The sequence below is a fragment of the Nelumbo nucifera genome, chromosome 8, assembly GCF_055504915.1.
Source record: "Nelumbo nucifera cultivar China Antique chromosome 8, China Antique-T2T, whole genome shotgun sequence".
In the NCBI taxonomy this organism is placed as follows: domain Eukaryota; kingdom Viridiplantae; phylum Streptophyta; class Magnoliopsida; order Proteales; family Nelumbonaceae; genus Nelumbo; species Nelumbo nucifera.
In genome coordinates, this window is record NC_142656.1 from 52,504,389 (window position 1) to 52,648,567 (window position 144,179).

At 40.3% G+C, this 144,179-nt stretch overlaps 2 protein-coding genes and 1 pseudogene across 7 annotated transcripts; 1 reads left to right on the forward strand and 2 right to left on the reverse strand.

The window, feature by feature from the left end:
• The first annotated feature begins 9,059 nt into the window (after positions 1-9,059).
• LOC104601580 (P-loop containing nucleoside triphosphate hydrolases superfamily protein) lies at positions 9,060-62,111 on the forward strand. 5 transcript variants are annotated; one of them, XR_016079269.1, is made up of 23 exons: positions 9,060-9,334; positions 10,056-10,440; positions 14,050-14,166; positions 15,911-15,993; positions 32,102-32,248; positions 32,373-32,521; positions 32,616-32,746; positions 32,921-33,043; positions 33,259-33,332; positions 33,738-34,322; positions 35,923-36,034; positions 36,131-36,268; positions 36,400-36,732; positions 48,387-48,660; positions 48,792-50,083; positions 50,662-51,064; positions 51,152-52,077; positions 52,177-52,242; positions 53,749-53,897; positions 54,863-54,988; positions 58,773-59,017; positions 59,106-60,289; positions 61,500-62,111. XR_016079269.1 is itself a non-coding variant. In XM_010264961.3 (22 exons), exons 1-22 carry the CDS (start codon positions 9,210-9,212, stop codon positions 61,652-61,654), a joined length of 7,173 nt encoding a protein of 2,390 aa, XP_010263263.1. In that variant the 5' UTR covers positions 9,060-9,209; the 3' UTR covers positions 61,655-62,111. The 5 variants fall into 5 exon arrangements, 2 of the variants coding, with proteins under 2 accessions (XP_010263263.1, XP_010263264.1); XR_016079268.1 differs by lacking the exon at positions 53,749-53,897 and having other exon boundaries at positions 58,778-59,017; XM_010264961.3 differs by lacking the exon at positions 53,749-53,897.
• Positions 62,112-62,678: 567 nt separating this feature from the next.
• On the reverse strand, positions 62,679-67,258 carry LOC104601681 (cation transporter HKT1;3-like; annotated as a pseudogene). Its single transcript, XR_016079730.1, has 3 exons — positions 66,030-67,258; positions 64,348-64,574; positions 62,679-62,969 (listed from the first exon to the last, which is right to left on the reverse strand). The product of XR_016079730.1 is annotated as a cation transporter HKT1;3-like (transcript).
• An 8,865-nt stretch (positions 67,259-76,123) lies between these two features.
• On the reverse strand, positions 76,124-80,713 carry LOC104601682 (putative cation transporter HKT1;4). Its single transcript, XM_010265121.2, has 3 exons — positions 79,440-80,713; positions 78,901-79,134; positions 76,124-76,541 (listed from the first exon to the last, which is right to left on the reverse strand). Exons 1-3 carry the CDS (start codon positions 80,693-80,695, stop codon positions 76,343-76,345), a joined length of 1,689 nt encoding a protein of 562 aa, XP_010263423.1. The 5' UTR covers positions 80,696-80,713; the 3' UTR covers positions 76,124-76,342.
• Between the last annotated feature and the right edge of the window lie 63,466 nt (positions 80,714-144,179).

Sequence of the window (144,179 nt, forward strand, 5' to 3'; positions counted from 1 at the left end):
TCAGGTTTAGAAACCTCCTGATGAGATTAGGAGAAAGCTAATCTAATCTGCAGATAAGATAAGGGTTTATCCCTATCACCTAAAGAGAAGTCTTATTCAAATATGATTTGGATAAGCTGCTCCTAATTGGATTAGGAGCAGATCTTTTAGGTTAACAAAAGAAGGGGGCGGCAGCCTAAATCATACACATCAGATTTCCTTTAGTGCTGAAAACAAGAAGAGAGAATTTTGCACCCTGCGAATACTCTTCTTGCCACCTCCCTGTTTGCCAGTTCGATCTCCAGTTGTGAGAGAAGTCAAGATTGGATTTTGACATCAGTTCTTGGAGAAAGGATTGAAAAAAAGTTGTGCTCACGTTCCATTCTGCTGACTCTTGCGAAGGACAGAGTTCTTGGAGAAGAACACTGCTGATTCTGCTCCATCGTACACTGCGCCATCTTCACTGGGAGCAGTCTTTGGATCCTTCCTTGGGCGTGAACACCTCCATTGGGAGATACTACTTCTCCGTATTAGGTATAATTCTCTCCTACTCCTTTTGGTTCAGATCTGATTCAGTTTAAGGTTCACGAATGATCTTTGAAAATACGATTTTCTAAATAGGGAATGTGATTCCCAGTTGAAGGGAGAGAAAAATTTTTGAAATTCGCCCCCTTGTTTCAGATCTGAACCTGCGCAAATGGGCAGAAGGTGTTCTACCCGATTTGCACAGATATGGGTTTTGGGAAATTTGTTCCCAAACTTAATGGGCGAATAATCTGAAATTAATTTTACATAAATCTGATTATTATTTAGAATTGTTCTTTATGATTTTCTTGATTTATGGGTTGTTCGTACAAGAGGAGATCGAATTCTTGGTTTGCGCAGGGAACCTGCGATTTTGCAGTTCTTGAATTATTTTTGGTCTGTAAATAATTTTTTTTTATTTTCTAGACTCAATGTATAGGTATTCGATCTGATGTAATTATTAATAGAAATAGGATTTCTATTTATATTTATTTTGGATCGAAGATGGCAGCACAGAAAAGGAGATTTTGCAGAGAAGGAGATTTCGCAGATGGGAGAATCGCTATCTGCGATTTGCAGTTTGTGAAACTGCATTCTGTGATCTAACCTCTGTTTTGCAGGATGGATTGTGCGAACAGCCCTGATTGACTAATTCTTGTTTTTCTTTTATCAGTATTTAATTTCAGACTATTTTCTTGAATTAAAGATTTGATTAAAGATCAAACCCTAGACCCATTCGAACCAAGATTGGTTCAAATAGTTTGAACCGAATCTAGGGTTTAATCAAGTCTGAAAGTCAGCCCTAATTTTCCCACTAATGGGCCTAAGGATTGGAGTTTAATTAAATGGTTAATTCGGCCCAACCTGTAAAAGCCCAGTTTTAAAAGGTTAAAACTGCTAAAAGCCCATTTAACATTTAAAGCTATATGGGCTGAACCATTCGACCCATATACCTAGATAATATTAATGGTTAATATTATGAATTTAAAATGGGCTTCAAATGGGCCTTACAGATGGTTAATTGATTGGATCAATTTATCCCTGCATTGTGATGTATGGATGTATGATGTGCTACGTATATGGGCTATAAGTACTTGGCCCATGTTCAATCGATAGTGGCGCTTGCGCACACCATGGCTGAATGCACGTCATTGCCATGGTGTCCCTTTTGGTCATTGGATGACCTCTCTCAGTGATGGGCCCCACACCTCATCAAGAGGTTACGTGTGGAACCCTAGCCGATTTAGGCCCACCGAAATCTGACTTTATGAAAGTCAGTGGGAGCCACTCTGGTTTGACCTAAAATAAGAACTAGGGCGTAATTAACTGTTCCCTCCGGCTAATATGAGTGCATGTGATAGGGAGATTCATATGATGAACTCTCTAAAAGCCTTCCATCATTAGCATGAGGATGGGTCCTTCAGTAATGAGGAAACGCACCAGAAAATGGGCTATCCATTTGCTGTTGGGCTCGTCTGAGTGTTTCATAAGATGATAGGGGCGTCATAAACCGATGTGGGAGGGGCTTCACCAGAAAATGGGAACTCTCTCACGGTACCTTGGCGTTCACGAATATGATGGGTAAGCACTCACTAGACAGAAAGGTTTACCTGAAAACGGCTTTGAACCTTGTCTGACAGAGGCCAAAGGGAAAACTCATATGATGAGTGGATATGATCCTTCACAGAAAGGTGGTGGGGTTATGCAGCTGAAACAGTTGGCTCCATGCACCCTATGTGATTTCCCACATTTCCAGAGACAACCCGTAGTCTCCGTCACTGAGAAAGGAGGGAAATCTCAGAGACGAATAAATGAAAATGGAACGTAGGTTAAAATCCATATATATGAAATGAACATGAATCAAATTAGGTTGTGGATTGATGTTTGCTCTTTTATCAGAAAATGGCAAACAGATCATTTGCAAAACTGCTTGATGACAACAAGTTGAAGGGCCCAAACTATGTTGATTGGTACAGGAACCTTATGCTGGTCCTAGCTTCTGAAAAGCTGGACAAAGTGGCAAAGAATCCTGCCCCGGAGCGTCCGGGTGATAGGGCTTCTGAGGCCCGTAGGAGAGACTATCAAGAATGGGAGGAGAAAAACTCTTTTGCCCGGTGTTACATCATTGCCTCCTTGGACAACCCGATACAGAGGCAGTTCGATCAGATCGAACTTGCCAAGGACATATTGAACAGTCTTAGGACGATGTATGAAGAGCAGAATCGTTCTACTCGACAAAAGGTCTTGAAACAGTTCATGACCGCACAATTGTCCAAGGGTCAACAAGTTCACGATCATTGTCTTCGGATGATGGGATACATCCACGAACTGGAGGCCCTTGGATCCGGGCTGGACCTTGCAACTCAGATAGATGTTATCCTTAACTCTTTGCCTCCTTCTTTTAATCCGTTCATCATGAACTATAACATGAACAAGCTAAATGTCAGCTTGCAAGAGCTCAGCAATATGTTGCAAAGAGCTGAAAACTTATTAGAAAGGATGAGCCTGTAGCCATACTTGTTGAAGATGGCAAGACAGGCAAGAGAAAGAAGAAGGCAAAGAAGCCCCAGAAGAAAGCCATTAAGAGCAAGAAGCAGAAGAAAGACAAAGCATCGGATGCCTGTCACTTCTGCAAGAAGACCGGCCACTGGAAAAGGAATTGTCCTGCCTACCTGGAATCCAAGAAAGGTAACTTCGAAACTTGTGTTATAGAAACCAATTTGTTGGTAGCTTCTGCGTCCTGGTGTATTGACTCCGGGGCTTCAACTCATGCGTGTAACTCACTGCAGGGGTTCAAAAAAGCAAAAGGCTGAGGGAAGGAGAAATCACACTCTACTTGGGGACTAATGCAACTGTTGCAGCCGCAACCATAGGAACCGTGGAGTTATTTTTTAGAGAATGAACAATTGTACTGAAAGATTGTCTTTATGTGCAAAATTTAAGGAGAAATTTGATTTCTGTCTCAAAACTGTGTGCAGATGGTTATTCTGTCTTCTTTAGTAATACGATTACTATTAAAAGAAATAACAGATTCATCGCATAAAGGGGAATTGGAGAACGGTCTCTATATTCTACATCCTTCTCTAGAAACTAACATAACCGAAACTACGTCGGCTGAAATCCCCAAGAAAAGAGCCTGTGATACAGTTAATCCCACGTGTCTGTTGCATTACCGACTTGGCCACATCGGTGTTGACCGAATCACAAGGTTGGTAAAGGATGGTTCTTTAGATTTTCTAACTGTAGAAGATCTTCCCACTTGTGAGCCTTGCCTACAAGGCAAGATGACGAAATGGCCTTTTAACGGTAAGCCTGAAATATGTACAGGCACACTTGACCTAATACATACTGATTATGTGGTCCCCTGAGTGTTAAGACACGAAATCAACACGTGTAATTCATCACCTTCACAGATGATTTTTCACGATATGGTTACGTGTACCTAATGAGACACAAGTCTGAATCCTTTGAAAAGTTCAAAGAGTTTAGACAAGAGGTCGAGAAATAGTTAGGGAGAGAAATTAAAGCCCTTCGATCAGATCGAGGTGGCGAGTATCTCTCTAACGAATTCAGGGACTACTTAAAGGACAATGGGATAGTATCACAATTAGCTCATCCTGCTACACCACAACTTAACGGTGTTTCAGAGAGGAGGAATATGACCTTATTGGATATGGTCCGGTCACTTCTCATACACTCAGAGTTACCCACATCCTTTTGGGGCTACGCATTGGAAACTGCGATCTATGTGCTGAATCGGGTTCCAACCAAATCAGTTCCGAATACTCCATATGAACTTTGGACCGGAAAGAAGCCAAGTGTCAAACACTTGAAGATTTGGGGTTGTCCAGCACACGTGAAAAGAATGAGTGCAGAAAAATTGGAATCCAAGACCAGTTGTTGCCTATTTGTAGGCTACCCAAGGCTCTATAGGATATCTATTCTATGACCCAAGTGAACAGAAAGTGTTCTGCAGTCGAAATGCACAATTCTTGGAAACCGATTACATCCTGGACACCCATCGTCAGGAAGTTGTCCTTGATGAGGAGAGCTCAGGAGTAGTGGGAGATGTACCACAAGTTCCAGGTAGTGACCAACCTAGAAGATCCACTCGGGTATCCAAACCACCAGTCCGTTATGGTTATGACCAGGATAGTTACCAGGATAGTTACGCAGAAGCTATGTTGGACATAGATTCCCAGAAGTGGGTGGAAGCCATGAGAGCAGAGATGGACTCAATGGAGACCAATGGAGTCTGGACTCTAGTAGATCCGCCCTACGGGGTAAAAGCAATCGGTTGCAAATGGATTTACAAGAGGAAGAAGGGCCCCGATGGTAAGGTTGAGACCTTCAAAGCTCGTCTGGTGGCGAAAGGGTACACTCAGAAAGAGGGCATCGATTATGAGGAAACCTTTTCGCTTGTGGCCATGCTTAAATCCATTAGGATCCAGTAGTTGTAACAGCATACCATGATTATGAGATTTGGCAAATGGATGTCAAAACTGCATTCCTGAATGGAGATCTTCCTGAAAAATATCTATATGCAGCAGCCGCAAGGCTTCATTGCTTCAAGAAGTTGGAACATCCGTTTTAATTCTGCTGTCAAATCGTTTGACTTCAAGCAGAATCCAGATGAACCCTGTGTCTACAAGAAGTACAGTGGAGATAAAGTTACCTTCTTGGTTCTGTATGTAGATGACATTCTATTCATTGGGAATGATGTAAGAATGTTAACTACGGTGAAAGTATGGCTATCACAGCAATTCTCCATGAAAGATCTTGGAGAAGCCTCCTATATACTGGGTCTTCAACTCTATAGAGATAGATCAAAGCAGATAATAGGATTATCCCAATCTGCTTACATTGAAAAAATAGTCAAGAGATACAGCATGGAAAACTCCCAAAAAGGAAATGTTCCTTTCAGGCACGGAGTCACTCTCTCCAAGAAAATGTATCCCAAGACTTCTGAGGAGATTGATGGCATGAAAGACGTTCCTTATGCCTCAGCCGTAGGGAGCATCATGTATCCCATGCTGTGCTTTCGTCCTGACATAGCTCAGGTAGTGAGTGTAGTAAGCAGATTTCAGGCCAACCCAGGGCAGGAGCATTGGACTGCTGTGAAAAATATACTTAAGTACCTTCGAATGACAAAAGAGTTTTGTCTAGTATTCGACGGTAGCTCACTACAGATCCAAGGGTGTACAGATGCCGACTTCCAGTCAGACCCAGATGATAGAAAGTCTACATCTGGATATGTTTTCACGATAGGAACGTATATTGTTTGCTGGAAAAGCAGCAAACAGGGGTCCACTGCAGACTCCACGACCGAGGCCGAGTACATTGCCGCAAGTGAGGTTGCCAAAGAAGCCGTGTGGATAAAGAAGTTCGTTCACGAGTTGGGAGTAGTTCCGTCCAGCACATCACCCATCCCATTGTTGTGTGACAACAATGGAGCCATTGCTCAGGCTAAGAAGCCACGAGCCCATTCAAAGTCGAAGCACATCGAGAGGAAGTACCACGTACTGTGGGAGATTGTTGGTAGAGGGGACGTCCTGATTTAGAAGGTAGCGTCAGCGGTAAATGTAGCAGACCCATTGACAAAGCCACTATCACAGAAAGTGTTTGAAAAACACGTGGAAAGCATGGGACTCCGGCTAGTACCTGATTGGACCTAAGTGCAAGTGGGAGCTGTTAGACAGTTTTATATGCCCTTAGCTTCAATCAGAATGATGTACTTTATGAGTTTATTGTAAATGAATAAAAGTGCATATTTGATTCATGTTCCTTTGGTATGTTTCTGTGTATTACCCATAAACTGGACACTTAATGAGACTCATGTTAGTTTAGAATGTTCATAGCCAGTGGGACCTATCCTGACAAGGCTGACACTGTGGTGCCACCAAGTCGGTTGGGGTGACCTGTCTCAGCTACCAGGGTGAGACCCTAAGCACATACAGTGTAGGATTAGTTGAATCTTTGAACTGGACCAGATTTTCAGTATTGCCCTGGACCTTGGAGATTGATGGGCAAAACTGGAAAGTTCACTAGCAACTCAGCAGGTTAGGCTACTCGCTGAGAGTCGTCTGGCTTGCACCTTCTTCCCAAGGCTGAGGCGCTCCGAGTTACCTCCGAGCTCGGGGCCCCCTGATTTTTCCTAATGCCCAAGCTCCTCCCAGTTGGCTCAATGCCATTCCCAAAGAGGAACACCTCGATCCGCCTCTAGACACCTCAGGTTAGCGCCGTTGGTGTAGCTCACCACAGGCAACTCGTCGCTTGAAGGGTAGCTCGGTAACTCACAGAAGAGCATTTCGGCCTATCGCAGGAAGATCTCCTGCCTGGCAACTGTGTCTGGCAAGCCTGGAGACTATGACCACGTCTTTTGTCAGACGGTGTCGTGCCCGCCACCTCTGGAAGATGTCCTACATCTGACAAGTATGTACCCTATAGCGACGGCCCCGCACGTGCCACCACAACCCAGGCTATAACGGCTGCGACAAGACAACAGTGGCGGTTATACCTGCTCTGATAGAGGCAGGTGAGCCTGATTTGGTAGAGTTCTGGTATAAGTAGTCTCAATCCCAAAGGGCTGGTAATCTGGGGACACCTGCGCTATCTGCACTCTTAGCCCCCTTTACTCTTCTTGCATTTTCCACAGAGTTCTAACTTAAGCGTCGGAGTGTTCCCGCCAGGCAAGTCCCCCGGGAATTCCTCATCCTCTCCATTTCAGGTGCTACATAGGAGCCGCGCAACCGCCAGCTAGGAGTGACCGGATCGCGCATCATCAGATCTGATCAAGATATTGAGGAATTAACAATCTGTAAAGCATCTCTCTCGACGATGAAATTATCCATTGATAAGGGCAAACCAAGTTCCAGAGCTTTAATCCAATTTCAATCCCCTCATGGAAAACTATATGGGCCTCATTGTAGGGCTTTTGAAGAAGAGATGTCCTATAGATTCACCGTCATCGAGGCATAGTTTGCATGTTGGCTCCACGCTTGGTAACTATTCATCCGGTTCTTCACAAATGAGAATGACACCAAAATAGCTCATCCAGAGAAAGACTTTCAAGCAAGGGAAAGAAGTTTGTTTTTCCATAGCACCCACCAAGACAACCCACTACAAATCCATGCAACATTAGAAGATTCAGACTGGAAGCACTCAAAAGTCCAAAATTCGAGTTGCAAGCATACTGTCCATGAGGGGTGAGCGGCCAAACGATTTTGGTCTCCATGATTGCCAACCATCAAGCACCAAGCCAGCTTAGCCAGCCCTAGCTACAACTACCAAGTAATCAATCAAGACGCCAGTTGCCACCTTAACTCTGCCACCCAAGCTCTGTTTGAATGTCTTTGTCTTTCTCATTTCTTATCTTTGTGGCTCCGCCACTTTTCAGGCTTTTATTTTAGGCGACAACAACCACCAACCAATCCGGCATCGGCAAATCATCGGCCACCACTTTGTTCTTATCGGCTCGCCCCTCTGCCATACTTGTTCAAGTATTTTTTTTCTTAATTTTGAGTGTAAAAAAAACTGAAAAACTGAACCACACACCTATTATCGGTTGACCAGTTACATCACTTCGATTTCGGTTTAGATTTTAAACAAACCAATCAGATTGGTTCAGTTAATCGAATCGTGAGCACCCTTGCTTCCTTGTCCAGCTCAATTTTTCCCGCCATACGCTATTAGGAATTTAGACACTACTGTCACGGGGATAATTCTACAACGGAAGAAACCCGTGCGGCGTCCATGCCAAGGTAGGCCAGGACAAGCCTTTATGCGCTTAGAGGCTAGGAGTTGCCCGATGAGATGGCTCCACCAAAGTCAGTAGCACTGGATCATGACCTCAAGACCAATGGCCGGGGCACTCTCCTGGCTCAGACTGATCCATGGGAGGCGCCGCTTATGTGCTAAAGGGGGACAACCACAATGCAAGGCGACTGTGCGCCGATGAGGTGACTTGGCACCGATGTGAGGGGTCTCCTGTATGCCGATGATGATAGGCACCTGTGTGCCATGATGATAGGCAACCGCTTGGACCGAAACACACCCGTGCGCTAGAAGCAACGGGATAGCTCAATCAGCTTGGGCAAGGGGCTGGCGAGGTAAATGGTCATTCTTGAGCCAAGCCCGCATGCCAAGCCTCCCTTGAGTATCGGTAGCGCAGTGCCGGTCCAACACTGTCCCCATGAGCAAGTGTGCGCCCATGAGGAACCCTGATAGCCATGCTAGCCATTAACCAGGGTTGCCCCGCAAGGGGATGATGGTCTAGGAGTGCCAAAGTTAGGCACTTAAAGAGGTCGACCACCCCTCCTCAAAGAGTACGTTAAGCTTTTGGTGGTCTGCCTGAAGATAACATCAATTCTCCCAAAAATCTTATAGGTGAAAATGATGGTGATGTCCCTAACGTGCCAAGCATAGGCAAGGCTAAGCCTATGTCAGACCGTCACACTACGCACGTATTCAGTTGGAGTGGCAAATTAGTAATTTCGTAAATATTTGGAAATTTATTTTGTTTTCGTCATAAAAAAAGAAAAATAGCATTGTCCTTCCTTTTCCGTTTCTTCACCATCTTTGTGCTTCGCTCGAATTTATGGTAATTGTTCTTGTAAGTTCCAAACCTCTGGCATTAATTAAACCCCAGTATTCACCACAGAAGTTCGTTCCGTTCATGGCATGAAAAAAACCCTAATTTCTTTGCAATGGCGAAGAATATAGTTACCAGAAGAGAGCTCTTGAGTAGATGGAGAGACATCGAAGAGGAAGATGATGATGCTCCATCCGATCCGTCGAAGCAGCATCAGCTTCGCCGGGCGAAAGAAGAATGGTTTGCCCAAGTTCTTCTTTTCTTTTTAGATGAAGAATACTGCTGTTCTTACTATTTTCTTGACGATTCTGCTCTTCTTTTAATTGATAGTTTATGCTTGGTTTCTAAAATCATTTAATAGTCGTTCGGTGTTCTTCATGCAATACAGTGTCAAAATTGATTTCTGTTCTTTCCTTCCAAAGCAGTAAGAGGGTAAAATTTTTGATCAATTAAGATGAAAATGCGGATATTTCATCACGTTACAAGTTCCTCGATTATTACTTTGTATCTTATGCCATGCTTTTGCAGATTATCTACTAAAACTGGCGCTTAGAGCATTCGTATTTTCCTGGGCTAGTGGGTTTTCAGCCATGGTGCTTTGTAGAAGGGTTTTTGGTCTTTTGTGGCCTTAAGTGACCTTATTTGTTTTGATGATACATTTTTCTTTGGTCAACAATTTTTTTATGAGGTATTGCTACTCTGTGATGAATTCAAATCTGAATCTGTTTGTGTTTTGGTTACTGACTTATTTAATGATTGCCTATTCCAATCTGAATCTGCATCTCTTTTGGTTGTTCTCTTATTCTAAGGTTGCTAATGTATTCGACCACGTTATATTTTGACAATAAATGTCATAATCTTCTTTTGGAAAGTGTACTTGCTTTCTTTACTTACTGGTTGGATAAAATATCAAGAAACATAACAGCTTAATGTGGTTCTGATTCAATGATATCTTCTGCAGGTTTTCAGATGCCTTCAACTTTTTGATATCTTTGCCAAAAGAAGCACATATCTGGTGTGCTTCATGGGACTTGATGGCTCCTCTTCTGGAAACATTCTACAATTACTTTAAGGATAAACGGGAAGATTCTCCTCTCAAAATTTTATGGAAGAGAATTTCTTGTGAAATGCAACAGTGCACACAGTGCATCTGTCAGCATCATCAAGCTCAGGAAATGTTCAATTCTGAGTATGAAGAAGGTTCTGTTGGACCTCTTCTTAATGTGTTGAGAAGCCTTGATGAAGAAAGGGTGACTCAACACCTTAAAGAGATAAATGCCAAGATATCCCGAGGAGAGTATGATCCTGAGTGTCACAATGCTGAAGTTGTTAGCGTGGTGTTTGAAGTATGCATTGTTTTTCTTTTCTTTTTCATTCTTTTCGTTTAATATTGTTTCTTTCTGGACCTGCACGATATATTGTTGTTTCTTTATTTATTTTTGAACTATTTGTCTCCTTGCATGTCCTTTCTGTTTCTCTCTCTCAACTGCTGTGACAGATGATGATATGTAAATCTATTCTCTCTAGAAAAGGATATAACTTGACAGTAAATGCCTGCCAATGGGGGGGGGAGGTATCAACTTAATAAACATTAGCAGGGAATGCTTCACTTTCGAAATGCCATTCCAGCTGAAATAACTATTCTTTCTTTAATTTTGAAGTTTTAAAAATCCTTTTAATTGTTCTCCTAATTGAAGGCAAGTTTAGAACAGTCAATCAGTTTACTGCTAGTTATACTGTGAACCACTTTTCATGATTTTATAGTTCTGAAAGAACTACAACCTATATTATGTATAGGAAACACAAGAAGCTTTTGCTCGATGTTTATGGGTTGTGTGATGTTGATTTTGATGTCATCATGTTGATTTGTGCATTGTAGCTTGTAGACCAGAAGGGTGGTAGGCATGCAATGTTTTGTGGTATCAATTATAGATTTTGCAAACTTGAAATGGGATTAAATTTATTTACTTCCCAAGAGATGCATTTCCCATCTAGTATATGGGGTGAACCAATCTTCTTCTTCTTCTTCTAAAAGTTCAAAGAAACCATTGATCCTTACCATGGGTTATCAGATTTCTCTCTCTCTCTCTCTCTCTCTCTCTTTTATTAGTTTAATGTTGATTCATTTCATGGATTGTTTTGGTTCAATAATAAAATGCAGTAAGGACTAAGGAAGCACTTAATATGAGCCTTTGGTTATCTTCATCAGTTCAATTTTGAAATTTTTTTTTTTTTTCTTTAACTTGGCTATTGATCTCATGCTAAGCACATTTTTGGCTTCATAGGGTTATATAACGGGGAGTAGTGCACCCCCCAACCCTTAATCTCCCTTTCAACTAGTGCTATGCATCTTTGTTCTTAATATAAACGATTTTGGGTAAACCCTCCTGGTCTTATGACCAGAAAAATAAATAGAAAACATACCTGTACTGTCCAATCAGTCTAAGATGTAAACAATCTTCTTCTAGTTGAAGGGAAGGGAGATCCATCATATGGATGGCCGAACCATGCAGGGTGGCTGGGCAAAATTTCAAAAATTTCTTTTTTCCGTCTTGGGAATCATATTCCCAGTTTTAGAAAAACTGCATTTTTCAAGGGTCTTTCTTGAAACAAACCAGACCAGATCTGAAACCAAAGATTAAGGAGAGGAATACCTGATATGGAATCCACGCAAGTAGCTCCCAACGTAGGTGTTCGCGCCCAAAGAGGTTACCAAAACCCATCTCCACTGAAGATGACACAATGTAGGATGAGGCAGGATCAACAAGGAGATTCTTCAGCAAGAACCCTAATTCTTCAGCAAGAAACAACATCAAGATCCAATCTTGATCACTTCCAAGAATTGGAGATCGAACAGGGTAGGGGTGACAAGAGTAGAGGGAGAAATCAGCAGTCAAAGAATGTAAACTAAGGAATTCACCCCCCTTATTTATAACCTTCTGGGATCAGTTTCCTAATCCAATTAGGAAGGAGTTTTCTTGATCCAAATCTGTATTTGGATCTGACTCTTAAGTGGATAAGACATATCTTATCCTCTTACTGACCCTGATCAGATTATAAACCAAATTCGCCCCTTTTAATTAAGTCAATTAAGCCCAGTTTGAAAATGGGCTTTAGGCCCATTAAGATGTCATTCTCTCTTCCCTATAAGATTACTGTTTAAATTGGCTCTCTTTGTATGGCGTGGGACCCTAACATTGATCTTCACATCAGCCACATGAGTTCATCCCAGCCTTTGTTACAAGGCCTGACCGAATTCACTACAGAATATAGTGAACCCCTGAGTCCATCAGTATGGGCTTTTAATGGGCCCAACATTTACACTGAATGGTCCTTGGGTCCAACCACGTTATGAAGGCCCAAGGACTGTGGGCAGATGCAAGATTAGCCCATTAGGTATAAAAACCCCAAATGGTCTTACACTTAAGCTCTCAACCACATAATGATCAAACATTGCCCGATAGTTTAGGTTTCCATCAGAGAGAGTGCTGTCCCCGATCATTCACTTTGTTCGACAAATGGGCTGATTTTGTCACTATGATCACCCACTCAGGTGAATTCTTAGATTGCCCCAACATACCTAGGTTTTGACCCCCTCTAAGGATCTCACTGATTGGCATATCAATGACAGTCCAATCCAACACCTAGTGTAGTACCATAATCGAATCTAGGGGTTAGGTGTAACTTTCCAGTTTTGCCCACCAGTCTCCAAGGTCCAGGGCATAACTGGAAAATGGTCCCGGTTCAGAGTTTCAAGTAAATCCACACATATGTGCTTTGGGTCTTACCCTGGTAGTTGAGACAAGCCACCCCAACCTTCTTGGCAACACATTACTGTCAGCCTTGGCAAGATAATCCTCCCTGGGTCTATCTAACGGTTGAACATTTTAAACTAACACGAGTCTCATAAGTGTCCAGTTTAAGGGTAATTATACAAAAACACACCAGATATAACATGAATCAATTATGTACTTTTATTCATTTGCAATAAATGTCAAAAGCTACATCAATCTGATTGGAGCTAAGGGCATAACTGTCTAACACTAATTGCTATCCAGGAAACTAAAATGAAGAAAAAAGGAGGAAGATTGAACAGAACTAATGTAGAACCTGCTTTGATACCATCTTGTTCGATTGAATGGTGCAGGAGGAAGAAGAGAGAAGAGCAGAGAAGAGAGATACAAAAGGTTTGAAAGTTGTAAGATGGGTTTGGTGGCACCTACTTAGTTATTTTATATTAGGGTGGCATCCTATCATGTAAAAGGACAAGAATGATCTTGGGTACACAAACAATATAAAAACAAATATTACAAAATGTACAATTTTCCTTGCTTATTGTCAATTGCAAGTTGCAGAGAGGCACATATTTTGGACTGATATGAAGCTCATAATGATCCAGTGGTGTGGAACCTGCAAGGTACCTTAATGAGTGGGATGTAGGGGAAGTAGAATTTATGCTTGAAATACTACATACAATTCAATAGATATTTGTATGTAATTATGATGAAGTAAATCAAAGAAGGCTGAATTTTGATGTAAATGTTGTACATTAACTTACAATTTCAATCAGTAAAAGCATTATTGTTATCTATCTACCTTAAGTGACATTGTACATACTAGTGTTCTTTTGCTCTCTCTATGATCCCCCCCCCCCAAAAAAAAAAAAGAAAAAAGACGTAAGGAAAAAAACAGAAAAACAAAAAGATAAAGGTGATATTTTTCACCTGGAGGTTATGTCTATATTATGATATCTCTCTACTCTGTATGTAGTTTATGTTATGTCTTTTGGTGAAATTGTCATTGAGGTGATTTTTAATATATTCCTTTACTGGTTAAGGAATAAAGAGAAGTTTTAATTTGATCAGCCATCATTTATTTGCTTGTTCTTTTCCAAATTTAGCTATACATATTTCATGCAGACATCACTTAGTATTGATTTATTTTCCAAATAACAGGTGCTGATGTTCCCTATCTTGTTGGAGGACCTGTCCTTGGTGTATGAGTTTCAAATATTTATTGAAGCAATTGATAATTCTCATGAACTAACTTTGGCTGGACATCAACAGTATCCGGTAATTGTCTCCTAAAACTGGCTACCACTGAAGAATTTTCACTTTTAATACTTAGTTGAAGATTCAGACAAAAAGCACAAGGAGAAGAGAGAAAAAAAGATGAGAGACTAGAAGAATAAGAGAGCAGGAAAGTTGCATGTATGTGAGAGAGATGGGTCAGTTAACCACTCCCGCTTGTATTATACTAATCTCAAAACAAAAGAATGACATGCGAAAACAACCAAAAGATTAATAAGAATGAAAATAGGATATACTAATCTGATCTGCTGCCCTGAGTCAAGCATCCAATGGGGATATGGGGAAATATGACAAGAAGGGATTGGCTATCTGATGTAGCCAATGGCAATGGAAATGGAGTAAGAAGTATGCTGAACTTTTTTATTTCATCCCTAGGAATTGTCACCATTTTAGGTTAAAGGTGGTAGCTGGTGGGAACACTTGTCTCATGTGTGACATGTCTTATGGCAATAGTTGCATTTGATCTCATCATCCAACTCATAAGTAGAGGCATTCTTCCTATTTACTTGCCTTGGGTTTAAAGTAGCCATACCAATGTGATTAGAACCATGGGACTGTTGCATTTCCAACCTATATTTCTCCTCTTCCAACACGAGTTAGTGGGCCTGAGGCAAATCTAGAACATCCCTACTAAGTATATTCTGCTAAGTCAAAGTTAGGATTGAGTCCTGCCAAGCACTCAAACTCTCTGTTCTTTGCCACAAGTATCTTATATTTGTATGAGTTCTCTGTGTACTGCCACTTAACCCTCTCTAAGTGACCAATTTCCTCCCTAAGAGGTTGAAGAAAGTAAGTAATATGACACTGTCTTCTCCTCCTGGCATAAGTTAGATGTTTCTCTCCTTGGTTGATAGGTCCTGGAATCAAGTCTCTGTGAGTCCAGATTTCCGTATTTGTGAAAGGAGCATATGTTTCCTAGCTATTTAGGGCTGTATTGAACAAACCAACCATCGCATTAGCATGAGGTTTTCTTGTTCCTGCAGCATAGGAGGTTTCCTCAGTTGCTGGCTGCTTTTCTTTTTCCTGTCAGATAGCCGTACGTCCTCTTTCCACCAATGGACAACTTAGCAGTCTGAGCCTACTTCATAAAATTGTTCTTGTCTAGCTTTATGGTAGCATTCTGGATATTAGTACTGTTATTCATACTTCCAAAAGCTAAAATAGACCCCATAGCTTAGTTTTAGAAGTCGATATGCTTCAAATTAGGAAAGAACTATAACAGTGGCCAGAAACAGCATTATTCTCCCTTTTTGAACTCTTACACAGACAAGATAGGGCAACTTGTCATACTTGGTTGTAGCCTGCTTTACACCTGCTGATGTCAGTTGGTCATAATGAGTCTCTATATCAGCATTGAATGATCACAGGAATAGATGAAGATTGTTCTCGTACCAACTTGTAATACTTGGTTGAAGATTAAAACAGAAGGCACAAGGAGAAGATAGAAAAGGAGAGGCAAGAATTGCATGAATGGGGGAGAGGTAGGTCATACTACCACTCTCTCTTGTATTTGTATTAGTCAAAACAAAAGACAAAGAGAAAATGTTTATGCTACATATATAAATAGGAGAGTGGTACTCCTATCAAGAAATGGGAGACTAACAAAGTTCTCATATGCAAACATATTTGTTTAGTTAAAATCTTATCTACATACTTATTGTGTTCTTCATTTATTGGTTGTTTTTTAATTTTTTTTTTCTAAATTAGTATCTCTCCTTTCTCTTAGGGTGTTTATGCGCTTCTGTTCCTTAAAAGCAGAAGATCTCGTTCCATTGGTCTCCGTCTAGCTGGGTATATGGGCAAAATAAGGTATTTCTTGCCTGAACCTGTCATGGAAGTTTCATCAGGAGGAAATTTAAAGTGCTATTGAACTTTATGAGTAGAGTGATCAATATTGTAGTTGCAATGATGGTACTGCTTATGCTGTCTTACATGAATGATACAGGTTGTAATACTTTTACTATTTAAAGTATCTGGTTTATTTTGAATATCTGACTGATTTTTCCTGTTTTTAAGCTTCTTTTTATTATATTCGGGACCTGTGCAATGTACGAGCTTTGTCAAATGAAATTTTAGTAGGGGCCCCGTGACATTTCCAATTGAGACCAATACAATTCCAAGTCAAGCATTTTTTTTTGGATTATGTTTAGTTCGTCTAATCGCAATCCAAGCTACCCCCTGCAAGAGTGGCCAATTTTGTATGCTCTATTCTTCATTAATTTCAACTTATAATAATTTTCTACTAATCATTATTTTATTAATAAAAAGGCTATTACCTAATGCTGGTCCCAACTATTAGGGTCTTTGGAGGGGTGGGCTAGATATGGTCTTAATATTTGGTATTCTTTTGCACAAAGTGGCCGCTCTTGTACTTGAAGCTACATTCTCATGCTTGACAGCCTAGAATTTTACAATTACACCAAATAAATAGAATTAATTTTTTCATTTTATTAACTTTTATTAGTACCTATTAATTTTTAATGGAATTTAAATTAATAACAATAATTTTAAAAGTGATGGGTAGTCTGTTTTTTTGTTGATCAGCAACAATGTGATGGGTAGTCTGCTGCTGCGAAGAAACTAGATGTGTTGGCATTGCAAGCAAAGTGTGGGTTTCAGTTTCAAAATGAGTTGTAGATTCTAGATGTTTGAGGTCACCATTTATTATTTCTATACGAGTACAAGCTTGCAGGATAAGAAAGAAATAAAAGATGAGTTTTATCAAGGACAGTCTCTCATATTGTTTGAAATTGAAGAGATGTTACAAAGCACGTTTATAGATGCTAATGTATGGCACTGAAGGTTTAATGACTTTGTTCATTTTAAAAAATGAAAAATTTTAAAAAGAAAACCACAAAATAGATAAGTGCCAATGTGAACTTCTTTGTCTTAACATATAGATATAGATTATTACAGTGAAAAATAGGTATTTTGGTGGGGCATGAAGCTGGTTTTTAGCATTGAGAGTAGAGTTTCCTTCCCCCTAACATTTTAAATACCGTGCTAGAACCTTGCTATCACCTTTCTTCTTTACCTTAGTTGCTGATGTTTTTAGCAGATTGATTTCTAGAGCCAATAGGAGCGAGGAAATTAGGGGCTGGATTGTGGGTAGAAATAATGTTTCAGTCACACATCTTCAGTTTGTGGATGACAGCATAATCTTTTGTGAAGGGGAAGATCATAGAAGGGTGAATAATTTGAAGATGGTTCTAGAATAATCTTTTGGTAAGTTTTAAAGTGGATGCTGGTTCTAGAATGAAGTTTTGGGAGGATGTTTGGAGTGGGGTAGGGAAGTTGTGTGAAATTTGCCCAAGATTGTATAGGCTGGCTGATCATCAGGTCTCAGTAGCGCATTTCTATGAAGTTAGAGGTGATAAGGTGGTCTGGAGCCCTAGATTCAGAAGTCCACTTATTGATCAAGACAAGAGGTGGAGGAATGCATCTTTTTGCTGTACAAGTTAGAACAATGCAATATCTCTACAACCATTGAAGATGGACTGTGGTGGAAGGAGTGCAGACATGGAAAGTTCACAGTGAAGTCCTACATGGTCTCATCGAGGATGATGTAACCACTGATCACTTAGGTGGGACTTGGGGAACAGTTTTTGTTGATGAACAAGGAAAGTTTCTCTACAAAATTTGGTGTGATTTCCAAGTTGGGTGTGTGATTGCCTAAGGTTTTCATCTTATTTCCATCTCTTCTCTTCTTTCTCTGTTGTTTTCATGTTTGGGCTGCACATCTAAACCTAAGTTGGTTGCGAGAATAGTGCTGAATCACAAAGATCCTGCACCAGTTTGGTATCAGAGCAAGGACCAACACTATGACAACTTGTAGTGGGAAGAACTTTAGAGGGAGATTGACTGATAGGCAGTGGGGCGATTTCATTTACATGATCATGGAAAGGGTTGATGCATTGGAAGCTCAAGTCAAGGTGTTACAACAAGGTTCTCAACGACCATAAGTTAATGCTGCAAGTACCACTAGAGAGGCTTCTTCTAGTGCCCCAAGGAATGGCGGGGAACTTGTGGCCCAAGTCCAAGCCCCCGAGTAATGCAGCTGTACGGAAGGCCTGAACCACAGGCTCATGATCCACAAGATTATGGGTATGGCTCACCAAAAGAAGATGATTTTGGAAACTTTGACAGTGCTGCTTTGCAAGATAATGATGTAGATGCTTTCCTTGTGAATGTGGTGAGACAAATACTATGTTCCAAAGAAAGAGGAGGATTGGAGGCAAACCACTATTTTTTAAACATTGGTTAGGTGTGGAAATCAAGCTTAAAAGCTTATTATTGATGGTGGTAGCTGCATGAATGTGGTGTTTAAATCAACTGTTGAGTGCTTGAAGTTGCCAACGGAACCACATCCTCCCTCACCCATACAAAGTTACTTGGACGACTTTGGCTACATGATCGGGATGTATACCATTGTGGAAAGCTAAACACCTATTACATCATGTTTAATAACCAACAAGTTATTTTAAGGCCAATGTCAACAAAACAAATTAGGAATTATGGTGAAAAGATATCCAAGCATGCTGCTTAGTCGAAGAAGGCCTTACACATGATCACCAAGAAGGAGTTTTAGGTAGAGAGCAAAGAGAACAGGGGTCATCCATGCTGTAGTAGCCAAAGAAGTGTAGAAAACATCACCTGTACTACTAGTGGATGCACTTACAGAAGTACACAAGTTGTCAGATTTTTCAGATGTAGCACCAGAAGAACTTCCTAATGAATTGCCACCAATGCGCAACATTCAACATGCTTTTGATTTTGTTCCAGGTTCTCAACTTCCCAACTTGCTTGCATATCGCAAGAATCCAATAGAACATGCTAAACTTAAAAGGCAAATTGAAGAGTTGCTGTCTAAAGGTTTCATCTGAGAAAGCCTTAGTCCTTGTGCAGTTCCAGCACTTTTGACACCAAAGAAATATGGCTCTTGGCATATGTGTGTTGATAGTCGAGCCATTAATAAGATCACCATCAAGTATAGGTTCCCCTTTCCTAGACTTGTTGATATGCTTGACATGATGGATGTTGCAACAATCTTTTCCAAGATAGATCTTAAGAGTGGGTACCACCAGATTAGAATTCGGCCTAGTGACGAATGGAAGATAGCATTCAAAACCAAAGATGGCTTATATGAGTGGTTGGTCATGCCCTTTGGTCTCTCTAATGCACCTATCACTTATATGCAGGTTATGAATCAGGTACTCCAGCCCTTTATTGGTCATTTCCTTGTTGTTTACTTGGATGATATACTAGTATATAGCAAGGATAGTGGTACACTTTTTGCTCACGTTCAAGTTATGAGGGTTCTCTGTGAAGAGAAGCTCTATGTTAACTTGAAGAAGTGTTGTATTTCTTGACTTTGTTGTATCAACTGATGGTGTGAAGGCTGATCCTGACAAGATTAAGGCCATAGTTGATTGGCCTATACCTACCACAGTACATGAAGTTTGAAGTTTTTCATGGATTGGCTACATTTGTGGGTGTTTTATTCAAAGTTTCAGCACACTAATGGCACCCATAACTGATTTCATGAAGAAGGGCTAGTTCTTATGGTCTAAAGCAACAACCAAGGCGTTTGAAGAGATCAAAAAGAGACTGACAACAGCACCAATCCTTTGACTCCTAGACTTTTCAAGGGCCTTTGAAGTAACTTGTGATGCCTCTCATGTTGGGATTGGAAGAACTCTTAGCCAAGAGGGTCACCCAGTGGCTTTCTTTGGCGAGAAACTTAATGAGGCTAAGCAAAAAGACAACACCTATGACAAGGATTTCTGCGTTGGCGACATTGTCTTATTGGCGACACTATCTTAGTGTGAGCCTTGCATTATTGGCGACACTATCTTATTCCCAACGAATTTGTTCTCTTTTTTGACCATGGGGCTTTGAAGCACATTAATTCTCAAAAGAGGTTAATGAACGACATGCCAAATGGGTTGCATTCCTCCAAGAATACAAATTTGCAAGGTTGGAAAGGAGAATAAAGTAGCTGATGCACTTACCAAAGTGGTCTATATTCTCTCTACCATGGCTGTATGGGTGGTAGGCTCGGTGATTTAAAAGGCGTGCTTAGGCGCACAGGCGAGGCGCATTTTGGGGTATGCGCCTCGCCCAGGTCCTAGGTGCACCCCTTTCAAAAGGTCTGATGTGCCTTGCGCCTCAGCCCAGGCGTGCACCTTTTTAAAATTTTGCGCTTTTTGTTGTTTTTTTCGTCTAACAGCTGGGTTGGGGGCTCCGCCCCCGGACCCCCAACCATGCCCCTCGAGGCAAGCCCGAACAAGTCTATGTTAGGGTTTGGAATTCTTATTTCTAACAAAAAATAATGATTTCATAACTTTCATTGCCTTTTAAGAAGATATTTTATTTGCTAATGTTGTTCATTCATTCATTGCAATAAAATATCTTCTTAAAAGGCAATGAAAGTTATAAAATCATTATTTTTTTATGTGAGAAATAAGAATTTCAGACCCTAACATAGATTTGTTCAGGTTTGCCTCGAGGGGTGTGGTACAAAGGCGACTCATAGAATCAAGAATGCAATATGTTTTACATCACATTAGCTACTTGAAGCAGTGCAATTAAGGAGAAAAAGAGATTGTGGGTTTTACACTTTTACATGCTTGAAAATGCTTTATATGTTTGCTTTTATTTTTTAAATTTTCATTTGAATACGCTTTACATGTTATGTGTGTGTATTTGAATTTTAGATAATAAGTTTTTTAAAACAGTTATTTTAAAATTTAAGTGTATGTTTTTTATTAACATTATGTTTAATATTTATTGATTTTTTTACATTTTTAAAATTTTTTTGGCATTTTTTTGAATTTTCTGACTTTTATTTTGATTTTTTAGCTTTTTTTTTAGTAATTTTGCATCTTTCTTAAAAGGGCGCATGCCTCGCCTTGTGCCTTGCACCTCAGGCGCAAATTGGCCCTTGTGCTTTTTTTGCACCCTGCGCTTTTAAAACACTCAATAGGCTTTGATTTGCTCAAAAGAGACTACCCTACATGTCGAGATTTTAGCATTATCTATGCAGATCTGCAGTCAGGACAAGAAGCAACATACCAGAATTTTCATTACATGATGATTTTCTCTTAAAAGGGACTTATCTGTGCTACCCAATACCTCACTTAGGGAAGAGACAATTTGGGAACTTCATGTAGGGGGTGTAGCAGGTCATTTTGGAAGAGACAAAACCATTGCCATGGTTGAAATCATTCATATTGGCTAGGACTCAAAAGGGATGTAGCTAAGGTTATCAAGTATGTGTTTGGAACCGTGGGCGTTTTTTCATTCAACGTTTGTACTTTATTTGCTTGCAAAACCGAGAAAGGTAATAATTGCAATCATTTATGACAACTAGGCGCCACTAGGTACCACATCAGCATAACAGTGAAAAAATGCCTAACCGTTGGGGGAAGCTTTAAAAAATAACTTCCCCAAATGGTAGGCATGCACAGAAACTGAAGTCACCTTTTGCTATTCTCGATGCATATAAATGAGCATGAGAGGGGAAATGCTGAAGTGGTGTCTATGTGGCAGTGTTTATTGAAAAAATGCCCACGCTTCCAAACACACGCCAAGTAGTGTCATGTATGTCAGCTAGCAAAGGGAAGGAAATATAATGCTGGTTTGTACACTCCACTCCCTATTCCACATTCTCCTTGACAAGACCTTAGCATGGATTTTGTTCTAGGCCTCCCTAACACTCTACGAGGGCATGATTCCATCTATGTTGTGGTTGATTGCTTCTCCAAAATGGTTCATTTCATTCCTTGTAGCAAGACATTTGATGCTGTACACATTGCACAATTATTCTTTAAGGAAGTTGTGCATTTGCATGGCCTACCCAACACTATTGTTTCAGATAGAGATGCTAAATTTATGAGTTACTTTTGGAGGACTCTTTGGCGTATGTTGAATACTAAGTTGAAGTTCTCTTTAGCATTTCATTCTCAAACTGATGGGCAAACTGAAGTTGTGAATAGAAGCTTGGGAGATTTACTGTGTTGTTTGGTGAGTGATCATGTTACACAGTGGGATTTGCTGTTGCCTACAGTTGAATTTGCCTATAATAGCTTTGTGAATAGAAGTATAGGTTGCAGCCCCTTTGAGATAGTAATGGGAATTCAGCCCAAGAAGCCTATAAACCTAGTTCCTTTGCCATTAGAGGCAAGAGCAAGTGTTGATGCAGAAAATTTTGCTAACCACATCAAGTAGATCCATGATAAAAGTTAGGAGGAATATTGCAACCAGCAATAAAGCCTATAAGTCCCATGCTGACCTATGATGTGGGTTTATTGATTTTAATGAAGGGGACACGGTAATGGTACGAATCAGGAATGAACGTTTCCCTAATGGTGTTTATAAGAAGCTCCATTCAAGAAGCTTGGGTCCTTTTAAAATCAATAAGAAAATAAGCCCTATTGCTTATGTACTTGATTTTCCGGAGGATATGGATATGAGTAATGTGTTCAATGTGGAGGATTTAACGTTGTATCATGGTGATGCAACCAATATGGACCAACCAGTAGGCTGCTTACCACCAGCCCCCATTTTCAAGGAAGAGATTAAAGATGTTATTGATGATCAAATTGTTTCAATACAACATGGGGGATATCACAAGTTTCTTGTCAAATGGAAAGGTCATCCTCGTTCTGATTGCACTTGGATCACTACCAACGAGTTTGAACGCCTGAATTGTGATATGTGTGGGAGGTACTTTTCCTTTTACTCGGCGGGGCCTAATTTTTCCAAGCCAGGGAGAGATGATTGGGATCAACTTAAGGCATATCGAAAGAGAACCAAAGCTGCTCCTATGCTCATTTTGCATCATTATGAAGACGTGGGGCCCACATGGGAGCTGGGTTAGCAGTGGATCAACTTGGGAAGACCCTAGAGTCTTCTATCCACCTTAAGATGCTTATTTGTGTGGTTAAGTTTGCTGTTGGATAGGACTTATTTGGTTTTCTTACATTTCTAGACAAGAAGGGTATTTTTGTATTTTTGCATGTTTGGGGGGGTTATATTTGGGAACAGGTCTTAGCCTAGTAATTTCCCTTTGTTTGAATTCATGTTTGTAATTGTTTGGGGCAGGTTTAATCCAATCTAGCTTATTTTTAGAAGTAGCTTGTTGGGCAAGCTTACTTGGGGGTGGCAAGTTTCTTCCTTTGGAATCTTCTTCTTATTAAGCTTGTAAGGCTCATTTGGTGAACAGTTTTTGCTGATGAATAAAGAAAGTTTCTCTACAGAATTTGGTGTGATTTCCCTCACCCTTAAGTGTGATTGCGCTCACTCTTAAGTGTGATAGCCTAGGGTTTTCATCTTTTCTCTTCTCTTCTTTCTGTGTTAGTTCTTTGTTTGTGCTACACATCTAAACCTAAGTTGATTACAAGAATAGTGCTGAATCACAAAGATCCTGCATTAATTAGCTAAGCAAAGGGTATCAAGGAAACTGTTGTTTTGGGCTCAGCTCTAATTTGCACATTCTTTCTTGGGCAGTTGAAGGTGAAATTTAGAGAGGAAAGGATAGGTGGCTTTTAAGATCCTAGAGAGATGGTATGGTGGCTTTTAAGGAGCAAATGTGTTGATGTGGACTGATATCATCAAGGATAGGTGTAAGTAACTTTTCATGTTGTGAAAATTTGTCATGGCACCAAAGTGAAGCTATGTGGCACCTAGCTCCTAGTTGCCTAAGTGATTGATTTTGAAAATTAAAAACCCCTAAATCTTAAGCTAATTTATTATTTTGCATATCAACGAACAGTTATCTACACTAACATATAGCAATAATATTCAACAAATAACTATAAATTTCATATTAAAACATGGGTTTTCATTTTCATGAGAAGGTTGGCATTTAAATATATTTATTTTGGTGTTTCAAATAGGGGCCATTACTTGGTTTAATGCTAAGTCTCAGACTGTCAAGTCTGAGGACGAGGGTTTGAGTCTGGGAGCGACCACTTTGTGCAAAAAAATGACAAAGGTTAGGACTGTATCCAGTCAAGCCCTCCCAGATAGCTGGGGTCTTGACTATCAGACCATGACCTTCTCCTTACATCTCAAAATCCCTTCAATTCCTGACCTTACTGTGTTACCAAGGCTGCAATCATCAAAGTTCATCATAATAAATGGTGGGGTTGGCAGCTTCCAAGGGATTCTTGCTGTTGGCTTAGCAGTGGGTGAACTTATTGCAGAGTTCAAATGAAAGTAAAAGAGGTGCATCAACACATCGCTGAAAATGTAGGGATGATAGAAACACAATGGTAATCTCTGACAAGACATAACAGATTGTTTATAACTATCCGTTATGTCTGCCATCTCTGAAAGAATTGAAAAACAATGGAATATTCTTCAATTTCGGAGGCTTGAGGAAAGAAAACAACGGTTGATGAATCTGATTGAGGAGTTAGATGCAAAAGAAGAACAAGGTTTGTTTGGGGAAAGGGACAAGGAGCTTAGGTGGGAGTTGTGGAAAAGCTTGGAGGATGTCCTCTTCAAAGAAGAAATTAGTTGGAGACAGAAATCCAGACACAAGTGGGTAAAGGAGGGTGATAGAAACACAAATTTTTTTCATGCTATAGCCAACGACAGGAGGAAGAAGTACTTGATCTCTAAGCTAGTGATTAATGATGAAATATTGACTCAACAGGAGGAGGAGAGTAAAGAGGCCTTTGTGGACCATTTTAAATCAATCTTTAGACGACCTATGTCTAGTAGATTACAGATTGAGGGTTTGGAGTGGCCAAGACTCCCTGAAGAATCAAGGGTGTGGTTGGAGAGAAGCTTTGAATTGGAAGAAATAAGGGTAGCCATATTTTCAATTAATAGATCTAAAGCACCTGGTCCTGATGGATTTACGATGGCTTTTTATCAAAACTGCTGGGAGGTACTGAAGGAGGATATTCAAAAAATCTTTTCTGAATTCTTTGAAAGAGGGGTGATTATTCTAGGTCTAAACTCCACCTTCTTGGCTTTGATTCCAAAAAAGGGAGATGCTTGTCATCCCAAAGAGTCTAGACCCATTAGTTTGGTACATTGCCTCTATAAAATCATTGCTAAGGTGCTATCTCGAAGGATTAGAGAAGTGCTACCCTTAATAATTTCCCCAAATAAGGGTGCCTTTGTGAAGAATAGACAAATTGTGGATCAAATACTAATTGCAAATGAGAGTGTGGAAGATTTCAAAAGAAGTGGTAAGAAAGGGTTAGTGTGCAAATTGGACCTTGAAAAGGTTTATGACTTGGTGGGTTGGTCATTTCTATTGGAAGTTTTAGTCTTTTGGATTTGGGTAGAAGTGGTGCAAGTGGGTGAAAGGATGTATTAGGACTTGCCACTATTCCATTTTAGTGAATGGTAGGGTGGTGGACCATTTCCAGGCTACCAAGGGCATCAGACAAGGAGACCCCCTTTCTCCTTTCCTTTTTACCCTAGTTGTTGAAGTCCTAGGAACATTCATTGAGAGGGCAGACTCTAGAAACTTGGTGAAAGGTTGGAGGGTAGGGAGGAATAGGGTTCCAGTAACACATCTACAGTTTGCTGATGACAATTCTTTTCTGTGGTGGGGATGAGGTAAGTTGGGTGTGTAATCTAAAGCAAGTGATCAACGTATTTGAACAGGTGACTAATCTTAAAGTGAATTTAGACAAGAGCTATGTGATTGGCATTAATTTGAGTGAAAGTGAGGTGGAGGATAGAGCCCGAATTTTGGGTTGTGAGATTGTCCAATGGCCATTGATCTATTTGGGGCTTCCACTAGGGGATAACCCAAGTAAAAAGAGTTTCTGGAACTCGGTGATTGAGAGATTCATTAAGAGGTTAGCATCTTGGAAGAAAAATTACCTTTCCATGGGAGGCATAATAACTCTGATTAAGTCCACATTGACAAATCTGCCTATGTACGTTTTGTCGGTGTTTAAAATGCCTGAAGGAATATGTGGGATTTTGGAGAAGTTAATGAGAGATTTCTTATGGGAACGAGGATAGGAGAAAAAGGATCATAGGGTCAGGTGGGATATAGTTACCAAAACCAAAAATGATGGTTGCTTTAGGCAATGCAAAAAAAGAATGAATCTCTACTGGGGAAATGGCTTTGGAGATTGACTTTGGAAAGGGATAAATTATGGTCTCAAGTTGTCTTAAGTATTCATGGGCAAGCGGTGGATGGTTGGGACTTTGGAGTTTCAGCTAGGGCTACGAGAGCCTCTCCGTGGAAATCAATTCATGCCATACTTCCTTCTTTTGCTCCTCTAATCAGGTATGAATATGCTCTGGTAACCACGTGAAATTTTGGGATCATGTTTGGGTGGGAAGCACTCTGCTAAAAGAGCTCTTCCCTTGTATTCTTTATTATGTTTTAAAAATGAGCCAGATTCCACTTTTTTGACCACCTCTAATTCAACCATTGATTGGAATTTGGGTTTTAGAAGGACCCTTAAAGACCTAGAGTTGAAATTCATTGCTGACCTGCTAAAAATCCTTGAGGGGGTAGCTATTGAACCCTTTAGGAGGGATAGTAGGATTTGGGCTCCATCTCCCTTGGGTGTCTTCTCATGCTCCTCTTTCTTCAAAGTACTAGCTCATTCCCCACCTGTCTTTGGAATCCCTTTTCCAGTTTTGGAAGTTTGGGGTAGACCAATTCTTCCTAGAATTAGTGCATTTTGTTGTGAAGTTTTCCTTGAAAGTGTAACACTTGCGACTTACTTCAAAGAAAAAGGCCTAATTGGTGTTTATCCTCAAACTGGTGCATCCTTTGTAAGAAGAATGGTGAGACTTGTTATCACTTATTGGTTTCTTGCCCATTTGTTTCAGAAATCTGGTGTTGGTTTTTCTATCTTTTTGGTTCCCCCCCGCCCCCCCCCCCCCCCCCCAAAAAAAAAAAGTACAAAGCCTATTCCATTCTACCACTGTTAGGGGGCTGAAGAAGAGAGGGAAAATACTGTGGAGGTGTGTAAGAGCAGCTATATGTTGGACAGTCTGGAAGTGGAAAGAAGTGGCTTGGTCAGCTCCAAGAAAGAATGTATCTTACTCAGTTTGGTCCCCTCCAGCTTCAGGGTTCAATAAACTAAACTTTGATGGTTGCAGCGAAGGAAATCCAGGTCTGTCGGGTATAGGGGGAGCTTTCAGAGATGATGAAGGTCGAATTTTTGCATTGTATTCTGGTTCTACTGGATGGGGGAACTCTCTTAGAGCTGAAATATTGGTTGTTTTGGAGGGGTTAAAAAGAGCTCAAGAGTTAAATATCAGAAAATTGATAGTGGAAGGTGATTCTAAGTTGGCTATAAATTGGTTAATGAAGGATACTTCTAGTCTGTGGAAGTTTCTGAATGAAAAAAAGAAAATTAGACATCTCATACAAAATATGGAAGTCAAGTTTCAATGGACTAAGAGGTGCACCAATTCCTTGGAAGATTCATTGGCCAAACAAGGGGTGGGAAGGGTTAATTTTTTCTGGGCAACATTGTAATCTGAACTGCCTTCTTGGGAGGGTTAAGAGTTTTTACCCCTCCCTTTGTATCTTTTTTATTAATATCTATTAATTGAAGTCTTTGTTATCAATAAAAAAACTAGCAGGTGTGGTACATACATGTACATAGATATAGGGCCATTACCCGATGTTTCTCTTATTTGGGGTTTGGGAGGGGGTGGACTAGATACAAATCTTCAATTTGGTATTTTGTTTTTACACAGTGGCTGCTTTCAGACTTGAACCCATGTTTTTCACATTTATAAGCCTGAGATTTCTTCATTTCAGAACCAGTTGCCCTAGATAATAATCTTGAGCTTGTGAATAAACGAACACCCTTCCTAACTTTTCTCATGCTAATCCATCTATCAATTTGTTTGCCAATCTAGGGATCTATATGAAGTAGCTTTTCAACCTGGAGGCCAATGGTCTTGCTTCTCTAACAAGGATCCAAATGATGATCACCTTGCAAAGCTTTTAGTCTTGTAATACATATGGCATATATGTTATCGGACAATTTTTTTTGATCAGTAAGAAAACTTAAGAATTATATTAATTGATGAAATTGATTAGTACAACAGTAAGGGTCCAAGCACCCAATGGAGAAGGCGAGTCCCTACCAAAGTTTCAAATTACAATTGTGCCCAAAACAACTGTTGCCTATAGACCCCTTGTTTTGCTAGAGTATTAGCCATCTCATTTGCTGTCCTTACCTAGTTGAAAGTAATGTTCAGCTCATGTGAGAGGCTCTCTATTTCCCTGAACTCATGCCTATAGATCCATGGTACAAGATGCTTACTCTTAACTCCAAGAAATAACTAGTCTTGAATCTCCCTGTACTTGTATTGGAAATTTGCATGCTTAGCAAATCTTAATCCTTGCACTAACGGCATCAGTTCAGCCTTTAGTGAGTCTCCCAATCACAATGGTCCTGAAAACAAAGCGAGACTCTATCTGCACTATCTAAAGAGTCCTCCAATGCCTGCCATTCCTGAGCTTCCCATAGAATTCCCATCAAAATTTAATTTTACTTTATTTGCTGCTAGGGTGACCATTGCATAAAGACCTTATCCTTTTCTTTAGAGGAAAGTGCCACTTCAGTCCATGCCCTTAAAATATCATTCACTGAGAAATCTCGGAAGAGATTGTGTCTTTATCCAGTGTGTAGCTCTGATTTTTGTACCCTCAAAATTCTCCTCTTTCAATCTACTTTTCTCATTGAAGGTTCTTCCATTCCTTTTCCTTCCATTATAGTCCACACTACCACTACCTTAATTGCTTTCCACATAGTTTTCCCTCTCTTTTTTAGCAGTCTTAGAAAACTTGGATGGAAGAGGCTCACTACATCCTTTAGAGGATCCCACCTGCAACCAAAAAGAGAACAACAGAGGTCCCAAACACAAAGCACAAATGGTCTGGAAAGCACTAGAGTGCTGGTAAAAACAGCATTAGGAGTACAAGATCACACTCTAGTGTGTTCAGATCTCCTACCCAAAAGAACCCTACTCAAATTACATGGAGGAAGATAAACTTTCTTATCTTCCAATTGGAGCTTGAGCTCCCAAGAATAGAAAAATGAGAAAATTACACTTGTGCCCAAAACAATGACTCCCTTGACTCCTTGCTTAGCTAACCCATCAGCAAAAGAGTTAGCTGATCTTTTCACCCTGCTGATCTTAACTTCCATCTCTTGAACCAGCCACCTGAATTTCTTCCTCTCATTATTGTACATCCATAACCTGCTATCTTCTTTATTCAGCCGCCCTACCACCACCTCCGAGTCCCCTTCAATGATGAGTTTTCTTATATTCATCTCCTTAGCTCTTTGGGCTCCTTCCAAAACTGCAAAGATATCAGCCCTGAGAGAGTCATCCACTCCAATTGGGCCTGAAAACATGGCTGAAACAAACCCATTCTCATCCCTAAACACATCTCCAATCCCTGATTGTCCAGGATTCCCCCAGCTACTCCCATCAAAGTTTAGTTTTAAAAAACCGGCCGGAGGGGGGGGGTCCAAGACACACTCAATACTATTTTGGTCTGGGTACAATTAGCAATCTCACCCCACTTCCTCAACAAGTCATCCACTGTGAAGTCTGTAAACAACTTTGACGATTTCAACCACTGTACTACCCTTATATGGAACAGTTCTCTCAGTACTTCATTGCCTCTCTCTACTTCAGAGAAGATCTTGGAATTTCTTTCTTCCCACAGAGCCCAACATATTGCAGCCCTCAAACATCTCCACATGGGCCTTCCCCTTTTCAATCGACACCTAAAGAAAGCAGGGGGAAAAAGGCTTTGCAAATTTGATGGATGATTACATCTACACCCAAAGAGGGATAATGCCCACACCCAAATGGACTTAGCGATCTGGCAAGTCATCAATAGGTGAAAATCAGTCTCCCCATCCGCTTTACAGAGAACACACCTGTGAGGGGATAAACATGTCTTGGGTCTCTTCTTTTGGAGCATATCACCAGTATTGATTCTTTCCAGAAAAGCTTCCCAACAAAAACTACCAACTCTAGGGGGAATTGGTCTGCACCAAACCTCATTAACCGGGAAGGGAGGGGCAGCAGGACTAGGGGGCTGACTTAAGACTTTGAAAAAAAGAGGCACAAGAAAATGAGCCAGCGGGGGTGGGGTCTAGATTCTAGAATCCAACTTCTTAGGGTCCAAGAAAACATTATCAAGGATACCAAGGAGGCTTGATATACTATCCAAGTCTATATCTCTCCCTACGCACATATCATTACAGCCGCACATTGAGAACTTCTCCCATATCTGCATATTACCATTCGTGGGGAGATGTTCCCAATGTACATCTGTAGTGTTCTGTGGGTAGGAGATCCGGATTGCACTATAGTATCCTCTACAGGATGTAGTGAGCCTTTAGGAGCACAAGACCACACTCTATCGGTCAAATCAATGTCCTACGGAAAAGATTGGCTAAATAGATGTTCATGCTTTAAACAATTTCATTTAGAAAGCCTAGAGTTAAAAGTTCAGCCTATTTTATATGTTAATATATGTTTAATAATATATGGATAATGAATCTACAATTGTATTTCATATTTTTCGTGTAAAAATTAAATTGCCCAAATTTGTTTTAACATTTTTAAACTCCATGTTATGCTCATATTATTCCTCAATATTTATTTACTTTTTTTGTGTTTTTAAAAAGTATGATATGTTCTCTAAGACTAACTTTAAGAGTTCTCATCATAAATTGGTCCTAAGTAAAGCAATAGAAAATTTGACAAATTCTTATACCTCTTTGTCATCATAGAAGATGATTAAATCATCCACATATTGGAGATGGAACATAGGAACACCCTCCATCTGAAATCTATAATGTCTAATAAGTCTTACACTATCATCCTGAAAAATTAGGTATCTAAATATGTCAGATACCAACATGAACAAGAAATAGGATGATGGATCCCCTTGTCATTAAACTGTATTAATTAACTCTTTAATTGAATCTAATAAATGAACATATTTCTACTGATCAAAAAAATTGTTGCCTTGTTCTAATCTAGATGACAACTTCTTATCCTTTGTTTCCTAAATTTGTCTAACCTAGTGCAGTGTGTGTATGAAATATTGTTGAAAAAAATCCAAGTTTTCTATTTGCTTATCAAAAAAAAAAAATTGTTTGTTGAAGGTTTATGTTGTATTGGTAATTTAGTCAAGAGTGTCTAGGCTCTTGTGGGGTGATTGCCGACTTAAACTTGGGATGGGTGGTGGTCTGTAACGTCTGTTGCTGGGCTTTGCATTGGGTTGGAGTTTTTGTTAGTAAGATTAAAGATTTGATCATTTTCTATTTGGGTTGAGTTGTGTAAAGTAGTGTTTTGGTATTGTATATCTGTGCAGTGGGGTTTCATTATATTTGGGCTTATCATAGTGATGCCTTATAATAAGTTTGTATCTCTCTTCTATAGTTCTATTCCTTCTATTTTCGTATAAATTTTCTATTTTAATATTAGAAAGAAATCTTGTCCATACCCAGCAGTTCCAGCTGATGCCCTGAGCCTCTGCTACACCAAGAGACCTTTGCCAAATACATTAGTTCACCACTTCACCTTTCTAAAAGCAATTCATAGATAAATAGATAATACAGATATTCTCATTATGCCTAGCATCACCAGATTTTATCATCATATAGCTTTTTGTATCCATCTTTAGCGTTTAACTGAATGATGCCCACTTGATTTTAGGTCTGGGAGACCAAAATGTGTTCTCTTGCTTATCTTCAGTATATACTAAACATTAGTCTTAATTACTTTCTTACTGTCTTATTTTGTATTTTTTTTTGCTTACTTCAATCACCATGTAGTTTGCCCTATATATCAGGGTTCTTCTTTTTATATAAGTGATAGATTTTGTCAAATGTCATGTTTGATTACATTATAATTTTGGTACATTTGTTCATAGGAGAGCAACAGACTTGGAACCATTGCAGTCTTTACTGAAGAAATGCATTGTTTTTCTGGAGGGAGAGGTGTTGCCATCAACTCTGGAGACTTCAAGGCCTCGAGTGCAGCTTGAGCGATCAGCTGTTTGGCATGGATTAAAAGCACTGTAAGATGACAATGGCCTGAAGTGAATCCTCATTTATGCTTTTTTCCCCTATTTCCTATACTTTTATATGATTATACCCTTTTTGATTTTTATGCTTATACTTCCTTGTATCTGTACCTTGAAGGCTTGGGTTCTTGGAGCCTCCTGTGTTTGAAGAAGGGGTATTGGAGCGGTATCCTATTTTTCTCAGTATAGTACTCAACCATGTCAGTGATGATTCACTTGAATTTACTTATGCAGTTAATTGCTTGAAGCTGCTCTTTGAAATGCTTGGTAGGTCATTTTTGCTTTTTTGCCTGTCCGTGATGTTGCATTTTGCTTAATGTTGCATCTATTTTATTTTCTTTTTTTTCTCGTGCACTTTTAGGGTGCAAAGTTTGGTTGAGAACAACGCTGTCACCAAGTGTGATGCGCAACACATTGCTGGGTCAGTGTTTCCATACTCGAAATGAGAAAAGTCATAAAGAAATTTTTGATCTTTTCCAGCCATTTCTTCAGGCATATCCCTGTACCACACATCTTTTTGTTTCTGAAATATGGTTTTCTATCATCATTTTGTTCTTCTTATTATGTTCATCCTCTCTATGTTACTGCATTTCTAATGCCTTTTTTCTGTCTTTACTTTTTTCTTTTCTTTTTTTTTTTTTTTTTCTGTTGGACCCATGTGCCTAGTCCCTTGAATCTCTGCAAGATGGGGAACATGAAAAGCAGCGCAGACATTTCCTCTATTTTCTCCTCCATCAAGTTACTAACAGCAGTAACTTCAGTGATTTAATGAAAAAAAAGGCTTGCCAGGTTAGCTTACTCTTGTCTCTTTTGTATTTATCAATAAAAAAAGAAGAAGATTGAAGTTTTATTTGTATAGTTTTCTTTTACTTTGTAAAGAATGAACAATGGGGTTGGACAATTGTAGTATTTGTTAGTTTGGTTATGTGTCTTTGTTTCCACATTTACATTTTTAATCTTTTTGCTCAACTTCCTTGCTATTTATTGCAAGACTGTGTCTTCAGATAGCTCTTCTCATCATACATCGAGGTTATATGATGAACCCACCATGCCCACCATATGAGTGTGCACACATGTGGTACGAAAGTTTGAATTCTCTAATTTAGTTTCAGTTTAACTTGCCTGTATACTTTATGTTTTTCCTTTTTCTAATTTTCTTTTCTAGCATATGCATCAATTCTTCAACTTATGGATTCATATGATGAGATTCTTCATACAATCAACAGCTGTTTTCCCTCCTGGGTGGTTGTCTTTTAAAAGTTACATGGATATATTTCTTTCTCTTTATGCTTTTTAAGATGATTCTGCAGAATTTACTTGTTCAATGTAATACAGTAGGAATTACAATCATTTTCCTGTATAATGTTCATTTTCTAATACATGTAAAGTAGAACATAGAAATTGTAATTATATTTATTCAAGACATGTGTACGTGTTAAAACAAATGGATTCATGAGTCGCTTGTTTGTGATTTATTGCACAGGGGTCCTTCTCTGTTGAGTTCATTAAAGGATTCACATCTTCATAGTTCTTTGCGGCAACCTGCACTTGATCTTATTCAAATTATTATAGTCTCTGATGCTGCTGCTTTGGTAACTTCAATGTTGAAGTTTGTCAGACCTGCAATCTGTAATAGTGGCATTTCTACTGATCCCAATGATGATGAAGATGAGTTTCCATTATATCATGATATTGAGGAGAAGGGTAGCAGTTGTTGGAGTGAATTTAGTATACAGAATAGACTTACGTCGCATGAATGTAGAGATTGGATGTGCATTCCCATGTTATGGTTTGATGTTTTGGTTGAGGTTCATCCTTCAATTCTCCCCATATCATTTTCCAAGGCTGTTATCTGGGCTCTATCTCAATTTTCAATGGTAGAACCTCAAAATCGTACAGAAATGGCACTTTCAGTTGGAGATTGGTTTTCATCCCTTTCTGGAACTATGTCAATTTCTTCCAAGTGGGAGCTTCCAACTGGTTCTGATGATGGTGGTGATGGGAAGGAATCAAGGAATGCGGTTAAAGCAGCAACAATGTATATTCCTTTGATAAAAGCTTTCAAGAGGTCTGTAGCATCATGAACCTTTCCAATTATATCATAGATGTGACATTGGTATTTACTATTTGAGTATATTTTGGCTCAAAAAGTCAGCTACTCCAAGTGGAGTAGTGCTGGGCTAAAGCCGTGAATCACAGTCCTCAATGTATTATGTGTAGGGCTGTCAGTCGACCAGTTTTGGATTGGATCCAATCCAATCCAAACCTTATCAAATTAGATTTGGATGGTCTGTTATAATTATTGGATTGGGCCAATCCAAGATAAATTAGTCCATATTCTTATTGGTTTGAATTGGACCTAAACCAAATTTCCAATAATCTGATCATGAGGCCAAACCCTTGTCCAATTTGAAACCGATCAAAATTGAAGCCGGCATAAAATCACTTTTAAGAAAGTACTTTTACGGAAGCACTTTTACGAATGTACTTTTACAAAAGCACTTTTATAAAAGTAATTTTATGAAAAGTACTTGTACGAAAGCACTTTTACAAAATTACTTTTACGAAAGCACTTTTACAAAATTACTTTTACGAAAGCACTTTTACAAAAGCACTTATTCAAAAGCACTTTTATAAAAGTACTTTTACATGAAAGCACTTTTATGAAAGCACTTTTACAAAAGAACCTTTATGGAAGTATTTTTATGAAAGCACTTTTACGGAAGTACTTTTATAAAAGCAATTTTATGAAAGCACTTTTATGGAAGTACTTTTATAAAAGATCTTTTATGAAAGCACTTTTATGAAAGTACTTTTATAAAAGCACTTTTATGAAAACACTTTTATGAACGTATTTTTATAAAAGCACTTTTACGAAAGTACATTTATACTTTTATGAAAGCACTTTTACAAAAGTACTTTCATAAAAGCACTTCTATGAAAATACTTTTACAAAAGCATTTTTACAAAAGCACTTCTACGAAAGTACTTTTATAAAAGTACTTTTACAAAGCCTTTTTGCAAAAGCAGTTTTATGAAAACACTTTTATAAAAGCACTTCTACGAAAGTACTTTTATAAAAGTACTATGAAAGTACTATAAAGTACTTTTACAAAAGCACGTATATGGAATTACTTTTATAAAAGCACTTATGTGAAAGTAATTTTACAAAAGCACTTATATCAAAGTACTTTTATAAAAGTACTTTTACAAAAGCACTTGTATGAAAATATTTTTATAGAAGCACTTCTACGGAAGTACTTTTACTTTTTCAATGCCAAAAGGATATATTTTTGTAATTTTTTATATGTTTTGTTTTTTTATATAATTTTTGATATTTCATTCGCTTTGGATTGGATCCGATCCAGTCCATTTACATTTTAATGGATTGGATTGGATTTGGACTGGATTAGGTCCAGTCCATTTGTAAGTGGACTCACATTGAACTGGATCGGTTTGGACCAAATCCACTCAAATTGACACCTCTAATTATGTGGTCCCACCTTGACTTGGATGAAGTGACACAAAATGGGGCAATAGCATTGCATCGAGGGTGGTGATTTCATGGTTTTAGCCCAGCACTACTCCAAGTGAAGTAGCTGATTCTCCTCTATATTTTGGGTGAGCATAGTGTGAGAACACAAAGTTGTAGTGGATTTTTTTGTCAGGTTTGCTACACATTTCGTTATTCAAATGGAGCATGGAGAACTTTGGAAGCAGTGGACTTGGGAACCCAGAATGGCTGGAAGTTTGGTCCTGTTGTTTTTTGATCCTAATGATGTAAGGGTGAACTTTCTCGTTACATATATTGGGCTGATCAATAACCATGTTTTGAGATTGAAATGACGTGATTTAATGATCCTTTGCTTGATGTAGAATGTGAGGCATGTTAGTAGGCTTATCCTGGAACATGTTTCTAAGACACGAGGCCTTGCCAGTGGGCTACAGTTCCTCTGTGACAGTGCATTATCTCTTTCCTCCATGTATTTTGGGTTAAGACATTCATTGAAACTGGTCAGCCTCTTTGAAATCTCACAAACTTGAATATCAGCTATTGCTCAGAGTTCAGATTACTGTTTTAGGCCAGATTCCTGCATGATGTATAATTTGGAATCCTGCTTTATTATGTACATATTTCTTTTCAGGTACAAGCTGCTGGTTCTGCTTTATCAGCTTTCCAAAATTCACACCATTTGTTCTTCATTCTACACAAGCTTCTTAAAGGTGCAGATGCATCTTCCAAAGCATCACCGAATAATCCAGTAGATGACTCAAAAGTCCTCAAGTTTTCATCCCAGGGGGGGTTTTTGCGGAACCCAGTGTTTGATGCTTCACCAATAAATATTCAAAATCCTTCAAATATGTTCAAGATAAAATCTTGGGAGCAGTTCAGTTGCTTGTCATCAGAAATTGTATGGCCATATATAAGGAAATGCTTGGTAGAAGGTGTGGCACTCAAAGACAATATAAACTCACAGGTATAATCTTCTAGAAAGAACTTTAATTCCCTATATTTTTTGTATCTATAAGGTCTCTCTTATGCTAAATGTCAGTTATCTTATATCTCTTAGTTTTCATTAATTTTGAGTGTGATAAGATGTACTTATGTTTTTATTCTTTAATCATTACACAGTACAAACAGATTTTTTTTTTTTTTTTCTAGTTTTGGACATTTTCCCCCAAGCTGGAGAATTGCGTATCAAAATTCTATGACCAATTTTTTCCATCATAATTTGTTTTCTGATGTAATGGTAAATTTCGGGCTGGCAAGTATGAGATTATGTGGGTTTGAGTCTAAGAGTGAGGTTAGGACCATATCCAATCTACCCCACCCAAGAACCCAGATAGCTGGGACCAACATTGGGCAATGGCTTTTTTTATTTCTTTTCTGATGTCACCATGGGTTCATGAGATCCCAAAATGGTGTTATAGTTATTAAGGTCCATGAGATCGCCTACTCACCTTGGTGGGCACCTAGGTGATTTTTTTTTGAATAATAACCATGAAACCTAGGTTCTATAGCAAGCAACAACCACCTTTCACTAGTAATTGCCTATAGTTTTCATAAAAAATAATAAACTTCATTTAAAACATAAAAAATCAACAAATTCATGAAAAAAAGGAACAAAGGGAAGCAATTTCAAAAAATGGAGGGGATGAACTCCTAATTTTGTCCTAGGATAAGAACAGGGGTTTTGGAGCAGGTGATAGGTCCAGTCATGGTGGCAGTTTTGGAGCAGTTGGTTTAGTTGTTGGTGGTGGTGCTGGTGGAGGCATTTGAGGAGGTGGAGGCTTTGGTGGTGGGAGAGTGGTAGTGCTGGTGGAGGATCAGGTTGTGAAGGTGGGGTTTGGTGCAGGTGGAGGGTAAGAGATGGAGCTGGGGGTGGTGTTGGAGGTGGAGGATTTGGTGGCAATGGTGGTGGTGGTGCTGCTGGAGTAGGATTTGGCAGTGGTGTTGGTGGAGGTGTTGGTACTAATGAGGGATTAGGTGGAGGTGTTGGTGTTGGTTGAGGATAGATGGAGGTGTTGGTGGAATTCAAGGAATTGTCAGGGGTCATGGTATAGGTGGAGGGTTTTGAATAGGAATTGGTATTGGTGTTGGAGTAGGAGTTGATCCTGGCAGGGGAGCCGGTGGTGGTGGACGTTGAAACCTATTTTGAATCCTAAGTTTAATACAAAATCAGTTCTTATGTTGTAAACAATGCAAGGCGTGTTTAATTTAGCAGCTAAGGACTGCTGATATACCTTTGTAAAAAGCATTGTTATCATCACTGAACTGGGCGTGTATTGGTCATTTTGAGTTTCCAAATAAAGAGACTAACTAATGCTATGTTTATCGAAAAAATGTTTACGTATTCCAATGAAGGAAGAAGCTACCTTCTACAGATCAGTGCCTGCAGTGTCTTCTGATGATGCAGGTCTTGCTGATCCATTGGTGACTACTTTTGTTTCTCCTATGCTTACTTCACCTACCTCTCCTTTTGACAGTATTTTCAATTATATTTCTTATGATCATTTAAGTCACCCCTTGCTTCCATCTCATTTGTTTCTATTCCAAGGAACGTGATCGAAGTAGTAGAACAGCCAGCAGAAAGATGCAGGAAGGGATGGATTCTCTATTGAATTGTCTTACATTCTATCTAATATTCTTCATAGCTTGTCAATCGTAATGAGTCCTGCCTAAGATTTTCCATATATGGGGTTTCCTTTTCAACCAAGTTTCTCTCGAGATCCACATAGTTGATAACTGAAAATCTTTATTGGTCAACATCTGAGATATAATAAGAAGAGCTAAAATCCTTCTCTTTAAAGTTTCTACGGAGGAGATTTATTTTAAAAAAATCTTTTGTTTCTCTCTTCCCAAAGATTCTGCATGGAGGCATGAACTGCTGCCTGCCTAAAAATGTCGCCTCTTTTCCCCAATTTGCTACTTTTTATTTGAAGAATAAAGTCACAAACTGAATTGGAAGGTGCCCAATGAAAGCTGCTTTCTTAAATCAAATTGATTAGGAATTGCCAAACAGTTTGAGCAACTTTGCAATTAAGTAGAAGGTGACCAATGGATTTACTGTCGTCATACCTGCTACCAACACACATTTCACTTTGAAGACATTGTGAAAAATTGACACTGAAACTTAGCCAAGATGGAAGTCAAGACTGGTTGAGAGTGGGGAAGGCAAATAGAAGAGGAAATGAAAGGTGAGTTTGTGCAGCCTTGTTCGAGAGTTTTAGGGTTAAAGGAAAACTTTCTTTAAAGTTCTGGAAGATAAAGATGCCATAGTTCTGCAAGTAGGGGAGGAAATAGTTGGCAGGTTTAAGGATTTTGTTGATGAGGCACTGAAGCTGAGTAGGGAGTTGGACTGCAAGTGATTGACAGAAACTGGGGATAGAAGGTATGTTGCAAAAAGAAAGAGGAATGATAAGGGCAGGTTCTTGACATCGATATGAGCATTTTCAATCCAATGTTCTGAAAATTGTAATTGTATTGTAAATCCTAAAGAGGTTTGAATTGAATCGTGTTGTAAATCATAAGATTTTTTTTTTTTTTTTCTGATTTTACCAAAAGTTGTAAAAAACCATAAAAAATACCCAGACCTCTCAAAAAATAGAAAAAATGGCTTTGCAGTAATTTTCAACCTATAGACATGATATAAGTAGGTAGTGATGGTGAGCCTATAGACACCGTACTAATTTTCAGCCTATAGGCAGCCTAACAGAGATGACAAAAGAGTGTGGATGGGTGGGAAGGATGAGCAGTTCTCTGTCAAATCCTTTTATAACAAGCTGACTAGGGAAGAAGATCGGGAGTTTCCTATGAGACTAATCTAGTGAAAAGAGGTGTAGGAGTTGGCTCTTCACTTTGTGTCCTATGTAAAATAGGATGGAGAAGACTGTTGATTGCCTGTTGTTACATTGTAAATTCTCATGTAGCATTTGGGTAAAAGTATACAGTTTGTTTGCTCACAAGGGTTTCTGTCTGGTGTAAGTGGAGAGCTTTTTGAGAGGGTGGCATTTACATGGTTTGAACAAAAGATGAAAGTTGTGTTACAGCCTGTGAAAACAACATGGCTTTCCCTGTTACAGCCTCTAGTTGTACAGGGTTTTTCCGGAAATGAGATAAAAAATTGGAAGTTATCAGGTGACCCTCCCTCTACTACATTGAGGAAGATGGAGATAGAGGTAGATGCAGTGTTTTAAAAGCGCAAGGCGCAAGGGCCATTTTGCGCTTGAGGCACAAGGCGAGGTGCGTGCCTTTTTGAGGCAAGGCGCACAATTTAAAAAAAATGCAAAAAAATAAAAAAAGCAAAAAATTCAAAAAATAAAAAAGTTATAAAACATAATATTAATAAAAATATTAACCTAAGTTTTAAAATAAATGTTTGAAAAAACCTATTATCTAAAATTAAATTACATAAATATATTAAAATGAGAATTTAAAAATGAAATCAAACATATAAAACCCATAATCTCTTTTTTTTTTCTCAATTCTACGAGCCACCTTTGTGCCACGCCCCTTGAGGCTAGCCCAAACAAGTCCATGTTAAGGTCTTAAATTCTTAGATTTCACACAAAAAATAATAATTTTATAGTTTAAATTGCTTTTAAGAAGATGTTTTATTAAGATGAATGAATGGGCAACATTACCAAATAGGTGGTTCATGTTTAGGCTGGCCTTGAGGGGTGTGGCACGGGGGTTCGGGGGTGGAGCCCCCGACCTAGTGGCCAGACTCAAAAAAAGGGAAAAAGCGGCAAATTTTCAAAAGGTGCACGCCTGGGCTAAGGCGCAAGGCACACGCCTAGGCGTACCAAGCGCATGCCTAGGCGTACCAGGCGCATGCCTAGGCTCACCAGGTGTGCGCCTTTTGAATAGGCTGCACCTAGGACCTGGGTGAGGTGCCTGCCCTAAAATGCGCCTCGCCTGAGCACCTAGGCGCGCCTTTTAAATCACTAGGTAGATGTGCGGAAGGTGGGAAGATGGATGAGCGAATGAAGGTGTTGGGTGCGAGTCTAATTGGGAGGCTTGTTGGGTTTGATTTGGAGACAAAGAAGGTGGAGGTTTGGGCAATGGTAGAGTGGGGAAAGGAGAAAGTTTTAAGCGTAAGAAAACTAAATGGAGGTTTGTTCCTATTTATGTTTCATAGCAAAGAGGTAGCAAAACAAGTTTTGGAGTTGGAGACACAAAGCAAAGGAACTTTGACCTTCGACTTGATTGGTGGTTCCTAACGGTAGGTTCTTTGTTTCCACGCAGAAGAGGAAGAGTAGTGTGGATTAATGTAGTTAGAATCCCTTTACATGCCTGGAGCATCTTAACTTTCGAAGCAATAGGAGGTACTAGTGGGAGATTCTTGAAGTTTGACGACAAGAATAGGTATTGGGACATATTAGATAGAGCACAATTGCTAGTGGAGGTAGACGAGATCTCGAAGGTCCCAAATGTTGTGGATCTGTGATTTGCAGGGGAGAGCTACAAGTTGCACAAAACCATAATTTTCAAGGTGCCAAGGCAAGGCTGGGCGTCAGGGGGGCGCCTTGTCGCCTAGGCGATGGATTTTTTTATATAGAGAAAACATAGATTCTAGGGTAGTTCCCTAGGTACCATAGCCATATTTCCTTAATAATTATTCGTAAGAAAAGTACAAAGTTCATGTTAAAGTATAGAAAATCAACATATTCATGAGAAGAAAAAAAGAAGGAAAAGAAAATTAAAAAAATATAGGGGCTGAACCCTTATTTTTGTTATAGGAAAAGAATAAAAGAAAAAGTAGTAGTAGTAGGGATAAAACGAAGAAAGGTTCTAAAGGAGGGAGTAGGGATAAAACGAAGAAAAAAAATGGAGGGTGGGATTGGGTTTGGGTAGTAACAAAATATCACAATGGGCGTAAGACAATGCCTGTACAAAGGGGAAGAGTAGTTGAAGAGGTCACTGGTGCCGGATATGCACGGGAAGGGACTCTGACTTCTCAGGTGGTTAGAGAGGAGACGAGATCCATTGGTTCACCCCGAAAAGAACATCTGGAGGAAGAGACCATTCTAGCAGCAAGGACCAATCGATGTAGTTAGGAAGACTCGAGCGTCAATATCCCTACTCGAGCACCACACGAATCCGACCACAACATCACTCACACAAGTTGAAGCTGGCCTCTTGGGGTAGAGCTCAACACTAGAGGAAGGAAAGGATGGTGAAGCTTTAGTCGATAAAGAACCGAAGAGCTTCACAGACATAAAGAGGTAAGTTTTTATGCCACTCCTCCTTCCCTGCTCAAGATGATAGAAGAGAGAGAAGAGGTAGTTCGAAGGGAAGATTGTGGGGAAGTTGTGGCAAAGAGTGTAGGTACATAGTGATCGCTCAGATCGTCAAAATACAGAAGACATCGAATTTATACCACTTGGATGCTTGAGATGAGTTCATAACTCATTGGTTGCCTGCGATGAGCTTATAACTCATCGAACGTTTGCGATGAACATATGACCTATCGCACGTTCGCGATAAACTTGTACCAACACAAATCAAGATAAGCTTTAGCTAATGTAAACCCATGATAAACTTTGAATGTGTGCGGTTCTGTGATGAACTTCAGATACGCACGGTTTTGCGATGAACCCGAGGCCATTACAAAACTACCGGTTACTATGAATCAGAGTTAAATATTGGTTACACATGCAACTTCAGGTTACGCGTGTGATAAGGCGTCATGTAGGTTTAGTAAATACGCTTGTTAGATGATGATGCCACCAACACCATGTCGGTTAAGTGGGTCATAAAAGGAAGTAGCACACGCAGATTATGAGAATCCTCGAACGAAAGGAAAGTCGGTCCTTGAGAGATCTCATAAGACACGTGGCAAAACCCTAGCAATGCTCCTTAATGACCGATAGTGAATCTAATATTCCCTTTCCTTATGGGAATCAAATTCTTTCAACGTCTTCCTTTTGGGACCTCAGGATCCCTCCTTATAATTGAGAGTCCATCCCATGACGAGATCATCATTTGATTCATTCGATCATTCAATCATCTAATCCTACTCCTGTGACCTCATCACTTCCGTTTACCTTAATCTCCAAACTCACACCCTGCACCCAGTCTTCCTTCGTCCTTCAAGGAGACCCCCGAACGTAGCCACACCACCTCACTTACAGAGAGAGTTGGGGGAAAGAGGAAGAGGAAGGAAAAGGATACAAGGGATTGTTCACAGAAGGTCTATAATAGGAGAAAGATATCGGTTTTGACTCAGGGATTAACGGGGGAAGAAAGGGCGGAAATTATAGAGGGGGAAGAAAAGAGGGAGGGGAAGGAGAAGAAGGGGGAGGAGAGGTACTGGAGGAGACCTCTGGCTAGCCGACGATGCATGACTTATTTAACCTGGTGGAAAGGGAGGTGGAGATTGGGAAATCACTAGGCCTTCATTTATGGGGAGAAGGATTTGCAAGAATTGCTTTTGAGCAATTTGAAAAAAATAAAAGAGAAGAAAAAATTAAAAGGAAAGTGAAAAGTTGACAAAAGAAAATTTGGGACGAGGAAGGGGGTGAGGAAATATATTTTGTAGAAGTGTAAGGGGTTAGAGGTAGGGGGCTCGGGTGGTGGGGGAATCAAAATGAAGATCTTATCTTGGAATGTTTGGGGTTTGAAGGACCAAAGAAGGAGAGAACTATTCAGAAATTTGATCAGAACCCATGAGCCGGAAGTGGTTTTAATACAAGTCTTAAATAGAAGATTTTGACTTCAAAATAAAAGATGAAATTTGAGAAAGTGGTAACGGAGAGTGGGTGGTGTTAAATGCGGCAGGGCAGGCTGAGGGTTTGTTTGTTTTATGGGATCCTGGGATCCTAGGGCTTACAGGAAGTTAGGAGAATGGGTTGGGGTTTTCTTGGTGTCTGTATGGCTGCAAGAAGCTTCTGGGGAGTGGAGTTGGGTAGTGTCCAATGTGTATGGACCCAATGAAGAAGGGAAGAGGGTGGGTTTATGGGAAGAGTTGTGAGGAATTAGACAAAGGTGGGGGGGCCCTTGGTGTTTGGGAGGAGACTTAAATGTTGTCAAGAGAAGATGTGAGATGAAAGGGGGAAGGGGAGAAAGGGTGAACTTAGGGATGATCAGTGATTTAAAAGGCATGCCTAGGCACATAAGCGAGGCACATTTTAGGGTCTGCACCTCACCTAGGTCCTAGGCGCATGCCTTGTGCCTTAGCCTAGGCATCTGCCTTTTGAAAATTTGATGCTTTTTTTTTTTTTTTTGCTTTTTTTGAACCTAGTGGCTGGGCTAGGGGATCTGCCTTCGGATCCCAATGCCACACCCCTCGAGGCAAGCCCAAACAAGTCCATGTTAGGGTCTTAAATTCTTAGTTCTCACACAAAAAAGAATGATTTTATAATTATAATTGCTTTTTGAGAAGATATTTTATTAGGATGGATGAATGAACATTTTTTTTGTGGCTTGTGCTTTTAATACACTGGGATGAGAAATTTTGAAGAGCTGCATCCCTTTTGCAGTATGTTAGACTTTATGGAAGGGAAGAAACAAACGACCGTTCGAAGACAAGTCCAAAAGCATTGAAGCTGTGGTGGCCTCAGTAGGAAAGCTTATTTCAAGCTGGGTCTCGATTCTTCTAGAATTTGAGTGATTTAATAGTGTAGACCTAGAAGAAAAATTTCTGGGGTGTTCTTGAGATTCCAGCTTGCAATGTAAACATGTTGTCATAGTTTCAGTTGTTTGGGTGTCATCTTGACACCTTCTATAGCTGTATTTTTCTTTTAAGTTAATAAAATTTTCTTCTTTACTCCTAAAAAGAGGGTTTCTTAATGAAGTTCATGCTTTACCTCTTCTCAAAAAAATCTACTATTGAATATCTAGTTATCCTGTGATCTATCTCCAAATTTTAAGGTAAAAGAATCATAATGTTATCTAATCTCTAATTAATAATTTAAGTCAAACATGCAATTCATGAAAAATTCTAAAATAAGAGAGAGATGTAATTGCATAGTTTAAGCCTAACACACATCCAATTTCAAGGACATGATAATTAAACAAAATAACACATTTATAAAGACTTATAGGAGTTAAAAAATTATGAGCCAAACCATGTCGATCAAACTAACATAAATAAAGACTTACACACAGCCACACCGTAGCTAACAAAGAAATCTTCAGAGTTTCAGAATTCAAACACAAATACCCTACGAAAGAGTAAAGTGGAGAACCTGTTTTCATGTAAAAAAGGACTTAGAAAACAATGGAGTAGAGATCCTATTTTGCATACAAAAGAGATGAAAAACAATAGGGCAGAGTCCCTGTTATGTGTTAAAAAAATGGGAGAAGATGAGGAGAGACCCTGTTCAGTATAAGATGTGGAGAGAGAGCTCCCTAGGTGAAAAAATAGGGTAGAGCCCCTTTTTTGTGTCAAATAAAAATTGGAAAAATGGGGAGTAGTCCTGTTTTGTATCAGAAAAAGAAAAAAAAAAGAGATTGGAGCCCATTTTTTGTCTTAAGAAAATGAGGAAGAAAATACTCCTGTTTTGTGTCTAAAGATGAAGGGCAAAAATATTTGTATGAGAGGATTCTACCAAAAAACAGTAACAGAAATTGAAAAAAATAACATAAAAAATACTTACAGGTACAGTGAAGCTTTGGTGGTTTTCAAATGGAGAAGGGTTTCTCTCCTGCCTAGCATGAGGAAGTTCAATGAATTTGTACTCTTGTGAGCTTAAAGAGATCCTGTTCACCAAAAATTGTTCACTTGGTCCAATTTACATGCTTTCCCAACTTGTTCGAAGTTGGATAGATTCCTGTTTAGCATTGAGTGGGAAGAGTATTGGTGGTTAGGACATCTGCTGTTGTTTGTCTAAGTTTTTTCTTTTGCATGTCATCCATTTTTTTTGAAAAGTAAAAACCTATTGGAAGGTGTTAAGGTAAGACCCCACAAACTCAACAAAGAAAAAAAACCTACCGACCACATCACCAACGACTGCATCACAAAGCTCCTACAAAACTCAATTCAATCGTCCACTTCACCAAACTCTTCCAAACCTCCTTTCTCATCCCAAATTTCTCCCCCTATTTGCTTGAGGAGCTTTCCTCATAGTTTATTCTTTCCTCTCTTCCTCTTAAATGCTTCAAATGCTTTCCTAGCAAAGCTCTCACCTCCCAAGAAAAACATGCCTGAAGACTTGCCAATTTCAACCTCATTATTGACAACTTTCTTCAAATCCAAGCTTCCCTTCTTCTCATTCCCCTCTGGTAGTGCCTTAGTAGAGACCTCTTTAATTTCACTTCCATTCCTACTAGTCTTCTCCTCTACCATGTCATTCTTTTTCGACCCTTCTTCGTGAGGATCCATTGGTAGATTCTTCTTCCCATCTCCTTGTCTTTGATTTTTCACATGAAGGTTCTTGAGACAAAGAGATCTGAGTTTAACTCCTCTTCTTTGATAAATCATTTTATACTTGATGGTTAGCCCTGTGTCCACCAGGTTATCTTTCAGCCTTGGAAAGACCTTAGTGACATGAATAACATTAAACTTGCTTGAAACTCTGAGATTTCTTTGTAGCCTCCAAAGCATTGACACTCCCAACCAAAAGATTCTCCTTCCCCCTGTGATCCAAATCAATTCCCTACCTTCCAACAACCACTTTAGAGACTAAATAGTCGAAATCTCCCCCTAACAAAACATCTTGATTCAAATTCTCGACAATACTCACCTCCTTACCCTTGCCTCCCCTTATCACTTCCCTCCTTCCTATTCTTGAGCTCACTGATCACTGACATCCCATCTCCCACCTTTATAAAGCCTTCATTTAAATCATTTAGTCATTGACTAAGTCTTATTCTCCTGGTTCAACGTGGGAGAAGAAATAGAGCATGAACCCTTCTGTACCTTTGGCTGATTCAAGAGAATGAACAATGGACCTCAAGTCAACAAGGTTACCATGAAGAAGCTCCTGTCTCAAATTAGCCACATGATTCGCAGCATAATAAACATTTGTGGAATTGCTAGAACCTGCAGCCTCCAAAAGAACCAGTAGTTGAGCTTGCCTGTCAAATAGAAGATCGCACAAGTCTGGAAATTGCCCAATGCCTACTCTTTTTATTTTCACCATTGAACTCCAATCACACTTGTAACTTTATTGAGGGCTTCTCACCTCTTTAAATGTTTCAACCTAAGCCCTTGCCTTTAAAACACCAAGGGCTTCTCACAGTTGCTTGGAAGTCTCCCAAAGGAACAACACCTCTCCTTATAAAAAAGTGGATCCCACTTATTAACCGCTCCCCTTCCATTCTTTAAAATGTTCCATTAACCTCTTCAAACATGTTCGCTTCTTAAATTCTCTCGCCATGCGTCCCTCTTTAACTAATATCCTCTCATCCCTTTCCTATGAAATTCCTTTTCTTCCCCCAACCTCTCCTGATCTTCATATCCATGGTATTTAGCCTACCACAAGCTGCCTCCCAGAGGAAGGAGACTGTAGGGGAGCTGTAGAAGACCATATCCTTCTAGCTGGGGAAGAAGAGGGAGAAGGTGCAGAAACTAAGCTGTAACAGAAGGATTTGGAGGAAAACCAGGCATTGGGGGTAATGGACCAAACTGAAGCTAATTTGAGGGAAGAAAAGGGAAAGGAATTGAATTATACCTTTCCAGGGATTGGCAGCAGAGAATCCATTGACGGAAGGAACACTAGCCCTTCCAATGTTCATCAGAGCCTAGCTGATTGATACCTTGTTGTTGTGAGTGGTCTGAGAAAAGAGAATAAACAAAGAGAAAGATGGACACTATAAGAGAAAGATTTAGGGCAACAAACCAGACCAAACCTCTCTCTCAAATGAGAGTGATGCTGCATATATACACTAGAAATATACAAATTGCAGAGCAGTTCCCAGTGGGGCAGATAGTACATATAATTTTTCTTCCCTAATTACCCCTTTCGTCATACATAATATAGTTTGAAAAACTTCAACACAACACATCCACCAACCAAGAAAACAAAAAATCCCATAATTTACTCTCCTTGTGAATTACAATGTCCTTCAGTCACCAACTTGCCTTCTAGAATATCTATTTTCTTGCCAGCAAAGTGTTGGTAACACTTGTAAATTTATTAAACTGGATGATTGCTTCTTGGTTCAATGCTAAACACTTGGCCTATAATCTTCTAGATCAGAACTTTTGGTGGTGCACTATCTCTTTCTATGTTTTCGAAATCTTAGCTTTGATCTTTGATAAAGTATGTCAATGTATTTTGATTAGGTAGAACAAAACATATACTAGTTATAGATGCTCAAACTATATCTATGGCCATTATCTTCACAGGGAACAACTGTTTTGGGCTGAATTGTAATTGGGACGGAACTATAAAACTAAGATGGGTGTCTGGGGAACTTCCCATCCCTGTTGTAGTCTCTCATGTTTTTAGTCAATGAAAATTTCTGTTGCTAATAAAAAAAGCAATTTGAATATCCTGATTGGTTAGTTATTGTGCTATTTGATTGATGAGCATTTCTGTTTGTTTATTTAGGAAGGTGGACGGTGGACCCTATCTCTGTCAATTTTTTATTTTTCTATTTTACTTTTGTTTTGCCATGTTTCAGAAAGGCATTTCTTATCTTTACTTGGTAGTTTGTTTATGGTTTGGTTTATTGTTTCAGATGACTTGTGTTCGTCTGCTTGAAATCCTCCCTGTTGTTTGTCAACGGCTTATCTCTTCTTCCCCTAAGCTATCTGGGAGTTCTGACATTGTGACAGGGCAAGTTTTTGACTTCAGTTGGCTTCATGATTTGGTAGAGTGGGGAAGGTCATCCCTTGTAGTTATCACAAGGTATTGGAAACAGACAGTGATTTTATTGCTGGACATACTCAAAGGTTTTTGCCATGATAATTCTGCATGGACTATCAGGGCAATTGAAAAGCTTATTTCATGTGGTGAGACTTCAATTGTATCTTTCTTTTTGACTATGGTTGTGATCCTATCTTGTTAATTGCATCTTTTTGTCATTGCTTTCTTTCCCTTTTTCCTATTTTTCTCTAATAATTTTGGCACTTTCTCATTTCAGATAGTGTTGCTATTGGTGAGTTGAAGGATCAAGTATCACGCCTCTCTGTCTCGTTATCACGTGAAATTGCTTGTACTGTTGGAAAGATATCCCTGAAGCAAGAGCCCTCATTTTTTGAAGATTTGCATTTTGAGAAGTATGCAACTTTAGGTACAAAGCCTTCTCACCTGGAGGATGATGATGTGCAGGTACTAGAATCTGTGGGGCATACAGAAAGTAAGGGTGAAAATAAGCTAATCATCCTTTCTGATGATGAAGGTGAGGAGAGTGCCCCTGCTTTAGTTACCTTTTCTCATGGTGGATCAAACCATTTTATGCTTAATAACAAGACTATGGATCCAAGCGGTGATAAAAGAACATTGAAAGATGGCTCTGGCATGAGGTCTGTTTCCAAAACTGACATCTTAGAGAACTTAACAAAGAATCTTCTAATCAAAGATGCAGCTGGAAGTGCTATAGCTGCTTCTCAGAAGCAGAACTGTAATGCATCTGGAGTTGGGTCCATTCTTTCTCCTATTCAATCAAAAGCAATAGATGATAAAAGAAATGAAACAAACTATACATGTGCTCCAAGTAATTCTTTATTGTCTGAAAAGGAAGTTTCTGCTCCCAGGGTTCAGTCTGTTGAAGGTTCTGATCAGGCTTGTTCTAAAGAAACTTCTGCTCCAACCATGGATTCAGAAACAAGAGATACTGCCATAAAAGAGTTAATATGTGACCTTGAAGATGACCCACTGGATGTTGCACTTGAATCAGCTAGTCGTCCAAAGTCATTGTTAACAAAGCCAATCACCTCTGTTACTAGAAGAAAAGTCATTCAGCTCCCTGAAGAAAACAGATCTACTTTTCATCATAGGCTGGATGCTAGAGTTAAGAGGTTGAAGCCTCGAAGGCTTGATGACTGGTATAGACCCATTTTAGAAATTGATTACTTTTCCACTGTTGGATTATCATCCAGAAATGAGGCTGAGAATCCACGTATGACCAAATTGAAGGAGGTGCCTGTGTGCTTCAAATCACCTGAAGAATATGTGGAAATTTTTCGCCCTTTGGTTTTGGAAGAGTTTAAAGCTCAACTGCATAGTTCCTTTGTAGAGGCTTCCTCATCAGAAGATATGTGCTGTGGCAGTCTGTCTGTGCTTTCAGTTGAAAGGATTGATGACTTTCATCTCATTCGCTGTGTTCCTGATGGTGAATTTGCATCATCAAAAGGATGTTCAGAAAATGACCTGGTTTTGCTTACTAAACAACCCCTGCAAAATTCTGCTCATGATGTTCACATGGTTGGAAAGGTACTTTACATTCATAACTTCTAAGGATGAATCATGTATATGCCACATGCACTTTGTATCTGGTTTATTCTTCTAGTTGCCATTTGATGTAGAGATGGCCAATGCCAGGACCTTTTGCTTAATACAATACTACTTGTATGTATGAACCCCAGACATCAACATATAACCTATGAAAAGACCATAACATCCTATCCATAATCTACTTTTTCCTTCCCGTTGCTTGTAATTAATTGATGGTTCATGCTCAAGTTGTTGAACTTTTAACTGTATCACCCATATGACCTTTGATTGTGGTTGTTCCAAATGGTGGACATTCAATTAGATCAATTAGATGGTACCAAATTGACATTTACAAGTTTAGTTATCTTATGAGCAAATACTTAATTACAAAATATTATGTGGTTTGACTCTCACCTGGATTAAGTGAACATTCTTTTACAATTTATTAGGGTTGGGTTATTGTTTTTCAGATCAGACTATTAGGGTTGGGTTAGTATCTTATGACTAAATATTTCATATTCCAAACCATCATTCTTTTGATATATCTTTTGTTGATTCAACTAGTTGTTCTTTCTCAGGTGGAGAGGCGTGAGAAGGACAACAAAAGGAGGTCAAATATCCTAGTAATTAGATTATATCTTCAGAAATCATCTTCCCGCTTAAATAAAGCTAATAAGCTCCTTACTGAGAGGAGCAAATGGTATATAAGTCGCGTTATGAACATTACACCTCAACTTCGAGAATTCCAGGCGCTGTCATCACTAAGTGATATTCCTGTACTTCCAATTATCTTGAAACCAACCATTAGTTCCCGTGATTGTAATGAATCTAGAAAAGCTGAATTGGCTAAGCTAGCAAAGCCCTTGCAGCTAATACTTAAGAACTCGTTCAATGACAGTCAGCTCCAAGCTATCAGTGTTGCCATTGGAACTAATGATTCAAAAATAGATTTTGAATTATCTCTTATACAAGGTCCTCCAGGTATGTGATGCATTTGCTTTCTTTAGTTTAATTAACAAGCTTTTTAGTAGCAGATTGTGATTAATTTCTTGAATTTTCTCTTTGTAGGTACTGGAAAAACCCGAACAATTCTTGCTATTGTCAGTGTATTGCTTTCTCTACCATTACAACGGAACAAAGATGTAGGGAAACTACTAAATAGCAGTATGAGACAAAGCAGTAATTCATGCACAACTCCAAGAGTATGTATCAGTCAGTCTGCGGCAATCGCAAGGGCATGGCAGGATGCAGCCTTTGCTAGACAACTGAATGAGCAAAGTGCACAGATTTCTAAATCAACTGAAAGTTCAATGAGGGCAAGGGTTCTTATCTGTGCTCAATCAAATGCTGCGGTGGACGAGCTTGTATCAAGAATATCTAATCAAGGCCTTTATGGAAGTGATGGGAAGATGTACAAGCCTTATCTTGTAAGAGTTGGAAATGCAAAAACTGTTCATCCGAGTTCCTTACCCTTCTTTATTGATACTCTGGTTGATCAACGTTTAGCCGAAGAGACAAGTGGAAATGATGCAAATAATGATTTGAGCGGGGACTCTTCAATAGCACTCCGTTCTAATTTGGAAAAGTTGGTAGAACGAATTAGATTCTATGAAGCTAAGCGTTCTAACTTAAGGGATGGAAATTTGGATCCAAAGATTTTGGAAGATGGGGCACCTACAGAGGAGGGCAAGCAGGAAATGTCTGATACAGCAATAGGGATTAAACTCAAAAATCTCTATGAACGAAAGAGAGAAATTTGTATAGAGCTAGCTGCTGCTCAGGCACGGGAAAAGAAAGTCACTGAAGAAAGCAAAGCCCTTAAACATAAACTACGAAAGTCTATCCTAAGGGAAGCTGAAATTGTTGTGACTACACTGAGTGGCTGTGGTGGAGATCTATATGCGGTTTGCTCTGAATCTGTTTCAGGTTGTAGAACTGGGAGTTCATCTGAACATACCCTATTCGATGCTGTTGTGATTGATGAAGCAGCTCAAGTATATTATTTATCCCCATTCTCATTTTTTATTCTGTAGCTGTCAAAGTACTAGCACTTAACTAGCTCTATTCCTTTTCTTTTTATCTTACCATTTTAGGCTCTGGAACCTGCTACTCTTATTCCTCTTCAGCTTCTAAAATCAAAGGGAACCAAATGTATCATGGTGAGGAAAATCTCTTCTATTTGCATGGTTTATCTATGGTCTTTGCATATGTATTGCCTTCTTTCCTATTTTTATTTTTTTTACCTCAAGTAATGATTGGATAGTTTAAATGCGTTCTTCTTTATGTCCACATAATTTTTAACTTCGATATGTAATGTGAATATATTAACAGAAGGACATATGGGTTAGGGCAATTTGTAATACTTGTGGGGAAGTCACACTTGGTATTTATAAGGGGTAAGGTGGGGACTCCCACCTTGGGGAAGTCACGCTTGGTGAAGAATGTGCTAAGAAGCTGGTGCTTGCCGGACTCTCTTAGAAAGGCAAATGCATCTGGAAGCCAATCCCTGCCATGGTGTTTGGAAATGTCTAGGCTGAAAGGAACAATATGCTGTTTAATACTCACTGTTGATAGATTAGGGTCCTGGGTTTCAGCATTTATTCCTGATTTTGAGCTCGGTGAGTTTGTGGGAAATGTGAATTGTTTTCCTGGGTAGGGGTGGCCTTTGCCCCTCGCCCCCCCTCTAGGTGTATCTCTCAAAATTACTTTACCATTTTAAAAAAAGAAAGGTTTGTATAAAACTAGCCATGTGGAAATCAAAATATCTCTCAAAAGTGGGGCAAAGTTATATTTTTAAAAAGTGTTCTCTCTTCCCTCTGAATCTACTAATTGTCCCCATTCCAAAATTTCTCCTTAGTTGTAAAGCAATCAGAGAAGAAAAGGAAGGAATTATTGTGGGCTGGTTGGAAGGAAAGATCAAAAAATTTTGTTTGGTCAATTGGAACAAAGTTTGCTTGGCAAGAAAGTTTGGAGGGCTAGGAGTTTGAAGAATATGGCAGACAAACTAAGTACTTCTTGGGAAATGGTTGTCAAGATTAAGGGGACCTATGGACAATAATAATTGTAAGCAAATATGACTTCAGTATCATGGATGGAATAGAGGTCCTTCTCTTACTCCAATGGGGTGGTAGTCTGAAATACTTCCTGAATTCTTAACAGAATTCAAATATAAAATTGGAGATGACAGAAGGGTGAAATTCTGGAATGACAGATGGTTGGAGAGTGTACTCTAAAAGAACTTCCATATTTGAAAGAGTTCAAAGCAGAAATGCTGAAGTGGAAATTGATTTGAGTATACGAATGATGTGGTGATTTGGAGCCCAGCATTTATAAGGAACTTAAATGATTGGGAAATGGATTTAATGGCCTGATTGTTAAACCTCTTGCAAAACATCAACCCAAATCTTATGGAAGCTGATGATAGGGGTATGGAAGTGGGAGAAAGAAGGTCAATTCACTGTTCAATCTTTTTTTTAATAGGCCCGGTTCGTAATTGCCAAATCATTTTCCTTGGTATAAAATATGAAATCCCTGCATCCCATCTAAGGTGGCTTTCTTCGTATGGACATCCCTGCATCCCAACTAAGGTGGCTTTGTTATGCAATGAATGCTCAGAATTGTCAGGTAACCTCTTTATACATTGTAGTTTCTCTTACCACTTACAGGGATTAAGCGGAAGAGGGAGTCTTATGGGGTGTTTTATCTGCTGCTGTTATTTGGAAAAAGGGGCGGGAAAGGAATAAGCACATTTTTGAGAACAAACGCACATATGGGTGTAATAAGAAGCAATTTTAAAGGGCTATTATGTTCGTGGGTAAGTAACCCTTTTAGGTAATCCAGCGTGGTTCTTTTTTATGTTTTTATTTTATTTTTTGATGCTGGATATCTTTTTTACTTGGTCATACATTTTTGCTTTGTTTGCCATACAGTATCTCAATGTACATGGGCTGATTGTATATTTTGACTGATTTGGTTTAATACAATATATTACCATACATTTTCAAAATAAATAATCAAATAAAAATAAAAATTAAGCTACTAAGTCATGGGAGTCTCCATTACCCTTAACCCTCTTCTCTCCATTTTGGATCTCCCAATCCTACCTCTTTTTCTCTTTGGAAACACTTATTTTCCAGCTACCCCCAGAACTTCCCTTAATTGAGACGTTACTGCCTTCCTCTTCCTTTGTAACAACATACCTCACCTTGGCTTATTTTTTTATCTTTAATGACTTTTTCCCAACATTGCCCTTTTCATTGCATCCTAGGAAGAAGAGTCCAAGCTTCTGGCTCAAATCCATCATTCCCTCCATGTTCTTCATATTCACTATATTCTGACCTGCTTCCTATCAATGATTTCTGGCTCCTCAGATCCAAGCCTGAAACCATCATATCTGATCCATTGCTCCAATTCTCCACCTACTCCTTAAGACTACCCTTCTATGTGGTTTCCCCTACCTTGCTGCCCTATCTTTCATACTGTATTAGATTTGCCAATTGACTCACCTTGGACAATAGCTGCAGGCCTAGCTTTCCTCTCCATATCTTCTACCTTCACTTTTACTGGTGGCATTATTCCAATGCTTTCTCCAATGACAAGACTCTTAGCTACTACACTACTTTCACTTGTAAGCTAGATGAGCCAGTTATTCAATCTCTCTGCAACAATATCACTATGTTGTCAAAACTAGAAAATAAAAGAAATATTGCCATGATTTACTGATTAGTTATCTGATCTGATGCTAAGCTTAAGCTCACTCTAAGATTTATCTTCTTGAAGGTTGGTGATCCAAAACAACTTCCTGCAACTGTTCTTTCAAACTTGGCTAGCAAATTTCTCTACGAGTGCAGTATGTTTGAGCGTCTGCAAAGGGCTGGCCACCCTGTAATTATGCTGACTGAACAGGTAATGATTTCAGAGAATATTATTTGAAACTCCAGGGGCTTATGTTTTGGTTTTCTTTTCTTTTCTATTCTTTTCTTTTTCTTGTTTGGAAAGTTGCTGGATTCGTGTTGGACTTAGGAGGGGAAGAGTTTGTGAGAGAAATGAAATATCCTATGAGCGAGGAAAGTTCTGATGGGGAGTCTTGGGAAATGGGAGGTGCATGTAGGGTCAAATTCTGAGCCACAGATGTAAGGGGTGAACTTTTTTAGGGTTTGGAGTTAATTTTTTTTTTGATCAATAACAGAGTTTTATTAAAGAGAGAAATATAGAATATAAAGGAAACAAAGGGGAGAGATAAAAACTCTTAACCCTCCCGAAGAAAGCTGAAAAAAAGCGTTACAGCACTGCCCAAAATAAATGTTCCCTTCCCATCCCTTGTTTATCCAGAATATCAGCAAAGGAATTTGCAGATCTCTTCACCCAATGAAACTGAATCTCTATTCCTCGAGCAACCCAGTCAAACTCTCTTTTTTCATTGGCAAATTTCCAGAGTTTACAATTCTCCTTTTGCAGTCAACCTATCACCAGTTTAGAATCTCATTCTACTATTAGCTTTTGAATATTCAATAGGACCAGAGTACATTGTGATTACTTTCCCCTCTATCTCTAAAGGTTCCTCCTACACCTGAAGGGCCCCAGATTGCCCTCACCACTACCATAAAAGTTCAGTTTTATGTACCCTTGAGCAGGAGCATACCAAATAGGACTGACACTCATCCTGACTGGTGCTGAAAGTGCAACTTCTTTCCAATTAGTGAGCATCAGATCTGTATGTATATCATCAAACACCCCCAGAGATTTTGCCTAGTGGACCACTCTAAAGTTCACTGCTTCAATGATGGCTTCTTTACTCCTTTACTTTTCAGAGAAGATACAAGTGTTCCTTTCTTCCCACACTGCCAACAAATGGCAGCCCTACCACATCTACAAAGAGCTTTGCCCCTCTTCTTTGGCTACCTGAAGAAAGAGGAAGCAAACAAGTCGTGTATGCTTGGTGGAGGAATCCATCTGCAACCAAACAAGGAGAGAAACCAAACCCAAATATCAGACACAAAAGGGCAAGAGATTAATAAGTGGTAGAAGCTTTCACCAATTTCCTTTTAGAAGACCTATACAAATTCAAAAATTATTGAAGTGTAGATCATAAGGATGCAAAGGATGAAACAAGAGAAGTGAAGGAAAACAAGCTAAAATGGCAGATACTCAACAGAAAAAGATCTCTTCCTTAATTTCTTTTTGTGCTAGAAAAGCTGTCTCATCAACTTGTCTCAAGATAATAGAGTACAAGATAGTCATATTTCAACAGAGATTTATTTGTTTAATGAGAATGAGAATGGCCTCCAATTTGTCTCCCCTTTTTAATTAGGTACCAACATGTTCATTAACTCAATTACTTTTATGTTTGAATGGCCTTCATCCACTGAAGCTATTAATTCAAGTTCAGGAATAATTTAGATCTTAGAGAGTTGCAAAGTTTCTGCCTAACTAGGCTGACTGAAGGGGTCTCAGAATCTCAGAATCTGTTTCTGTTATTCCTAAAAATGCCGCATGACGTCTGACGGGGTCAGATTTTCCTATTGAAAAATTTATGTATAAATAACTTTCTTTTGGGAGGAGCTACCTCTCTTGCACATCTTCAGATGGGGAGGACCAGAAAACCAATCTTCATTTTGTTGAAATATTATTACAAAATAATTCTCTGAAGTCTTTGGATTAAGAAAACAATTGACTAACATCTTTTAGGTATTTCCTTATCAGGTTACCTTTAATTTTATACCTGAACAGATTAATGTGACCTGCTACTGTACTGCAACATGCATGGTAATGAGTTTGTTCCTAATTGCATCACCAACTTCATGCTTTCTCAAGTAAATTATAAAAAGGTTTGAAAGATTAGAGAAAAAATATTGATGCTTCCAATTCCAAGCATGTTTGTTCCCAGACCCAGAATTTGTATATGCAATATCTAATTCTTGCGATTTAAAAAATTGGGCATATATTATTTAATGTTCAACATGGATACTGTATTGCTACCCATGTCATATTGTTTTGACTATGGCGGGGCAAGCCAAGGAATTCAGGTAGTTTGCGGGTGTGCATGATACTTCCAGCCAGATCAATAGAGAGGTGAACTCTTCTATCCCAATACATAGAAGAGGCCTTTGTAAGATGGGACAAAACATAACCTGCTCAACCGCAACTTCAAAGCTTGGGCTACTGGATTGTATCTAGAACTGAGCCTAAATAAATATGGGCAGAAGGGTTGTGAAATATCCCCATTCCACACCATTTATCCTTTCCTAGATCCATAGTTTTCAAGGCACAAAGGCAAGGCTAGGCAACAGGGGATGCCTAGTTGCCTAGGTGATGGACTTTTTAAGTATTAAACATAGATCCTAGGTACCATAACCATATTTTCTTACCAGTGTTTTAAAAGGTGTGGGGCACAACTAGGCAAGGTGCCCCCAAAATGCCCTGAGGCGTATGCCAGAGGCATTGACACCTTTGAGGCATATGCCTCATACGCTTTTTTCATGAGGCGTGCTAGAGGCATACCTCATGTGCCTGATGCACACCCCATGTAAAAAGATAGAAAAAACAAAGAAAAAAGGAAAAAAAAGGAAAGGAAAGGAAGGGAAAGAAAAGGAAAGGGAAGGAAAGAAAAGATAAGGGGCAAGAATGTGGGCTGGGAATTAAGCCCCCAGACCCCTTCGACCGAGGGGCTTGCCCCCCAGCCCTCTTTTTGACAAGACCCCCCCCTCCCCCCCCCTTTAACTACTGACATGCATCTTCATTTTTCTTAATATAAAAGATTTTTATTAAAAATAAAGAAAAATAAGATCCTCCTTCCTCCTCATCCCCCCTCCTCTTAAGTAAGCGTACACCTCTTTGTGCTCAGGACTTACGCCTCTTATGTTCCGAACTACGCCTCTAGGTAGTGGAATGCCGTGTGTCATGCCTCTGCATTTTAAAGCATTGTTTCTTACCATGAAAAGTATAAAGTTCATGCTAAAGTATAGAAAATCACTATATTCATGAGAAGAAAAAGAAGAAACAAAAGAAAATTGAAAAATATAGGGGCTGGACCCTTATTTTTTGTTATAGTAAAAGAAGAAAAGAAAAAAGTAGAAGATATGGAAGAAAAAGAAAGAAGAAAATAATACAGCATTTAGCAATGTTTGTGTTGATTAAACCATAACAAATAAGAAATTAATAAAAAGAAATTACTATATAAATACACAAAATGAATGTTTTAGTTTAATACTGTCTATTTTATAATTATAATCTCAAAAAATGAAGAATAAAAATATTCTATAATAGAAAGTACAAAACTGCTTGGCGATTAGGCGAGGTGAGCCTCCAAGGGTGCCTTGTCACCTAGCTGCCTGCCTTGACAACTATGCCAAGATACCAATCTAGACTTTGGTACAACCCCAGAAATGTTGTGAATCCATAGAAAACTTGTTAAAACCTTGTTATGCCTTTCCATACACAAAGCCTGCAAGCCTGAGAAACTTGACTTGAGTCCCACCCTAATCTATATACTCCATAGGCAGAGAGCCTTTCTCTTTATCTTAATACACCTGAACCCCATCCTACCTTTCTTCAGCTAGTTCTCTCTACACTTAATTGTCTTGGTGATAATAATACAAGCGTGTGCTGTTTTCTCCATGATGAGAAAATCATACACTATATTATACATTTAAGATGCATGTGTTTTGACAACCTTTAATTTATTTGGCAGTATAGGATGCACCCACAGATAAGCCAGTTTCCTTCCTTGCACTTTTACGACAACAAGTTGCTAAATGGTGATCAGATGGACAGTAGATCAGCACCATTTCATGAGAATGGATACTTTGGACCGTATGTATTCTATGACATTATTGATGGTCAAGAACAACATGGGAAGACTACTGGTGCATTGTCCCTTTATAATGAGTGTGAAGCTGATGCTGCTGTTGAATTGCTGAAGTTTTTCAAGAGGAGGTATATCCTTTGAATATTTTTAAATTGATAAATTAATTGACCAACACAAGTAATTTGCTTTTAGATAACATGTTGAATTTTATGAAAGGAACCCATCCGAATTTGTTGGTGGAAGGGTAGGCATCATATCTCCATATAAGCGCCAAGTTTCAGTCTTGCGTTCACGATTTTCTAGTGCATTTGGGCCTTCTATTACTTCTGATATGGAATTCAACACTGTGGATGGCTTTCAAGGCCGTGAGGTAGATATACTGTTACTTTCTACAGTCAGAGCTTCAAATGGTTGTAAAGAACCTGGTATCAATTCAAGCAGTATAGGCTTTATTGCTGATGTAAGACGGATGAATGTTGCCTTGACGAGGGCCAAATTCTCCCTGTGGATTTTCGGCAATGCACGCACTCTTCAAACAAATCGGAACTGGGCTGCTCTAGTCAAGAATGCTAAAGAAAGAAACTTACTTGTATCTATAGAAAGGCCCTATGAGTTTGTGTTTAAGAAGCCTTTTTCAGCTGCAAAGAAGAAACCTATCCCAGCCAGTTCTGATTGTCATCCAAAAGATTTGAAACAAGGGGGCAGTGATAGAAACACCTTTCAATCTTCTGAACAGGATAAGTGCAATAACAAGGAAGCCTATGAAAGGAAACCGAAAAATATAAGTAGCAAGGTTTCAAGACATGAAAGCATAGCTGGAGATGTGGGAAATCCTAATATATCTGGAAATAAGGATCTGCTATCTAATTTTGTTCCAAAGGACAAGAGAATCTTGAAGGATGTAAGATCCACCACAAAGCATGCAGAATATAGCCGGGCTAAATGCAAAGAGAGAAACCAAAAACAAATGGATTTAAATAGTGATTTGCACAGAACGGAGTCATCCACACATGGTGATTTGAGAAATGAGACTAATTCAGTACATATGCAAGAAACAGATGCTACTAATAGAACCTTAAAGGTGGCAGTGTTGAAGGGATCACAGGCATCAGGTCAACATGCTATAGGTCAAACAAAACCTGAAATTTCAGCTCCTACAGAAGGCAGCCATCATGACAGGGAGTCAAATGATGGAGGTCAAGTAGCTAGTCTAGCAGATGCACCTAAAGAAATGATTGCAAAAAGGAAGAGACAACGGGATGCTGTTGATGCTCTTCTATCTTCTGCTCTCATATCTTCCAAGAAGATTGAGACTTCAGTGAGACCTGCACCTGTTAGGAGGCCTCTTTCCCCTACAGGGGCAGTAAGAGGTTCCATTAGGCCTCCGAAGCCAAGGAAAGGTAAGCATTCTTAGTATGCAAAGCTCACATGCTTACTAAATACTTTGCAAACTGGAACTCGTTTTTTTTTTCTCAGAACATTCTTTTTATTGACAATAAAGCTAAACTACTTTTCAATATTGTCCCTTTATAAAGATTTGTGTTACTGAGTCTTGTGCTCATCAAAATAGCTCCTATTTGTCGATGAATACTAGAAGATAATGTTTTGTATTAATTCAATTGTTTTTATTGTTAATTATTAATTGCTGCATGCTCATATTGGAGGAGATTTTGATATATGTATGATGGAGTAGGCATCCTACAAATTTCAGATGTGGTGGTGGGCCTTGTCGGCTTACGGAGAGGCTTTGGCTGTCAAGAATGAAAGAATAGGGATGGAAAAGCAAGTAGACAGCTTGTTGTCTCCTAAGCAATGGGCAAGAAATCAGGCAGAGAGAGAACTTTCTGTTAGGGTAAACAGTAAAGAGATAGATCACGTAGATGAAGAAGTCATGGAAAAGGAAAAATTTTCTGGCAACAACCAGAGCTCATTCATAAGGAAACTCAAATAAATAATCCAACTTCTAAAACAACTCTAATAACTTGTTACTGATTCATAATGTAAAGACAAAAAATTACTAAAAATATTAGATAATGATGTTACTATAAACAGAAATTGTGAGTTACTGTAAATAGTAAGCCCATATTTAAAACCCTATTCCAAAGACACCTAAAAATTTCAATGAAAGTAAACTTCTGGTAGCTAGATAATATATGTTGTAGAGATTATATGCTTATTACTTGCTAGTGTGGTGACTTTATATAGAAGCTTCAGATCACATTACAACAAGAATTGGTAGGTCATGAATCCTGGTTTAACAGAAAGAGCCGATCCAGCTCAAATTTTCAGATCCTAGGTCTGTGCAGTTATCCAGGGGAGCATGTTAATCTTTTTGTGTCTTGATTCTTATAGCATACATTTAAGTTATTTGTAATCCTGGTTTATTGTAATTGATGTTCATTTCCCTTACATTTCAGCTTTGACTATTTTCATCCTTGTACATATATTCTTGTTTTCCTTCATTATCTATTAAATTTTGTACTATATCAAATTTCGACCTGATGTTAATGGAATTCCTATTTAATTGCTTCTATAATTCTAACTTATAGATTATAACTAATCTGATTTGGTCAAATTACTAAATTCTAAATGGTCTCTCTACTTCCTCAGTTGATCAATCTCAGGATAGGGAAACTATCCCACCTTGTTCTCAGATTCATTACTCGCAAGATGCAAGGGTTCAGTCTTTAGGCACCAAAGATTTGGAGGAAGAATGGAAGGCCTTCAAGGAGATTATTCGAGATAGAAAAGGTCCTATTACTTGAGAATTTGCTTTTTATGTCAACCATATGTAATTGCATCATTTTTGGCCCTCTATGGTTACCATGCTGTAACTGTAGCTGTCTTCTTATGTGACTCCCAAGAAAAAGAATGGAGTGAAAAAAGGAAAGGCGAAACCTAACCATTGTACTTGTACATTATCTCTTCAACCATTTTTCTCTTCAGGGTGAAGACGAATGGTAAGGTCTTGTACAGTAATTGTGTACTTGTGAGAAGCAAGGGGCCATTTTTTTGGGTATGTGTTATACCTACAAAATTGAGCTGATGTCGGTGCTAAAAGGTCACATTTTTTACCAGTAATGCTCATTGTAAATATGCAACTTGATTTGTTTCCATAATTTTGTTTTAAAGAAAAAGTTTTCATTTCTGGCTATACTGATGCGTATTTTTCTGCAAATGTAACAAAAATGGAATTTGTTCAACTTACTTGCAACTTTGTAAGATTTTTGCTGAGATTTCCATTTTTACCGGTCAACACTATACTGGTAATATAATGACTTGTGGTCATATAAGTTATCTTTCCCAAAATATATTTTATGCTCGTGCAAAATTTTGTGGAACATGACATTAGGAGTATCATAAAATTTACAGCTTCTAGTGTAGCTACTGGTTTTTGTACACAGACATTGCACTCTATACTTTGAAAAGTTTACATCTCCCATGTTGGAGTTTGTATACATGCTATTCTCAAGGAACCATTCAACCTAAAAGTTTAAGCTATTATGTGAGGTCACTAAATAGGTTTTTAATTTATTTTCTAATTAATATGCCTCACACAAAAGTTTATTAATTAGGCTTTAAGTATGGACAAATACAGGCTCACCCATATCTTGTGTTGAAATTTAATTAATTATAATGCGGGCAGAATATACATACCTTTGACTATGCAGGAATATAGTTTTGCTTATGTAAAAGTCTCTGCATAATATGACCTTGGGAGCACCATAACAAACATTTACACAGCTTCTAGTGTCTACTTTTTTACTACTTAGATATTGCACCCAAAACGTTCAATCCATGCAGATATCCTAAATTTTCTCCAATTATTTGGAGTTTGTATACATGCTATTATCTATCTATCTATCTATCTATCTCACTGGAGTCTCCAAGCTCTGCCACCTGCCATATTGAACTTCTTAAGTCTTCCAAAAAACATGACGACAATGAGGATCAGCTTGCCCGTGTTGCTCCATCTTCCAGAGAATCCATACCATGTATCCTTGCATTGGCCATCTGGATTTAGTTTCCGTTTGCAACTGTACCCGGTTGTGAAACCCACATTGCCAATATGCATTGCCAGTCATTTACAATTTGTGTTAAAACCATGCTTTACATTCATGGGAATAAGATTATGTCCTTGCCATTTCTATGCATTGGTAATGCCGTTGCAAACTTATAATTTCCAAAAGCACTCCTTTTTGGGCGTTTATTAATGTTATAGTCCTGGCTTCTAGGTTTCTACCAAGGGCCCCTTGGGAGGGTTTCAGTTTTGATCGAGTTGCTTTATTAAGCCACTTTGAAGAAGCTACTAAAAATAGTTTCACTGGAAAGTCATTTTCTTGGCTCGATGAATTATTTGGGTTTTCCCGGTTTTTCATCAAACATAGCTTCTAAGCTTCTTGTGGGGATTACATTTCCACTCCAGAAGCTGCTGTTTTAAAGCCTTCCCAAAGGGGCTGCAAGTATGCCCAAGGCTGGGTTGAAAGTATGCATACAGTTCTATCATGCAAGCTTCGGCTTTTATTATACGGCTGCATGAGTTTGACTTGCGTCTTAGGACTCTTTGCTGGGTCTTAGTCAGACCTAAGCCTATCGGGCTTGGGTTGAGTTCTTGGGCAGTCCAAGCCCAATCAGAGACCTGAATGTATGAGGTTCACCCAAAGCTGTCCCTTAAGCGGGGGATTTATTTTCTCTGGATTGAGAGTAGCCTTCACATGTTGTCTTTATTGTTGGAAGAGGAATAATACCCAAATTGACTTTATCAGTATACAAGTCACATGTTGTTTCCCCAAGAGTTGGAAGACAATTTTTGGCGAATATGTCAAACAAATTTTCGTACGTCTCAATTTGATATATAGTTGATGTAATATGTCGATGGGTAGTGGTGAGGATGACTACAAAGCTGTTAAGGGTCAAATCTATGAATACTGAGGCGGTCCCACAAATACAACAAAAGAAAGTAAAGGCCAACTCCACTCCTGGACTAGGAATTTGATTCTATAAAGGAAGTTAGTGGTAGAGGTTATATCTTATCTCTTTGGTGGGATTGGCACTAAAATCGATCGGTCCTGTTTCTCTTATTTTTCATGGACTTTGTCTACTTTTTATGGGTGTTATTGTGTTGGATGGTTGCGTTCAGACAGGTTTGTGACAAGTTGAAGCTGCCGTTCTTGCGTATTTTCCAGGAAGGTAATCAAGTTGCTGATTCTCTTTCAAAACTTGGCTGTACAGATGAACTTCAAGGTGAGGTTAAAAAGAAATTTGAAGCTGATGGATCTGGTATACCTTTCTTACTTATTACTTGATTTCTCGGGTGATTATACATTATACTTATTCAAGGGGTAGAGTTTTTATGTCCTCCCTTCTTAGATCTTTTTGCCAATAATTTCTTTAATAAAATTTTATGGTGGCCATCCCTCCACTGAGAATAACGTTTAGAATTAAAAAAAATAGTTATATGGAGTAAAGAGAAAATACACTGTGAAGTTAAGGGGATCTTCTTTCATCTTTTTCCTCTCTGAGATGCAAATGAGAATGACGAATATGACCAAATAAGAGAGCTGTGAGAATATGAGATTCTCCATTAGCCTTCTCCACCTACTTTTGGTTTTCTTTTCGGAGCTTCTTGGAGGTTGGTCTTCATCATCTTTAATGGGTAGAAAGGAAGTGTAGGGAGGGAGATACCTGTCAGACAAAGCTAACAGATTTTTAACCAAATTCGTATTTGATTAAGAAGAATAAATATATCAACCATTGTTGTTAATCAAAATTATGGAAATAATAGATTGAAGGAATCAAATAAAATCCCAATCATTCATATTGATCTAGAAATCATTTTGATGACAAGCCAATGGTGAAAGTAAACTATAATTGTTTGATTCCAGTTCGAAAATCTAATATGAACGGAAATGGTAGATAGAAAATGAAAAAAAAAAAAGTGTACAGATGCTTTAGAAAGTAGGACAGATTAATAAACCTAGCTTCAGATAGATGCCACATATAGGAAATTATTTTTCCTAGGTTATATCTGTTATTTTCAAGCTGACGTTTTCAGTTCTTTTCTTTCCTTAATTACCAACCATTAATTTAATTGTTTATATTGTTGTTGAGAGAATAAGAATGAAAGAAAGTAAGATGTTTTGAATATTGAGATGCTTGATACCCATATATATAGACCGAGTGAGACTGAGACCTGAATTCAGTTTTACTGAAAGTAGCTGATTTAGTTCCCCAAGTTCCACTTATCTGTGTGTGTGTGAGAGATGTCAGGTTCTGGAAATGAATTTATTTGATGAGCACAGCAATAATTTGATTCTACAAATCTTCAAGTTGGAAGTTCCATTGGGACCAATGCAATGCATAATGATGTTTCAACTGAAAAACCTTCCGATCCTTTGATATCCATGATGCATAGATGCATGTATATAGCTATTTATAATTTATAGTAGGGAAAATTTTCGATTAACACCTTGTACTTTGGGTCTAGTGTCACTTTGTTCTTCAAACTTTAAAATGCGACAATTCAATATCCAAACTTTAAAACCATGATAATCCAGTACTTGCTATTAACTAATTGTAACTATCTATTAAGTGACATTTGAAAAAGACACAAATTCCCTTCGAATGTCATCTAATTTTTTTTATCAACCATCTAAACATTGACAAAATACTAATAGTCTCAAATCCTTGCCTCTTCTATTCAATAAAATTGGGGTGACTAGAATGTCCCTCAAACTTTATTGAATGGAAAAGATAAAGATTTGGGACTATTAATTTTTATCAACATTTAGATTGTTGATAAAAAAGATTAAATAACACTTGAAGGGCATTTTTATCTTTTTCAAATGCCACTTAATGATTGATTAATAATTAATTAATGGTAGGTACTGGATTGTCATGTTTTAAAAGTTTGAGTACTAATTATTGCATTTTAAAGTTATGGGAGCAAAGTGGCACCAGGCCCAAAATATAGCGTACTAATCTGGAATTTTACCTTTTATAATATTTATGTGTATAGTAGGTATACAACATAAATATACCATGCGTAACAAAAAGGAAAAAACAACAAAAGGTGAAGGAAACATTACAAGGATGCATCAGTCTTTTTCGCGAGAGAGAGAGAGAGAAAGAGCTACATACATCATTACGACGAATAGAATCAGGATTGCTGGAGAGACAACGGAGAGATCAAAGATTGATTCACCAGCGTGCCGCGAATTCACTGTTTGGAACAAGGAGCCTACTAGCTTCTGGTAAGGATTCATCCCATTCAATCCTTCTGAGTTCCACTCCATGGAGCAAAAGAGTAGCAACTGTATCAGTATGAACCCGAAAACAGTGACGACCAAAAGGGAAGAGTGCAAACTGGGGAGCAAGTGGGTGTATCCAATCTCTCTCGTATTCTTGAGAATATAATTGAATTCCACTCTCTTTGTAAACGTCCCCAACACCCATATCACAAATCTCAAGCACGATGGGAATAGAGTGTTCCCAAGAAGGACCTGAGGGATGAGTAGTAGCAGAAGTCCTGAATTCTTCCTGAATACTATCATGTTCTCATTTGTGGGTACAAAAACCACAATTTGCGAAAGTAGAGACAATTGTGAACACAGCAAATGTCTGCATCTGGATGCTCTTGTTCTCGAGTACATCTCCTGCACTTGGAACAAGGCTCAGATACAAAGAAACTAGGGCATACCCACATACATGAATCACTAGAAGATAACCCGAGACTACATAACTCGGGTACCTAACTGAATTATACTTGAGGTCCTCATCTATAGTGCTGGGTTTCTCTCTTTCGAAATGGGGTACTTTGACTAGCCCTAATTCGATTTGATTATCAACATTAGTGGGATCAGTTGAAGAATAACTAAGGTAGTCTGAACTGGCTAATGGGTCGATTTTGTTTTCAATCTTCTCCTGTTTCATGAACTTGGACCTCGCTATTTGAAGTCCAAGCATGGAAAAAAAAACCTCTCCACCTAGTAACATTAAAACAGTTAGAACTACAAGCTGAGCATTGGAAAAGACCTCCATTTCAACGGTTGACATGCTGGAAACCGTCGCTGCAGACACAGACGTAAAGAACACATCCAAGTCCTGAGGCCTTGCTGCGTCGGGCCTCGGTTTCAAAATCTTCAACACAAAAAAACCCAGGAAGGAATTAGAGACCACGTAAAAAATTTGGATCCAAAGCGGATTTGCATGGATGATGACTACTAAGAACTGGTACAAACACTGCATTAGACTCGAACAGGTTCTGCAAAAGGAAGCTGCTTTGATACATGGAAAGCTACGAAGATGTAGTTTCTTTCTAATGCAAATATAATTCCTCATCTCTACTTGGGTTACTTGGTTGAAGGAAGACAACGTTAAACTTTGGAGGTGTGTATATAAAGGATTCATCAGCTAAGGTAGTATTTATACATTTTCTAGCTAGCTACTTAGTGGGAGTTCTTTCATTCAAAAGTCCGTATAGTTGGGACAAGGCTTTAGTTGAGTTGAGTAGAGTCGAATTAAGTTCCTTTGTGGGGCTTCTCTATCAAGAATTAATGCTCTTCAATTACCTTTACCATTAACAAGTTGCAGCGAGTGAAGGGGAATGAAAGATATGAACACATCAACATTGAAAGAAAAAATCTAGATATGAACACATCAATATTAAAAGAAAAAATCTAGATATGAGCACATCAATATTAACTAGAATTGATTATGCATGAGTTATATATATATAGATAGATAGATAGATATGAGCTCCCTTTTTTTTTTTCATTTAACTGTCTTGGATTAATTTATTGATAAAACATTAGAACCACATGTTCATCAGTGACTAAATTATTAGGTCTGGGAATAACGAAAACTTGGAAAACAAATGATAAAGACATACAATAGTCCTGAAGATCAAGTTGCTCCAAAATAGTTAAGTGTATAATTAATAGTGTAATAAACATTAATAAAATTATTAACTATCTAATGGATAAGAGAAAAGATACGAGACCTTTCTACCATCCAGACATTTGTTATACAAGCAGTCAAATTTTAGTAACACTTACCTGGATTGCAGTTACATGGATCCTATTACATGGGTTTTCAACATGGAGACCCGAAGACCCTAATCCCTAAGCAAATGGCTTCATTATGTATCCTTACTATTCTCTATTTTGCTGCCTTTTAAACTTTAAAGCCTTATTCTCCTTTTGACTTTGTCTTTATTGATTGATATCTTTAGAATGGTATATTACCTTTTCTTAAAGTGCTTGTGTTCTTGAAAGCTCAAGGAACAGTTTGACCCATATATCGATCGCATAATTCTTGATTTGTGTTGATCATCATTGAACATCCAGGCGCGTAGAGTCCGTGTCGTGATTCTTTTTCCGTACGAGAAACTAAAGCTGTGTTTGGTTTGAAGGAAAATGTAGACTTCCTTTCCCTACCTTTTCCTTCAAACCCATAACCTAATGCTATGTTTGGTTTGGATGAAAAAGTAGGGAAAGGAAAGAAAAGATAGAGAAACCTTTACAAACATTGTATAGGTTTCCTTAACTTTTCTTTCCTTTCCCTATCTTTTCCTCCAAACCAACCATAACCTAAAGAATGCCACGTGGACTTCTGAATCCCATGTTAGAGTGGTGACTTTGGTAAGGAGGAAAAAAACATAAAAAAATGGCAAAAGAGTATATATGATTATTGAATCTTCATATTGTCTAATAGTAACCCTAAAGAAAGAAGAGAACAAAAACCAAAAAGTTTCAAACGAAAAGGTATATAGGTTAGTAAAAAGAAAACCAAGGAAGCTTTGATTTTAAGAATTCAAACCATCTTACATCAAAATGCAAAACAAGGATGGGTTGGGTTTAGAGTCCCCTTATTATTATATATAAGCAATAATTAAGTAAATTAATACTTATTTATTTGATTAAAACAAAAAAACATATAAACTATCAATTTTTCTTTACATAAATTTTAAAATATTATTAAATTTAGTATCTAATATATAAAATTTATATGCTTTCTAATAATAAGCAAGTTGGGGAGGGTCAAATTTAAAAGAATACAGTAATACTGCACATTACCTATACTGGTACCCATATGGGTTGTAGAATTCCAAAACCGGTTCCCACACTAAAATCCATCCTTTAAATAAAAAAACCTACCCTATTGAAGTGGATACCCTCGGGATAGAAATTGCCATCCTTTGTGGTGCTACTGCTTATTAACATTCCACATCAAACGATTTCGGTTCATATACTTCAATTTTTGTTTATACATCACGGAGGATAAACTAACCGAGCGAAACGACTACATAAATTAAAGCATCTAAAAAAAATGTGAACTCCAGATTTGAGGAGAAATATCAATACACCACTGATGGTGGCCTTGGTTCACGAGTCAATCCACAGCTTGGTTCCAATGCAGATTTCTGATATCTATTACAGAACTATAAACATTCAAAATGTCAACAACCCACATTTTATGCATCAATGTCCACTCGATAAATTGGTATCAATTTCAAGATGGACCTACCCCAACAGTACTTTGAGCTTACAAATTCTGACCCTTGGCTGAACCATCATTCTCCCTAGTTTTTAATGAATGAAATTGATATGTTTTCCATGTCAATAAAGTGAGAAGATACAATCAGGTTCAAAGGTATCCTTTGAATCTGTTCAGACTCTTGAGCTTCATCAAGACTGCAATGAAAGAAATGAAATCCAAAGCTTTGTTTTCTTTCTCGTTTCTCTTTCTCTCTCCTTGGATCACCATTAAAAGCCCTATTCTTTTTGAATCACCATTAAAAGCCTTTTTTCTTTTCAGGTCACCATTAAAGAAGAATCATCTAATGAAGGAGAAGGAATTTCTAAGCTGGAGTTTCCTCCTGCAAATCACAAAGCCATCGAAGCATGATATGTCAAGGAGAAGGAATTTCCAGCCCAAGCCTACCAGGTTCTAATTGATGAATAACAACAACAATGGAGTCACAGTTTCTAGAAAATGGCTAATCAAATTCATCGTCTGCTCTTTTTTTTTGTGTTAAGTTTTTTTTTCCTTTTTTTTATTGGTATTTAGTGCCATGCACCATTGATAACTTTCCCTTGACCCCCTTTTTCCCCAAAGTGCTGGTTGAGGGATTTGATTTCACGTCAATGCTGGAAAAAATTCCGCATCACCCTCTTGTATAGAATACTTCACATATGGGTTTTCCAAATAGCTAATTTTTTAGGAAAAAATAATTTAAAGTGGGTAGAAGCGGAACCCCTAGCAACGATCACAGCTCGAACCGTGCAAAACTTCTTTTGGAAGAATATAGTGTGCTGCTTCCGACTACCTCGGGTGCTCATTTCTAACAATGGTAAGCAGTTCGAAGACATCAAGTTCTAGAACTGGTGTGTTGAGATGGGGATACAACAAAACATCACATCGGTAGCACACCATCAGGCAAACGGGTAGACAGAAGTCACGAACAGAGCCATACTCCGCGGACTTAAAGCCCGCATATCCCAAGCTAAGGGGCTATGGGTGGAAGTGCGGCCCAGCGTACTATGGGCTTACCGAACTGCTGTCAAGACCGCCACGAGAGAACTCCCTTCAACCTCACCTATGGCACGGAAGTGGTAATCTCAACCGAAATCGAGGTACCCACATTATGCCTGGAAGCCTACGACAACGAAGGAAACGGTGACGAGCTCCGCACCAACCTCGACCTAGTAGAAGAGGTATGAGATTTCGTGTACATCTGGACCGCAACCTACCAGCAAAGAGTATCCCGGTATTATAACGCTTGAGTCAGGAAGTGACACTTCCGTGTAGGGGACCTGATCCTCCGGAAAATTATGGTACCTGAGCCTGGTGTAGTTAAGCTTGGACCAAACTGGGAGGGTCCCTACCGGGTGAAGCGGATATTCAGGGAAGGTACGTATAGGCTCGAAACCCTATAAGGAGAGCGAGTACCTCAGGTGTGGAACATCAGCAACATAAGGCGATACCACCTCTGATTACAAACTGGAAAGTCACCAGCCCCAGAAACAAGTAAGCAAGCTCTAACTCTCAAATTGTGTTTTCTGGCTCGTAGTCTACTATGAGAGTACTAACTTAGCCATCGGAGTGACCTCACCGGGTTGGCCACCCCGGGTCCTCTGATATTTAGTTCCTTATAGAAGGAGCAACAATATTTAGGAGCGGACTACGGGTCATTCCCAAAGCCTAAGGGCCACAAGAAGACCTAGTCGCCTCTACGGCATGGGCAAAGTTCAGGAGCGGACTACGGGTCCCTCCCAAAGCCTAAGGGCCACAAGAAGACCCAGTCGCCTCTACGGCATGGGCAAAGTTCAGGAGCGGACTATGGGTCCCTCCCAAAGCCTAAGGGCCACGAAGACCCAATCGCCTCTACGGCATGGGCGAAATTTAAGAACGGACTACGGGTCCCTCCCGAAGTCTAAGGGCTGAAGATGCCGAACTAACAAGGACCTAGTTACTTCGTTGGCATAAGCTACTTCTAACACCTAAGGTAAAGATAGCTCGGGTACAAACCTTACGATGTCTATTTCACCTCGGTTACCCTTACTCGTTGCCAAGCTCAGTGACTCAATAGCTCGGGGTAACCTGTGTAGTTCGGAGCAAACACAATTCATTCTTTCGATAATCCCTATTCACTGCCAACTCGGTAGCTCAGGTGACCTATATTTTAAATTACCCAGCTTGGAACTCACTCACATTTAGAATTATTTCGTACTCAGGAGTACTAAGAAAACTATATATTTCATTAATAGAAAAAGTTCAGATACAAGATTGTTACTAAAACCCGAGCTCAACGGCCCGGGAGAGTACATCCACAATCCAAAAAAGAGAGAACAAGAAGCCATCACGTAGAAGCGTCAACCACTTCGACCTCGGTGTCACTCTCCTCCCCTGAGGAGTTGGGCTCCTCATCTGCTGCTTTGGCCACCTCGGGGTCCAAGCCCGTCATTGAAATGCCACCAAGGTTGAGGTCAGGGAACTTCTACCGGACCAAGTACCGGCACAGTTTGAATCCATACCGAGAGGAGTCCGAGCCGTATTCGACCTGTAGAGCCTTGAACTCCGAGGACTCTTTGAAACTCTCGACGACCTTGCTCCTTTCTTCCACGATGGAGGCCTCGAGGTTCACAATCTCTCGCTCAAGCCGTGCCTTCTCCTCAGTCAGCGAGGAGATCTGCCCTTCTTGGGACAAGATCAGCTCCTTCTGGGCCCCGGCTCCCTTCTTGGCTCTAAGTATCTCGCCCCGAGCTAGGTCCAGTTCGCGGTGGAGTTGCTGCGCCTCCTTCTTGGCGTCACGAGCTTCCCTTGTGTGGATCGCTGCTTGGTAGGCCAGCGCGTGACCAACAGAGTTAGCCTACCAGAAGAAAACCGAGGTCAGTGAGTCAAAAAAAAAAAGAGGAGGGAGAAAAAGGTAGAATGCTTACCACCATACTATGGCTACCGATTAGTCCCAAGAGCCGGCCCGTAGACATCTCTGCCCACTTCATGATTTCGTCCTGGAAGATAGCACCTCGGCTCTTGCGCATAGCTAGAATGTGGTCCATAATGCTCTCTCTCACGGACGGGAGATGGCCCTCTGGTGCAATGTTCTCCCCCACGGGTGCAGACAAGCTCTTGGGCTCTTGAGGACAAGCTCCCTTGTGATGGGCTTCGTCCATGACCGCCTCGGGAGCAGCAGATCGAGTCTCTTCCTGGGGCGCAGTGGAGACTAGCTCCACAACCATGACTTCGGGAGAAAGATCGGTCTCCTGGCGTGACCTCTTTGCGGCCCTCCTCTTTCCCTAGGAGCTCCTCAAAAGATTTTCCACGTTGACTGGCATGGTAGCTGCAAAAAACAAAGAGTAAGATTAGCCACGAACTAATCAGAACCTTAAAAAAGCAAAAACCCAAAGGCAACCTACTAGGACTCAAGCCGGTCTGTACAAGCTTGTCTTCAACAAGATAGTCTGAGCAGAGGAAGCTGAGCTCCGCCCAAGACTTGAGCGTCTCCCTTGTCTTCAGGCCCAGTCTAACACCAGGAACCTGAATCGCCGGCCTCCAGTGGGTCGGGAAAGGCCACCCCTCGGGGCTACGGACCACGAAGTAACCCTGTTTACAGGCCGGGATCCTGTTGGGGAGTGCGTGCAGTAGCTTATAGCCCGGGCGAGGAGACAAGTAATAGGTTCTCCTATGCTTGGGAAGAGCATAGGAAGAGTTTTTCTTTATTGACAAAATGGTAGAGAAAGTATCGAGGTCAAGGGGGAGACAGTACTCGTAAAAAAGCGAAATGGTCCCTACTACATTGCCGATGGAGTTCGGGTGTAACTGATCTATGGTAATGTCAAATGACTTTAGAACCTCTACGATTAAAAGATGTAAAGGAAGGCAAAGGCCAGCCACGAGATACTCTTCAAAAATCACGATCTCGTTATGATCGTGTTCCCAGGGGAAGTTACTTGAGGGGAGACTGTAGGAGAACTCCCTCAGGAGGTTGTACCGACACACTAGGACCTAGAGCTGGTCCAAGGTCATTGTCGAAGGGCCAAAATGGTCCGGCACCCAACCTTGGTGAGAAGTGGATGCCTGACTACCAGAGGCCTCTCGAGCCTCCCGGGGTGCCTGTACCTCAGGAAGGCCACAGACTACCTCTAGACCCAAGGTAGCCCCTTCTTGGGTACCGGCCTGGGCCGAGGTACCCGTCTCGGCCTCATCAAGAAGACTATTGAAACTAGAAGAAGACATGAAGCTAAACCAAATGGAAAAGGAAGAGCGAAGGGAGACTCACCAAAGAGAGACAACCGGATTAGAAGAAAATGGCGAACTAAGCCAAAGGAGCTAAGAGCGACCACAGAGTCAAGGACTAGTAAGCTTGTGGCGAAGGAAATGAGTCTCGGGTCCCCCTATTTATAGCAACTGTGTCGAATAAACAACGGTTGGGATCAAAGCCATCCGACGACTCCTAAGAAAACCGGTTGCACGACCCTCGAGATCGAAATTGGTTTAGCGTGTTTTTTGGCATCCACGGAACCTATAGATCGCTTGACGTCCGCGTGTGAACCGCACACGATCCATCTAATAGAGCACCTAGACTTCGAGCCAAATCCACTTTGCGTATCGTGAACTCCCCGAACGAGGTCAAGACCCCTAGCTCGAGGAGTGGGGGGCAATTGATGAAGGAGAATTTGGCCCGACCTCATGACCGAGGGACACGTGGGCGTGACCCCACATAAGCAACAAATCGGCATGGTCAAATAGACACGTGGACATGACTCAATACGAGTGACAGCTTAGCACGAACCAGATCGCTACAAAGCGAGCTCGGGTAAGCTGGTACCCCAAACTAAAGCCACTTCGAGCTAAGGTCGTCTTGGAACCAGATCGCGACAAGCAAAACCAAGTTCGTTATATATCATGCCCGGACTGATGAATCACCTCGGTCCAAGGGCACTTCAGCATTCATGTCAAGGCAGACCTAAGTTGCGCAAGCTCGAGGAGCTCGCTACCAGTCGGTCCACCATCGAATAGCTCGATATCCTATAGGCGACTTGCCTACTGTTCAGACCTCCGAATGGCAACCTCGAGGAGCACACCGCAGTACTCTGTATCTTACAAGGCCGTACCTCGTAACGGTCACATTAGTTCACCAACTCCCCGGTTCTGTCAAGAAGGGACAGTATTACCGTTTGACGGTGTGTGACAGTATTACCGTTTGACAGCACATGACAGTATTACCGTTGGATGGCGTTTCGCCCACCTAACACGCAAGCAAGTTCTGTCATAGATGGAATCCGATAACTGTTCTGCCGACTCGCATGGACCCCAGTATATAAAGACTCCGCCCCCCCGAGTTACGTTCTATTCTCATTGTTGTATGTGTAATCTCTAGCTCTATCACTGTTATCATCTTCAAGCTCTCTACCATCACTGTGTTCTAACTTAGCCATTGGAGTATCCTCGCCGGGTGAACCACCCTGGGATCTCTGACTCATTTTTTTCAGGAACCTAGTTTCCACCGTTGCTGGCAGCCAGATCATATCTAGCAGGGAGCAGCCGGATTATGCCACATCAATAAGTATTTCCTAGAAAACACTAATTACCTAGGTAAGTGGATTTGTTGATGTTCTTTTATCTCCTACGAAAGTAAGACAATGGCCATTTTAGCCATAGAGAAACCATTATTAAAAAGGAACTTTCCACCTAGGTGAGAAAGTTAATTATCATATGGACATAGGGAAAATAAGTTTTCTGCGGACCACACATAATTATGAAAAGAGAACATGACTATCTTAGTCAATAGAAACTAAAATCCCATTGACCAACTTTCCCCCTCCAAAAATAAAAAAAAAAAGAAAAAACAAATGGGCCCCTAGTTTGATCCTTTATGCCTCAGACCAAATACTTCCATTGCTCCAAAAATAATCATCTTAGGATAATGATGCTGTTCCAACTTGTCCCCAGATTTGTGACTCGCAAGATGCTTGTGAGTGTTCAGTCCTTAGGCAGCAGAAATTTGGAGGAATGGAAGGACTTCAAGGAACTTATTTGAGATTAAAAAAGAAAAAGTCCTATTACTTGAGAAGCTGCATTTTATGCCAACCATATTATAATTAAATCATTTTTGGCTCCCTATGGTTACCATGCTGTAACTATAGCTATCTTTTTATATGACCCTCCCAAAAAGAATGGGGTGAAAAGGAAAAAAGAGAAACCTAACCATTGTACATAAAGCTTATTCTACCATCTTTCTCTTCAGGGTGAAGACAAATGGTAAGGTCTCATATAATAATTGTGTACTTGTGAGAAGCAAGGGGCCATTTGTTTTTTGGTAGGTATAATACCTGAAAAGCTGAGCTGATGTCACTGCTAGAAGGTCCAACTTTTTGCAAAGTGATGCTCATTATATATATGTAATTTGATTTGTTTCAATATATAATATAATTTTGTTTTATTAATGGAAAGGCTTTCCTCTCTTGCTGTTATGAAGTTTTCTCCAGATTTAACAGAACTGGAATTTGATGATCAACTTATTTGCAGCCTAATTAATAAGATTTTTATTGAGATTACTGTTTGTACTAATTCTCAATGAATCATTCAACCTAAAAGCTTAAGCTATTATTTGAGGTCACTAAATAGATTATTTCTTTATTTTCTAATTAACATGCCACCTTCATACAAAAGTCCATTAATTAGACTTGCAGTGTGGATAAATACAAGTTTACCCATATCTTATGTTGAAATTTAATTAATTATAATAATGTAGGAAGAATACACTTTTGCTTATGTAAAGTCTGCATAACATGACCTTGGGAGCACCATAACAAACACTTACACAGCTTCTATGTCTCTACTTTTTTACTACGTACTTAGATATTGCACCGGAAACGTTCAATCCATGCAGATATCCTAAATTCTCTCCAATTATTTGGAGTTTGTATACATGCTATTATCTATCTGTCTCACTGGAGTCTCCAAGTTCTGCCACCTTCCATATTGAACTTCTTAAGTCTTCCGAAAAACATGACCACGATGAGGATCAGCTTGCCCGTGTTGCTCCATCTTCCAGAGAATCCGTACCATGTATCCTTGCATTGGCCATCTGGATTTAGTTGCCGCTTGCAACTGTACCCGGTTGTGAAACCCACATTGCCATATGCACTGCCATTCATTTACAATTAGCATGGAATGAGCTTAAATGAATACACATCATTTCATTTCCATGTTCTCCATTTCTATCTCATCTTCTTTTTCTTTCCTTCTTGTATTGATATGGCAGATTAATTTAGCTTTTATTATGGGATACCTTTGTTACAATGAAAATATTTCAAAAATAAAGCCAAAACTCGTATATGTTGTTAGAAATAAAGCATAATGTATGGGTTGGGATGCTGATTATTGGTGAGAGGGAATATCTGTGCTGTGAAAGACAATGGTCCCAAACACCCCCCTAATGGGCATGTTCCAATCCCGGCCCTTTTCGCCATTTAGACTCAATTTGGAAAGAGTACAAAATACAAATATCTACAATGCAAATGCATACAAAATACAAGGTTTTGCACTCTATAGATTTTTGACGTGCACCGGTGCGCTCAACCCGATCCTGTTATGTGTTAACATTTCTTTGCACCAGTGATCCTGTTACAATTTCGAAAATGGGTGCGCTCAACCCGATCCCATTCCAATCCAACCCAACCCAATTCAAGTTTTTTTGCTATTTTTTGGACTCGGAACTGGTAGAGGCCAGACCCAAAACATAACTGGGCTTGATACACACACCATTTGGTGGATTCCACCATTGAGATTGTGGGTCACCAAACCCATCTATGGTGTGCAATGTGCGAGGCATTTCCATTTACAGTGGGCTGTGAATCTGAGTCTTGCTCACCTCTGGATCGAGTAGTGCACCCTTCATATGGTCTCTTTAATGTTGGAAGACGAATAATACTCAATTTGACTTATATCACTACGCGGTCACATCACATGTTGTTTCCCCAAAAATTGCAAGACAACTTTTTTTGGATAACATGATGAACACATTTTCATGTATATTTGATATTATAGAGTTGATGTAATAGGTCGATGGGTAGTGGTGAGGAATGAGGATAACTACAAAATTGTTCAGGGTCAATTTGAGGAGGTTCCACAGATGCAATAAAAGGAGTTAGAAGGCCAACACCACTCCTGGACCTGGAAATTGGAAAAGGAATTTGGTCCTATAAAGGAAAGCTAGTAGTAGAGGTTATATCTTATCTCTTTGGTGGGGTTTGCACTAAACTCATGTTTGTATTTTATCTTTAATCGAATTTGTCTCCTTTTCGTGGTTCTCTAGAATGGATGTATAAAACACGAATGAAAGAATTGAAACATGGGTTTTTTTTTTCACTTCCAATGAAATTAATTGTTAATATTTCTATATATATAGGTGATGAAAAGAGATAAATAAAAAGCAATATTATACAGAGATTCTCAAATTATAGATATATTTGTATATGGTTTTCTTAAGTACATTTGAGCAATATTAAGCATAGGGATTGGTCAAGTACATGTTTGAACACAACACCATGGATCTGGTGTCCAGTATGCCAGATCCACAGGTACCACAGTCATGTATGCTTAGAGAATTCCTGTGTTACAAAAAGCTTTCTTTAGGAGTGATATGGGTACAAAGTACAAACTATTATATTGATAAAGAGGCATATCCCAAGAACTGGACAAGGGTACATATATGGAAGAACAATAACCACCCCATGTTTTTGATTTTTAATCAGGTTTTCTTTTCTTCAATGGGGATGCATCCAAATCAGTTATTATTTTCTTAATAGCAAATTAAGTCAATATATATATATACTTTTTGTTCTTTTTTATCTTTCCTTGTTTTTGTTGGGATTGAACATAGAAGCCTTGACTGAAATGACAGCACTCTTATTGGAAATAGGGACATGTGGAAACCCTAATTGGGAAATTTATCATGTGTTGGGAACTTATGTGCAGATCAATTCAAAATTTAGAGAGTAATGCATCACACCATGTCATGCACTAAACCACTAAACCACCCACGAATGTTTCACTATCCCATCTCAAAAATTATTCATTGCTACTGATTGTGGGAAAATTGATTCTTCTTATTACTACTTGTTTTCCCCTTCCTGTGAAGCCCCACACACCAACCACACTTCAATTATCACCTCCAAATGCAAACTAGATTAGTGGTTGTAGTTGCTGTTTTAGTGACCTTTATCCTTCAAGTAGTACGGAAGTATTGGCAATAGGGGCATCAGTAAGCAGATAGTGATATTTTGATCTTTAGTTTCTTTCTTGCAGTATGAAATTTCGTGGTTTGTTTCCATTTTGAGTGTATTTTGTGAATTTTATTTTCCATTCTTTCTTCTTTTTCTGTTTTTATTAACCTAGCTAGAGCCTAGAGAAGCTTACTTTTATCTGTTTGGGAACCAAACGAAAGTTAACAGTGACTAGACACCCAACAAAAGGAAGAAGTCTTCAAGGGAAGATCATATACCTGATCACTTCAATGACGATGTTCAACACTGTGAAGTTAAGTGGATCTTCTTTCATCTTTTTCCTCTCTGAGATGCAAATGAGGATGACGAATATGAACAAATAAGAGAGCTGTGAGAATTTGAGATTCTCCATTAGCCTTCCCCAACTACTTTTGGTTTTCTTTTCGGAACTGCTTGCTGGAGAAAGCTCTTCATCTTTAATGGGTAAAAAGGAAGTATACGGAGGGAGATACCTATAAGACAAAGTTAACAGGTAATAACAAAAATTTAATTTGCTTAAAGGAAAAGAAAAGGTAAATATATAAACCATTTTAATTAGTTATACGTTAATCAAAATTGTGGAAATAAAATTAAGTAAATAAATTGAAAGAATCAACTAAAGTCCCAATCATTTACTTGTTATTATAATTTATATTGATCGAGCAATCAGTTTAGTGACACACGCCAATGTGAGAATTATTAGGCTTCAGTTTCAAATCAAATATGAACGAAAAATAGTAGACAGAAAATGGAGAGAGAGAGAGAGAGAGAAACATACATCATTACCACGAACAGAACCAGGACTGCTGGAGAGACTAGGGAGAGATCAACGATTGATTCGCCGGCGTGCCGCGAATTCACTGTTTGGAACAAGCAACCTACTAGCTTCTGGTAAGGATTCATCCCATTCAGTCCTTCTGAGTTCCACTCCATGGAACAAAAGAGAACAAATTGTACCAGTATGAAGCCGAAAACAGTGACGACTAAAAGGAAAGAGTGCAAACTGGGGAGTAAGTGAGCATATCCAACCTCTCCCGCATTCTTCAGAATGTACTTGAATTCGACCTTCTTTGTAAACCTCCCCAAGACCCATATCACAAATCTCAAGCACGATGGGAATAGTGTGTTCCCAAGAAGGACCTGAGGGATGAGTAGTAGCAGAAGTCCAGCATTCTTCCTGAAGACTATCATGTTCTCATTTGTGGGGATAAAACCGCAGTTTGTGAAAGTAGAGACAATTGCGAACACAGAGAATGTATGTATCGAAATGCTCTTGTTCTCGAGTACATTTCTGGCACTTGGAACAAGGCTCAGATATGATGAAACCAGTGCAAACCCACTTACATGAACCACTAGAAGATAACCCAAGACTACATAACTCAGGTACCTAATTGAATCATACTTAAGGTCCTCACTACAGCTCATTAACTGATCATCATCATCAGTTCCAATATTCCTGCAGGTCTCTACACTGCTGGGTTTCTCTCTTTCGAAATGGGGTACTTTGACTAGCCCCAATTCAATTTGATTATCAACATTCGTGTGAATTGAAGAAGTAATAAGGTAGTCTGAACTGACTAATGAGTCGACTTTGTTTTCAATCTTCTCCTGCTTCTTCATGAACTTGGAACTCTCTATTTGAAGTCCAAGCATGGAAAGAAAGACCTCTCCACCTAGTAACATTAAAACGGTTAAAACTACAAGCTGGGCAATGGAAAAGACCTCCATTTCGACGGTTGACATGCTGGAAACCGTAGCTGCAGACACAGATGTAAAGAACACATCAAAGTCCTTAGGCCTTACTGCGTCGGGTCTAGGTTTCAAAATCTTCAAAACTAAAAAACCCATAAGGGAATTAGAGACAAAGTAAAAAAATTGGATCCAAAGGGGATTCACGTTGAAGAATAGGAAGTGGTACAAACATCTAATAAGACCTGGAAAGGATCTGCTAAGACAAGCTGTTTTGATACATGAAACACTACTACAAAGCCTACAGAGATGTAGTTTCTTGCCAAAACAGGTAAAATTCCTCATCTCTGCTTATTGGTTAAGGATCGGAACACAATTAACGTTGCGAGAGTTTAAACGTGGAGGATGTATATATATAGGATATATAGAGCTAAGGTACTGTTTCTATACTTAGTGGGACTTCACTCGGAGGTCCATGTGTTTGGGAAAAGGCCGGAATAATTAGTTGATGGATGAGTTACGTTGAGTTAGTACTAAGTGGGATTTCTCATCCTCTTTATCACTAGCAAGTTATATTGCAATAAGTAAAGGGGGTTCAAGATGTGACCACATCCATAAAGAAAGTGGAGGAAATATAATTAATGGGTGAAACCTGATTAAATATAAGAATTGATTAAGCAAGGGTTGTGACCAATACTCATTATATTGTGATGAGTGGAGTACTAGTAGATGTCCATCCTTCTGGGTGGTATATATGGGCCCCGGCTCCTTGTTTCTGATGTAACGGTCTTCCATTAATTAATTGATAAAACTTTGGAAATGACATGTCTATTAGTGATTAAAATTTTGGAAATTAAACAAACTTGAAGACCTACAGTAGTCAAGAGTATCAATAAGCATCAAGGTGGTCCTTGGTTGGATTGGACTCAATAAGGACCTAGAAACCCATGTCCTTCAGTGTGCACCTTAGCATCACCTTAACGTAGCTAGTTAATTTCCTTCGAAGTTGTTTAGTATTAGTTGGCAATGCATCCTAAGAATGAGGAAATGGGAAGATACCTAAACCTAATGCCGTTGTGTGTGGGCCCTTACTTTGTTATCTTGCTTTCTCAAGGGATTTTGATTTGTCCAAAAACACGTAATGACAATGTAGATAAGAAGTCGGCTCAACTCAATTGAGACTCTTGACAAACAATAAGTCGTGGAAAATTTCAATTAAGCGATGACTAAATTTAAATTGTATATACAAAAATCTAGACAGCTAGGCAGCTGCTACAAAATGGGAATTTTCTCACTCTCATTATTTAGGATTCATATTGACAAGAGTATAAGATTTTCAACGTTTCAATGTTTGTCAGAATAGGATTCATGTTAGCCAATCCCATTAGGGCTGCAAACCGTATCCAATTGTCCTAATTATCCAATTATCCAATTATTCGAAAAGTCATGTTCACTTTTCGGTAAGTTATTTATCCCGTAAATTCTGTTATTTGAGTATGTTTTTCCTGGAAAACATTTATTTGGGTAAGTGTATGTGTTCTTTAATTTCTCATGTAAAATCCATTGATCCCAATAGAAATTCACCTTTCAATGTTAAAGTACAAATTGTCACATAAATACAAAATGTGGTTTGTGTTTATAATATGCTTAATGATGCATTCCGATTAGGAATTAATCTAGTAATGGATCATGTTATTGCTTGGAATGGGCCGAGGGAAACACTATCAATTTTCTTTAGAGTTGAGGTGAGGTTGAATAGTTCGGGGTCTTGATCGGCTGAGGGCTGGTAGGCCTGTCCTGTTATGAGTGACATAGGGAGAATGTTAGAGGCCTTGAGTGAGTATTCGATGTAGAGGCTTTGACGGTCAAGTTAGTTAGAGCTAGTGTGAGGTGGATGAGGTTTGAGGTGGGAGCCTTCAGAATTGGTCACAAGTAATCTTAGAGTCCTTAATTCTGTCTTCTAGTAGTCTAGATATTTACCTTGAGGGGGTTTCAAATTATTTATACTTGAGCTTGCCTGGAGGTGGGTGTGTTCGGACGATCTTGATGTGGTCCATACGCAAGGAGCGCGGTCATCCAAGGTCGTCAATTGACCCGTGCTATTAGTTCCAGAATCTACACCAATCTCTGCACCACATGTGCTCCAATTGGGTCCGCTTTCAGCTTCGCTGCTACACATGCGTTGTCATCCGAGATGAGGGCTAGGACTTCCTGGTTGAGTTACATTTCCTCCTCTGTTGCTTCACTACTTGCTTTTTAGTTAGATATCTTTTCTATTGGGGACACATTTATTGCAGGTTTGGTGGTATTACATTGACTTGGGGGACCGAGTTAGTCTCCTCCTTCGCCGCCTTTAGAGGGTCACGGAGAAGAATGAGCAGCTCGTGATGAGGGTTGCTTCGGCCGAGAACAACTGGGCCCTCTTAACTATAGGCAAGGAGAAGCAACTCTCTTAGACGTTGGAGGATGACTTGAAGGTGGAAAATGCTCGGACTGCAAAGCTTCAAGAACAATTGAAGAAGTCCGAGCTCGAGTGAGCCCACATTGATAGGGTGGCAATGGAGACCCAGGCCCGAGTAGCAGAGGTCGAAGCGAGCTTCAAGGATGCTGTCCCCGTTTGGAAGACCATGGCGGAATATCAAAAATGCCTTACTGACTATGGAGCCGACTCCTATTTGTAGGGAGTCGAGGATACGAAGCTCGAGGATCTAAGGTTGATGCCTAATTTTCTGATGGATGATCTAAAGGCTCCTTTGGATTTCGAGACCCTTCCTCCTAAGGTCATTGCTGCTATCGAGGACTCTGTTGTCCTTCCTGTCGAGGGTGGTGTGTAGGCATTCCACCTCTCTGCTTTTCTTTTTGATTTTTTGTCCATCTTTTGTAAAGGGCTCTTGGTTTTTCCATGTGAGGCCTCATATTTTGTAACAGCTAAATGTATATAATGGAGCACTCTTTTTGCGTCTCTTGTACCTTTGTTATTTTTGTTACTTCTTTTGTCATTATCTGAAGTGTCTTGTTACTTAGTCTTTCACTTTAGGAAGGGCAATGGCCGAGGTAGAGCTATGCTACCAAGGTGCTTGGTGCCCCTTCCCTCGGGTGATTACTGGAAGATAGAAGTAAGGACTCTTAGATTACTTGTATGTAGGCCATATCCGAACCAACCCCAACCCAAACAAAAAATGAACACTAACAACTCAAATTAGGATTCTCCTTTGTCCTCCTCTCCCCATACCTTGAGTGTTTTTCAAAGCCTTATGATCTTGTGCCACATGGTTGACATATGAATCCAGTAGGTTCCTAACTACTTCCTAGAAGAAACCAAATCTAATAGATTTATCCATTTCATCAAGGAAAATATTTATAAATGCCTTTTTATATGCCACTTTAATATATGCTCAAAATGACTGAGAGATCTAGACTTTGGTTTTCAAAATATTGTCACCCTAACATACTTTTCACCCCTAGGAAGAACAAACCTTTTGTACTCCTCCCCATTTGAACATCTTCATTTTCTTATTTGGGAGCTCCTATCAACCATAAAAAGATTGAAAATAAATGATTTTGAGCCTCTAGTGTTGAAAATTCAAAAGGGATTGAGGGGTGGAAATCTGAACTTCACTCTATAGTTGATTGATTCTGATTAAACATGTTCTTTTCTCCATGTCTATCCATATCCTAAGTGTTGTTTCTCCTCACAAGGCAATTTTTTATAAAATTCATAAAATGTTGGCTAACGTTTTGTGGGGCACTTCAGATTTTGGAAACAGATTACATTGGATAGGATGGTCGAAAATTTTCTTTCCTCAAGAGGAGGGCGGCCTTGGTATAAGGTCCCTTTTTGATATCTCAAGAGCCTTTAAATTGAAATCTTGGTTCCATCTTCTATAAGGAAATAGTATTTGGGAAATGTATGTGACTTCTAAATATGTTAAATCAACTCCTTTGGCTCTTCTATCAAGTCTAAGAAATTGCTCCAAATTTTGGAAGGAAATGATTGATTTAAAATTGATAGCTTTGTCTATTGTGAATGGTTGGTTGGTAAAGGTGATATTTCTTTTTGGCATGATAATTGGACTGGTTCAGGGCCTCTTATCTTTCATTTGGATGATTGGAATGCTCAAGATTTTTCTCTCAGTCAAGCCTTACTTTATAATGGCTACTGGAATTTTGATTCTTCCAAATCTGTCCGCACTCACATCATTGGCATGGCTAAAAACTCATATATCTCTTTATGTAAAGAGGATGATAAAATTATTTGGAATGCAAATTCTGATGGATTGTTCTCTTTGTCATGATCTTGCAGTATCATTAGAATTCAGTCTCCTATGGATAATTGGTACAAAATGGTGTGGAAATCAGGTCTTCCTATTAAAATTTCTATTTTCATGTGGAAATTTTTACATGGATCTAATCTTGTTGATGAGGTAATTAAAAAAAGAGGAATCTATCTTGCTTCAAAATATTATTGTTGTGCTCATAACAAGGTTGAAAGTTTCTATCATTTGTTTGCTCATGGTGTTATGGCCAAGAAAGTTTGGAATTATTATGGAAGCTTATTGGATTTACCAACATCCCAACTCAGCATGTTGTTGATAGAATTCTCATGTAGTGGAATCAAGATTCTGGTGATTCTCATTAGGATTTTTCTTTCTCGTATTGTTTGGATTATTTGGAAAGAAAGGTATTGTGACAGATTTGAAGGTAAGAAATCTGTTTCTTCTTCTCTTATTCTTAGGATAAACAAATGGTTGAGGGAAAGTTTTGCAAATGAGAATACATGGTTTAACATTGGCAATTCTCTAGTATTTGATATTCTTAACATTCCTACGCACCCATACAAAAAGGAAGGAAAGAATTAGGTGGGACACATGGAAACCTCTGCAAACTCTCTTATAAAACAAATGTGGATGATGCTTGTCGTGGGAACCCCAGTACCGGTGAAAGAGGTGGTGTAGTGAGAAACTTTATAGGGGTTTTTTGCTTTGCCTTCCACAAATTTTATGGTGAGAGCATCTCTATTAAAAAATATTATAATGGTCTTTTTAGACGAAAGGCTAACAGAAGGGAGTTTTTGTCTCATGATCACTGTACAAGGGGAGGGGGTCTTTGTCGCAAAACAAAGTAGAGGGGGTCTTTATCACAGACCCTATAGTACAAGGAGGGTCTTTGAATGATAATGATTGGTTGAGACTTGTATTGTGTTGGGATGAGAGGGTAAGGTTGTATGTTTTGTTGTTGGATTTTGATTTACCTCCCTTTTGAATGATAATGATTAATAAAACTTTTAGGGGTATATATAAAAAAAAAAAACAAAAAAACTCCATTCACACAATATTTAGCAACATCGGGTTCGAAGCCATGGTATTAGGCACTCCCATCTTCTCCTCCTCCACCTACCCTCATCAGCCACATACCACCATCACTACTTTTCGGAGTTCCACAATGTAGGTCAATTTCCCATTTGTCACTTTAATACAAAAAATATTTAACCATATCCTCTTTTATACACAGACCTATTCACGCTTCACTATAACTATACATTGAGAATATCTCCGATATTTGCATATTATCATTCATTGGGGGATGTTTCTAATGTCATTTGGATACGTGTGGGTAGGAGATCTGAATTCACCTGAAGACGATCACATAAAGGTGAAGACCAGAATCAACAATTGAGCTTAAACCTCTAATCTAATAGGGCCCTGAACTACTAATGGCCTAGCTACCATCTACTTCGGTTGGGCCCCTCCCTCATCTCACCCGATTCCAAGTTCCGATCCCAGACCCAACTCAACCAGCAAATCTAATTTTACTTCAAATTCAATTGACCATGCATCAAGATAACATTAACCTACATCGATGTTGTTGGGTCTTCTACCAGAAATTACATAGCTGTACTAATCCCCTTTGGTCATGGCATCTCCAGACGTTCACCAGTCATACATGATTCCACCTACACCATCATCGATCTCTTGTTCCATGGATGAAGATGATGAGGTCATTTCTTACTCTATTCCTTCTCTGGTTGTGAATTTGACATCAATGGGCCATGGCATATAGTTAGGGTGTAAATAGATCTGATCCGATCCAAAGTCTGATTCTATATTTTTGGATTTGAATAGTCCTGTTTTGAATCTTTGGATCTGATATATATGTTATTTATTTATATAAATATATTATTTTTATCGGTTCCGATGTAAAGATCCGACTGCCTCATCGAATTTGAATTCAAATCCATGCTTATGAGATTCGATCGAATCTACAATTAATAATGTCGAATCGAATTCGAATAAGCCTGGATTCGAATCTGAACCGATCTGTTTGCATCCCTACAAATAGCCTTACACCTCTAGGTCCCTTTATCTTGGATCTTCCCCCTTCATACTCTAGAAAGAAAACAAATGATGGAACCTCTGCAATTACCCTAATCGTAAAAACCTTTTCCAGAATCTCTAGCACCAACATTTTTTGAAAAAATATGGATAGAATGAGATCATGTTAGAACCACGCCCGCCTCCCTTGCATGTACCAGCTTGTGTTCTATCATCATCCATCTTACTACAAGACATCTCATCTCTCATCAAAAGGACTCTTGAATGCATGATCTTTCGGAATTCTAGATACAAATTTCAATTCTGTTTTACTTTTTAAATGTTGAAATTTGAGGAAAAAAACATAACTATATAAAATTTGAGGTGACCACCCCTCTATCTGGAGTAAAGTTTAGGGTTAAAATTCTTTTGACCCAAGACAGTTTTATGTGTGGACCTCTGTCGGGAGGGGGCTTGTTTGGGTGGAGAGAAAGTTGCAAGCACTCAGGGACTTGCAATTCATCAAACTTGAACAATCTTTTCATTTTTTTTTCAAGAAATGACTTGGGTTTAGGGCTACAAGACCTATAATTGCACTATAGATGCTTTCAAAATCATTAAACAAGATTTCAGTTGGTGCATACACTTAAAAAAGATGGTGACAAAGTGCATTTGCTGCCCCATTCAAATATCAATGCTATTTAATAATCAAAAGCAGTCTATATCTATCAGGATAAGAAATCAAACCTCCATGTGGTTAGAATTCATTATCTCCATTTTGGCATTTACGTTCTTACGCAACTTCATTCGAGAAGCAAGTTAATAAAAAATGGCTCCAAGTTCTTCATCTCTGGAAATTTCTTCACCTGTAAAGCTAGCTACAAGATATATAGGCTTGAAATTAAAGGGAAGAATTAAACCCCACTAACTTTAAATGAGGAATCACTCTCATTGCACATAAATTAAAAGATATCCATAGTCACAGTGCCAAAAGATGGAGACATTACCATGAGTTTCTAAAGATCACCTGACGAAGATAAAAACGTCTCATTTGAAGAAGGAAACAAAATACAATAAATGTGTGGATGGGGACATCCACGAGTTCTATTTTTCTATTGATTCGTTGGACTAATTTAATAAACATTGGTAGGTACGAATCATGATATGTTTTAAAAACAATTAAAAATAGTGTAATATAAAAGAAAAGCTAAAAATCGCATAAATCTAGAAATAAAAAACAAATGAGGGTGACGATGAATGGGTACTGATACTCTCTTTCTTTCTCGTTTTTTAGGCACTAATGCTAAATTTTGGTACCACCATTTTGATGTCCAAATCATGCCTCTACTTGGCAAAATGAACTTTGTGAGAATATCTCAATCAAAAACAGTAGAAGTTTAATGGGAGTTTATATCATAATTTTCATAACTGGAAAAGAAAATAGACAAAGATATAATGTGTATTTTGTTCTGTAGGCATTTCGTGATAAGTGTTTATCAAAACGCTGCCATATTATTAATAAATTAGCATATAGCTCATATGGTGATTCCTATGCATAAATACTTACAAAAGTTGGTATTGATTTATGTGTATGCCTACAATTGGGGGAAGCTTCATTTTAACACTTCCCACAAATAGTTAGGTGTTTATTCATTGTTCTGTTGATGATGTAATGCCTAAGGGCACCTAATGACACCTACTTGTCATAAATGGTTGACATTATTACTTTTCTCGATTTTAAAGATAAATCAAATACAAACATTTAGTTAATAAATGGAAGCTTTACCAAACATAGACATAATCTTTAAAAGCACTGAAATGAATTTTGGGGCTATCTGCAAAACAGTATAGCCAAATATTCAATCTGAATCTAAATCTATTCCAACCAAACAGGATTCAGTTCTTCAATGTCATATCCATTTATAATGAGATTGTTGTATCCAGATCCATCCTAATCAGATCTGATTAACATCCAAACTCAACAGTTTACCATATTTATTCATAACTAATATGTCTAAATTAATTTAGGGCATGTTTCATTTGCACGTATTGGGGTCGGGAATATTCCAACCGTTTAGTTGGATGGAATGAAAATCCATCCTAATGGAATGACATACTCCTGTTTAAGAGAATGGGTGCCATTCTCTCTCCCTTCTTTGTGATGAAATCTCATTCCAACTTATTTCAATTTCAATTCTGATTCTTGTCTGAACTAAACAAAATATGGGAATAAATCATTCTGTATTGATTCCAATGAATTTTGATTCTGATTCCGACTATAAATCAAATAGACCCTTATGTTTATTAAAGTTGCGTCCCATTGGGCTCGTGGAAATAGGGGTTTGGAATCAGAATCGGAATGAGCCATTCTAATTCCAATTTTTTGGTTGGGTGGAATTAGAATCCCATTCCCATTCCTCGAAGAATGGCATTCTCCCATTTGAGGGAATGGCCATTCCCTCCCCCTACATTGGGAATAAAATCAGATCGGTCCAAATTCAGGTCGGGTTTTACAAATATGAGTCGGTTATGGACGATCCAAACTGGGCAAAGCAAGCAAGGCGGATTTTATGCCAGGCTGAACCGGGTCCAAATCGAAGCATCCTACCCAACCCCGTTTTGGATTCGGGTAGACCTGGATCAGCATGCCTTGGGTCGGGTTGGGTTCGGGCTGGATTGACCGACCCAAACAAACTAAACCGAGATGATCGAGTCTATTCATATTTAGACCAAGTTGAGCTAATCCGGACTCGAGTCAAGTTGATTTGGGTGAAGTGTGTTGGTTTGAGACAAAACTAATTTTAGTTAATAATTAATAGAAATTAATACATTAATTATAAACTATTTCATTCAAATGAAGAAAATTAAAAAAATGGCTAAGGAATTAATACTTATATTTTTAATGGTTAACCCAACGGTTATCCACAACCCAATCCAGTTAAATTGACCCAATGGGTAATCAAACCCATTTCCAGCCCACCAAGTAAATGGGCGGGTTGGATGAATTAGATATTGGATGGGTTGGGTGAAAAATTGCGACCTCTATGTGTGATGGTCTCCATCTGGCTATGTCTATTGGCGTGAGACAATTGCTTCTCTTTTTTGACCGTAAATCAATGGTTGATCAAGTATCAAGGAAGGTCGGAGTTGTTGATATTGACCCGAGTGGATAATTCAAGACTTAGGATGGTAGACTATTCTTCTTTTGCTTATTTAACAGAACTTTGAACTCCTCTGCTCACTGTTTGGCAAGTCTTCCTCGCCCTAAAACTCTAACTCTCTAAGAGAGGTGAACGGAGGGGTTCTATTCCTTTTGCCTTAGTGGATTGAATTTTAAGATTGTGTAAACCCTAATTCTTTTGGTTGTTTGAAAATTTTGATTTATAAGTCATCATTTATCAAAAAGGAAAAAAAAAAACTGCTACTTGCTTTTCCAAATTTCATTGTGCCACATCACTTGAATCCAGATTTGTTCCGTTCACCACTCCAGCTGCATAGCACATTGCAATTACACATTAGGAACATTTCCCGTACTTTATGTTGTCATTCGTGGAAATATGTTTCCAATGCACAGTTGCAATGTGTTGTGCAATAGGAGAGATCAAATGGGTAGGTTCTACCCAGAACCGAATGGAATCGACCCGTTTTGAACTAACCCTACCCAATCTATTTTAGGATAGGTCTAATTTCGGCTTCTTGGAATCGATTCCTATTTGTGGAACCAGCCTTGAAACTAAACTTGCCTTGAAATAACCCCAAAATATTTTTAAGGATGTGAAGATTTGAACCTACGCACTCATGGTTACAAAATCCATGGTTTGACTTGAACATTGAGTTACTTAAGTAATTTGATCAATTGTTTTCATTTTAATATTTGAATGTGTATAATAAATAATGTAAAAGATAATATTAATATTTATAAAATTTAAATTATAATGACAAATTTTAAACCATATATTAATATCTATAACATCTACGTATTAAATTACTCAATTTAATAAATATAGTATAAGCTTTAAAATATATATTATCATTATTGAAAGTCATGCTTTTAAAGGACATGTTTCATTATTTTTTGAAGAGGGGGAGGGGGGGGGGGGGAGAATAAATCGCCAAGGCTAGAACCGAACTTCACAGGGTTGGTTCCAATTCCAAAAACCTGTACTAATCCCTAAAAGGAAGGTTTTAGGTTCTCACACGAAACTGAATCGAACTGACCTATGCTCACCCTATTGTGCAATTGGTGTGATAAATGTTCTTTGAGGAGCATATCGTGTCTCACATCACTTTGGTGATTCAAGAAACAACTCTCACAAATTTGGCAAGTAAATAGCATTTGCATTTTTCTTCATGATGTGGCAAGCTGATGAAACACAGCACTTGAGAAATGCATTGATGCCAAATGCACACTTGGTCACTCACAAGTAGACAAAAAAATGGACAATTTTGCAATTGCTAACAAGTTGTTAACACCAATAGGGGTGTGAAAGTTGTAACTAATAAAAAAAGAAAAGATTATGCTGAGGGAAAGACATGATAGTAGAAGGGCTTTGCCACTTTTATAATTCCATTTGATTAGTTATAAGTTTTTCCAGTATTATAATCCAACTCATAAAAAAAATAGTTTAAGATGTTTAGTGATAGACCATCCAAAGTCCAAACTTTGGAGGGGGGTGGGTATGTGGAGTTACCTAAGAATGGAGCTAGGGCTATTGTAAATTGGGCAAAGCACAGAAACCCATGGTGTATAGTGGTTTTCAAAGAATAAATAAATAGATAAAAATAAGAACAAAGTGGAGTATGTGATAACATAGAGTAGTTGAATCAAGAGCCCTCAAGGACGCCATCTCTGGCTTTTATTTTTATTTAGCATCTTCCTTTTCTTTTGATAAAAACTAGGCTAGCACTTCCCCTGTTGGACGATGTCATCAAACAAGCACCTTTTCTCTGCTAGCAATGTTTGAGTAACGGTTTGCATATGACATTATGGGCGGTGAAAATTTTTAAAAACCCAAATTTATCCCTTCAGGCTGTATTCATTTTCCTCTCTCAAGTTTCTTCTTTTTGAGATACCTATCTCCATATTAATTTGTTTCTTGTTTGCCTTCTCCACTAAACTAAAGATATAATATGAGAGACTTTTTCATTTTCATCTTTTGTAGTTGGGTTACCTATTATCCTCCCTATTTGGATAATTTGATTTGGGGGTTTTGGGAGTTTCCATGGGGAATACGATAATTGAAGTCGAGTTGCCTAAAGAAAGCTAAATTTACCTATACTCAGGTACTTAACTTTCTTTCATTGGGGTTTTGATGGTTTTCTTACATTTGTTCTTGTCTTGTGTAAGAACAGATGTTATTGTTTTGCTTTTTCAGAAGTGGGAGGCCTGAACTTTGAATTGAGTCTTTAGACTGAAGTAAACACTAGAGTACCCTTAACTGGGTTTGATATTTCTTATTTCGGATTGCTTTTTATTCTGGATCGAAGATTGAATGCTTATTCTCAAGCTGACTTTGTTTTTGTGCTACTACCAATATGCAGTGGATTGAGTGAAGGGCAATTCCCAAGTGGTAGTAATTAACTGCAAATGGTTGATGAATTTGATCTGATATTGGTGGTTCTCTTTGAAAGTTTGAAGGGTGTTGAAGGGAAAAATAACACTTTTACATGAAAATACTTTATGAAAGCACTTTTATAAAAGTAATTTTACATCAAAGCACTTTAACAAAAACACTTTTTTAACAAAAGAACTTTTACATAGGACACATGTCAATTTGAAAAGAATTCATATTTAAGAAAAAAGTGTTTGGTTCATAGAAATATTTTCTCATTCTACCTATTTTTACCCATTCTTGTCCATTTTAGAATTTCATCTTGGGTAAGAATGAAAAATATTGAGAGTTGAACCAAACACCAAGTAAATTTCAGCCATTAATGCACTAAGGGAAGAAATTTATCCAACAAGGAATAGAGAAATATGAGCCTACCCTAGAATGAATCACCAAACTAAAGTAGATAACACCATGTTTGGTTTACTGCTTTGAGCCTCGTTCTTTTAATTCTTGCTCATTCTAGGTAAGAATGAATAACATTAGCGTGTTTGGTTACAAAATTCTTGCTATGGGTCATATTCTTCTTAGAATGAAAAATCAACTTCATAGCACAAAAATTGAGTAGCCTGTATCATAAAAAATAATCATGTCCCGTCTTGCTCATTTCCATTCTTTGAGGAAACTGTTGCCATAGATGTTTACTGTTGTGAAATCACTTTTATGAAAGCACTTTTATAAAAGTACTTTTACAAAAATACTTTTATGAAAACACTTTTATAAAAGTACTTTTACAAAAATACTTTTATGAAAAAACTTTTATAAAAGTACTTTTAAATGAAAGCGCTTTTACAAAAGCACTTTTGTAAAAATAAATTTATGAAAAGTACTTTTGCAATCGTAAAGTACTTTTATGAAAGCACTTTTACAAAAGTACTTTTACGAAAGCACTTCTACAAAAGTACTTTTATGAAAGCACTTTTATAAAAATACTTTACATTAAAACACTTTTATAAAAGCACTTTAATAAAAACACTTTTACAAAAGCACTTCAATGAAAGTACTTTTACTAATGCACTTTTACGAAAGTACTTTTATCACTTTTATAAAAGCACATTTACAATGCACTTTTATGAAAGTACTTTTACAAAACATTTATGCCAACTGGTAAACATCTATGCTAATAGTTTCGGAGACCTAGGCTGAAGGTCTATGAATATTGGCACAGTTTTTTTTTTTTTTTTTTTTTTTGAAGAATGAAAATGAGCAACATAGGACACTTGTTAATCTGAAAAGAATTCATTTTTAGGAAAAAAAAGTGTTTGGTTCATATAAACATTTTTTCATTCTGCCTATTTTTACCCTTTCTTGTTCATTTTAGAATATCATCTTGGGTAAGAATGAAAAAGTGTTTGGTTCATAGCAATACCTTAATGTATTAATTCTATAGAGGGTGATGTTGTGTGATCTAGTTGCTCCCTACTGGATGACAGCTCAGATGTCGGGCTAGTGAGGTCGCCTGGTCGAGTTACGAGAGAAGAGTTAACAGAGTACCAAGGTTACTTTTCCGGGGTGGGCACTCCAATGCTTTAGTCAGTGAAGAGTTGTGAAAGCTAGAAAGCGAGAATGCTAGCCCGCAATTTGTTGTGGGCTTCACGTAGTACATCTGGGATCACCGGCCCATTTGGTTCGGAGGTGGTTTCATGCCCAGAGGTGAACTCCACGTAAAGCGATAATGCTTATCTAGTTTCCATTGAAGCGGGCGAGACGAGAGTTAACTTTGTTGACATGGCGACGTCATCCCAGAGGAGTCATTGACAATAACATGCTCATGAAGGAGGTCACTCGTTACGTTGTGCAAGTCACTAACTAGGCCTTGGTCAAGTCAGTGGACGTAGGTCGCCTCTTATGCTGACTTGACACTTTTCGAGGCATCTGTAGGTCGTCCTACAGAGGTGGGATCGAGGAGATCAAGACGGGTGCAATGCATTCAAAGTTCTCTTGAAGTCGATGCTTAGATGGCATTGAGGTGCCATTTGATAGTTTTGTGGTGCCACGTGTCACTAGAGGGCCAAATCACCCCTCATCAATTTCCCTATACTCCCGAGTTGAGGTTGGTTTGAAGAAGGAAGTAGCTCATCATGGATCCTTGGCCCGAACTGACTGGTTCGGTCAGTCTGCTATCAGCTCGGTCTTCTTGCCCATCTGGTCTAAAGAGTGGGATGGTGCACTTGGTAGCATTGAATTTCAAATTGAGCGTGCAAATTCAAAATTTGAATCCACTCTTGGAGACTGAAACAACATGCTCCCTTGTGGCCCATTGGATGAAGTGCATCTTGTTCGTTGGTTGTTTATGTCCCTTCGCTATAAATAGGGGCCCCTCAACGGGTCCCATTTGCATTGTGTTGGAGTTTCCTAAAGGGTTATAGAACGAGAGGTTGAATATCTTGAGAAGAAATAGACAAGGTCAGTTCTCCTTAGGTGAGGTCGGTCATCCTTTAGGCAAGGTCAGTCATCCTTTAGGCGAGGTCGGTCTTCCTCTTTTCATGCTTCGGTGAGTCCCTTCCTTTGTATTTAAGTTATGCCCACTAGTGAATCGGAAAGGGAGTATTACCAGCCTACTTGAGACAAGGTGGGGACCATGGCTCAAGAGTTGGAGTTTGGACCCAACAAATTGAGTGGGGAGGAAATTGTTGCCTTAGCAACAACCTTCTAAATTCCCAACACTTACAACTATACCCAATCTAGTGAGGATCAGTACCCTTGACGCCACAGATTAATAGAAGTCTGCATCTTTGTGGAGGGGGCTGGTCGCCGAACTTCGTTTCCCGCTTCTCCCTTTCCTAGGTGGCGAACTGGAAGTCAAGGTACCCAAGAGAATGGCTTACCCATGGACACCACTTGGAGAACCAAACCGTGGAAGGTCCCAGAGGTTGACTTTGATGAGGCGTTGGTGGACAAGGTTAGATTCCTTGTAGCTTGGCAGCCCCTGGCTAACGAATTCTTGGTCGAACCGATGTTCGTTAGGCCGATTTGAGTCTCATAGGTAGGTTGCACTTATCGCACTTTGTTCTTCCAATCTGATATACTTTCTTGATTTAACTAAGTCTTCCATATGCTTTTGACAGACATGTTACATCCATTTTGATTTTGATTGTAGTGAGGAGGGCTCCTTGGAAGAAGAGAAGGGCTATTGTGTCTTCACAGGCGTCGAAGATAAAGCAGAAGATGGCAGAGAGGACAGTAGCGGCAAGGGAGGCCGATGTGGCGGACATCGATGACAAGAATACCGATCCAGTGTTTGTTGACCCCACTTCTCATACCATTTTGGTCTAGATTGCTCTGTCGAGGACATCTTACATTCCCCCAGGCTCCATCCATGAGGACTCTAGGTCATGCGCCCCCATCTACAATCCGAACTAGCAAGTCACCACTACGGACCGGGTATGGGATCCTCATGTCACGCTCGTAGTGAGCGACGGTATCCTTCTTCTTGAAGATGCGAGGTGTTATAGCTAGAAGGATACCACTGACCTTAGTGCAACAATGATCCTGCATGCGCTATCGATAAGTGCTTTCATACTTTAGAAGGTCGCTTCTTTGTATATATCTTGCTAATTGTCCTTTCTTGTACGCAAACTTTATGGGCCAGGTTCTATATAACCGAGCCATTACTTAGGAGCCAAAACTGAAAAGATGAAGGCTAATATGGAGCCTCGTTAGTCTTAGTTAGAGAGCACTCAACTTGAGGCTCAAGAAGACTAATAGCGATTCCTTGATGCATCAACAAGCTTTATGCATTAATTGGATAAGGGCTTCGACATCTTGAGGAGAGACGAAGAAAGTACACCAAGGATGTCCAGTGGGCGAAGCAAGTTAGAATCGAGGAGTTCTGGTGTTTGTTGGAATATGAGCATGAGAAGGCTGAAGCCGCTTTGTTGAGTATCAATAAGGGATTCAGACTGTTTTGTCGTTAACTTCGGTCTCTTCATCTTAAGTTCAATTTTGACCACATATCTATTAGGTCGGTTCTAGACAACATAGGTGACCATATCGCGCAATGCTGGGCTGAATACCTCAGATGACAATGGAGAATGATGAAGACAAGTCTAAGGAGGGCATTGGAGAGCGTGACGCTAGAGATGAGATGTAGCCGATGTGATTAGATGTGGTTTGGGCCTATGCGTCCTATATGACTACTTATGAAACGGTGACACATGGACACCGACTCAGCACGAACGACAGCTCAGCGTTGTAGCCCGATACGACCAAGTGACGGGCCTACGAAGCAGCTCGTTACATTGTAGCTCACAAAAGGAGGAGTTCGCCACGACGCGAACCCCGGGCTCCCCGAGCTACCTTTGAAGAGATACTCCGAGGCAACTTTAGCTCGCGAGCTAAAGTCATTAGCTCGTCCGAGCTCCCAAGCAGACAAGCCATCCCCAGGACCAATTCTACTAAGGGTAATCCTGGAGTGTTCCAAGCTCGCTACAGAATAGCTCGCGAATGAGCCGCACGAGCGCTCCTCAGGAAGCTTCTGACTGACAGATCGTACTGATCAGACTGCGCCATATCCCTTACTGATGGCGCAGTCCCAGTCCTTTCGGCAATCTGCGTTCACGTTTCACAGCAGGCAAGGGCGTGTCTGTCACTTTGGAAACATGTCACTCACCCGGGTGAGACGTAAGCCATAACGGCCACCTGCGCAGCCCTGACAGGTAATGGCTGTAGCAGGAGCCCAGTGGTGGTTATGCCCGACCTGACGTGAGTGTCCCTATAAAAGCCCTCAGGGCAGAAGAGAAACTTCTTCTTGAAAAAAACCTCTAATCTCTTGAATATAGTGAGAACGTGCTATCTACACTCTTAGCCTTCGTCTCCTTTTGCTTCTTTTCTAGAGTACTAACTTAAGCATCGGAGTATCCCCACCGGGTAAACTCCCCGGGGATTCTTCTTCTTGCTTATCTCAGGTACCTTCCAGGAGCCACATGAGTGTCAGCTAGGAGTGACCGGATCGCGCTACATGATTTGGCGCCGTCTGTGGGAAATGCTTCGAAAAGCCTTTCTCTAAACTTTCACATCTTTTTACTCTCAAAAAACTCAACACTCATGGCGTCTTCAAACAATATCGGACGAAGCATGGAGATGAATAATTCCAGGGAACAGCCCCAACTTCCTACTGTCTGTATCAGACAGTTCACCGTCCCCCTCTCAACGGACGGGATCCCTAGTTTGGACGTGCCTCTTGCAGCGGCACCCGTCGTTGCTCCACTCCCTACCACAATCCGAACAACCTTCACTGAAACCTCGGTTGTGCCCCCTGCGGCCAACCCGAACCAATTGGAGGACTTGGTGCAGTGCATGTGGGCCATGCAAGCTCAAATGCAACAGTTTCAATAGTTTCAGATCTACCAACAGCACGTGCTACACCAGGTCTCTCAATACTAGTATCAACAGCAATTTCCTCAACTGCCGCAACCTCAGCTTCAGTAATCGTAACTCCCTCCTCGGCACCCAGCCTCACAGCAGGCTAGGTCCCATCGTCAAGAGGAGCACCTTTCTCGCCAAGGAAAGGCCCTCCAGAACCCACCAAGGAGCCAAGCCTCCTCCCGCAGCAGACAGGAAAGGCTGACCACTCCGGCCTCGCCACGGGGGGTCAGGTCGGAAGGACCCCAGCTCGCCAAGTCCACAACGTGTCAACCCTCCAAGCCTGATGCCCCATTCTTGGAGAATCGGTTCGAGATTCTGGCCGCAGGCTCTAAGCAGGACTCTTCTGCCCGTAGTCATCACCAGGGGCCCGAGCTACTTCCTGCACACACCATCCCGGACAGCACAGAAGTGAGCAGTACTAATGACGAGCCCGCCAAGAAACAGAGACATTGCCGCCGAGGTTGCCGGTCTGCCACCTGCAACCTGTCCGAGCTTGGAGGCACAGGAGAAGCAAGTTCGGGCGGAGTCAAGGCTCCCATCCTTTCAGTTCAATCCCCTCTATCTCCCGAGCTCCTGGCAATCCCAATGCCTAAAGACTTTAAGCTCCCCCCTCTTGACAAGTACGATGGGTCGTTTGACCCAAATGATCACGTAAATGCCTTCCAATCGCAGATGCACCTGGCAATTGCCAGCGAGTCATGCATGTGCGTGGCCTTCTCAACCACTTTTAGAGGAGCAGCCCATACGAGGTACTGGAACTTGGCACCTAGGTCGATAAGAAGTTGGGCGCAGTTCGCGCAAGCCTTTACATTCCACTTCGTCACTAGCAAGCGGTGTTCGCGAATTGAAGAGAGTCTCCTCAGCATAGTGCAAAGAGAGGGAGAGTCCATCCGGAGCTACATCAAGCGGTTCAATGACGCTTGTATGTAGATACCGCGCCTGGACCCCGTCGTGCGCCTTGTAGCAGCCAAGAAAGGCGTGACGCATAAGGAGTTCAAGTGGCACATGGTCGTCAACCAACCAACGACCATAACCGAATTCCTTAAGCTCGCGGACAGGTTCATAGCCACCGAGGAAGAGATCAACCAGAAGGGCGAAGGAGCGCCCGAAAAGAGGAAAAGGGAAGGAGAGCCTTCCAGTTAAGGGGACAGCCGAAAGAAAAAACATGTAAATCGGGGGGCAAAACCTGGTTAGTTGTTCCGAGCTCCAGTAGCGGACCGAACTGATTACACCCCACTGAACGCGAAGTGGGCTGAAATCCTGATGGCGATCAAGGACGCCCCGTATGTGAAGTGGCCACCCCGTTTGAAGGGGAATCCCAATGAAAGAAATAAGAATCTGTACTGCAATTTTCATAGAGATCATGGTCATAGTACGGAAAATTGTAAAAACCTCCGCGATGAGATTGAGGAGCTCATTCGTCGCGGGTATTTAAGAAATTTTGTACATAATAGTAATAGTAATAATAAAGCAGGTCGGCAAGGGGAGCACGGTAAGGATGCTCCCGAATCCAACAGTAGGCCGGCCGAACAGCCACAGAGGCAACCTCCGGAAGAGAGGCCGGTTCGGGGGACCATCCACATGATAGTGGGAGGCTTGATCGTCATAGGTTGTACTTCAACAGCATCTCGGGCGTCAGTTCGTGAGGCCACCCGGGAAGAGCAGAATCCTCCAAAGCGATCGAGGACAGAAGAGCCAATTTTCTTCACAGAAGATGACGCGCGAGGGGTCCACTACTACCACAACGACGCACTCGTGATAAAGCTGAGAATCAACGACTTCAAGGTCAGGCGCATAGTCATCGACTCGGGCAGCTCGGCCGACATCCTCTTTAAAGCTGTGTTTGACCAGCTACAGTTGCAGAGAAGTGACTTGAAGTCTGCGGACCCTCCTTTGGTGGGCTTCGGCGGAGAAGTCTGGCCCCTTGGGAAAATAACAATACCTGTGGAAGTCGACACATGGCCTTGCGTGGTCAGATTCAAACATGACTTCCTGGTGGTCACGACCCCCTCCCCCTACAATGGCATAATAGGTCGGCCGATCACCCATGTCCTACGGGCGGTGGTCTCCACTTACCATTTGGCAATGAAGTTCCCAACAGACTTCGGTGTGGGGGTAGCGCGGGGCGACCAGCTCGAGTCTCGCAAGTGCTACGTTGCCGCCCTGAATGGAAAGATCAAGGTGGCCGACGACCTCGAACTAGAGCGGCCTACGGAGAAAAGCAAGGAACGAGTCGCGCCCATGGAAGAAACAGTCGCAGTCTCGACCTCAGTAGTCGACCCGACTCAGACGCTTCAGATCAGTGCTTCCGTCCAGGAACCTCTACGATCTAAACTGGTAAGCTTCTTACTCCAAAATTTAGATATTTTTGCATGGTCTGCGGCAGAGATGCCCGGTATAGACCCCAACCTTATAACTCATAAGCTGAATACTGATCTTGTCGTTAGGCCCATTAGATAGAAGAAACGCAACCTAGCCCCGAAGCGATGGAAAGCGGTAGACGGGGAGGTCGAGAAGCTCCTCGCAGCTGACTTCATAAGAGAAGTCCACTACCCTAGTTGGGTGGCCAACCCCGTCCTGGTAAAGAAGGCCAACGGCAAGTGGCGCATGTGCGTCGACTACACCGACCTAAAGCGGGCTTGCCCAAAAGACTGCTTCCCACTCCCCAGAATTGACCGCTTAGTGGACGCGACCTCAGGGCACGGGTTGCTGAGTTTCTTGGATGCCTATTCAGGCTATAACCAAATCAAGATGGACCCGACGGACGAAGAAAAGACTGCCTTCATCACGGAGTTGGGTCTGTACTGTTACAAGATTATGCCCTTCAGGTTGAAGAACGCAGGGGCGACATTTCAAAGGCTTGTAAATAAGTTGTATGCACCACTAATTGGCATAAAAGTAGAATGCTATATGGACGACATGGTCGTCAAAACTCAATTTTCACATGAATTAATACAAGACTTGCATTCTGTTTTTGAAATTTTGCATAAGTTTAATATGAGACAGAACCTAAATAAGTGTGTATTCGGTGTGACCTCGGGCAAATTCCTAGGGTACATCGTTAACCGGTGTGGCATTGAAGCCAACCTGGATAACATTAAGGCCATCTTAGAAATGAGACCACCCTGGAAGTTGAAGGAGGTTCAGAGGTTGAATGGTCGCATAGCCACCCTGAGGCGCTTCATGTCCAAATCGGCGGACCGCTGTCTGCCGTTCTTTAAGGCAATCAAGAGAAAAGGGTTCGAATGGACCTAAGACTGTCAGCTCGCGTTTGACGAGCTCAAGAAATACCTCGCCAGTGTGCCGATCTTAACCCAGGCCGTGGAGGGCGATATTTTAGAACTGTACCTCTCGGCAAGCGACGAAGTGGTCAGTTCGGTACTAATAAAAGAAGGAGATCCGGTTCAACGGCCCATCTATTATGTTAGTAAAGTATTGCAGGGAGCAGAGACGAGATACCCAGGGATAGAAAAGCTGGCATACGCACTAATAATTGCAGCTCGGAAGCTCTATCCGTACTTCTAGGCTTACACTGTTATCGTTCTCACTGACAAGCCTCTAAGGCAAGTTTTACTTAAGCCCGAGGTCTCTGGTCAGTTGACGAAGTGGGCCATCGAGGTCAGTGAGTACGACCTCTAGTACAAGCCGCGAACTGCCATTAAGGCCCAAGCCTTAGCAAATTTCATAGCCGAATGCACATTCAGCTCTGAAGTCCCTAGGCCGGTTGAGCACGAGGCTCCCAGCTCGGGTGAGCCCGAAGCTCCCAAGCCGGTCGAGTCCGAACCCCGTGAGGTAGCAGCCAGTGTGGCATCTCTCCTAGTTCGGCCAAGTGCGAGCTAGGATGAGGAGCCCTGGATCCTTCATGTAGATGGCTCCTCGAACCAATAGGGCAGCGGAGCCGGAATAGTTCTACACGGCCCAAGTGGCACGAAACTGGAGTACGCGCTACGCTTCGAGTTCGCAGCATCTAACAATGAAGCGGAGTACGAGGCGTTGATAGCTGGACTAGCCCTAGCCAGAGAAGTAAAAGCAAAGCACATTGTTATCTACAGCGACTCCCAGCTCGTGGTCAACCAGGTCACCGGTGAGTACGAAGCTCGCGAGCCGACCATGATAGCCTACTTAGCCAAAGTCAGAGAGCCCTACTCGACTTCCAGTCACACTTTATCAGGCAAATCCCAAGGTTAGAGAACATTGAGGCCGACACCCTGTCTAGATTAGCCAGCGCCAGCGACATCACCATGAGAACCATGCACATAGAGGACTTACCTCGACCTAGCATTTTCGGGGGGGGTGGGGGGGGTGGGTGGGGGGGCAGGGGAGGTCGCTCCCGTCGTTCAAGCAAAGCCGAGCTGAATTGACCCGTTTGCACGCTTCTTGCTACACAGGACCCTCCTTGCAGATCGCAACGCAACCAGAAGGGTGCAACGCTAGGCAGCCAAATATGTTATGATAGACGAACGACTATACCAGAGATCTTACACTCTCCCCTACCTACGTTGCTTGCGACCTACCGAAGCCGAGCTCGTACTCCGCGACACTCATGAGGGATTGTGCGGCGGACACTTGGGGGGCAGGGCCCTCGCTCAGAAGGCACATCGACAGGGATATTATGGGCCAACAATGAAAGCAGACGCCATCAAGCTCGTTAGGAAATGTGACAAATGCCAGAGACATGCCAATATTCACCACCAACCCGCTACCGAATTCAAGTATCTCACCAGCCCGTGGCCCTTTGCGCAATGGGGTATCGATCTACTCGGGCCATTCCCGCCAGCAACGGGTGGGAGGAAGTTGTTAGTAGTAGCAGTGGACTACTTCACCAAGTGGGTAGAAGTTGAACCCCTTGTAACGATCACAGCCCGGAACGTCCAAAACTTCTTTTGGAAGAACATCGTGTGCCGCTTTGGGTTACCTCGGGTATTGATTTCCGATAACGAAAAGCAGTTCAAGGACATTAAATTCCAAGACTAGTGCCAAGACATGGGAATTCGATAGAATTTCACTTTAGTCGCACACCCTCAAGCAAATGGTCAGGCAGAAGTCACGAATAGAACCATCCTCTGCGGACTGAAGGCACAGCTGGACCGGGCTAAAGGGTTGTGGGCAGATGAGTTACCCAGCGTCCTATGGGCCTATCGGACAACGGAGAAGACCGCCACGGGAGAAACACCCTTTAACCTCACCTACGGTACCGAAGCAGTTATCCCTGCAGAGATCGAAGTCCTTACGCTGCAACTAGAAGCATACAGTGATCAGGCGAATGAAGATGAGCTCCGTACCAACCTCGATCTACTCGACGAAGTAAGGGACCTTGCATACGTCAGGACTGCATTCTACCAATAGAGAGTAGCTCGGTACTATAACGCCAGGGTCAAGAAGCGGAACCTCTGCGTCGGCGACTTGGTTCTTCGAAAGGTTATGGTACTTGAGCCCAGCGCTGGCAAGCTTGGATCTAACTGGGAAGGACCTTACCAAGTGAAACGAGTCCTCAGGGAAGGAATGTATGAGCTCGAGACCCTCGAAGGGAAACAAGTACCTCGGGCATGGAATATTGTCAATTTAAGACAATACTATCTGTAACAACAGAGTAGGCCACGAGCCACTCCCAAAGCCTAAGGATGAGTAAAGTTTTGTAGGATGCTGAAACTAGATACCCAGAGATTGATAAGTTGGTGTATGTGTTGGTGACAGCAGCTCGGAAGCTTCGCTCGTACTTTCAAGCCCACATAGTCATCGTTGTCACCAACAAACCTCTGAGGCATGTCTTACTCAAGCCCAATGTATCTAGCAAACTGAAGAAGTGGGCCATCGAACTCAATGAGTGCGACCTTTGGTACAAGCCTTGGACGGCGATTAAGGCCCAAACCTTGGCCAACTTCGTTGCAGAATGCACTTTCAACACCACAGTCCCCGAACTGATTGAGCTCAAGCACAAAGAGGAGGCTTCGACCAGTGCGGCACCAGCCCCGGTTAGAGCAAGGCCAACCTGGGACGAGGAGCCCCAGATCCTCCATGTAGACGTTTCATCCAATCAACAAGGAAGCGGAACCGGTGTTATTCTGCATGGGTCAAGCGGGGTGAAACTAGAGTATGCACTTCGGTTTGAGTTTGCGTTATCTAATAACGAAGCGGAGTACGAAGCACTACTAGCTAGGCTCATACTAGCGAACGAGGTACAAGCGAAACACGTCGTGATCTACAATGACTCATCCAGACCGCAGTCTACCAGCAAAGGATGGTTCGGTACTATAATGCTCGGGTTAGGAAGCGACACTTCCGTGTCGGGGACATGGTCCTTCAGAAAGTTATGGTGCTTGAGCCTGGTGTAGGTAAGCTCAGACCGAACTGGGAAGGTCCCTACGTACGAGCTCGATTCCTTAGAAGGAAAGCGGGTACTTGGGGAAGGTACATACGAGCTTGAAACCTTAGAAGGAAAGCAAGTAGCTCGAGCGTGAAACATCAGCAATCTAAGGTGTTACTACATGTGATTGCCGAACTGAAGAGCGGACCGCGAGCTAACAAATGATCTCAACACCAACTAAGTCCTAGTCGCCTCTTTGGCATGGGCAAACTAAGTGCAAGTCACCTCTTCGGCATGGGTGAGCTAAGACCCAATCGCCTCTTCGTCATGGGCGAACTAAGTCCCAGTCGCCTCTTCGGCATGGGCGAGCTAAGACCCAATCGCCTGTTCGACATAGGCGAGCTAAGACCTAGTCGCCTCTTCAGCATGGGCGAACTAAGCCCCAGTCACCTCTTCGGCATGTGCAATATAAGCCCCAGTCACCTCTTCGGCATGGGCAAACTAAGTCCCAGTCGCCTCTTCGGCAAGGGTGAGCTAAGACTTAGTCACCTCGTTGGCATAAGCAAGTTACTTCTAATGCCTAAGGCATAGACACCTCGCGTTTAAGCCCTATGATGTGTAAACCACCTCGGCAACAATCACAACTCGGGCCGTCAGGGAACCAACATTTAAATAAGTAGCCCGTGTGTGAATAGATCAAGTGCATACCTACGATGTCGCTCACCGGAGTCGCCCCTACTAATAGCCCTAGTAGAAAGCTCGGGGTGACAACCACTTGGAAAAAATTCCGTTTCGGTTACCCTTACTCGTCACCAAGCTCGGTAGCTCGACATTTTGGGGTAACCCATATAGCTCGGGGTGACAAACACTTGGAAAAATTTCTCTTCAGTTACCCTTACTCGTTACCAAGCTTGGTAGCTCGAAGTTCAGGGTAACCCATACATTCATTATTTCAGTTAGAAAAATAAAATTGCACAGCATTTAGCAAAGAAAGTGTATTTTATTAATAAAAGAAGCTCGTTACAACAAGGGGGGAGAGAAAAGAAAGAAAATGACATTGAGCTCGCAGGCTCGAAGTACAACTCAAAAGACTACTCCTCTGGGTGCCCATCACCCTTACCCGAAGCTTCGGCAGAAGTACCAGCATCACCACTAGCACTGGCCTCTTCAATGTCAAGCAGCTTGTCGTCACTCTCAGCTTCAAAGTCTGGGTCCCTGGCAGCTTCAAGGGCCATCTCCTTTGTATTACGCGAGGTGTGATAGCACTTAAGTCGAGCTACGGGAACTCGCGCTTGGTCAGGCACCTACTAAGCTTAAAGCCTTTGCGGTAGCCCTCCTATCCCGCCTCGATCAGCTCACTTTCGAACTCCTATGAGCTCTTGTACTCTTTGACAGCCTTGGTTTTGGCCTCCTCCATGGCCTCGAGCAGAATCTCAGTCCGCTCCTTGACAAGGGACCCAGGGTTCTCCACCCCGTGCTGCAGCTCCGCCTTCTCCGACATCAGCACCGAAGGGAGCTCTTTCTGAGCTCGTGCATTATTCTCTAGCAGACTAATCTTGTTATGAGCCAAGTTTAGCTCAGTATGAGCCTCGCGAGATGAGCTCTCAACTGCTAGAGCTCGCTTCAAGTTCTACTCGGACTTATATGTTTGGGCGTGCACGACGGTGTTCACTTGCCAAAAGAATACAAGTTAATACCAAAAATATCACAAGTACAAAATTGAAGAAGTAAAACAAGACTTACCACCATACAGTGCGTAGCCGCCCGAGCCCCGAGCTGAGCGGATGATAGTTCAGCCTAGCTCATGACGTCCTCCACGTACACCACGCCTTTACTTTTGAGGAGACTGTTTTTTGGAGTCAGGATACCCTGACTTGCTTCCTCATTGCCCAAAGAAAGTGCTGTAGTAGGGGCGGGCTTCGAAGATGCCTCAGGAGTGCGAGGTGGGGTCTTCCCCGATTCCTCCAAGTTGATTACCAGAGGCACGATAGAGGGCTATTCAGGTCGTTCGGGCTTAGGGACGGTGGGCTGCGGAGATTCAGTGCGAGCTCTTTTTGAAGCTCACTTCTTCTTTCCCTTCATCCACCAAAGAAATTTGTCTGGACTGAGTTGCATGGGAGCTGCAACAAAAACACGGCATTAGCAACATTACCATGAATAAAGTGCCTAAAATGAAGTACTAAACTCAAAACCAGGCAACCTACCAAGACTCAAGCCGGCCTGCACGAGCTTATCTTCGGCGATGTAGTCCGTGAAGTTGAAGCCGAGCTTCGCCCAAGACTGGAGTGTCTCCCTTATCTTCAAGTCCAGCGTAACACCGAAATCTTGAATGGCAGCCCTCCAATGGGTTGGAAAAGGCCACCTCGCGGAATTGTGGACCACGAAGTAACTCCGTTTCCAGGCTGGGATCCTATTAGGTAGTTCGTGCAAAAGCTTATAGCCCGGGCGAGAAGACAGATAGTAGGTCCACCTATGCTTGGGAAGGACACAAGAAGAGTTCTTCTTGATGGACAAGATGGAAGAAAAAGTATCGAGGTCGAGGGGCAGACAATACTCGTAAAAAAGAGAAATGGTCCCTACTACATTGTAGATCGAGTTCGGGTGTAACTAGTCTATGGTGATGTTGAAGAACTTCAGGACCTCTATTATTAAGGGGTGCAAAGGTAAACGAAGACCAGCCACGAGCTGCTCTTCAAAAATCACGATCTCATTGTGATCGTGCTCCTAAGGGAAGTTCCCTACGGGGAGACTATAGGAGAGCTCGCTCGAGAGGTTATACTGGTGTACTAAGGCCCGGAGCCTGTCCAAGGTCATTATTGAAGGGCCAAAGTTGCCCGGCACCCGACCTTGGTGAGAAGTGGATGTCGGGTTACTCGAGGCCTCTCGCACCTCCCGAGGTGACTGCACCTCGGGAGGGCCACGGACTACCTCTGGACCCGAAGTAGTTTCATCTTGGCTATCGATCTAGGCCGAGGTACCCTCCTCGGCCTCATCTAAGAGGCTATCTAAACTAAAGGAAGACATTGACAACTAAACTAAACTAAAATAAAAAGAAAAAGGAACTGAACCAAACTGAAAAGAAGAAGCTATGAAAGACTCACCTAAGGAGGACGACCGAACTGGAAGAAAGCGGCGAACTAGAAAAACCCGAGCTAAAGAAGCTAAGTGCGACCTCAGATCGAAGGCTAAGTAAACTTATGGCGAAGAAAATAAGTCTTGGGACCCCCCTATTTATAGCCACTGTACCGAAGAATCGACGGTCAAGATCAAAGGAATCTAACGTCTCCTGTGAAAACCGGCTGCATGACCCTCGAGGTCGAAAACAGTTTAGCGCATTTTTTGGCATCCACGGAATTTCTAGATCGCATGACGTCCGCACATAAACCACACGCGACATGGGTTATTCTTCGTTGAGTCGAGCAGCCAAACTGGTCTGACCGATGACCTATCTGACAAAGCGGCTTGGACTTCAAGCCAAATCAACTTATCACATTGTGAACTCCCCGCACCAGGTCAAGACCCCTACCTCGGGGAGTGGGGGGGCAATTGATGAAGAGAAATTTGGCCCGACCTCGTAGCAGGGAAACACGTGGATGAGACTTGGCATAAGTGACAATTCAACATGATCAGATCGGCACGTGGACATGACTCGACACAAGTGATAGCTCAACATGTTCAGTTCACTACAAAGCGACCTCGGGTACCCTGTTACCCCAAACTAAAGTTACTTCGAAATATGATCATCCCGAACTAAGATCACCTCGGTATCAAATCATGACCAGGATAGTAGTATCAAGTCCGCTACAGATCGAGCCTGGACAGCTGGACCACCTTAGAAAGAGTTCACCTCGGGACAAATCTACCTCAGTGCAAGATCACCTCAGTACTAAGGCACTTTGGCATTCACAGTAGGCTGGGTCTGAAGAACACGAGCTTAGGCAACTCGCTACTAGGCAGCTCGCCACCAAGCAGCCTGACACTTCACAGGCAGCTCGGCAGCTAATAAGACCAACCACCGTATGACAACCTCGAGGTTCTCACCACCGTACCCCGCATCTTATGGGACCGTACCATGTAATGTCTATATTAGCTCACCCACTCCCCGATTTAGGTGGAGATGGGCAACCTTACCGGTTGGTGGCATTATCCCCAACTTAACACAGAAACGAATCCCATCACAATGAGGATCCAGGAACTGCTCCACCAAACCCGCGAGGACTCCATTATATAAAGACCTCACCCCCGAGGGGCGAAGGTATGATGTGTAATCTCTGCTCTCTAGCTCTCTCATAATTTGTTATCATCTTCAAGCTCACTACTAAGTGCTAACTTAACCATCGGAGTGATCTCGCCGGGTAAGCCACCCCAGGTTCTCTAATCCATCTCTTGCAGGTTCCTCAGTTCCTGTCGTTGCTGATAGCCAGATCACTTCTAGCAGGGAGCAGTCGGATTGCACTACATCACTTTTTATACCAAAAATAATTAGAGCTTGGGCCTTTTAGCAAGGCGCATTCAAATTTAAATAGATGCTTAACCCAAACCCTAATCTAGGGCTAGGGTTTAAAGATACATGGTCTAGAGGCTTTAGACAACTTTCAAGAGTTTAACCATTTGATCTATGCTAGGAGTTTCGTTTTTGACTTCATTTGAATGACTTTAGTGCAAATACAATCTCAATCTTTCTTTTTTCGTAAGACTTGTGATGCAGCCCATATCAATTTCGAGACATTTTGATGGTCAGTTTTTATTTTTTCTTTTATTTATATATTTAATTTTATATTTTCTAATTGAAGGTGGGCACATTTAGTGGTGGGTTTATATCCTCTAACTGTAAACATGGGACATCTATAATGAGTGGAATGGTGCTCTAGAATGAATTATATGCTTTAGTTTAGCACAAGCTAACAAGGATGATATTTCTACATGTTATCTCTCTTCCTTGCCTAATTGCCAGATTGAAGTTAAAAATTTTGGGCTCCCTAGGACACCTCCAAGTTTACACACCAATATGTCATGTGTCATTGCGCGGGTTCATCAATGTTGTTATCTATCTCCCTCCTAGGGGTAGCCATGAGTTGAGCTTCTCATGAGCTATTTAAGTTTGGCTGGGCTTGGTTTAAACCAAGCTTCGAGCCGAGCTCGATCCTGATATATAAGCTCATTTGCTAATCGAGCCGAGCTCGAGCCAAGTGAAGCTCAACTCATGAGGCTCGCGAGCCTAGTATAGTAAATAAATAATTTTTTATTATATGCATACATACATACAAATATATAAATTTATATAATAAATAATTTTTATTATATTATAATATTTTTATTTTTTATGCATAATGGTAAATAATTTTTATAATTCTTATTTTTGAATGTAAAATAAAAACATTATTTATATGTATATATATATTTTTTATTTTTTATATGTTTATTAATAAATGATTTTTATAATTCTTAATTTTTTGTATGTAAAATAAAAAAAAAAAATCTTTATATGTATATTTTTATTTTTTAGAAAAAATTGGGTTACAGTTGAGCTCAAGTCGAGCCAAGCTCGAACTTGCGATCTTTGAACCAAGTCGAGCTCTAACTTGAGCTCAAGCCTAACACTGTTTCAGCGAGCCGAACTCGAATAGTGAAGTATTTGGCTCGGCTCAGCTCAGCTCGAATCCACCCCTAACTCCCTCATGTATTTCATCAATCCATACCAACAAACCTCCACTTGTTTCTCATTGTGATTTTCCAAATCCCATCAAGTTGAGTTTATAGCATCAATGCATACTCTTGAATTTAAGTAGCTTGATTGTAAAAATCTCATTAGCCTATTAAGAGGCATGGCTTATGCTTTGTATTATTTGTCATCTTGCTGTAATAGGGTGTTTAAGTTCAAACACTATCATTGGTCTAGTTGGCACCTCCAAGCCCAACTGTTCAGGTTTGGTTAACATTGAAAGCTCAATCGTTCAAGTCTTGTTGGCACCTATAAATTTAATTATATAAGTTCTTGTTAAAACGAGGATGTCTAACTATTGTAAGGTTTTATTAGCACCCAAAAGTCCAACTCATTTAGTGGAAAGAGCTATTGTCTATGCAAAATCTCTAAAAATTTGGGAAACAATCTCTAAAAATAATAAAAACATTATTTTTAATATATTTTTATTTATAATATAAATAAATAAAATTATAATCAAGTTTCATAATATATTTTTTATTTATAACATTTTAAATATTAATTTATTTATAATTTTTAATAGAAATTTATTTATAATTGACACAAACCGAGTCAAGATTGAGTAGCTCATGAGTATCAAGTTGAGTTGAGTTTGAGTATGAAACTCAAAACTTGATTGAGCTCGAGCCAAGTTTAGAGCTCTGAGTTTTTGAGTTGAGTTTGAACCACCCAAAACTCGACTTGACTCAGCTCAATTGCACCCCTAGTGGACACACAATCATGTTGGAATGTTTAATAATAATAATAATAATAATAATAATAATAATAATAATAATAATAATAATAATAATAATAATAATAATAATAATAATAATGACAATTGGTCCGGACTCTCCAATGTTATTAATATTATTATTAGTTGGATGGCTGGAGATCCAGACTCTCCAATGTTTAGAATTATTGAACACCCCCTTAGACTATGTTTCGTTTGAAGGAAAATGTAGGAAAAAGAAGGGAAAGATAAGAAAACCTTTACAAACCTTATATTGATTTCCTGATCTTTCCCTTCCTTTCCCTACCATTTCCTTCAAACCAAACATAACCTTAGTGTTTTATGGTATCAATGAGAATTAGAAAGACAAGCATAAGAAGCTCAACAAAACAGTACTGCTTCTAGCGCACCATTAATTCTAAAGCTGAATCTCTCTCCTATTATAACACATTTTTATCTCAGTTACTTGTTATGAAGATCAAAATTGCTTCCGAGTCAGATCTGAACAAGATATATAAATAAGATTCAGTTCCCATGTGAATTTCTGACTATACCTACCTGTTGTTTTTGTTTTGATAAACAATAATCTAAATTTATCAGACTACTTCAACTTCACTTGTCAAATCTCACCAACTCTGTGGCTGGGTTCCTCCAATTATGTTATTGAATGGTCAAAATCAATGAATTTCCTTATTTTCAAAATTAATGGATTGGTGTTACAGTCATTTGGATTTGTATTATTTCATTATTTTCAAGAATAATAATATCTTCTTTACCCTAGCACAATGGCCGGTTCATAAAAGAGAGAAGTAATAAATTTGATGCATGATCATCCCTGCTCCCTGCTTATTGTCACGTCTCTCTATCTACAATATATATGAAGTAGCAAGGAAATTTCCCTTGTTCTAGAGTATAAGCATGGTCTCCCAATAGAAGTTGTTGTCAGCTTGACAAGCAAACCTCAATAATACTCAACAGGGCTAGATTTTGGTCCCTGTCAGTGTTGAAATATAATATATCCTCGTTTTGAATATTCCTGCATCAATTAAAAGTATGAATAATTGAGAAGTCACACCAGCTAACTAATGAAAATATAAGTTTAAAATTCCTTATTATATACCCATACAACCTCTTCAATGATAATCTCAAATAAATATGAACCAAACGCAGCTATAGCTATAGAATTTAGGATTGTTTAGGGTTTTTCATTTTTCTTTTTTTTTTTATATGAAAGATTAAAATACATCATAATAATACATAATACTAAAAAGATCAAACTGGTTCTTAGAGTAGACAACATCTTGGTGAGAACCATTCAGTCAGATAGATTCAGTTGGAGACATGGCGGTTGATTCTACGACTAGCTAGGCCGCTTTAAATTCATTGAAAAAATAATATGAAAAATTTTGTAATCCTTTTCGTACAAGGTTTTGTAAGGAAGCATGCACCGTTTCTGACCAAGCAAACATTAATGCATAACGCCCTAATAATGTCTAATAAAATATAAAATTCGATGTATTATTGCGGGTAGTACATGTTCAATAATTCAGACGGAGTTTGTCATGCAGCTTCTTCTTCTTGTGTCATTGGAATTATTGGACTTATAGTACGTAATGCTAGCTCATGGAGACTTCATCTTGGGCAGATCGATTCAGCCCCGCAAGCCTTTTGTTTTAAAGAAGATTCAATTATGGCTTCATTTAAATATATAATATATATATATATATATATTGGGATTATCTTCATTTGTTCTACACTATTGAATCTTCTTGGCGAATTCATACCTTAGGCTTAATATGGAAAAAATATAAATACTACAAATACGTATAAAATAATATATAATACAAGGTTTAATTTGGTACTTTATATATTTATATTTGTACTTTTAATTTGGGAAGAGTGTAAATACATATATGTTCAATGTAAGACCTTACACACGGTATTTACACTTTTCCCATATTGAATCTTAGGTTGCTTATGGAATCAGTGTAAAACGTCACCGGTAAAAATACACTGATAATGTTTTACACTGAATCACGAAAGTGACTGTTGATTTTTTGAAAAATGCGATGGACGTCATTTTTCCAGAAAACGACAATGATGCCAAACAGCTGCTTAATTAAAATCCCAAAATTAAAAGCGTTTTGACTTTACATCACAAAGCAATTTTATAAGTTAACATCAATTTCCTTTATTTGGTTGTCTCACCCAGAACTCAAAACCAAAATTTTATCCAAATGGAGCTTAATATATAGGTATGAACAATTGAGTATATGTTTGACAATGATACAGCATTGTAGCATCATTTTTCTGAAAAAATGGTGTTTTTTTTTGTTTGAAATTGTTGTTGTTAGATAGGATGTTTCGGAACAACAACAATACCTTCTGTACTCCATATCTGATTTTAGCATTCGTACCCATTATAGGAAGTCCACGTTAGTCGCAAATGCCACATCATGTCTTTATTCACAGCAACAAACTCCAATCTAAGAAAATATCAGCATTTCTCCAAACTATGCGTTTTCATTTTCAAGGGGTGACTTATAACACCATTTTTTATAGAAAAATAATCTCTAATATATTGATGTTTCCTTGAATACCATTTTTTTCCAACGTAACGCCCTTTCTGGGGCAAAGGCACAAATGCCAAACAACGCTGATTCGGGTCAAGAATAATTGAGAGGCCACATCAGCTAGCTAGGTAGCTGCTACATATGGCCGAAACATACGTCATATCCACATGATTGTTGAGTGCATTGATTATCATATCGAAGGCTACTATTTGCTTGCGCGTTCCAACCGTGTACCACTCTGTATGTACGAATGAGTCAACTCGATCATTTTCTCTCGTGCACCAAAGTTGGTGATCGTTCACATGCGAAGCCGGCGGTTTAGATGGGCATTAAGTGAGTCAACTCGATTTTGTATTGTTTCAAGTGGCATCCGTGCAACTTTTTGTATTTCTTTTGTACAAATGTTTTTATGAATTCGGATTTATTGAATGCTTTAACTGTGTATTAATTATCAATAATAATGTCTCACGAAAGTGAAAAATATATATGGGATCCACATTAGAGGTTTAAAAATTGGACCGGGAAGAAAACCCTGGATCCGGTTTTGAGTATAAAACCGGATCCAGAGCCGTAATCAATTTTTGGGTCGACCAGTGCAACCGTTCAATCTGATCCCATTTTTGAAACCATGTTTCCATCTATGAGGAAAGTTGATTTGACTGCACACATTATTCCTTCACATCTATAGAAAAGGAAAACAAGACATTGGTCATCCACAAATCTTATTGGCTAATTGGAGGTTGGGTGGGTGGAAAAGCGTCATTTGGTTTAAAGGGATGTTAGGCCTATTTTGGGCATTTTAAAAAATAGCCATGTGAGTGTTTCAGTGTGGTACTTTCACTTGGATGTATAGGAGTCATTAGTTTATCCAATAATCTAAATTGCCCATGTTTGCACATAATAGTTGATTTTCATATCCAACGGCAAACCACATCGAATAGTGAAAATGTGTGGTCTAGGTTCTCAAAGTGTGAAATTGATATTTATTATTGTATATTATATGCAAATTATCTGATGGAGGGTGATTTGGCCCGACCTCATAATAAGGGGACACATGGACATGACTCAACATAAGTGATAGCTCAGCATAACGAGCTCGGTACAACTCAGCGTAACAAACCTCGTTGACCCAGCCTGACAACCCGCCAAAAGTGGTAGCTCGCTACAAGATGATACTCCGATATCCCGAGCTAAGACTCCCCAATAGGGAGCACCCCGAGCTAAGACTCTCCCAAGTAGGGAGCATCCCGAGCTGAAGACACATCGGGTTAAGCTCGTCAGCCCCCCGACTAGGACAAATTCTCTCCTGCCTAAACTTAAGTGGGCTATCTCAAGGACCCGCCTTGAAGAAGCACCTCGGCGGATCACCAACAGCTTGGTGTTAGGTAGCTCGCTATAGAGCAGCTCGGCGCATCGTAGGAGATTTTCTGCCTGACAACCATACCTGCCAGACTGCACCCACGTCTCTCTTTTGGCGGCGTCGTGCCTGCCAACCCTGAAGGTTGTTTCTTGTCTGGTAGGACCGTGCTCTGCAGCGATCACCTTTGCCCGCCAGCACAACTCTGACAGATAACGGCCAGCCACTCTAAGTCGTTATTTGACAGCAGATCGCCACAGTAGAGATTCGGAGCCGGTTGCACCTGACATGTCAGAAGACCAGTATATAAGGACCCCAACCCCTAGGGGCGAAGGTATTGGGTGATCTTCACTCTAGCTCTTTGATTTCTCTACAACTCTCTCTCTTTTGCTCTCCCAGCTTGCTAACTTAATCGTCGGAGTGTTCCCGCCGGGTGAGCCCCCCGGGATCCTTCATCTTCTTCCTCATAGGTGTCTCTCGCCCGTCGCCAGTTAGGAGCGCAGCCACTTCCAGCTAGGAGTGACCAGATCGCACACCATTAATTGGCACCATCTATGGGAAACGCTTTGAAAAGCCTTTTTCCACCAAACCTTTAAAGTTCAGTTTCCATGGCTTCCCCCAGCAATGCCAGACACAGCGCGAATATGAACACTTTTGGGGAGCAACCTCAGACCCCGACGGTGTGCGTTGGTCAGTTCACCCTACCACTCTCTGTGGATGGGGTCCTGACTCTGAACGTGCCTCAGATCACGGCACCAGTGAGTGCTCCAGTCCCCTCCACGGTAGGTGCAACCTTCGCTGAACCGTCTATCCCTCTGGTGGCCGGACAGAACCAACTCGAAGACCTGATGCACTGCATGAGAGCTATACAAGCTCAAATGCAGCAAGTTCAGCAGCTCCAACTGTATCAGCAACAAGTACTGCACCATGTTTATCAATAACAGTACCAGCAGCAATTCCCACTACTAGCTCAAAACCAACAACCGGTTCCACCTCGACACCTGGTCACAAAGCAAGCTGAGCTTCGCTGTCAGAACGAACGCCCCTCCCGCCGGGGAGAGACCTTCCAGACCCAGAATCCCCCTGGGAGCCAAGTCTCGTCCCACGGCAGGAGGGAAAAGCCAGTTACTCCCACCTCGCCGTGCATGGTCGGGTCGGGAGATTCTTAACCTAACATACTCGCATCACCTCGACTTTCAGAGTTTGAGATCCTGCTCGTAGAAAACCGGTTCGGGGTCCTGGCCGCGGACTTTAGACAAGGTCCCTCAATTTGCAGCCATCGCCAGCAGTCTGGGCCACTCCATGCAAGAACCATGCCTGACAACATAGAAGCCAGTAGCACTAATGCAGAGACAACAAAGAAGCAGTGGACACGCCGCAGAGCTCACTGAGCTACAACCCAGAACTTGCCCAAACTCCTCAAAGGCAAGGAAGAAGCGAGCTCGGGAGTAGTGAAAGCCACTCCGCTCCTCTCTATGCCATCTCCCCTGTCTCCCAAACTCCTGGCCATCCCAATGCCAAAAGATTTCAAGGTACCTCCCCTAGACAAGTATGATGGATCATTCAATCCGAATGATCATGTAGATTTTTTAAGTCACAGATTCATTTAGCCGGGGCAGGTGAGTCCTGCATGTGTGTAGCTTTCTCTATTATGTTTAAGGGAGTAGCTCGCACATGGTATAGGAACCTCGTGCCCAAGACGATCAAGAGTTGGGCGCAGTTCGTATAGATTTTCACTTCACACTTTATTACCAATAAGAGGTGTCTGAGGTCCCAAGAGAGCCTTCTTGGCATAGTCTAGAGGGAGGGGGAATCTATCCGCAGTTACATCAAGAGGTTCAATGATGCATGTTTGCAGATACCTGATCTAGACCACGCAGTGAGGCTCACAGCAGCCAAAAGAGGCATAACGCACAAAGATTTCAAGCAGCACGTGGTTACCAACAAGTCGAAGGACATAACTGAATTCCTCAAGCTCGCGGACCAGTTCATCGGAACGGAGGAAGAGATGAACCAGAAAAACGAGAACCCACCGGAGAAAAAGAAAAGAGAAGGTGAAACCTCAACTAACGGGGACAATAAGAGGAAAAAAGAACCAGCTCGGGGAGGGAAGCCAGACCAATCTTTCCGAGCTCCTCCAACTGAAAGGACGAACTACACGCCCTTGAACGCGAAGCGAGCAGAAATCCTCCTGGCGATCAAGGACGCGTCTTATGTGAAGTGGCCACCTCGGATGAAAGGAGACCCGAATACTAGAAATAAAAAATTGTATTGCCATTTTCATAGAAATCACGGTCATAGCACCGAAAGTTGTAAAAATCTCCGCAAAGAGATAGAAGAACTCATCTATCGCGAATATTTGAGAAATTTTGTATAAAATGATAATAAAATAGGGCGGTAGGGGGAGCAAGGCAGAGATGCTCCAGAGTCCAGCCACAGGCAAAATGAGCAACCACAGAGGCAGCCGCCCGAAGAGAGGCCAGTTTGGGGAACAATCCAAATGATCACTAGTGGGTCGATCGTCGCGGGCTGCACCTTAGTCGTAGCAAGGACCTTGACTCACGAGATTGAAAGAGAAGAGCGGAATCCCCCAAAGCGGCCAAGGAAAGAGGAGCCGATTTTCTTCACCGAAGATGATGCACACGAAGTCCATTACCCCCATGATGACGCGCTCGTCATAAAGATGAGAATCAATGATTTTGAGGTAAGGTGCGTCCTCCTCGACTGTAACAGTTCGGTGGATATACATTTCAAGGCCGCGTTTGACAAACTTCAGCTTCGGGAGAGCGATTTGAAGCCCACGAACACTCCCCTGGTGGGCTTCAGTGGAGAGGAAGTCAGACCCCTAGGGAAAATTATAGTATCCGTGGAGGTCAGCACATGGCCTAGCATTGTGAGATTCAACCACACTTTTCTAGTGGTCACGACTCCCTCCCCGTACAATGCCATAATAGGTCGGCCAATCACCCATGCTTTACATTTAGTGGTGTCCACCTATTACTTGGCTATGAATTTCCCAACGGACTTCAGAGTAGGGGTAGCGCAGGGCGACCTGCTCGAGTCTTGCAAATGCTACGTCGCCACCCTGAAAGGGAAAGCCAAGGTGGCCGATGACCACGAGTTGGAGCAACCTGTGAAGCGGCATGAAGAGTGGGCTACGCCCATAGAAGAGACTATCGCTGTACCTACTTCGACAGGCGATCCAACTTGGACTCTCCAGATCGGTGTTTCAATCGAGGAGCCTCTACGATCTCAGCTGGTAAGCTTTCTACTTAAGAATATAGATGTTTTTCCATGGTCTGCGGCAGAAATGCCCGGCATAGACCTTAGAGTCATTACTCACAAACTGAACACTGATCCTGTAGTTAGGCCCGTTAGACAGAAGAAAAAACAACCTAGCCGCAGAGCGTTGGAGAGCAAACGACAAAGAGGTTGGGAAGCTCCTCGCAACCGACTTCATCAGGGATGTCCATTACCCGAGCTGGGTGGCCAACCCCGTTCTAGTAAAAGAGGCCAACAGTAAATGGCGCATGTGCGTCAATTATACCGACCTAAATCGAGATTGCCTGAAGGACTACTTCCCACTCCCCAATCAGATCAGGAATGGACCCTGCCGATGAGGAAAAAACAGCCTTCATAACCGAGCTAGGCCTGTACTACTACAAGGTCATGCCCTTTGGGTTGAAAAATGTTGGGGCTACTTTTTAAAGATTTGTAAACCGATTGTTCGAGCCATTGATCGTCAAAAAAGTAGAGGGATATGTAGATAACATGGTCATCGAAACCTAGTTTTTGAATGATTTAATAAAAGATCTGCATTCTGTTTTTGAAATTTTGCGCAAGTTTAACATGAAATTAAACCTGAACAAGTGCGCTTTCGGTGTCACCTCGGGTAAATTCTTAGGTTACATCGTCAACCGACGTGGCATTGAGGCCAACCCTGATAAAATTAAGGTAATCTTGGATATGAGACCACCCCGGAAATTGAAGGAGGTTTAGAGGTTGAACGGCTGCATAGCCACTCTAAGTCGCTTCATGTCTAAGTCGACAGATCACTGCCTGCCCTTTTTCAAGGCAATTAAAAGAAGCAAGGACTTCGAATGGACTGAAGAATGCCAGCTTACTTTTGACGAGCTGAAAAGGTACCTCGCCAACATCCCAGTGTTAACCCGACCCGAGGAGGGAGATATTTTGGAGCTGTACCTCTTTGCGAGTGACGAGGTAGTCAGCTCGGTACTGATAAAAGAAGTAGATTGGGTGGAACGACCCATCTATTATGTTAGCAAAGTGTTGCAGGAAGCAGAGACGAGGTATCCAGAGATTGAAAAGTTGGCGTACGCGCTAGTTGTTGCAGCTCGGAGACTCCGACTGTACTTCCAAGCTCATACGATTGTCGTCCTCACCAATAAGCCTTTGAGGCAAGTCTTGCTCAAGCCCGAGGTCTCCGGTAGGTTGACAAAGTGGGCCATCGAACTCAGCGAGTACGACATCCAGTACAAGCCGCGAACTGCTATCAAGGCCCAAGCCTTAGCTGACTTTGTCGCGGAATGCACTTTTAGCACCGAAGTCCCTAGGTCGGACGAGCCCGAGCACAGCAAGGAAGCTTTGACCAGCACGACCTCTCTCCTGGTCAGACCGAACCTGACCTGGGATGAGGAGCCCTGGATCCTCCATGTGGATGGCTCGTCAAATCTGTAGGGTAGCGGTGTTGGAATCGTTCTTAACGGGCCAAGCGGTGTGAAATTGGAGTATGCACTGCGCTTCAAGTTCGTTGCATACAACAATGAGCGGAGTACGAGGCGTTGATAGCTGGGCTAGCCCTAGCAAATGAAGTAAAAGCTAAGCACATCGTTATCTGCAGTGATTCCCAGCTCGTGGTCAACTAGGTCGCTGGTGAATATGAAGCTCGCGAGCCAACCATAGTCGCCTACTTAGCCAAAGTCAGAGAGGCTCTGCTCAACTTCCAGTCCTACTTCATCAAGCAAATCCGGAGATCCGAGAATGCTGAGGCCAATGCCCTGTCCTGATTAGCCAGCACAAGCAACAACACCATGAGAACCGTGTACATAGAGAACCTATAGCATTTTCGGGGGGGGGGGTGGTAGAGGAGGTCGCTCCTGTCATACAAGCAGAGTCGAGATGGGTTGATCCACTCGCGAGCTACCTGCTTCACGGGACCCTCCCTGCAGATCGTAATGCAGCCAGAAGGGTAGAGCGTCAGGCAGCCAAATATGTCATGATAGACGGACGGCTGTACCGAAGATCCTACACACTCCCTTATCTGCTCTACTTACGACCTTCCGAAGCCGAGCTCGTACTCCGTGACACTCATGAGGGTTTGTACGGCGGACACATGGGGGGCAGGGCTCTCACCTAGAAGGCATTACGACAAGGATATTATTGGCCAACGATGAAGGCAGATGTGATTGAGTTCGTCAGAAGGTGTGACAAGTGTCAGAAGCACGCCAACATCCACCACCAACCCGCTGCCGACCTCAAGTACCTCACCAGCCTGTGGCCCTTTGCACAGTGGGGGATCGATATAATCGAACCATTTCCACCAGCGACAAGACAGAGGTGGTTAGTCATAGCAGTTGATTATTTCTCTAATTGGGTGGAGGCTGAACCTCTCACAACGATAACGGCGCGGAGTGTGCAGAACTTCTTCTAGAAGAATATAGTTTGCCGTTTCGGACAACCCCGAGTGCTCATCTCAGACAATGGCAAACGATTCGAGGACATCAAATTCTAGAACTGGTGTAATGACATGGGGATACAACAAAATTTCACCTCGATGGCGCACCCTCAAGCAAACAGTCAAGCGGAAGTCATGAACAGGGCCATTCTCCATAGATTGAAGGCACGCCTAGCCCGAGATAAAGGACTATGGGTAGACGAACTACCCAATGTACTATGGGCTTACCGAACCACTATGAAGAACGCGATGAGTGAGACTCCCTTCAACCTCACTTACGGGACAGAAAGTCATCCCAACTGAGATCGTGGTCCCTACACTATGCCTGGAAGCATATGACGATGAAGCAAATAAGGATGAGCTATGCACCAAACTCGACCTACTTGATGAGGTACGGGACCTCGCATACATTAGGACCGCGGCCTACTAGCAGAGAGTAGCTCGGTACTATAACACTAGGGTCAAGAAGTAGAACCTCTGTGTCGGGGACCTGGTTCCTCGTAAAGTCATGGTACCTGAGCCTGGCGTTGGTAAGCTTGGGCCAAATTGGAAAGAACGCTATTGAGTAAAGCGGGTGCTCGGGGAAGGAACGTATGACCTCGAAACCCTAGAAGGGAAGCAGATACCTCGGGCATGGAATATTGTCAACTTAAGGCAATATTACCTGTAATTACTGAGTTGAGTCGACCGCAAGTCACTCCTTGAGCCTAAGGGCCAAAGCGCCGAGCTGATAAAAGAACCTCGGCTCTATAAGACCCAGTCACCTCTTCAGCATGGGCGAACTCCATAAGAGAGTGGACCACAAGTCGCTCCCAAAGCCTAAGGGCCAAAGTGCCAAGCTAACAAAAGAACCTCGACACTATAAGACCTAGTCGCCTCTTCGGCATGGGCAAACTCTGAAAATGAGTGGACCACAAGTCGCTCCCAAAGCCTAAGGGCCAAAGTGCCGAGCTAACAAAAGAACCTCGGCACTACAAGACCTAGTTGCTTCTTCGGCATAGGCGAACTCCAAAAGAGAGTGGAATATAAGTTGCGCCCCCAGCCTAAGGGATAAAATGCCAAGCTAACAAAAGACCTCAGCACTACAAAAGACCTAGTTGCTTCTTTGGCATGGGCAAAGTACTCTGAAATGCCTAAAGTATAGGCAGCTCGGGTATGAGCACCTATAATAGCTCGGGCATATCAGGCAATTTTACATAGGTGAAGTAACCAATGCACAAACAGGTCGGACATGCACCCTACAATGTCGCTCACTTCGGTGTACACCTCGCGAAATTGCCCCTAAGTGACAATTCGGGGTAACTGCTAAAGAAACCCCCACTTCGGTCATTTAGCTCGATGGCTTAACTATTCGGGGAAAATTACATCCTTAATTTGTGATTAGAAATAAGGTAATTGCATGGCACTTGGCAAGAAAAAAGTGTATTTCATTAACTCTATAGTTCATTACAAGGATAGAAGAAACAAAAAATGCTGAGCTCGTAGGCTCAAAATACAAAGACTACTCGGACTACTTGGGGGACTCGTCACTCTTGCCTGAAACCTCCGCAGAAGTACCAGCCTGGTCGTCACCCTCCTCCTCGGAGTCTGGTCTTCAGCAGCTTGGAGGGCTACCTCTCTTGTGATTTGCGAGGTAGTGGTGGCACTTACGTCAAGCTGCGGGAACTCACGCTTGATCAGCCACCTGCTGAGCTTGAAGCCTTTGCGGTAGGCCTCCACCAATGCCTCATCGAACTCTTCCAAGTTCTTGTAGTCTTTGACAGACTTGACCTTGGCCTCATCCATGGACTGGAGAAGAATCTCAGTCCGCTCCTTGACGTCGGCCACGAGGTTCTCTACCTGGCGCTCAAGAGCTCTTTTATCTGTCTCAAGGTTTTCCACCTTGCACAGCAGGTCTTCCTTCCCCGACATCAATGACTTGATTAACTCTTTCTAAGTTAGCGCATCACCCTCTAGCCGGTGGATCTGGCCGCGAGCTAATTTCAGCTCAGTATGAATCAATCACCAGAGCACCAGGCGGTTGTTTAGGCTCGGGAGTAGGAGGCCGTGGAGATTCGATGTGAGCTCTCTTGACAACCCGCTTCTTCCACGGCCAGAGCAACCTGCAACAAAGCTCGACATTAGCAAACACTATCAAAAAGAGATGACAACTATTAAGGTAAGATACTAACTCTAGACCAAAACGACCTACTAGGGCTCAAGCCGTCTTGTATGATCTTATCCTCGGTGATATAGTCCTTGTAGTCGAACCCAAGCTCCGCCCAAGATTGGAGCATCTCTCTTGTTTTCAGGTCCAGCCTAATACTGGAGTCCTGAACAACCGCCCTCCAATGAGTAGGAAAGGGCCACCCCGCGGAATTGCAGACTATGAAATAATCCTATTTCCAGGCCGGGATTTTACTGGGAAGCTTGTGCAACAACTTATAGCCCAAATGAGGGGACAGGTAGTAGGCCCGCCTATGCTCGGGGAGAACAGTAGAGGCATTCTTCTTTATGGATAAGATGGAGGAGAAAATGTCGAGATCAAGGGGCAGGGCATAGTCGAAGCAGAGAGAAATTGTCCCGACCACATTCCGAATGGAGTTCAAGTGAAGTTGGTCTATGGTGACGTTAAAAGACTTCAAGACCTCTATGATTAGGGGGTATAGAGGAAGACGGACTCCAACCGCGAGCTGTTCTCCAAAAATCACGATCTCATCATGAGCGTGTTTCCAAGGGAAGTTGCCGACGGGAAGGTTATAGGTATACTCCCTCGAAATGTTATATTGATGTATCAGGGCCCAAAGTCTATCTACAGTCATAGTTGAGGGACCGAACTTGTTCGGTACCCGAACTCGATGAGAGGTAGACGTTGGGTTATCCGAGGCCTCCCGCACCTCATAGGTTGACTGTGACTCAGAGACACCTACTTGAGCCTAGGTACCCACCTCGGGCTCATCTAGAAGACTATCGAAGCTATGGTTTGACATTACTACGAACTGAAAAAAAGAGAGGAGCTAGGGAAACTCACCAAGGGAAAATGACCGAACTGGGAAGCTGACGAACTAGAGAACCCGAGCTGAGGAGTTTAAGCGTGACCTCAGAGTGAACACTAGTGAACTTATGGTGGAGAAAATGACTCGGGTCCCCCCTACTTATAGCCGCTATATCCAAGAATCAACTGTCAAGATTAGGACAATCCAACGGCTCTCAAGAAAACCGGTTGCACGACCCCTGAGGTGAAATCAGTTTAGCACATTTTTTGGCGTCCGTAGAGTCTATAGATCAGGTGACATCCGCGCGTGAACTATATGCAACCTAGGTTATCCTTGATTGAGCCGAGCAGTGAACTGGTCCGACCAACGAACTATCTGACTAGACGACCTAGACTTCGAGCCAAATCCACCCGTCATGTCCTGAACTCCCCACACCAAGTCAGGACCCCTGGCCCGGGGAGTGGGGGGCAGTTGATTGAGGGTGATTTGGCCCAACCTCATAATAAGGGAACACGTGGACATGACTCGACATAAGTGACAGCTCAGCATAACGAGCTCGGTACAACTCAGCATAACAAAGCTCGTTGACCCAGCCTGACAGCCCACCAAAAGTGGTAGCTCGCTACAAGATGACACTCCAATATCCCGAGCTAAGACTCTCCCAAGTAGGGAGCATCCTGAGCTGAAGACACCTCGAGCTAAGCTCGTCAGCCCCCTGACTAGGATCAGCTCTCTCCTGCCTAAACTTAAGTGGGATATCTCAAGGACCCGCCTCAGAGAAGCACCTCGGCGGATCACCAGCAACTCGGTGTTAGGTAGCTCGCTGCAGAGCAGCTCGACGTATCATAGGAGATTTTTTGCCTGACAACCATACTTGCCAGACTGCACCCACGTCTCTCGCCTGGCGGCATCGTGCCTGCTAATCCTAAAGGTTGTTTCTTGTCTGGTAGGACCGTACACTGCAGCGATCACCTTTGCCCGCCAACACAGCTCTGACAGATAACGGCTAGCCACTCTAAGCCGTTATTTGACAGTAGATCGCTGCAACAGAGATTTGGAGGCGGTTGCTCCTGACATGTCAAAAGACCAGTATATAAGGACCTCGACCCCTAGCGGCGAAGGTATTGCGTGATCTTCACTCTAACTCTTTGATTTCTCTGCAACTCTCTCTCTTTTGCTCTCCCAGCTTGCTAACTTAATCGTCGGAGTGTTCCCACCGGGTGAGCCCCCCGGGATCCTTCATCTTCCTCATAGGTGTCTCTCGCCCGTCGCCATTTCGGAGCGCAGCCACTTCCAGCTAGGAGTGACCAAATCGCCCACCATCATTATCCATTTTTCTCTCCTAGCCTCATCTCAATCCTTGTCTATTACTTTAGAGAAAAAGTTAGTAGGAATGATATATACCTGGTTAGGGATGAAGAACCTGCAAAAAAAATGAGAGTCATTGGCTTTGATTTTCCTAAAAAACTAAATTCAAGGAATAAAGGGCTTACAGACCTGATTGGCCTACCGTCATTAGACTGATTGGCGGTGATTTCTTTTTTTCTAGTCATCAAACCTCGTATAGATATAAGAGAAGACAATTCTGGTTGTACTCAGGTAACAGATCTATGGCTAAAGCTACAAAACAATGGAGAGTTATTGGCATTTTTATCAAATGGCATAGCAACTAATCTTTTTCTGGTCGCTGAACATCTTATACAGAAGATGATGGACTGCCTTCGAGCAAATACATGCAGTGGTTGTATGCGGTTGATCTGCCTTCCAACAGATACTAGTCTATTAGTTTTTTTTTTTTTGTTGCTCTTTGATGGCTCGCGATACATAGGATCATTTCAAACTTCAACCAGCTTGGCTGACAAATCAGTGCCAAGTAAGTTTGGCATTTCACAAAATGCCCAACCATTGGGAGAAGAAAGAATTTGAAGCTTCAAATGGTTAAATGCATAAAAATCAATGTTTTTTTTTCATTAAAGTCGAGGTAGCAACATTTTTCAGTGTTTTTTTTGATAAACACATGAGCAAAACAATGGTTCAAGTCCCAATAAATGCCCATGTCTAGCTAGCATAGACGTGGCACTGTTTTTCTCAAGAAACACCAATGGTACCAAACAAGGCCTAAGTGTTTTTCACGTAACAATTACTCCATTTACCAGTGTTTTTTATTTCTTTTTTATCCAAGTAATCTTTTTTCTGTTTTTGCTTTTATGTTCTTATTTCCATTTTTATTCTTTTTTAAGCCAAAAGGCTAAATTCATTCAACAAGATCAACTATTACATGTCACGGTCCTTTGAAATAATTGGAATTAAGAAGTCGAGACTGGTAGACCAAGTGAAAAAATTTGCAATAGAGCAACCATATTGGGCTAACTCATGAGCTGCTTTGTTTGAAGCCACGAGAGTGTGAGTGACTTGCACGTGTGTAAAATTGTTTAAAAGAGTCTTGTAGTCACCAATAATGGTGTGGATTCGCCAAGGAGGCTCATGAGAACCATCCAATTACTCCATTTACCAGTGTTTTTTATTTCTTTTTTATCCAAGTAATCTTTTTTCTGTTTTTGCTCTTATGTTCTTATTTCCATTTTTATTCTTTTTTAAGCCAAAAGGCTAAATTCATTCAACAAGATCAACTATTACATGTCACGGTCCTTTGAAATAATTGGAATTAAGAAGTCGAGACTGGTAGACCAAGTGAAAAAATTTGCAATAGAGCAACCATATTGGGCTACCTCATGAGCTGCTTTGTTTGAAGCCATGAGAGTGTGAGTGACTTGCACGTGTGTAAAATTGTTTAAAAGAGTCTTGTAATCACCAATAATGGTGTGGATTCGCCAAGGAGGCTCATGAGAACCATCCAATAGGAGTTCTACAATGGAGAGTGCATCACCCTCAATTTGAAGAAAGGAGATATTCAACTAGGAAACAAAGATAAGGCCTTCTCTAAACGCAACAACTTCCACTTCAACAACATTTTTAAGAGGATATATTTCAGGGCTCTACCTGCTATGAATTCACTAAGGGTATTTTGATTAATGATACCAATGCCACTAACTGGGTTACGAGTAGCCCCATCCACATTAACTTTTAGCATACCGGTTGGTGGTTTTATCTACCTGATCTCACTGCCCACAACATTTGGCAGTGGGGTAGAAATTGTAGTACTTAAAGGTGAGAAGTTGAATAGGGATTGAGATAACTTGACAACCACAGCAAGAGAGAAATTTTTTCCTTCAAATACCAATTTGCAACGAGCCTTCCGAATACACCACAGAGTGATAATACCTATATCCAAAATAGAAGCCTCAGGGGAGAACATTTGTTTATCCAAACTCACCTAGCTATTAAGCCAATCATAAAAAAGAACGATTCAAATATTCCATCATTCTTAGGGAGAGACTATTACCAAACCAAATTGCTTCAATAGGTGTATACAAGAAAATGATGTCTTCCATTGTTTTAGTCTTCTCATTACAAGTGAGACATAATGGATTCATCTTACTTAAACTATTGGATTTTAATCTCATTAGAGATTAAATCCAATGGGGTTTGATTGGTTAATTATATAGAAAACACACCTATACATATATTTTGAAAAACTAGTTTTCAACTTGTCCCACATTGGAAAATTATTAAACATGTTTTGAATTTTTAAATAAAAACTTGTTTACACTCCTTAGAATTATAAGTGGAGAGTATATGTGTGTGCAATGCAATGAATTGTTAACTTGCATTCATGTTCATTGAGTCCATACTTAATAAATTAATGGTTCCAATAACATAAAAGCTTATATCTTTAAAATCTACCTAGCATAAATAGAGTTTTCATCTAAATGGGGATAAGAAATTAAATCATTTCCGGTCAAATGGGTTAATTCATGTTGCCACGATTAAATAGTAAAATTAAAAAATAGATAAAATGAAAAAATATAAATTAAAAAAATTGGGAACATTTTTAAAATATATATTAAACAATAATAAGTATGTTAAATAATAAATATTTTTATTATTGATGAAAATGGAATGCCAAATTTAAAACCAATTGGAAATAAAAATATTTTCCTATTCTCTCTCAATAAATCCTATATTTAAAATATATTTTTCTCATCAATAAATTCTTGTAATTAAATCCACAATACTAATTTTAGTAGTATAAAAATAAATATTTTGAAAGCAAAATCATTTTCTTCCCTCCTGGTGGTAGGCAAGCAATTTGACCATTTGGGGTCAAATGGATTAATAAATAATGCCATAATTAAATAATAAAAAAATTAAACTAAATAACTATAAAATGTAAGAAGTATTTTTGCTAATGATGAAAATGGAAAGCCAATTTCAAAATCTACCTAGAAATTAAATTGATGTCATAGTCAAATAATAAAATTTTTAATAATGGAAAATACAAAGAATCACAAAAATAAAATAAAATAAAAAGATAAGAGAAAATTTTGGGCACATATCTAATGTTATATATTTATTAAAAATAAAATATTGGATACATGTCTAATATTGTACATTCATTATATTGAACAAAAATAAGTTTTATACATAAGAAATAATTTTATCAATGACGGAAATGTAATACAAAATTTAATGTCAATCTAGAAATCAAACAAATTTTATTTTTAGATGGTGGGTTAGTGGTTTAAGTAAAATGATATCATAGACAAACAAAAATTAAGTGTACATTTAAAGGGAAAATTATAGTCAAAGTCGCTTGTACATTTAAAATTATGTTGTAGGTTGGTCCAGAAACCAACCAAACTCTGAAAACTAGCTCTAAATTTCAAATTATAAAACCCCCGCTATGTCATCAAAGCCTTACATGAAGATTGCCAACATGGGACTCTTATTCCATGTTGGGCATAACAAAACACCTATATCGAAAATAGGTTTTCAGTTTTTCTCCCACTCCCTCTGTCTCTCGATCTCCCTTCCTTCTCTCTCACTCTCATAGTCATATCTCGATCTCCCTCTCCCTCTATCTCTCCCACTCTCTCTACTTCGGTTTGTAGCCAAATCAAAACCTTTGTTTCTATTGTTCTCCCTCAATCTTTCTCATTCTTCTCCCTCACTCTCCCTCTTGGTCAAAATCTCCTTCTCCCTCAATGTCTATTGTTCTCCAAATGGTGTAAATTTCATAGCTAAGAGTTTCTTGTGAATTTTATCAATGTGGATGGGTATATTTGGTCTATCTTGTAAATAATTAATTTAAGATCTTACCACCAATAACTTTGACAAGACTCTAAGATATATATGTACTAATTAAAGGTTTAAGGTTTAAAACACCTTTTGTATGCATAACTATGTCATAGTAGCTTGGATCAAGAGAAAGACCTATGTAATTAATCAAACAAAGTGAAAGATTATTGGATTTTAATCTCATTATGGATTAATTCCAATGGGATTTGATTGGTTAATTATATGGAAAAAACACTTGCACATATATTTTGAAAAATAGTTTTTTTATACTAAAACCAGTTTTGAACTTGTTCCCCATTGGAAAATTACTAAACATGTTTCGAGTTTTTAAATAGAAACTTGTTTACACTCCTTAGAATTATAAGAAGAGAGTATGGAAGTTTGCTACCACGCAATGCACGTGCAAGTGTTTATGCGGCAAAATGAATACAAGTTTTCGAAAATCATTTTTGTCTTTCTTAGTTCAATTTGCTACTATTTCATAGAAGTTTTTTTCGAAGACTCTTCAACTTTGTTGGTTGCAGATTCTCGCCCAAGGCCTCTGTTGTATCATGAGAATGAATTTGCCTATAACCAAACAACAAACCCAATAAAACTGAGTGAGGGCAAATAACATTCTAAAAATAATGTCTTCATACACACCTCAGAGCTTCTCCTCCAAGTTTCTATGACCACAATTTCTAACATAAACAAAGTGCTAAATTTGTGTTGATAGGTAAGACACGCTTTAAATAGAACCAAAGGAAAAAGAGGACATGAGGTTGTAGAGGTTTTTTCTTTCGAAGCTCTTTATGAGATAAGTCCTCAAGGGCAAAAGAATAATTTGAAGTGCTAGTTTTCCCTTAAACCAAGATTTTGTATCCTGAATTTACTATGTACTTGCCATGAGGTGTCCATCTCAAAATAATTTTATCTTCCATCAGCTGGTTCTAGATGTGTAAGGAGGTATTTAAAGTTAACACCATGTCCATATTCCAAGAAGATGACTCTTCATTCATTAAGGTTGCCACCTTGCCATTTGAACTTCAGTCCATAGACCCCTTTAGAACCACAACCTGTAGAGCATTATTCTAAAAAAACCACGGGTCATAAAACATGCGTTTTCCAACCTTCAGTATCTGTTTCGAATAAGCTAGTTTGCCACCTTATTAAAATTTAATGGGTATTTTTGTTTCACTAAATTTTAGCAACCTTCACTGTACATAGGAAAGTAATTTGCCCACATAAAAAGAAAAGGGATAAAAACTTTCCTAGGTAAGTTGTAAAAAAATTATAAGGGACCCGAAAATGTTGTTTTACTTAGACCCCACATTTATCAATAAGGCTTCGTTAGTTTTTTGGTAAGTTATTTATTCGAGTAAATGCACTTACCCAAGTAAGTATTTTCTAAAAAGCACTTATCCAATTAAGTGTATTTACCCATGTTCTTTTATTTCCTAGGTAAATAAGATAATGACTACTTTAACCATAAAAATTCATTATTAAAAGGGACAATTTTGTCTCATCAAAGTGTTGGTAACTTCACCCAAGTGGGAAGGTTACTTACCCTCAAGAAAAATACATTTTTCATGGACCCCACAAAATTTGAAAGAAGAACATGGATTCCTGAAAATCGAAATCCCATTGACCAACTTCCCCCTCTCAAAATCCAAAAAATGAATAGATTATTAATGTGTAATAGAAATGAACATTTAGTAAAAGATCAATGCCATGAAAAGCATGTAGACTCATTTTCAAATTTGTTGGAAATTGAATAGAAGTGGAATTCGACATTGCATTGTTTAAACAACCACCCTAACCACTTTCTCAATAATTTTTTTTTTTTTTTTTATTTTCTGAAATAAATTATTAATTAATTTATTCTTTTAGCACGTGGAAAGATAATAAAGGAATTAGATAATTGCTGGGTATGAAGAAAATAAAGTAGATATTCACATCTCTCTCTCTCGTCCTTTTATAATGATAGAACTCTCGTTACAAAATGATGGTTACCACCTTCCCTGATTAAGCCTGAAAACTGGACATCTTGATAAAAAGATGGTTTTTTGGTAACCAAATTAAACAATCAAGCTCATAAGCATTGAATTAATTCGACGTATTATTCATGGACCCTATACTCACTTACGACAATAACAGTAAAATAATAATCAATATATAACCATAATTTGGTTGTTTTGAAAGGAAATCTCAACTTCCTACAAAATTCAAAGATAAATAAATAAATAAATAAAAACCCCACCTAGAAATCTCCGATGTAGTAACAGGTTAGAAGTATAAAAGCGTCCGCCATTTCGCTGGGTCCATATCACCTACCAACAAGATTTGACTCCCCACATCTTACCATGAGACTGGGCCCATTATGTGGTGTCCGATCATGTTGGTAGAGTGTTAGGACCTCTCTTGTTAGGAGGTTCCAATTCTGTTTTGCTTATTCAGCCTCAACCCATGGGCGAATTACTACATCTTCGAAGAGCTCCCAACTCCCAACAGGCCACTACAGCACAGCAGGGTGCACATGCGTCAGGTCGTTTCGGTTTCACCTATTTTCATTGATTGAACTAATGGTGTCGGATTAATTAATAAATATGCATTATATATATATTATAAAAATTGAAAAACCGAAAAACTAACAATCCGAATCAATTAACTGGTTTCAGTTCGATTTCAATTATCGGTTTTCCAAAAACCACTAAGACCAGTTCGGGGTAAACAACTGAACACCCCCTTATATACTACCCGAAACCGACCGGGTGCGAATAGTCAGGTCATCCCTCAAAGGAGACAAGGCGAGAGTGGTTTAGCTTTGTACAATCAACCCATCAAGAAACCAACGTGATTTCGTAATTGGGTGCAGAGAGCTGACCACATCTTCTAATAGGGTAGGGTCAAAGAGGAGATGCAATGGATTGGCAACGTATTCAACCCCTTGTCAACAACTTAATATAAACGTCGTATTCGAGTTTGGTCATTAGAAGCCGTGTCCACTGTTATTCTGTTCATTATTTTGTTCTCGTGAAGCTCAACTCAACTTGCCAAGTTACAGTCGCCCATGTGAAGGTCGGTGAGATATCAACTCTGATTTGTGACTGTAACCTTGCTTCGCACGCGAGGCAAACAAAACAACAGAAATAAAAAGTAAAAGTAAAATAGACAATAATAGAAAAATATTATTATTATTATAATCTAATTTACTTTTATTTTTCTTTTTTAATCTTCCTTTTTCTATTTTAATTAATTATTCTCTATTGTATGCCTCATTTTTGTCTACTTTATTTTTATTCTCTATTATTTCAAATCTGCATTTTAGTTGTTTCTTTTCTTTTAATTATTTTGGTCAAACATATGCTAGGGACAAAGTTTTTATTTTATACCTGCTTTTCAAAACCGGATCAGACCAGATGGTCGGACCGGAAAAATGGCAACCAGTCAAGTGACTCGTCCCATTTTCCCCCCAAAAACCCTTGATTTTGGTCAGCGAACTGCTGAACCTGGTGGTTAAATGTTCAAATTGTTCAAACGGTTTTGACCGATTTTTATTGTTTTGTCAGAATGGTCCGAGTGTTCGGTTTGAATGGTCGGACCGTCCGACCTGGTAACTGAACCCCTGACCAGTTCGGTTTTGGATCCGGACCGGAAACCGTTCAAACGGTCAATTGCCTGGTTCAACGATTCACTGACCAAAATCAATGGTTTTGGGGAAAAACAGAACCGGTCCCCTGATCGGTTCCCGGTTTTCTGGTCCAACCGTCGGGTTCGATCCGGTTTTGAAAATATTCCATCTAAGAGAATCAGAAAGAAGTAAAGCAGTTGCAGAGTACAGGGGTGTTCGCCTCTAAAAGAACAGGTCTGAAAATGATCACCCTAACCTTTTGGGTCAAAGAGATGAACCCATGACGACATAGTTAAAGAAAGAAAATCTGTAAAAACTTTTGATACATCTCTGATATTATATTTTGTCATATTAAACAAAAACAAATATTGATAAATAAGATGTATTTTTACTAATGATGGAGACGGAATTAAAATTTTAAAATTCACTTGGAAATGAAACCATTTTCTCGCTTGACTGGGTCAGACCTTGATGAACAAAAAAAAAATTAGAAAGAATTACGAGAAATATATAAAGTAGAAATTTATGCACATCTAATATTATATATTAATCACAAAGATAAGTGTGATAAATAAGAATTAATTTTATTAATAATGTGAATGAAATACAAAAGTGAAAATCAATTTGGAAATGAAAACTATTTTCCTACGGAGGTGGCAAAATACTGGTCTAACCATCTAGCTAGTTTAAATGGATCAGTCCATGATGCAACAATTAAATAATCAATTTTACCGAAAAAAGAAAACAGAAAAACAAAAATATAATAAAGTGCAAAATGTTCATATAAAACTTTTGGGTACATCTTTAATATTCTATTCATATTAAACAAAAAAAAAGTGTGAGAAATGAGAATTCTTTTGCTACTCATGGAAATGAAATACAAAATTTAAAGTTGATTATAGATTAAATAGGTCAACTTATGATGTCATAATTAAGTTATAAAAATTTAAAGAATAGATAGAAATACAATAAGGTGTTAAAAATCATAAAAATTTTACAAAAAAATATTAACACATATCTTATATTTTGTATTAATCATATGAAAAATAAATGTGATAAATGAAAATTATTTTTATTAATTAATAATTAAAATTTAAATAGACTTTCTATCTGAACCCTCCCAACAATTAACCCCATTGATTTTTAATAGATGGTTTTTTTAATTACTATGTTTTTTTATTGATGATTATTGTAAATTCTTCTGATTATTTCCACTTGCACATAAATCAAAAGTTCACTTACAAATGCATATTCAGACATTTTTATCACATAAAATTAAGTATTAAAAATTTGATTAAGGTTGTGAATTTCACTCCATTTCATTACTTGTAATGATTAGAGAGATGCCACCGTCATATTATTAAATTTGTTCTTGCCTTAATGATTAATACATCCTCTTTAGTCTTTAATTACCTTATCCTTCCTCTGCTAATTCTGTTGATACACTTGTTTTTATCATTAGCCAACAACGCATGGTTCATGGTTAGTCTGGATACTATCACCTATTAAATAAGTGAATAGTAGACTTATTCTAAAAACCATTTAGCAAAAGTCCATTTACCACCAAACTGCTTGTTTGTAAAAAAGAAAAAAGGAAGAAAAGAATACTTAGTGATTGGTTACTAAGTACTCTCTCTCTCACACTCTCTCATCTTTAGAGATTGAACCTTCTACACACTCACAAGCCGTTAGCAGTGATGGCATGGTTTTTAAAACCGACCCAGATATCGAGTAGCTCAGGGGTATGGTTATCGGGTCTAATGGTATGACCATTTGAATCGAACGCTCGAACCGTTTTGATAAAAAAATAAAAAATTTTAAAAAATTAAAAATGGTCAAAATCCGCTCAAAACGGTTAACTGTCTAGTTCAGTGGTTCGTTGATTAAAACCAATGGTTTTGGGGGAAAATCCAGTTTTTGGGGAAAACGGAACCGGTCACCTGACCGGTTCCCAATTTTTCTGGTCCGATCGTCTGGTCCAGTTTTGAAAACCATGATTGGTGGCAAGCCATGTCTAAAGGGCTTCGTGCTTTTGTAAAAAGCGGGCTTGATTATTAGTCTTTTATCATCCTGTGATGAATGTTCCTAGATCTAAGTGGATATTTAAGACCAAAAGTAGGGTATCAATCGACCGGTTTTGGTTTGGATCCAATCCAATCCAAACCTTATCAAATCAGATTTGAACGGTCAATTATAATTATTGGGTTGGGCCAATCCAAAATAAATTGGTCCATATTCTAATTAGTTTGACTTAGACCTAAACCAAAATTCCAATAATCCGATAATGAGACAAAACCCTTGTCCAATCTGTAATCAATCAAAACTGAAGTCATCATAAAATCACTTTTATGAAAGTACTTTTACGAAAACACTTTTACAAAAGAACTTTTATAAAAGTAATTTTATTATTTTCCAAAAGCATTTTTACAAAAGTACTTTTATGAAAATACTTTTACAAAAGTAGCTTTATAAATGCACTTTTACAAAAGTACTTTTACACGAAAGCACTTTTATGAAATCACTTTTACAAAAGAACTTTTACGGAAGTACTCAAAAGCACTTTTTTAGAAGTACTTTTACAAAATAACTTTTATGGAAGTACTTTTGTAAAAGCACTTTTGTGAAAGAACTTTTACAAAAGTACTTTTATGAAAGATTTTACAAAAGTACTTTTATAAAAACACTTCGACGGAAATACTTTTATGAAAATTTTTTTTCAAAAGCACTTTTATGAAAGTACTTTATAAAAGTATTTTTACAAAAGCACTTCTACAAAGTACTTTTATAAAAGCACTTATATGGAAGTACTTTTCTAAAGTGCTTTTACAAAAGCACTTTTACGAAGTACTTTCAATAAAGTGCTTTTGTAAAAGCACTTTTATGAAAGTACTTATCATCAAAGCACTTTTACAAAAGTGTTTTTTCAATGCCAAAAGTGCTTTTATATAATTTTTGATATTTCATTTGGTTTGGATTGGATCCAACCCAATCCATTTACATTTTAATGGATTGGATTGGATTTGGACTAGATTGGGTCCAATCCATTTGTAAGTGGACTCACATTGGACTGGATCGGATTGGACCAAATCCAGTCCAATTGACACCTCTAACCAAAAGGAAGGTTAAAGACTCCTTAGAGCGCTATAAGGCATGATTCTTTACCCAAGGGTTCTAAAATAAAAACAAATACAAAATAATTATTAAAATTTACTAATTTCATACTTGAATGTGATTTGTGTCTTGGATTAATTGATTTTTTACAATTATTTCTTACGAATGAAAGATAATTTTTTCCCAAATTAAGACTATATTTTTCTACAACTATTATTTAATGATTTAATTTAAATAATAATTAATGGTAAATTGGAGCTAAGTTAACTAGTTGATGCATCATATGTTAGCTTAATGGATGATTGATAACTCAGTATTTTGATGCCTTAAGGGCATCATTTAGGGGTATTTTAGACCTTAGACTAACTAATCTGTATCTTTTTCCGGTTAAATTCAATGTTGTGACACTGAGGGTTCCTGTGCAAATTCTGGGTAAAAACTGAGAAATTTTCAGAGTTTTCTGCAGATTTTGGGAAGCTGGTGAGAATTCCAATTAAGAGAGGGGGTGTTTCTGTGAAACACTGAGCACAGGAGGGCGCCTCCTATCTACTAAGCCCAGAAAGGCACCCCTCCTTTTGTATTAGCATACTCCCTTCTCCTTAGCAAACCCTGGGGTTCCTCCCCACTCATTCTTTTCACCTCTAACAAACCCTATCTGCCCCTAACTGCTAAATCTTCACCTTCCACTCCTCCCTAACATCAAATCTCAACCATCCAAGCCTTAGCAACCTCTCAAATTCTTAGATCTTCACCTTGCAATCTCCACCCTCCATTTTATGGCACCATCTCTTTAGCATTCTAACCCTAGGCGCCACCTAACTCCTAATCTCCACATTTCAGCCCTAGGCGCCCAAATCTCCACCATTCAATCTTAGGAGTTTAAATCCCAACCCTCCATACTGATAGACACCCTCTCCTTTTCAATCTAACTGTAGGATCCCTCTAGTTTAATCGTAACCCTCCATTCCTAAACCCTAGAGGGGCTCATTTTCTGCATAAACCCACTAGCCGACCCTCTCTTTCTCTCTAATCCCAATTTTGTCCACCCTTTTCTATAAAAAGGACCCCAAGGGCCTTGGAGAAGGGGTTGGTCAATTCACCCAGTTCACAAGGCTAAAGTTTCTTGAAGGGAAGGACGCCCAGATCTTGTCAAGAGGGGTTCTTGCAAGCAGTCCAGCCAATCTATAACTACCGCCACAGGATTTGATCATCCATCCCGTTCGTTTTCATTATTTTCTATGTTATTTTTATTCTACTAATCTTTTAGATTTAATTTCTGTTTGTTTGTGAGTTTTGCATATCTGAATTCATCCGGTTCAAGGCTAAGGTGTCTTGAGGGGTTCGAGGGCTGAATGGAGGAAGAAAGCGTGTATTTCGTCTTCCCGGACAGCTACTGCCACTGGATCCAAATTTTTGATCATTTTTATTTATTTTTTTGTTGATTTCAGTGCTTTAATTTCTGAATTTTAATTATTGCCTTGTTCAATTCAGAACATTTAATTTCAGCATTAATAAATTTTATGTTCTTATTTTCTACAAATCCCAGATCTATTTTCCTTTTATTTGTTCAGAATGAACAAATAAAAGGTTCATTTTATTTTCCTTTTATTTGTTCGGAATGAACAAATAAATTTTAATTATTCCTTTTATTTGCTTCCCTATGGGTTCGACCCCTTCCTCACCACATACTACGTTGTTTAAGGTTACATGAGGATTGGAAAAATTTACAAATCTCTAAACTGGTGCCACGGGTGTTTAACGACGCATCCTGGGTGCACCAATGACATTCCCCCATGTTGATTGTAATGCATTTCTTCATAGAAATTATTAAAGTATGTGTTTATTTTGCATATATACCTTATTTACATTTATTAATTCTTAGATATTTATTATATATTGTCAATATATATTCTTTTCGAGATTTATGCCAGTTTCGAAAATGTACTCATGTGTATTTAAAGCATATGTCAATGCCTCTCTTAAAATTACCTTTTCGATACCTTGAACCTTGGATCCATCCGAACAATTTTAGTGTCAATACAATCCAAATCCTTGTTTCAATATGACTAGTTATACAACCTATATTAATTCTCCATTGGTTGGTTCCTTATTATTTTATTTATATTATATTTCTTATTTTGAGGAAAATTATTTACTCAAGCCTCCCCTATATTTTGATCATCACACATATTCTGCATTCACATTTCAGATAAATTTAAAAATGTGTTGTTTTTGTTAATGATCTTGTAATGGAGACATTAAAACTATGAACATGCCCTTATTACCACATAAAAAGCACACATTTCAAAACACATATACCATTGTTTATCTATGAGTTAAGATGGAGGTTTAAATTCAACTACGAATCTATAAATTTGGGGTGGCAAGGAATGCTGGGCTGAAACTGAAAGTGATGTGCAAGAGAAGGGTCGAACAGGAAGGTTTGGTATGTTGTGGAGCTAGCCAAGGGGGATGAATGCTTTTCAAGCTCAGTTCCTCTATTAGAGAGAGCGAAGGCTGAGGCTTTAGTTCAAGCATCTCAAGGGGGGAGGGAAGAGGTGGGAGCTGTAGAGTCTGTTTCCCTAGATAGTGAGACAAGGGTTGAGTTTCGGGAACCATAGATTGAAGGCAATGCAAAGGACATGAGGTTTGTTAAGAGCTTGGTGGACCGAGAAGTTCAGGTGGCGAAGCCTTGTATCTTAATATTATTGGGGGGTATTAAGGATAATGGTGACATGTCACCAGAGGTTACCACATCACTACAAGAAAAATGGTCAAAGGCGGTGGTCGCTTAGCCCTTTAGGCCGCCACCTCAGAGGTAAGGCGGTGGTCTTGCATTCGCCCCCTATACCACTAGCGGCCTAGGTCAAGGCCATTACATTAGTCTGAAAAGACCGTCACTTTTGAGAACATGTCCGATGCAGTTCAATCATTCCTAAAGCGGAAGTATGTCAGAACTGCTAGCTAAGAGTTAATAAAGGTGGCGGTCTGGACCATCGACTTAGAACTCTTTAGACTTCTGCCTTAGGTCATTGAAATTGTTAATTCCGTTTTTTAGGTGGCGGTTTGGACCGTCAGCTTATAACTCTCAAGACTCCACTCAAATTGGGGGTGAGGCGTACATAAGAGAAGTGTTAAGAAGTTTTGGGATTGCTTCTAGGAAAGGTATGGAAAGGGAGAAAATCAAAAGTGATGAAGAAGATGATTGGGTGAATAATGTTTCTCTCGAGGAGGCTGATGTGGTGTTCAGGTTCGGAGATCTTCCTGGTAGTAGAAAACTGAGAAGATTGGTGGACCTTTATGTGGACACCTCAGTGAAGATGGACTTAAGAAGGGTGAAAGCAATAGAAGGGAGAACAAAGGGGGGAAGAGGTCAGGTGGCCATAGTGTCTTCAATTGCTTAATTTTATATCATGAGGCTGAGGTGGATATTGGAGTGTGATTGGCAGATCACTTGTCTGACCAGAGAGTTTCGTGTGGATGTTGCACTAGTTTGCAGGGTTGAAAACCTCTTTCGCTTAGTTCCTTAGGCTGCATTTTGAGGCGATGTAAATCAAGAGATGATGTAAAATTTACATTGTAGGCATTTGGAAAGAGAGTGTAATTATGATGGACGTAAAACTCCACTTTGATTCTTTTTTGCATGAGTTTGGATGGAGTGGAGTTTTACGTCAATAATCGATGTGTAAAACCTCATCAAGCATAAAGTTTTATCGATGTAAAATTTTACACTCTTCCACCCATCGCGTTTTTCAAAAAGCAACAGTCATTTTCAAAGTTTGGTGTAAAACATTATGGGTGTATGATGTTTTAAACTGATTCAAAACACAGCCTAGGGGTGGTGATGTCCCGCTCTCAGCTATATTCATCATCTCTGTTCTCATCCTCTTTTCTTTTCACCTTTTATATAAATTTTACTTTTACTTGTCCAAAAAAAATCCTTTGGCAGCCTGTGTTATTCACTCGATGAAATGCACAATGAAACCTACCTAAATAGAATGAATCACCTTTTTTTTCACAATACTTCCATAAATCTTTTTCTAACCAACCCTGATTGTAGCGGAGGCTTGGGATCAAATTCCGCTTACGCCAGGGTTGGGGGGTTATGGGCTAGAGCCCTTCCATTGTGTAGCCCCATGGAGAGAAAAAAAGCATTAATTCAGCACTTTCCATCAAGACAATTAATAGAAATTATGCATATTTATTTGAAATTTGAGATAAGGTTTTTTCAAGATCAAAGTAAAGGATTAAGTATTTGATAAAAAACACAGGAGAGGTTTAAGTAAATTTCCTTTCATTTTATTTTAGTTTTTTTCTAAAAACTAAACGAATTTCGATTAATTGAATGCAATGGCTGTTTAACAGGCTGCGAAATCAAAGATAAGGTTCTTTGCAAATAATAAATTCATAGGCCCTATTGTAAAAGGTGTTACTAGCATAAACCCTTATCATTGGTCCTACAACTTGCAAAACAACCATTATGTCCAGCTAATCCTTTCGCTGGAATGTACTATTTTAGCTATAGAACAAGCCAACAAGGAGGGGGATTTGAATCCTCTAATTGACATTGTTTACTTTTTTTTTTCTCCCCTGTCTCTCTTGCCGACCAACTTGTTCGCATTAGGGGTTATGAAATTGGGCTATCTGACGAGAATAGGTTAGGCCTGACATTTTCAACTGCATTTAGAACTTTCCTAAGTGACTTAGAACTTAGTTAAATTCACATAGTTAAATTCAGTTTGTTTAGGTACTAGGTTAATTTGGGTTGGCCCTTTATAACTAGCTAACATGGAAGCCCGTCACCACTAGGTATAGTTCTAATAATCTAGGGCTATCTAGTTGTCCAAATGAATCCGTATTCAATTAGGTTAAAGGTCATCAAGAATTCGATCCCTTTATAATTGGATTACATTGTGATGTAGGCGATCATGGAAAACTGGTAGAATTTTCACACATGATAGAGGGTGGCGTACAACGTGGATCCAATAGGGGCGTTGTGCGTTGCAAAAGTCGACGTGTAACGCAGGTCCAATGGCACGGTCGCACACCATGACCTCAGATGGCTGTGCACACAAGGTTGAACTGCATCCTGACCGTTTGTGTGCACCTACCTCTAGGTGGTCTCAAGTATAAATAGGGGATGACCCACTAAGGTGAGGGTTCTAGACTCTCTACTACTTGGAGTTTAATTACTTCCCCTATGACCTCGTCTGAGCTATCCTAGCTCAGGCTTCGTCCACCTCCCATCACACCTTTGCTAACTTGACCATTTGAGTCTCCGCTTTGGGTTAGCTCCCAGGGCCTCTAACGTGTTCTCTTCCTCCGCAAGACAGACCTATAGGCTCAGCCACATTCGACCTCGGATTCATCAGCCAGCCCTTGTCTCGGAAGCATAATTACCTTGTTGACCTCAGCCCATCCAATGCAGCAACAATTGGTGCCGTCTGTAGGAGGCGTTGCTAAGACTTCCCTGGATTAAAAAAACTCACCTTAAAATCAACCTCTAAGATTTTGTTAAGATGGCAAGAAACATGTTAAGATGGCAAGAAACACAAGGAATGCTCAAAACTTGGTCACGATGGACCAATTCTAGGTGGTCCTCAACAGGCTCGACAACATCATGTAGAGGCTGGGCGAGGTGGGGCACTCAACAAAAGGTTGCCCATAGGGTAGCCACCCCCCCGTTGGGAGCCTGAGGAACCATAGAGGATGATCATCTCTAGACCTGCTATCTTTACACCCGATCAGAATCAACAGGGCCGACGCACCAGTCAACCTCCAAGGGCCTTCTAACCCCCTAATCGATGAGGGGACAACTCAGCACGGTCTCGTGATCACCGCTGAGATGAAGGACATCACAGCCAACAAGAAATCCCCCGAAATGAAGGCAGAAGATTGGGCCACCATAGCCCACCTCTGAGGGTTGAGGGCCGACACCACCCCTCTCCTTGTCGTGTCTTGGACCTCTAAGAGCTCCTGAACGACTGACGAGACAGAATGAACTGAAACGCGTCCATGTCGAAATACTCGGGGAATAAGTCCGACTTGTTTCGCATTTGGGAGGACCAAGACGGGGCCCAATCTCCCATTGACTAAAAGATCATTGACTTGCCGGCGAAACTCAACACTGTGAAAGATGAACTCTGCTTGGTTAAGGAAAGCCGAGTCAATGCCTCAGCAAGTCAGAACCCTTCGTCTTTGGGAAAATAGATGTCTTCACTACCGATATCACCTTGGAGCCCCTCCCACTGCATTTCAAAGCCCTGACACTCGAGATATATGACAGAAGCACCGACCTGAACGACCACTTGGAGAGTTTTGGGGCACTCATGCTCCTCCATGGGTACATTGATACATTGATGTGCCAAGCCTTCTAGGCAACCTTCAAGAGAGCAGCCAGCCAATGGTTTTCCGGGTTCCCCCCTCAATCCATCAACTCATGGGAGCAGTTCGCCAGTCTCTTCCTCACCAACTTCATTAGTAGCCAACAATGCTAGAAGAGCGTCGTCTCACTCATGACCATTTGGAAAAAAATGTGGCGAGAGCTTGTGGTCCTACATCGACTGCTTCAAGGAGGAAATTGAGGTTCGAGACCTCAACCCCATGGTTTTCATGCACGCAGCCATCAATAAACTCCTGCCAAGCTCAGTCGTCAAATGCTTCGTTGCTAAGACATCGTGCAAATCCAAGGCAAAGTTTTTGAAGAAATCCCAAAAGTACATCGCCGCCAAATAGGCCTTGGCCGGTGAACGCCAAGAAGGAGAGGCCAACCATTACCATTGAGGCCCGAAGAAGAAGAGAAATGGAGACGTCCACAATGACAACAACAACAACAAGGACAACAAGGACAACAAGAAGCCTTTGGCCTCAGCCTTGGCTTATAACAAATACATGCCACTCAACTCAACCCGAACACAAATCCTCATGCAAGTAGGGAAGGAGGAGTATGTGAAGTGGCCCGAGAAGATGAATATGAACCTCAAGAGGGATAACCCAAAGAAGTACTACAAGTACTATCATGGCACTGACCATGACACCAAGGACTTCTATGAATTGAAGAATGACATAGAGTCCCTCATCTGCCATGGCCACCTAAAGGAGTACGTGGGTGGCAAGGTTGGCGCCTTGTCCTTGCAACAACAACAATATGCAGTAGTTAGTCGGCATCATCGATGTCATCATCGGGGGAACGACCTCGGGTCACACCTCAGCCTTGGCCCGGAAAGCCTACGTCAGACAACTAAACATCAAGGGGTCAGCTCCTAAGAAGCTAAAGTAGAACAGAGACCTCACCTCTACGGATGAGGACTTGAAGGGGATCTCGGTCCCCCATGATGACACACTAGTAGTATCAACCATTGTCGAAAACTTCATGGTGAAGAGGATACTAGTCGATAGTGCCTCCTCAGCCGACATCCTCTTCTACGACTTCTTTGAGAAGATGAAGCTGGCGCTCGAATGCCTCCAACCTACAGACGTGCCACTCATTGGATGAATCACCCTACTAGTCATAGTAGGGACAGAACCTCGGCAAGTAACGAGGACAAATGAGTTCCTAGTCGTGAAGATCAGCTCCCCCTACAATGCTATCGCCAGACATCCAACCCTCCACGCACTCAAGGATGCCATTTCCTCTTACCACCTAGTCCTTAAGTTCCCCACCGAACACAACGTCGGAGTTATCCGGGGGGATCAGCAAACTACCACGCCAGTGCTATGTGGCAGCACTAAAGGGTAAGAAAAAAGAAGCTCTACCATTAGAGAGCCACGACCTTAAGGAGGAGCCAGTGAGTCGAGGCCAGCCAGCCACGGACCTCATCTTAGTACCCCTGGACGAGGCTAAGCCCTAGAAAATGATGCGCATCGGGTCCTACCTTCCTCCAAATAGCCTTTCTGAGTTGGTAAGTTTCTTCAAAGCTAATGCCAATGTCTTTGCTTGGTTTACCGCTGACATGCCCGGAATTGACCCTTCGATCATTACTCACAAGATGAGCGTGGGCCCGAGCTCTAGGCTAGTTCGGTACAAGAAGAGGAACTTTTCACCGAAACATTGGAAAGCCATCGGAGAAGAAGTTGATAAGTTACTCGACATTGGCTTCATCCGAGAGGTACATTACCCTAACTGGTTGTCTAACATGGTTATGGAAAAGAAGGCTAATGGGAAGTGACGGATTTGTGTTCACTTCATAGAACTCAATCGAGCTTTCCCTAAAGACAGTTTTCCATTGCCAAGAATTGACCACCTCATTGACACCACTACAAGGTACGAGTTACTCAGCTTTATGGATGCCTTCTACGGGTATAACCAAATCAAGATTTACCTCGAGGATGAGGAGAAGACTTCATTCATCAATGAGCATTGCACGTACTATTACAGGGTCATGCCCTTCGGCATCAAAAACGTCAGAGCCACCTACCAACGGCTAGTGAACAAGGTCTTCAACCACCAAATAGGGAGAAACGTCGAGGCCTATGTGGATGACATGGTTGTGAAGAGCCTAAGGGCCGACCAGTACACCTTGGACTTAGCTGAGACCTTTGACACCTTGTGAAAATACAACATGATGCTCAATCCAAGAGAGTGTGCCTTCGGCGCCACTATCGGCAAGTTTCTAGGCTTCGCCGTCATGCAAAGGGGTATAGAGGCCAACCTAGAAAAGATTCAGGCCATCCATGACATGACCCTGCCTCGGTCGATCAAGAAAATTCAAAGGCTTACGGGCCTAGTGGTTGCCCTCAACCATTTGATGTTAAAGTCGGCCAATCGTTACTTTTGAAGAGATGAAGTCCTACCTCGCCTTGCCACCCCTACTCAGCCGAACCCAGGAGACATGTTGTACCTATACCTCTCAGTAGGAGATGAAGCAGTCAACTCTGTTTTGATAAGAGAGGATGAGGTGCAAAGGCCTATCTACTATGCCAATAAGGTCCTCTACGACGCCGAGACCCGCTACCCCGAAGTGGATAAATTGGCCTTTGCTTTAGTGGTCTTGGCCAGGAAACTCTGGTCGTATTTCCAAGCCCACAACATCACGGTCTTAACCAACCATCCCCTCAAGACCATCCTTGCTAAGCTAGAGATTTCGGGACGACTGACCAAGTGGGCCATCGTGTTGTCTAAATTTGACTTATAGTATCAGTCGAGGCCTATAATCAAAGCGTAGGCCTTAGTTGACTTCATAGAAGAATGCACCTTCAGCCAATCCCCAGAAGAGGCGGAGGGACCTCGATCGACCTAGAAGCCATTTGTTGAGGGATCCTCCAACTCCAAGAGAAGTGGAGCA

What these genes read in the sequence shown, in the direction of transcription:
- LOC104601580 (XM_010264961.3), top strand. Translation starts at nt 9,210, where the DNA reads ATGGCGAAGAATATAGTTACCAGAAGAGAGCTCTTGAGTAGATGGAGA. An exon ending in TGGCATGGATTAAAAGCACT is followed by an intron (nt 32,249 to 32,372) that starts GTAAGATGACAA and finishes TGTACCTTGAAG; the next exon opens with GCTTGGGTTCTTGGAGCCTC. An exon ending in TAAGACATTCATTGAAACTG is followed by an intron (nt 36,269 to 36,399) that starts GTCAGCCTCTTT and finishes ATTTCTTTTCAG; the next exon opens with GTACAAGCTGCTGGTTCTGC.
- LOC104601682 (XM_010265121.2), bottom strand. Translation starts at nt 80,695, where the DNA reads ATGAGGAATTTTACCTGTTTTGGCAAGAAACTACATCTCTGTAGGCTT. An exon ending in GTTCTGTTCGTGGTAATGAT is followed by an intron (nt 79,135 to 79,439) that starts GTATGTTTCTCT and finishes TTTGTCTTATAG; the next exon opens with GTATCTCCCTCCGTATACTT. An exon ending in ATCGTCATTGAAGTGATCAG is followed by an intron (nt 76,542 to 78,900) that starts GTATATGATCTT and finishes AATGAATGGCAG; the next exon opens with TGCATATGGCAATGTGGGTT.